The sequence below is a fragment of the Chelonia mydas genome, chromosome 11, assembly GCF_015237465.2.
Source record: "Chelonia mydas isolate rCheMyd1 chromosome 11, rCheMyd1.pri.v2, whole genome shotgun sequence".
NCBI lineage: Eukaryota > Metazoa > Chordata > Testudines > Cheloniidae > Chelonia > Chelonia mydas.
In genome coordinates this window covers 4,294,330-4,438,508 of record NC_051251.2, presented here as the reverse complement: position 1 = coordinate 4,438,508, position 144,179 = coordinate 4,294,330, and the positions used below count along the sequence as shown (strand labels likewise).

General features: G+C 46.3%; 1 protein-coding gene across 1 annotated transcript; it reads left to right on the top strand.

The window, feature by feature from the left end:
• Positions 1-38,857: 38,857 nt before the first annotated feature.
• Positions 38,858-138,171, top strand: IGFBP2 (insulin like growth factor binding protein 2). Its single transcript, XM_037912709.2, has 4 exons — positions 38,858-39,297; positions 121,115-121,338; positions 127,220-127,360; positions 135,201-138,171. Exons 2-4 carry the CDS (start codon positions 121,207-121,209, stop codon positions 135,366-135,368), a joined length of 441 nt encoding a protein of 146 aa, XP_037768637.1. The 5' UTR covers positions 38,858-39,297; positions 121,115-121,206; the 3' UTR covers positions 135,369-138,171.
• The last annotated feature ends 6,008 nt before the right edge of the window (positions 138,172-144,179 follow it).

Here is a 144,179-nt window from a genome sequence, read left to right as displayed (position 1 = left end):
CAGCGGGGCCATTGTTGGCAGTGCTGTGGTTGTCGGACACACACATTGGGGGCATGCAGGGCGAGTTCACATGCCTATGATTGTCTCCCTCTCTCTCTCACACACACACAGGGAGCATGCAGGGAGAGTTCACACACCTATGATTCTCTCTCTCTCTCTCTCTCTCTCTCTCTCTCTCTCACACACACACACTGGGGGCATGCAGGGGGAGTTCACGTACCTGTGATTGTTACACACACACAAGGGCATGCAGGGGGAGTTCACACGCCTATGATTGTCTCTCTCTCTCACACACACACGCACACACACACTGTGGGTGTGCAGGGGGAGTTTAGGTACCTGTGATTCTCTCTCTCTCTCTCTCTCTCTCTCTCTCTCTCTCTCTCACGCACACACACACACACAGAAGGGGTATGCAGGGGGAGTTCACGCATCTGTGTTTGTCTCTCACACACACACGCTGGGGGTGTACGAGGGGAGTTCACACACTGTGAGTGTCACACACACCTCCTGACATTGGTGGGGAGTTCAGAAATGAGAAGACAGACCAAAAACTCAATATAATTGTTTATAAAAAAAAAACCTCACAATTTTAGGGCCAATCTCATGATTTTGGGGATCTGGCTCTGGATTTTTGAAATGTTGGGGTTGGCAAAACTGAAGGTTCTAGCCAAACCCTCCAGCATGATAGAGGACAGACACAATGCTGAAGGGAGGTTGAGAGCTGAGAGAAGCTGATACGGACGAGGCCTTCGTTCTGCAGTGGGCTGAAAGTGGCTGATGTGGATCAGTGATAAACCAGAGCGTTTTGTATTGTTCTGACTTAGAACAAAGGTCCCCCAAATGTGGTTCATGGAGCACGGCTGGTCTGCAGAGATCTGGTTCCCCATTTGTTTCTAGTGAGGAACAGAAAAGAAATGAAGAGCAAAAATGAATATTGGCCAAAATTTTCAAAAACGGGTGTCTACATTCAGGCCCAGGCTGCACTTCAAATCCATACCCCCGAGCACCACAGCTATGCCGCCGTAACCCCCCGTATACACACAACTAGGTCAATGGAAGAATGCTTCTGTTGCCCTGGCTGTCGTCGCTCGAGGAGGAAGACCGCCTGCCGTGAGGGAACCTGCCTGCTGTTGCTACGGGCTGTTCTATAGTGCCGGTAGTGTAGACATGGCCTTCGGCTTCGAAGTGGTGTGGAGCCACTGAAAATAAGTGTCCTGGTGTTCCGAAATGCTGAGCACCCAACAGCTCCTGCTGCCGGAGGCCTCGATTCAGCACAGCACTTAAGCACATGCTTTAGTCCCATTGGTGTCAATGGGAATTAAGGGATGGATTTAAGCATGTGCTAAGTGTTTGTTGAAATGGGGCCAAAATGACAGCGTGGGGCTGGTCTATACTCAATCTTTCTACTGCTTTAATTATATCGGTGCCTAAACCCTCTCGTGTGGCGGTAGTAGTTACATCAGTATAAAGGTGCTTATGTTGATAGAAAGTATTTCCGAAAAGAGCCCTGCCAAACTTACCAAACTCTTGGCCAGTGTGATGAACAAAACCCTAACCCCAGTAAAGACGTCTAAGAATATGCAAATCCTCTGCCCTTTCCATTCCAACAACAGCAGTACATGTATCACAGGCATGTTCTGTGATCCCCCGTGGGAGAGTCCGTGAGACGCACAGTCATGAATGGGAGCGGAGATGCCCGTGAGACAGAACGGAGCCCCCCTGACTTAGCAGGGGACTCTCATGGTGTTCTAAACCATTTTTAGAGTCAGATATTTTTCTGACTGTTATTTCAAACCTCCAGAAGCTTCGCGCTGAAATCAGTTTGCTTGACGGATGACTTTTTCTCCTGCACAGTGCGTTGTCGTAGGGTTGTTCACGGGCCCTGGCTCTAGGCATTGGAATGTAATTGTAGGGTTGCGCCTGAGAACGGAGCCGCTGTTGCTGATTTCAGAAAAAAAATGCCCTGGAATATTTGTTCTTAGAAAAACAAAATCCGAAGGAACTTCGCAAACCCAAAGGTGAGAGAAATACGAACCCTTCCCAGCCCTGGGAAGGCTAAACTGATTTTTGTGCGTATGACACTGATAGCTCATCATGCCTGACTGGAAGCAGTATCTCACTCAGCAGGAAGACGGGCCTTGTAGTCAAGTTACTGGACTGGAGGTCTGGGTCCAGGCCCCACCTTCAGTACAGGTTCCCTGTTTGGCCTCGGTTAAGTGACATAGGGTCAGACTTTTCGAAAGAGCTTAGGGTTCATTTAAGCACCGAAATTGTCAAGAGTTCAGCCCCCAGCATCTCTCCCAGTGGAGCCCAATAGGAACTGCTGGTGCTGAATGCTTTTGAAAATAAGGCCATCTATTTAGGTGCCTACATGAAAGCTCTTGGGTTTTGGACTCTTTTGAAAATGTGGCCATTAGTTCCCCCTGTGGGCCTCAATTCTGTGTCTGTAAAAGGGGGATAACAGTTCTTCCTTTGTTCCACGCTTCACCTTGTCTATTTAGACTGCAAGCGGTTGGGGGTAGGGAGTGTATCGTCTGATGTATTTATATAACACCAAGCACAACGGGGCCCCAATCTGAGCTGGAGCCTGGGGTATCACTAAAATAATGACGACAATACAGCAGCATCTTATGTAATAAATTAAAGAGATGAGGTCCCGTTTAAAGATAGACATTTCAGCACAATCATTTCCTTACTGTGTTATACTAGTGTCAGTGAGATATTAGAACTAAAGCCAGTTTGTGACTGAATTTATTATTATTAATTCATTTCTACAATAGCACCTAGGAACTGCAGTACAGGATCCGGGCCCCATAGCATTAGGTGTTGTACAGACAAGTAAAAAATCAGACAGTCCCTGCAGAGCTCACACTCTGCATGTCTGCCTGGCTGCAACAGGTGGGTGAGACCCAGATGGTGCCGGGCTGTGCTGAGAGGAGGAAGTGCCAACAAAATGAACAGAGTTGAGCAGAAAAGGAGACGTCACCATTACTCACTGTTTGCCGGTGTGACTGGGAGCAGGATTAGGCCCTGCGTCTGTTGTTCTGACTTTAGGCAGAATAGTGTGTTGCACAGCTACTAGACTGATGCATAATGTAAAATTTCTACAAAAGTTAAGTAGGAAGGCAAACTAACAGGTATTTTTAAAGGTGAGCCACTCTGCGTGTTTAATATCACAATCCTCTGTGCTATCTATATTGAATTTGGCACGCCCAACAAAGCTGATAAAAAGTCATATAATAATTTCAGAATTTCTAATTATTAAGGGGTGACTGACCTGTATTGCTTGCTCTTAAGGCTGTTTAATATTCAGTATCAGAGAGTTAATCTCAACACACCCTAAAATGGACGTCTTTTAACAATGGCAAAGCTGAACATTAATTCAATATTTCCCCTGCATCCTTTGAAATGTAGAGCAATAGGATCTCTTGTCTTTACATCCACCCTGTACTTTTTCTTTCTTTTGAATGCCTCCGGAGTATTAATTGTCCATAGCCCTGTTTGCTTATGCTTTCTTCTTCGCTCAGGCTGGGCAATGACAATTAAAACTAGCCCGTTACACTTCAGTTTCTAGTGAGTTTCTCCACTAGCATGGCACTGCAAAGTTTGCACTGCAAAAGCTGCAGGAGAAGGGTTAAGTTCAAACAGAAGACTGTTGTCACAGAAAGAAACTAAAAAGAAAGCCCCTGAAAACATTGTATTAATAAAAAGTTTCATCGCCTCCTTTTAAATATTTTAACAAAACCTTCATTTGAGGCCTAAACCGATCTTGAAATAATAGAGTCTTGTTACTGTCATGGTCAAGTTTATTCCATTACTAGTTGCACTAAAGAGCCTGACCTTGTGGCATTTAAGGTTTTGAACTTGAACTTTGGAAGTGTAGAAGTAGGTTGACTGAACTGTTTCTGGTGCTTTTCCCAGCCCCGACCTCTCACTGATAATGGTGTTTTATGTTATATGTGGAGAAAGTAGAAGGACAAATGACACACACACACACACACACAAACACACTCACGCTGGGCCAGGTTCATTCCTGGCAGAACTCCACTGGTGTCCACCTTTTACCAATGGATACACTAAGGGTATGTCTGCATCACAGATGAAGATGTGATGGTCGTGCCGGTAGTCAAACCCATCCTCGCTGGCGCGGGTAACAATAGCCTGGGGCAGCTGGCCTGGGCTGAAGCCCGTGCTTCCATATATTCACTACTATTCTTACCCATGCTAGCTAGATTGATGATAGGATGGGCACGCCTCCCCATGCTGCAGTTAGACCTTCATGTGCAGTGGAACTGTGCCTACTGGCACAGAAAGGAGAAGTAGCATGCCCAGGGCCAGACAGAGAATCAGTGTCAGCATCAGGAATAGCATTCAAGAGTCCTGACTCCCAGTCCCTGGGGCTTTAACCCCTAGACCACGGTGCACAACACCCACTGCAAAAGGACAAAGCTATTCAGCAAAACTGTGGAATAAGGAGGAACTGCGTGTTGATATTAATCCAAAGACATATTAACAGGCACGCAAGTGCTGGGCTGAAATAGCTAAGGTATTAATTCAGCCAGGGACTGGTAATGAATAAAAGAAGTGCCCAGGTTTACCAAAGTGGTCCCAAAGGTCTCCTGTTCAGAACACTGTGATCCTTAAAGTAACCTGTAAAAAGGTAAACCACATGGTGATGGCTATAAGCCATTAGGAGCAAAGTCCAGGAGCCAATGTCTTCTGTTAGCTGTTTCTGATCTGTCAGCCAATGGTACCATATTTGGGAGTCCCATACCACTTAAAGAGCATATATACTACCTTATAATCATTGATACCCTATGGCTAGTATTGTAAAACTATTTAGAGACTAGGGTAGCATGCACGTGTACCAATGAGCGGAATGAGACTGTTCAAATGTGTCATAGGCCCTATACTGCTAGCAGCTAATAGAGATTCTCTTTTAGCTCAAGTGGCATTGGCCTATGCTGGTGGCTTAGGAAGTCCTGGAGTTCTTTCTACCAATCAATTGGTAGACTGTTGAAAGGAAGTGATGTCACATATACACTAGACACTACATAACACTACTGGAATTGTTTCCCTTACTTTCCTGGATGTTTACTTCTGAGCGATAGGATCCATCAACTCGTATCCCATAACGCATAAGGAGGGGCCGTACAGGTCAAACAAGTGTCACTGGCTGCTGGTGTCGGGGCCCCAGTAGTTCACATGTGAGCACAAGAGTGTAATTGCAGACTTGAAGAGGCTAAATCCCAAGTGTCATTCTTTTCTCAAGCCTTTCTGACACCTGTCAGAAATTACAAGTGCCGGGGAGGTTACACTTCCTTCCTTCCTTCCAGAGCTGTGGCTGAAAGGCAAAGCATTGTAGCAATAAATCATTAAGGGACGCGCATTGTTTGGGCCCACTAAAGAGCGTGGAGTTGCTGCATAAATGGAACTTGTGACCTTTGCTTTTTTTTTTTTTCCGCTTGTTTCTCTGTTTATTTGTTTCTTTGACACACAAAAGGGGAAGGGATGTGGGCGGAGGGCTGGGTGCCTAACCAATCTACATCACCAGCCACTGCTCCCGTCCATGCCTTGGTGCAGACTGGGACTCGGGGCAGAAAGGTGAGAGGGTCTCTGTCCTACAGGTTGAACTGCCCCGGAGTGATAATTAACAGGAGATGAAAGTGCCGAGCGTGTTTGCTTTATAGGAAATGTCGGAGAGTGACCAGGCTGCAGATAGAGGCCCTCGGTGCTGAGCCGAGTCGACTCTCTAAGAAAAGAAAGAACCACAAGGGAGTGGGATGGGGCCAGGGGTAGGTAAGAAAAAAAGCAATGGAGGCTGAAGACAGCTGACTGTGGGGAAAACCCCTAGTCTTCTCTGGGAGTGATCCTGATGGGCTGGGGGCCACTTCCTCACCAGACAACAGGGTGATGAATGCAATATAAATACCTACCCAGACAGATAACCCAGGTGAGAGGAAACTTCCTCTGCAGTCAAGGACAGGTTTCTCCGAAGCCTCAAACCAAAATCCCCTTTAATCCACTTCCTGCCCTCTTGGCAATTGCCTCTCCTTTTCCCGTGCTGCAGGGAGCAGGATGACCTCAGCTCAGGGAGCCTTAAGGTGCAGCCATAGTTCAACCTGGGGTGTGACTCCCAGCTCAAGGAGACCTACTCATGCTAGCTCTGATTTAGTTAGAGCGCTAAAAATCGAGTGGAGCTGTGGCAGGGCAAGCAGCAGGAGTGGCTGGCTGCTGCAAGCATGTATCCAGGATGGTCGGTGCATACACTGGGCAGCTAGCCTGCCCACCGCTCACACTGCCATGGCTAGGCTCTATTTTTAGCATGCTAGCTTGGTCAGAGCTGGTGTGGGTACATCTCCTCAAGCTGGGAATTGCACCCTCAGCTCCAAGTGTAGATGTATGCTTGGAGACCAGGGCTGTTCCATTCAGTTCCATTCCATGCTGCCCTATGTCCTTCCCCATCCCTTGTCAGAGATTTGTGGCAGTACGTCTGTGTGGGGGAGGGAGGAGGGAGAGGGGCCTTTCTACTCACCATGCTCCCAAAGGGAAAGAGGTTTATGCCCCTAAATGGATCTCAGGGCTGGTCTACACTACAAAATGAGATTGATCTAATGACATCGCTCAGGGCTGCGAAAAATGTAAGCTGACCTAAGCCCAGATGTAGGCGCTGCTAGGTTGATGGAAGAATTCTTCTGGCGACCAACCAATGTCTCTTGGAGAGGTGGATTTATTACAGCAGTGGAAGAACGCTGCATCTGACGGTGCTAAAGGAGTTAGAGGATGTGATTGCAGAGCCATTGGCCATTATCTTTGAAAACTCACGGCGATTGGGGGAGGTCCCGGATGACTGGAAAAAGGCTAATGTAGTGCCCATCTTTAAAAAAGGGAAGAAGGAGGATCCTGGAAACTACAGGCCAGTCAGCCTCACCTCAGTCCCTGGAAAAATCATGGAGCAGATCCTCAAGGAATCAATTCTGAAACACTTAGAGGAGAGGAAAGTGATCAGGAACAGTCAGCATGGATTCACCAAGGGCAAGTCATGCCTGACTAATCTAATTGCCTTCTATGATGAGATAACTGGCTCTGTGGATGAGGGGAAAGCAGTGGACGTGTTATTCCTTGACTTTAGCAAAGCTTTTGATATGGTCTCCCAGAGTATTCTTGCCAGCAAGTTAAAGAAGTATGGGCTGGATGAATGCACTATAAGGTGGATAGAAAGCTGGCTAGATTGTCGGGCTCAACGGATAGTGATCAATGGCTCCATGTCTAGTTGGCAGCTGGTATCAAGCGGAGTGCCCTAAGGGTCGGTCCTGGGGCTGGTTTTGTTCAATATCTTCACTAATGATCTGGAGGATGGTGTGGATTTCACCCTCAGCAAGTTTGCAGATGACACTAAACTGGGAGGAGAGGTAGATATGCTGGAGGGTAGGGATAGGATACAGAGGGACCTAGACAAATTAGAGGATTGGGCCAAAAGAAATCTGATGTGGTTCAACAAGGACAAGTGCAGAATCCTGCACTTAGGACAGAAGAATCCCATGCACCGCTACAGACTAGGGACCGAATGGCTAGGCAGCAGTTCTGCAGAAAAGGACCTAGGGGTTACAGTGGACGAGGAGCTGGATATGAGTCAACAGTGTGCTGTTGTTGCCAAGAAGGCCAATGGCATTTTGGGGTGTATAAGTAGGGGCATTGCCAGCAGATCGAGGGACGGGATCATTCCCCTCTATTCGACATTGGTGAGGCCTCATCTGGAGTACTGTGTCCAGTTTTGGGCCCCACACTACAAGAAGGATGTGAAAAAATTGGAAAGCGTCCAGCAGAGGGCAACAAAAATGATTAGGGGGCTGGACAACATGACTTACGAGGAGAGGCTGAGGGAACTGGGATTGTTTAGTCTGCGGAAGAGAAGAATGAGGGGGGATTTGATAGCTGCTTTCAACTACCTGGATGGATCTAGACTGTTCTCGGTGGTAGCAGATGACAGAACAAGGAGCAATGGTCTCAAGTTACAGTGGGGGAGGTTTAGGTTGGATATTAGGAGAGTGATGAAGCACTGGAATGCGTTACCTCGGGAGGTGGTAGAATCTCCTTCCTTAGAGGTTTTTAAGGTCAGGCTTGCCAAAGCCCTGGCTGGGATGATTTAGTTGGGGATTGGTCCTGCTTTGAGCAGGGGGTTGGACTAGATGACCTCCTGAGGTCCCTTCCAACCCTGATATTCTATGATTCTGTGATAACCTCTTCCATCGCGGTAGTAAGTGTCTACACTACAGCGCTGTAGCTGGGCCGCTGTGGCATTTCTAGGGTAGACAGACCCTCAGACTGAACTCCCAGGTGATATTGAATTCCATAAGCCCTTCCCTGTGCTCACAGGACGGGTTTGCAACTCTTGACTACAAGGGCAGATACCTCCATAGAGTGTTCCCCCCACCCCCTGCTCCTCAAATCAGTGGGAAACCCCGGGAGAGTCAGCTTGTGAGTCAGCTTCTCATTCTCCAAAGCCATTTCCAGGCCTAATTCTGCTCTCATTGAAGTCAATAGCAAAACTTCTATTGTGTTCAGTAAGGGCAGGACTGGAGTCCCTGGGTTTTGGATAAAGTTTGGAAATCATCTGAACTTTGGAGGTTGTAGCAGATAGGAAAATCCAAATGTTTTGAGGTTCACCCTTCCCTAATTAGAGGTATATAAAATCACTAGTGTTTAGGGAGACTTTGGGCAAGTGGATGACACCATCATCATAATTATTAATTTAAGTATTTGTTTCTGCTCGCACCCAGAATCTACCAGGCATTGTGGGAAACATAACAGAAGACACAGTCCCTATTCCAAACCAAGTCTGCTCTAAGTAAAATATTTATTTCCCAGCCGTTGTGCAGATGCCAAAGTATTTGTAGTTGAACTGGGCTGGCCCTAGTGCAGCATGATGATGGGGCTGATGGATGGGACGTTGTACTCATGAAAAGGACAACATGAAAGGAGGATTTAAAATAGTGGTTTATGTGTATTTATTTAATCAATGTATAAGGTGCCTTTTGCAAAGTATCTAAGCGCTGCTCAAACCACAGCACAAAATATTTTAAAAATCTGGCCAGAAAGCCAGCCAGCCCCAGGGCACACCCAGCCAGCCTCAACAAAATCTGGCACCAGGAGGAACCCATTTACCATCTGGCCAGCTACCCAGCACCAGAGGGATCATTCTGCACTGGCAAGCCAGCCCTGAGCAGAGGGATCCATTCCACACAGATACGATGGGATAGAAGGAAAGGGAGTAGCAGAGGCCAAAAACAGTGTGTGCGCAGTGTAGCCCATAACAAACCAGAGAGAATAAATGGACCCTACATGGTGCCCTAAAGACAGCTGAGGTTGGATTCTGACCCGCAGATTCTGTCCAGGTGGGAGTTCCACAAACATAGAACCTCCTCTGAGACAGTCAAGTCCTCTTCCTAATCTGATCCTGATTGCATCTGGAGACTCGGAGTTGCCTAGGCTGGCTGACTCTAATTGCTGGGATGACAAGTAGGGTAAGAGGTGATTGCTTAGGCCCTAAGGGCTCTAAGGGTTTTATGTGCTGGCACTAAGGTCTTAGAGTAACAGCCGTGTTAGTCTGTATTCGCAAAAAGAAAAGGAGGACTTGTGGCACCTTAGAGACTAACCAATTTATTTGAGCATAAGCTTTCGTGAGCTACAGCTCACTTGCATCCGATGAAGTGAGCTGTAGCTCACGAAAGCTTATGCTCAAATAAATTGGTTAGTCTCTAAGGTGCCACAAGTACTCCTTTTCTTTTCACTAAGGTCTTGAGTATCTTTTGCAGATTGGCAGCTGGTGCAGATCAGGTAGGGTGAATGTCACAGACCCCCATCACTCCTATTTGAAGGAGCAAGTTAGCAGCCGTTTTCTACAAACATTGCTGCCTCTGGACTAGTTTCAAGGGAAGCCCAATTAGGAATGCATTACCGTCATTTCACCTAGATGTGACAAGGTCACGGATGACTGTGTTGAGGTGCATGTCAGAGAGGATTTTCTGCCTCTCGTCGTAAGGTCAAAGTGAGTCTTGATTCTGGCCGTGTGTTGTTGACGGAGTGTTTCAGTTGGATATGAATAGTCTTCATATCCCATTCTAAACTGCTGTGAAGTGTTGCTCAGCGCTGTTAAACTGCTGCTGCATTCCACCCCAGAAGTGGCTGCATTTCAGTAGCAATAAAATGATTCTGGTATATGTAATCTGAGAAACGCTTTGGGCTCCTTTGGGATGAGAGGTGTGATAGAAATGTAAGAAGCCATTCATAATATAGAATAGTATACAACAGCAAGCTGAGGGAATAAACTTTTGAATGGCTGACTGTTTTTAGGCAGGCTTATGACGGAACCATTCTGTGCAGGGTTTAACTAACTCGAAGGGCAAGTAAACACCACAGAGTGAAAGTGCATGATCTCTATTATATACCTTCCTCAGCTTGCCAAAATTCCCACCTGGAACAAAGAGCCAAAAATGGGGACTCGAGAAAAAAGGCCATGCTGACAGCTTTAAACCTTGCAAGATTCATTTCCTTAGCATAGTCAGTTTCCTGATTCAGCATTTTTTCTGTAAATAATTACAATAATAAAAGTAAAAAAATACCAGGTCTGTGGAGGCAGAGATAAATCTGCTGTAAGCCAAAGGGCATCTCTTGGGAGAGGTGGAATAGTGTATCCATAACACATTGTTGCATTATTGCAGAAAAAATTACTCACCAAATACTTAGCTAAATATATTTAAAGGGATAATTTCAGCATAAAAATCACACTTTGACTTGAACAGTTTTTACAGACTGTTGTTACAAGTGGCACCTAAGATGGAGAAAAGGGAAAGAGATTAATATTTCTCTTTGTTTTCTCCAGTGTTTACTTTCTCCATTGGACAGCACTTTGTGCATAGTCAGTTTTATTGTTTCCCCCTGCATAGTCACTTTCCCCTCTTGTTTGTTTTTTTGCACAGCAACAGGGAGAGAGAAACATTTGAAAAAAAGGAAAATTTGGTTGTAAAACCACAACAATTGACAGCCACATATATGCACCAGTCCTGGAACAGAGGTGGTCACAAACATCATGTAGGGATCCCTTCTTTCAGGAATCACAGCCCAACATCAGTGCACAGGGAGCTACTCTGCCGCCAGAACTGATTCTAATCAGAGACCAAGACAGAGAGCAAATTCTCCTGCCACTCACACCACTCCCTTTGCTCCTGAACTTTGCATAGTAACACCACACAGCATGTCTTTCCAAGACTGAACATTTGCTTGCATGCTAAGAAAAAGAACTTGGAAGACTTTATGTAACAGCGCCACCTGGTGATGTGTCCCATAACCGTATGGCTTTTGTAAGTATGGCTTTGAAGTAAGGCTTTTAGCACAGTTCCACATGACACTCTCATAAGCAAAATAGGGAAATGTGGTCTAGATGAAATTACTATAAAATGGGGCAAAACTGGTTGCAAGACCTCAGTCAAAGAGTGATCAATTTTTCGCTGTCAAACTGGGAGGGCAAATCTAGTCGGGTCTGTCAGGGATCAGTCCTGGGTCCAGTACTATTCAATATTTTAATTAATGACTTGGATAATGGAGTGGAGAGTATGCTTATAAAATTTGTGGATGACACCAAGATGGAAAGGGCCGCAAACACTTTGGAGGACAGGATTAAAATTCAAAATGACCTTGGCAAATTAGAGAATTGGTCTGAAATCAGCAAGATAGAATTCAATAAAGACAAATGCAAAGTACTACACCGAGGAAGGAAAAATCAAATGCACAATTACAAAATGAGGAATAACTGTCTAGGTGGTAGTACTACTGAAATGGACCTAGGGGTTATAGTGGATCACAAACTGAATATGAGTCACCAATGTGGTGCAGTTGTGAAAAAGGCTAACGTCATTCTGGGGTGTATTAACAGGAGTGTCGTATGTAAGACATGGGAGGTAAATGTCCCATTCTACTTGGCACTGGTGAGGTCTTAGCTGGAGTATTGTGTCTAATTTTGGGTGCCACACTTTGGGAAAGATGTGGACAAATTGGAGAGTCCAGAGGATAGAAACAAAAATGAGAAAAGGTTTAGAAAACCTGACCTATGAGGAAAGGTTAAAAAATCTGGGCATGTTTCATCTTGAGAAAAGACTGAGGGGGACGTGATAACAGTCTTCAGATATGTGAAGGGCTGTTCTAAAGAGGACAGTGATCAATTGCTCTCCATGTCCACTGAAGATAGGATAAGAAGCAATGGGCTTAATCTGCAACAAGGGAGATTTAGGTTAGATATTAGGAAAAATTTCTAACTGTGAGAATAGTTAAGCACTGGGACAGGTTACGAAGGGAGGTTGTGGAATCCCTGTCACTAGAGATTTTTCAGAACAGGTTGTACACACACCTGTCAGGGATGGTCTAGGTTTACCTCGTCCTGCCTCAGCACAGGGGGCTGGTCGAGATGACCTCTCAAGGCCCTTCCCAGCCTGACATTTCTATGATTTTATGTTCTGTGCCCTAAAAGTGAGGGCATTTCCCCAAGAATGTAATAGTCTGCAGTCCCCAAAACGTGAGAGCATGTGCCCCATCCCCGCCAAGTAAAAATAGCTGCCAGGGGGCAATCCGGGATCAGCAGGGTGTAGGGAAGCCCTGACTAGGCTCCCTACACCAGCAACACGGAAGTGGGGTGATGTAGGAGTTGCTGCGCTGGCTCTGTGCCCCCCGGGAATCGTCCTACCCTGGGGTGATCTCCCGAGAGCTACAAGGACATTCCATTCGGAAGCCCCCAGGGGTGGAGCACAGAGAGAGCTGCCATGCCCCACCCCTGGATCCTGGCCAACGTTCATCCAGTTCTGTGAAGATGAAAGGCACTAGAGAAAGGTCACTTTTTGGTAATTTATGTAGCACCACAGATGTACGTGGCACGCTGCAGCTCGTCCGGTGATCGGAGAGACTCAAATGGAAGGTGCTAGAGCAGGAGAAAATAGCGAGCACTGTTAAGTATTGTTACCGTGAAATGTGGGTGAGCCCGTTTGGATACAGTAAGTCTCGACCCTGACTTTTGCCTGGAATTCAAACCACTTTTTTTTTTTTTTTTTGAGGTTTGAAAAAATTCCTCTGACTTATTTTAAAAAATATGGTTTTCATTTGCTGCCCTCTCCGACCAGGTCTAGCTGTGTTGGTAAGGGGTGTGATGGTGTGATCCCTGACCGACCGAGCTGGGCCAGCACACCTTCCTAGTGTAGGCACCCTCCTAACTGTGCTTTTGCCAGCATAGCGTATTTCACTTGGGAGGGGAGAGAGGGGGAGGAGGGGAGCTGGAATAAACTATGCTGGGAAAAGTGCAGTTCTGCCAGAATAAATTGCATCCAGACGAGCAGCATTTAGTTGGTATAGGATATGGGTAGAACCATACTGGCAAAGCACTCCTGGAGACGACACCACACTCTGTGTAACCCTCCCACAGCATCTGTGGCTCAGACACTAAAAGGGACACTTAGCACACACTGATCACACAGCTGCATCCCTCTGTGCTTCCTGGAAGTCCAGCAATGCAGAGCCAGATGTTTTGGAGACAACTTGGATACTTCTCCAAACCAGTGGAGAAGTGGAGGCTTCTCCAAACCAGCGCCCTGTAGCTTTTGAGCTCTCCCCACTGCTGGCTAGTCTGACTGTGTTAAACACATTTTCACATTTTTTGTTGCTCTTGCACGTCCTTGTGTGACTGTTGTTCTTGAGGGATCACAGGCTGGCTCCAGTCCCCCGCAGAGCATGCTGCTCCTTTCCGGGTGCTGCTGGTAATGGACATGCAAAATGGGTAACTGGCAACATGCCCCGGGAATAGTAAAGAATCTCTGTAATTGATGGCATGGGTGAAAGCACAAACAACCCGGTTCCAGTGCAAATTCCTCACTCTCTGCTGATTCGGAAGCTGAGAATATACACATTGTTCACTTCAGAGTGTGCCAGTGTGCACTTTTCCGTTGGAGTGTTCCTACTTCAAGATATTCTGACTAGTGACAAAAAGAAAAGGAGGACTTGTGGCACCTTAGAGACTAACAAATTTATTTGAGCATAAGTTTTCGTGAGCTACTACTCACTTATTGCTTATGCTCAAATAAATTGGTTAGTCTCTAAGGTGCCACAAGTACTCTTTTTCTTTTTGCGAATACAGACTAACACGGCTGCTACTCTGAAACCTGTCTAGTGACAGTAGGCCTGATCGCTCATTGACACCACAGTAATTCCATCAAAGTCCCATGGAAATGAGAATCAGAATCAGGTAAGATGTCATGGGGATGACTCAGGCCTCTGGAGAAAGGGAGCAAGAATGACATTTTTAGCTAAAATCTAAGAACCAGCACTTCCCCTGACCAACTGTTATCTCTAAGGTGACAGACCGAAGTTCAGTTCAGTTTCAGTGTGTGAAACAAGGTTGGTCCACCACTTTCCTTCACCCTGAGAACGTGCACCTTGGCACACTCACCTCGCGCTCACTTGCATTCCCAGCACTGAGCTGGGGATGCCAGTTTCATTCTTTAGGACCTGGGGCATGTTCAGTGTCTCCTGGGTAGAATCCCTAGGCCTTGTGCATACTAACCCTCTCACTGAAAAAATTCCCAACTCTGGCTAACACTGGTTCACATCCACCGGCATTAGCAGTGTTGGGAACACTAGTGTAGACCAGGCTCCTGTGGCCACCAGCTTATGTCACCATGTCGTGCAGACTGGCTCTGAGCAAGGATCGACGGTACAGTTGTTACATCCTGGGCAATCATCTGGGCTCTTCCGTATCCTTGAACTCCCACAGCCTTAAACTGTATTGCCTTGCTGCACAGGGCCTCTGGGTCTTCTGAACCCTTCAGGACCAACTCTGGCTTCTGGGATGGAAGGTTCCGTCTGCTGTCTTGCTCCCTCCTGCCCTCGGGCTAATGCCTGGATTTCTCTGCCTGTTCCGCAATTTTTGTAGGCTTGATGCAGCAGGTTTGCGTTATCTCTGGCGAGCCCGTGCTTCCAGCCAGGGTGACTCATAGGCATACCTTTGGGTTTCTTCATCACCTCTTCAGCCACGTGTACTTCCCACTCTACTCAGGGCGAATGCCATCATCTACCATAAGCTTTGGAATGATTTTGCTCCCCTCCCACTCCAGCGCGCTCCTAAGGTGGTGATGCCATCCATGCCAGACCAAGGATTTCTCATTGATTCTGAAGGCTGGATTGCACCACATGGAACCGTTCGATATGGGTGCGATGTGACCAGCCAGGATTCTAGCCTCCAGGATGCTTGAGCATTAGCTACCAACACATGAATGACATCCATTTTCTTTACTGGAAGCATCATGAGGACCTTAGAGACATGGGTTCATTTTCACGACACTCCTGCAAGGAAGCTGAGTGTTACAGATGGGGAAACTGAAGCTCACATGGAGGTTAGGTGACCTGCCAAGGCCATACTAGACCCCCATGAATAATTGAAGTACAGTCATTACAGATGCCCTACGATCCTCTGTCCTGAACCATTCGCCCACATGTCTAGAGCTGGGCCTGAGACTCTGCAGCGGAGCTGGATTCCGATCTCGGACTCCCCAAAGTTCACACTTGGGGTTTTGGTTTGGCTGGCACATTGCGGGGTAGGGAGGAGAGGAAGGAAAGTTACAGCGGATCCAGAGGATGCTGGGACGTCTCTGATTGCAGGCCCCAAGGAGACTGCAGGAAGATGGAGTCTAACTAATTGCTCTCTGCCTGGAATGTGCCTGCCTTGCAAGCAGACCTTTCCGGCTGCTTCTCAGCAGTATTGTTGTGGCTGTGAATAGCTCAGCCAGAGAAGCCAGTGTTTCCCTCGGGCCTTGATTTAAATCTAATGGGGCCCTTGTGCAGGCTGCCTCTATTATATGTACACAGAGACCCTTGTTATCTCCTATGCGGCTTCATGCTGGGAACGGTGACCTCCACCCTGGTCTGTCCGCTGAAATTAGGGGACACAGAAGCTATTTATTAGGGGACCTTTTGTCTTGTTGCAGGATTGAGTGGGGCAGGCTAACAAAGAGCCAAAGGTTTTGTTTTTGTTTTAGCAGGGGCAGGGATAGGAGGGGAAAGCCTCAAGAAGTCAGTTTCAATCCCAGCCCAAGTCCACGGGGACGCGCCTGGGATTCCAGAATGGCTCTAAGCTTCGTTTACCCAAGCGGAGGGTGTTCAGCAGAGCACAGCAAGAATTCTCCTCCGAGCGGAGGAGGAGAGGAAATGGGTGTTTTCACCCCATGAGACAGATCCTGGCAATCCTTGATCATTAGAGATCCCAGGAAGCTCACCATAGAATGATAAGGTTAGAAGGGGCCTCCGGGGTCGTCTCGTCTAACCCCCATCACCAGAGTTGAGGAGTTAACCCTGGCGTCCTGCCCACATTCCAGCGTATGGACCAGATCAAGCCCTACCACAGAAAATGCCAGTGAGGAAGGAGAACTCTGAGGCTCCCCTGTGCTGAGGCCCCTTGGTAGGAGGAGTATGGCGTGGGCTGTGGAGTTCAGACCGCTACACCGTTGCTCAACGCCCACAGGCTTCAGGGTTCCATGGGGCAGGAAACGGATGGTTCCTGGCTCCACTGTCTGTCCCCTCCCCTGTCTCTTTGGCAGAGCTGCCGCAGGTACCTCTGGGGTCAGAGAGCATCAGCAATCACACAACACGCAAGATATTGCACAACAGTGGGACAAGGGGAAATGTAGCCAAATACCCTGGGGCAAGCTCCTTCTCTTACAGAAAGTGCCCTGGGATCATTACCACGATGAAGAACAAATAGGACCTCACTTTTTATGGTTTTGCTGGGAAATTCTGCACATGATGAGCTGGGATATTCATACCAAACACTGGTTTCATGTCGGTTCTAGAAGCTTCACCAATGATAATTATTGGGTAAGGGGAAAACAATCCAGGAGAATTTACACATTGACGTTCGTTTTTGTAATCCTCTGATATAATTTTATGTACGGTAAGAGCTTTTTAATTCAATGTACGTTCCACATATGGGCAAATATTCCCCATTTCATCCGCACCCTTCGTTTAATTTTCTTTTTGTAATCCCCCTGCTCCCCAGTTATTAGTGCAAGCAGCTATAAGCAAAGTAGCGCTACCCTTTAAATGAGCATGTGGAAAGCAAGGCCCTCTGAAAATTTACCTTGAAATAGTGCTGTGCTCTTGCCATCCAGCAGAGGGCAAACAAGTTAGCTGACAAAGCCTCGGTCTGCTATCCAATTCCACACTATTAACGAAATGTACATAATATAGATTCACAGTTAGTTAGGCCATAAAAGGTCCCTGGAGAAACGCAGTCTGAGCCACTACATTTTACTAGACATCATCCTTTATCATGCCCATGATCGGCTTCCCAAACCGGGTCTCGAATCTCTGCTGTCGTGGTGCCCAACTGATCTTACTCAAACAGCGTTTAGCTTCTAGCTAGTCTAAATTTCTCCTTCCTCAGCTTGAAATCTACCACAGGTGGATACAAAAACTTTATTCTGTGGGAATGAGCTGGGTTTTTTTTTTAAGGGACACAGCTCTTTTTTCTAGCCCTGGTGGGTCATAAGATATTGGATCTTATAACCCTGGTCCTCTGGCAAAGATTCTACTTCCAAGGACATCTGCTGCTGTTTACACTGACATACACTGGTAGCAAATATGGTCGTGTTGAATTCAGCCCATGGTGTGCAAATAAACTTCAAAAATTGTAATTGCTGGTATTCAAAGCCACAGTGCACGTACACAGCCACGTTATCTTTTGTCCACTGAGGTTACTGATGACTGGCTGTAGGATATACAGTTTTTCTCACTGCAAACTCTCCTTCTTCTCCTGGCTGCTCCAGTCTCAGTAATGTACACTACACATCTGCATTTGACACCAGGAAATAAATCCCAGCGCAGGTGATATATTGTCTGTCTTACAGGCAGCACTTACACAAAACAGCTATTTTCATAACCAGGCAGCCTGAATTCATTGGATTTAAGCTGTGAATAAGGAAAAGGGGACTTTAACTAAAGCGAGAGCTCTTGTCTCATTTATGGTACAACATCTTTATTCTCTGAATGAAATCCTTGGGGTGTGTTATTGGCATTATGTGGTTCTACTCTCAGAAGTCATTATGCAAAAAATAACAGCTCCTTATTAGCCATTCTGCTCCCGGTGGGTGTTCAGAATCAGATCTTGCTCACTGTGAACTGCGATTTTCATAGCAGCCTAAGGAAATTAGGTGCCCAATTTCCACCAAATTTCAATAGTATTTAGGACCCTACATTCTTTAGACTCCTAAAAACCCCAGCCTTAGCGGCCAAGCTAAGTTTATACAGCTTTTTACTCCTGTTAGTCCTGCAGAAGAGGCAGCTTGATTTCATTCTCCCTTGCACCTCAAAAGAATTGTTTGCTAAGTTCTGCTAATTTATGCCTGTGCAAACATATAGAAAGCAATGGGTTTGCACAGGTGTCACCAAAGCCTGTAGAACCTTTCTTTGTGGTAGGGGAGGGTGAGAAAGAAAGAGACCAGATTGATTCAGAGTTTGCATGATGGGCTGTTAGAAAAAGCACATTTGATCTGGAATCACTGAGAGATCATAGGTTTCAGAGTAACAGCCGTGTTAGTCTGTATTCGCAAAAAGAAAAGGAGGACTTGTGGCACCTTAGAGACTAACCAATTTATTTGAGCATGAGCTTTCGTGAGCTACAGTGCAGGAAATGGCCCACCTTGATTATCATACACATTGTGAAGAGAGTGGTCACTTTGGATGGGCTATTACCAGCAGGAGAGTGAGTTTGTGTGTGGGGGAGCGGAGGGTGAGAAAACCTGGATTTGTGCTGGAAATGGCCCAACTCGATGATCACTTTAGATAAGCTATTACCAGCAGGAGAGTGAGGTGGGAGGAGGTATTGTTTCATGGTCTCTGTGTATATAATGTCTTCTGCAGTTTCCACAGTATGCATCCGATGAAGTGAGCTGTAGCTCACGAAAGCTCATGCTCAAATAAATTGGTTAGTCTCTAAGGTGCCACAAGTACTCCTTTTCTTTTTGAGAGATCATAGAACTGGAAGGGACCTAGAGAGGTCAGCTAGTCCAGTCCCCTGCACTCACGGCAGGAATAAGTATTACCTAGACCATCCCTGACAGGTGTTTGTCTAACCTGTTCTTAAAAATCCCCAATGATGGAGATTCCACCACCTCCCTAGGCAATTTATTCCAGGGCTTAACCACCATGACAGTTAGGAAATTTTTCCTAATGTCCAACCTAAACTGCCCTTGCTGCAATTTAAGCCCATTGCCTCTTGTCCTATCCTCAGAAGTTATCCTCAGAGAGATGATAAACAGGGAACCAACCCCACAGTTACAGTTTTACCGTCACTTTTCAGAGTGGCACTGCACTGCAAATCCATATGTAGTTCTTGAGCCCTGTTCTTGCTGTTTGCTGCTGGATTTCTAAGGTTTATTTTTGTCCTCAGAGTAACATGATAGAATTTGGCCTACTATAAACGTGGCTCAAAAGTCCCGGCCAAATTTCATTTGGGGTAATGCCATTTTACCTAACTACATTCCCACGGCTGTTTCAACTGGATACATTGTTTTTCTTCACTTTGTATCCTCAGCTATTATGTAGCACTTCTGTGCACTGTTAACCAGCAAGCCAGGTTCCAAAGCAAAAGTGGCTGCCTTTTAGTATGGACGTGATTCCTGTGTATAGTCTGTAAAGTCTCTAAAAATGTGAAATCACATCACCATTCCCAGTAGGACACTAGAACCTTAAATAAAATAGCAAAAGGGTTGCTAGACACTATATGTCCCATGGCACTTTGCTTGTGAAATATTTCATGCTCTGTTTATTACTTGTGTTATAGGGGTTATAGCCTCCATTGTACATTAACTTTGGATTATTTTATATAGATATAGATTGTTGAGACAGGAGTAGCTAGATAGCACTGTTGCGTGTGGTTATGCAGGTTCTTTTCCTTGGTGTGCAAACTGCACTGTTAGTTTTCTGATGCCTTTTGGGGGTGGGGTGGGGGAACTGTTGCCAACAGCAGCAGAGTTTGATCTCTGCCTTATTCTCTCTAACTAGAATCAGCTCTTGGTGCAGAGTCTGGAAACTGGGCATTGGGGTTTGTGCTGAGATTTCTGAAAGAGGGGTTTGCCTGCAAAAAGATTGGGGGCATACAATGCAAATATACATGTTACACCAAGAAAACACTCAAATTTCACATAACTTATCTCTCCTCCAATTGGAAGCAACCTTGTCACGCCCCCAAATCAGCTCAGCATTGGGGTGATAATATATAATAGTGAATGAGATCGTATGTATCATCTCCTGCCATGATAGGTAGTGTGCTTTAAAGCATATGATTAAATATCCTGTGTTGAGACCTTGTGGCTGTCTGGATAGTCACTGTTATAAGTACAGTGATTATAATACTCAGAAGAGAGAATTCAACTAGTGCAAGTAACAGAAATAAAAAAATAAAAGGAGAGTTTTCAACATTCACATTTGCATCTAAATATTTTTCTTATCAATACTGCTGATGAACAGAGGGGATTGTGCCCGGGTAGATAAAACCCTGTGCACTCTCCGATCCCTGGATATGAGAACTCCATCAAGAATCTGCACTCATTCCCGTGAGCTCAACCATTGGGGCAGGAATGGGGAGGAATGTGACTGGTGCTCATCTGAGTCCACAAAGGAGAGAAAACCAAGGGCCCAATTCTGGAGGGCACCTGTGACAGGGCGTCTGCCCCGCACTGGCCCTGATAGGGTTAAAACCCAGCCTGGAGGGCTGCAGGAAAACAGCCAATTAGGACAGTGGGTGCAGCCAATTAGGGCGGTGGCTGGACCAGCCAATCGGGGCCCAGCCTGCCCATATAAAAGGAAGCTGCAGGCTAGAACAAGGGAGTCTGCCCCAGGAAGGCTAAGGGAGGGGACTGGCTTCCTAGAGCCCTGCAGAACTAGCACTGTGAAGAGGGCTGCTAGGACTTGCAGGCCCAAGGCCCTGGGAAGAGTCAGGAGCTGAAGGTGCCAGGGCTGCAGGGAAGTGGCCCAGGGGAACTGAGACAGACTGGTGGAGAAAGAAAGGAAGGGCAGCGGGAAGCTGTTGTTTACAGGGTCCCTGGGCTGGGACCTAGAGTAGTGGGTGGGCCTGACCAGAGCTAATTCCCAAAACGGCCAGAAGGTGAGGGACCCCGGGACAGCACCTTCATCTCTCAGTGAAGGTAGCAGGACAGTAGGGCTCTCAGCCACCCATAGAAAGCACTCTGCATCTCACACACTCATGGAATCAGGCCCATCAAGAGTTACAGTCACTCTGGGATCTGGGAAAGAGGATTTGTGAAATTCAACTTTGGTTATGGGGGGTGGGGAAGGGACAGAATTGTTCTACAAGTTTCCTGTTTATGGAGTATTTCCTACTGTTACCTAACAGCTGGGAGACCCAAGGAGGCATGAGTTTTCTTTCTTGGGGATTTAATTTTGTTATAGTTGCACTATGTGAAGTAGTAACAATTATCTAAAAATTTATGCTGACTTTTTAAGAATTTGTACCCTGAGTTATAGATTAAATAATTAAAGAACTCAGGGGGTCAGGTTGTCCATTCCTTCTTCCCCTACCCTGCCCAATGCAAGACTGGTCCCTACATTTTTTCTAATGCTTTGTCCAGTCTTGTTTTACTTGTTCCAAGAGATGAGGCTTCTACCCCTGCCCCAGGGCTATTATTCCACAATCTCCTAGATCCCACCAGTTGGAAGCTTTTCTTGACATATATTCATCCTATAGTTTCCTTTTCTGAACTTCATCCCATTCCATTGAATCACACTCTGCTGGATTGCACAAACAATTCCATTCCCTATTGTGACTTTCTGCTCCTTTCAGACATGCAGTGACTTTTTAAACTTTTTAGGTGTTGCATTGTTACTCAAGGCAGTATCATAGCTTGAATTTCTATTGCCTAGGAAAGAGGGCAATCCTTATTGCCAAATTCTTATGCCTCTGACTGTAAATGCATTCATCCTGCTCACCCGATCCAGGACTCCCAGACACCAATGGGAAGCTAATGAGCATAAAAGTCAAGAGTGGCTTCAGTTTCCCAAATTTGTCAGATGGTGACCAAGTGATCTTGCCAGTTTCTTACTGTTATTGCACAGGGGAATTTGGGAGACTGCCTTACATGGAGCCAAGCACTGTAGTATCTAGACACCAAAACCTGTGAGTTTGTGAAGTCATGCACTTCCGCTTATGATAAAAGATAAACACCTAATCACGGTAGATGTCTTTTAGCAGTTTTTCCACATTAAAAAAAAATCCTCTAACCTTGTTGAAAGGTGCTGGATTGACTGGCCTGGAGCCTGAAGGCCTCTATATAGCTGCAGCCTGGGCAATGGCAGTGAAAACTCAGAGCGACCGGTCTCAAGGTGAGAGGATACTATTGTTCAGTCCCCATAGCCCATTTAGTCTTTTCAGTCTTTGACCTTTCTGCTTAGACTGTCAACAAAGGTCTAGATAGTACCCAAGGTAGCCCGGCTTTTGTGATCTGTTCAGCTGTCCACTAGGGACTGGACTGAGAACCTACCAACTCATTTCACATAGGCCGTTTGACAACCAGCAGATGATTTTGGTCTCTACTGATACACTGTGGATTGGAATCAGCAACTGAGATGGAAAAAGGTCTGCATCTCATTACCAATCCCTTTAGCTATCCAGTCCTTCAGCTGTCAGCTCACATATTTCAATTCAAGAATCACTTCAAGTAGAGATATTTTTTTTTAAGCAAGAATATCCTTGCAAAGACACTCTAGGACCTCGGACCAGAGCCAAGAGTTTTCCTTCCACTCCCTTGTACAACTCCTCTCAGTGCCCTCCTATTCCCTCCTTCAATCGAAAGACATCCGGGAGTCTCTGGAAGTCATTTACGCTCGCTTTGAGAAGCCTCCATGGGTAACGTATGCCACATGTTTATTTCCCTTATAAGCAACATCACTCTGCCTGAGTTTTTGGAACCCAGCTTGTTTGACCTCCCCCCTGCCCCCCAGTGCACTGTTTTGTTGAGACGTGTTCTTTACATTTCTGGCACCAATTAAGATATTTTTGGAAAGCTTTTAGAAATAGATGCTAGACTTTTGCTTCTAATAAGAGTTCAAATTCGCAACCATTGCTATTTACTGCACAACCTCCTGACTGACAGGGACCTCCAACCTCCCCTGGAAAGGCTCCATTGCTAAATAAGTGGCGGCTGGAGGCATCCAACCTCGAGGCCTGATTCTCCACTGCCTGGCACCCTGTGTAGATATTTACACCTGTGCAAAGTGGCTGAAAATTGCTGATATTCAGGCTTGGTTACATCTGACACCAACTTGGCCACATAAGGTACAAGATAGTTGGGAAATCAGGCCTCTTGTGTTCACTCATCCCAAGTGATACTTTCTTTTTACCCTGATAATAGCTAATTGATGCTAAAGAAATCTAAATAATGATCTATCCTGGACAACTCTGTTTGTTTTTTTTAACTACCGTACGAATCACCTAGACCAGTGGTTCTCAAACTAGGGCCGCCGCTTGTTCAGGGAAAGCCCCTGGCGGGCCGGGCCGGTTTGTTTACCTGCCGCATCCACAGGTTCGGCTGATCGCGGCTCCTACTGGCTGTGGTTCGCCGCTCTAGGCCAATGGGGGCTGCAGGAAGGGCGGCCAGCACATCCCTCTGCCCGCGCCACTTCCCACAGCCCCCATTGGCCTGCACCGGCAAACCGCGGCCAGTGGGAGTTGCGATGGGCCGAACCTGCGGACGCAACAGATAAACAAACCAGCCCAGCCTGCCAGGGGCTTTCCCTGAACAAGAGGTAGCCCTAGTTTGAGAACCACTGACCTAGACTACGTGTTGATGGGTGCCCTAAAAATACCAAACATAGGGTAAAAACAAGCAAATGTCCTACACAACAAACCAGCCTAGAATGGATCCCTCTTCCCAAGGGCAACAAAAATGATTAGGGGTCTGGAACACATGACTTATGAGGAGAGGCTGAGGGAACTGGGATTATTTAGTCTGCAGAAGAGAAGATTGAGGGGGGATTTGATAGCTACTTTCAACTACCTGAGAGGTGGTTCCAGAGAGGATGGTTCTAGACTATTCTCAGTGGTAGAAGAGGACAGGACAAGGAGTAATGGTCTCAAGTTGCAGTGGGGGAGGTTTAGGTTGGATATTAGGAAAAACTTTTTCACCAAGAGGGTGGTGAAACACTGGAATGTGTTACCTAGGGAGGTGGTAGAATCTCCTTCCTTAGAAGTTTTTAAGGTCAGGCTTGACAAAGCCCTGGCTGGGATGATTTAATTGGGGATTGGTCCTGCTTTGAGCAGGGGGTTGGACTAGATGACCTCCTGAGGTCCCTTCCAACCCTGATATTCTATGATTCTATGATTCCCCCTCAGAAATAAACTTTAGGTAGACTACGAACAGAGATATTTCTGCTGGGAAAACAGTTTAATGAAAAGCGACTCCATGGATCTTAGTGAAGAGAGATCTAGCTATGAAATGCTAGATTGGAGGCAATCGTGTATTTGTGCATGATTCACACAAAACTATCCAGCAGTGTTAAGGATTTCACTTTTATATAGCTTCCTTGCTGCACAGAGCTCTTTATGCAGAGAGCGAACCAAAACCCAAAGAGGAAAGGAAGGTTCTGTGAGAGAATTTAAACAAATGAAATGGCGAGAGAGAAAGAAAAGGAAAGAAAGTGACATAGACAGATAAGCAGGAAAAGTGAAAGTGACCTTTAAGCATTAAGAGCCAAGGACAGGGAATATAGAGAAGTCCAAGACTGAAAAAGCATATGACATTATTCTCCCAGACTAGACTATAATCTCATAGCATTTCTGTTGTAACTGCTGTAAGTTATTCCCTGTAGGCCAACGGTGCGGCTCGTCCAAGAAATTATTCGTTAACTGAAGCTTCACCTTGGAAGTTGGGCAGAAAATCAGTCACCTCAAACATCTCTGTAATAGCCTTCCTCAGGGGTCAGTTTTGGCTCCCCCTCTTGTTCAATTTGTACACATACTGGTACACATACACAGCATCCACATACTTCCTGAAACGGAGGCCGAGAAGTAGGTGTATGCGGATGACATCCATACTGCTGCTGGAAATGATCTCCATAGGACTGAAGGGAATCTCAGTCAAAGCATGGACATCTTAGCTATTTTCTTCCAGTAATGGAGACTAATTCTCAGTGAAACCAAGAGAGTGGCAACTCTTTCCCATCTAAACAATTGTCTTTCCAATTGCTCCATGTTGATTCACGTACCAGGCCGGTTACTGCCATTCCAACCAGTGGTCATGTATTTGGGAGTAAAACTTGGACTGTAGCCTGACATATTGGTCTCACATAGAACACCTGAAAATGAAGATCTCTTCCTGTACTTCCTGGATATGAAAACTATTGGGAACCTCATAGGTAGCAGAGCCTTGGTTCCTCGTACATCTGTATTGTCCCTGGTGTTTGCTCTAGTGGAATACTGCCTTGTGGTCTGAAGGCCACACTCAGCTTCTGAATTGCCACACTCAGCTTCTTACCAAAGAGCTAAATTTGGACACTTGTATTAGTGGCTGCTTGAATTATACACCAGCCCCCAGTCTGTATGCGCTAGTGCACAGAGCTCCACCAGACCTTTGATGAGATGCCATTACTGTGTCGTCTGCCTCGAGAGCTGTGACAGATGAAACCAACATATTACATCTCTGATTGACTGATGCCCCACTTTCAGACAGAAAACAACACATAGTGCCAACTCAAAGGTCTCCTTATATTCAGGGGAGGAATCCCCTTCTGCGGACTAGGGTCTGATACTAAGGCTGATCTCTCGATATGCCTTTGCTACAGCAGCTCACACACTCCTGGACAAGAGTGTTCCTGGCCCTTTACTATGCACAGATCATCAGCGCCATTAGAGAGCTGAAAACTATGTTCTTACAGAGTGGAAGTATTGGGGGGAAACAGTCTAACACGCTAAGTAAATTCAGGAGTCTTTCACTGCACCTGCCTCCTTGTCCACTTGATTGCAGATCCTAGACCAGGCTCAACAGAGTACTTGGTAGGTAGCCCAGAGGTGCCGCAACTGTGCATCGTCTTGGCCTGGTTCCTCTCCACAGTGACCGGGGGGCAGCGTTGCAGACAATAACTCATGTGCAGGGCCGGATTTCCAATTAGGCACATGCCTATGGGTGCTGACATTCTAGGGGAGCCTAAAAAGTGAAAAGTGTATTAAAGTTTAAAAAGTTAATACATACACCTCCTCTGCGGGTGAGCAGGCTTCTGGTGTGGGGTGGTGGCCAGCCAGCATGGGGCTGGAGCAGGGTGATCGTCCCTGTCAGCCCACCTGGGGGGCTGTGAGCCACAGCCAGGAAGGGCAGCAGCTGAAAGTACTGGGAGCGTCCCAGCCTCTTCCCAACCTTGGCCATGCCTCCACCCCATGCCGGGCAGGGAGAGGGAGGATTGTGGCCGGCTCTCCATTCACTTGCACCTGCACGGGTAGAGCCGGAGCGTGGCTGCTGAGCGCCGGGCTGCGGGAGGGACGGAAGACACCTGGGGACCGCTCGCACTGGGGAGAGGTACAGTCCCCTCCTTGCGCCACACCTGGGGCGGGTGGGCTGCACCCCAGTTTGGGCTGGGAGCACCACGCGTGGCGGAGGGTCTTGTGCCTTCCCAGGGAGGCTGTGTTTGTATTTCTTTTCATTTCATTTTTTACAGAAATCATGAAGGTCGGCTGTAGACGGGGGGCGGGGGGTGTGTGTGCTGAAGATGCTGCACCTAGAGGCGTGTAAGATGTAAATCCGGCCCTGCTCATGTGGCAGAGGAGTGCCCAACTCAGCATCTGGAGGGCAGTTAACAACGCCTTGATTTCCATCATACTGAAGCTACCCTCTTGTTATAGAACCTGGATATTTAGCTCTGATGTAAGCTCAGGAGGGAGTAGCCAGGTCCCAGTGCTCTGTTAGTATTGATTTCAAAATGTTATGGAAAGGAAAGGTGTATTTTCACTCAAGGAAATAAACGTATCCCCCCCTTTCCTCAAATTCATAGCAAGTGGCTTCTCTCTCCTCCCCCACAGCAACCACGGGAGGCGATGCACTTATCATGACGGTTCAATTGCAGCTTTATTTGAACCAGCCCCTTTGTGTCTTCATGGGGGGGCTCTGTAATTGGATTTCAAGCCCATTTCTTTCCTTTTGTGAGAAAGCCTGGTCTAGTCAACTGAGCATGAAACTGGGAGCCTCAAATCATCTCATCCCCGCTCTGGCACTGATACAGTTTGTGACCTTGAGCAAGTCACTTCCAAGTAAGTCAGGAGGCAGAGAGGAGGGCAGGGGTAGAAAGCTTCCCAAAAGCAATACGGTGCACAGATCCGAAAGAACATTAGTACTTCTTTCCGTGTCTCCAGGAATTCATATTTGAGAAGCTTTCCTTTGGCTTCTACACATCACTGTGTCCTGTGGAAGTGCCTGTCCCTCTTGTTATGTTGATGTCATTTGAGTGCAGCGTTAGTTATAAACCCCTTTTCTCTCATGATTATAGCCTGCAAAGCTTGCTTGCTTTCTTTCTTTCTTTCTTTCTTTCTTTCTTTCTTTCTTTCTTTCTTTCTTTCTTTCTTTCGACAGCCTTGGGGTCAGGAGGTACTGAGCACTGTGTAGGATTGGTCCCCAAGTAGATCCCATGACCTTTTTTCTTGTCACCTTTGTCCTTCCCATCCCTGCTACCCTTTGCATGTCATCCTTGATGTGCTTGTAAGCTCCATGTTGCCTGCAAAATATCTTGTGCGCCTAGAATATGGGGGTTTAGAAATAACCAATAATAAGAATTCCTCAAGTTCAGGAAAGAAAAGAGGAATAAATACATTTCCTTTCCTGCAGCAGTTCAGAGTCTTTTTTATTCATTTCGACCAGGAGAACCTCAGCGCTTGGCCTCCACTTTTTGTCTGCTAGTTCATTTTTCTTAATTCGTCATTGACAAACCACAGAGCCATAAAAGAATCAACTGACAATGTCTGTGGGAAAAACCGGCCTTGAAAAGGGTCCTAGAAATACTGTAGCATTCTCAAACAATTCCAGTGGCTAATGCCTCAGTGAGATGCAGTCTCAGTTATAAGTTTTCTTTCTAGGAACAAGCCTGCATCTGTTTGGCAATGCCATATTTTGTAGCGTAAAATAAACCCTTGAGAACAAACAGCCCAGCTTATACGGAGGGTAAACGCCTGGGAACAGAGCTCACTTGTTAATCCTAAAACTGTCAGCAAAGGCCCACTGGAGAAATTATAGCCAGGCACTGGCACTGATTCTGGTCTCTTGTCCCTCCACACTTCCCCCACCAAATCAGAACAGCTGTAAAATCTTCATTGTTCTTCTAGAGCCCAAGAGATTTAAAAAGAGGTCTCCTATTTTAACTTTGCCTGTCTGGATCAATGAACAGCAACATCAGCAGTACAAGAAACATCAGAATCTATTGTGTTTGCACCATTATTCTTTGGCTGGAGCCAATGAAAACAACATAAATAAAAGGAGGACAGTGGCCTGAGCACCTACTAAAAGAGGCATAGGAACAGGAAATTCTGGTTCTTTCCCACATCTGACCTGTGTACTGGTTTTGTCCCTTCAGTATCATTATGTTTAATATCATCCTGCAACACAGGCAGCTGTACCTACACTTTAGTTCCCCTTGCTCCTTCTAACAGATTTAAGAAGCACTCTGTGGAAAAATGATTTGTGCACTCTCTACCTAAACAATCGCTCGCCACAGGAATTTGTCACTGCCAGGGGTTATTAATGGCTTGCTCGTAAATACCCAGGGCAAAATGAACTGTTGCAAAAATTAAGCGTGTGTTGAAAAATTGGTTTTAAATTGTCCCCTGGGTTATGACCTTTTGCCCACCAAAAAATGCAGGATTTGTTCGCTGTATAATTAAGTTCAGGCCATCTCTTTTACAGACACACAGAGACAGATGCTATCTAGTTACAAGTTAAAGGGCCATACTGCCTCTAAAATACCTACCATATATCACAGCAGCATAACATCTGTAACTAAAGGGATACCACCTTTGAAAACGCTGAAGCCGCAAAATACAGCTTCATTAGACAAGTGAAAATATTTCATTTGACCCAAATGTCAGTAATTAGTGAAACCAACTGCAGTTCATAAAAAATATACAAAAAGACTCTTTCACCATTCCTGGGGAATGGTGTGTGGGCAGTTACATTTATTTGCTACATTTTCTATTGAACATCTGCTTAAATATGAACTTTAAATGGGGATTTTGAATAGGTTGCATCTGAATTTTCACCCCCCCTCTATGATTTATGAGAATCACGAGGCAAAAACTGTGATTTGGGGGGCAGTGGGGGTGTTGTTTTTGTTTTTTCTTCTTAAAGAGACATTCTTAAGTATCTTAGGCCCAGAATTCAGGTTTTGTAATTAAAATGGGTTTCTGTAAAATGAAACTTAATAGAAATATTATTTGTTTTTAATATCAGTGAAAACGTTATTGTTGGCTTGGATTTTAGGAGAACCCCAGCACTTTCTGCAAACCAGATGTTGCAGTGCAATGCTAGTGCAAGAGAACTAGAAAATGAAATTGATTCTCCAAGGTGAAACTGAACAGTCTGGATGCATTGTCCCTGTTGAGTGAAGTGGAAAAAGTAAATGAACTGCATAAATTTGGAAAAGCAAATTAGACCTTGAAACATCTTCCATTTTTAATTATCTGAGGTGTTATTAGTATCAAGGGAATTTGATTTATAGCACTATATAAATGCAACAAACACAGTTAAAATCACAGGAAGAATCATGAAAAACAAAAGTTAAGGTTTCAACAGGAATGCTCTCTTCGTCCCTCTGCACACTGCATGTGTTTTATGGAATATATCTAATGTCAGAGGCCCAGATCTTGCAGACATTGCCCATGAGTAGTCCTATGCCTAATGTTTTGCAGGTGGGTAAGCATTTGGAGGACCAGACTCATAAATAATAGAACACTGTATTAAGCAACCTATTTAATTTGAAAAAATAACAAATATTACATAAGTACAACACAGCTCCTTAATGTTGCTGTTGGAACTAAAATTTCATTTCCTGACTTTAATTTTAACCATATAACCTTAATATTGTATTAATGGGGGCCGGGGGGGGGGGATCGGGGGTATTCGTTTACATTTAATTTCTTAGTGTTGTATTAAATAAGGGGAAAAAATAAATTGCCTTTGCTTAAGAATGTTACTGTTTAAAAGGTCCCATGTAAACTATGATGTTTATACATCATTGAGTGAGCATAATGGGGATTTTTCTGCTGTTTTACGTTTTTATGGCAGAATCTTCAAAATGGAAAAATTGTCCCAGCGGAAGCCCTGGTCCCTGCTGAAAGTCTTTCTGCCTGAGCCTGTTCCAACCTGTCATGTGAATATTTGTGACTCACGAGTAACACTTGGTCAGACTGAAGAGCTGTTTGTAATTCACACAAATGTTCATGAACACTGTTTTTTTCAGCAGCAAATCAGTTTTTATGACTAAAGTCCTGGACAAAATGTCTGTTTGTCCTTCATATTTTAAACCAAGATGTACTGCTTTCTCTCTGTGCAACGTGGGAAGCAGTGCCTGCTTTGTTTGTTTGATCTGGGTTTTCAGACACCAGTGCAGACTGGCTGGATAAGGAAAGGCCTTAAAGTGGGACAGGGAATTAACACGGGGGCTCTTTCATGGGCACACTATACTTCCTTTCTGACAGTTGGAGCACTGAGATCTCATTGACAGGAGCTTTGTTTTGGTTGTCCATGGGGAGCACGAGCTAATTAAAGATCTTGATTTAAACCCACTGGGGAAGCACCAGGATCCTTAACTCAAAGGGGATAATGACACAGAGGTAGGGTTTGTCTTTTCCTCTGTTGTCAGAGAGACTCACTCTGCTTTCATTCACCTGTGACAGTACCATACATGAAGAAAAGCAGCAACAGCATCTGAATTTGCTAGAGCTGACTGAATTCCGTAGGAAGGGATCAGAGGTGCAAGTGAAACTGTAACTCATTGGTCAGGGTAGGTTGTGTGTCCTTCTCTGTGCCTAGGCCACAGAAGATGTGAGTGTTTAGCGTAAGACAAGGCTCTGTCGCTCAGGCTGCAGTGATTTATGCTTTCCGCTCCAGAGATCCCTGATTTAGATCTGGTCTACACGACAACATTAGGTCAACATAAGCCACCTTGCACCGACCTACTTGTGCGTGTATCTACGCTTAAATTTGTCTCCCACTTTGATGTAAGCACGCTGTTACTGTGATGCAGTAACATCACCTTCCTGAAGCACTGAGCCAGGGTTGATGTGCTGAGGTTGATGTAGCATGAGTAGAGATGCTGTGGTACTTACGTTAACCCTAACAGTTCTCCAGCAGCTGTCCCACAATGCCTGACCCTGACCACTTGGGTCACAACTGGGAACTCCACTGCCCAGAGGGCATGGAGGCTGGATGGTTCCCTACCCGTTTAAAGCCTTGTGAATTTTTGAAATGCCTTTTTCTGATTGCCCAGTTTGGCGAGCACACCTGGCAGTTCTCCATTGCTGTGTGCAACTGCCCAGCTGATGACGCCAACGACACATTTGAGATGTGTTCTGGCTTGGAACAGACAGAAGATATTGGATCTCCTGGGCCTGTGGGCGAATAGGTTATGGACATAGAAATGTGGATACCTCTGAGCATTTTGCACAGGAGATGCGGGAGAAGGTGTATGCCAGGGATTAGTAGCAGAGTTGCATGAAAGGGAAGGAACTGCGTCAGGCATATCAAAAGGCCAGGGATCTGAACAGTTAATCTGATGCTGAGCCGAAGACCTGCTGCTTTTACAAAGAGCTGCATGTCATACTTGGTGGAGACCCCACTTCCAGCCCATAGACTACCATGGATACCTCTGAGGAGCCTGAGTCACAGGCCCTGAATGTGAACAGTCAGGAGGAGGATGGTGGACATGCAATGGGGGGGTCCAGCTATGCTGCAAGCCAGGATCTCATTGAGACTCCAATGCAGTCCCGTCAGGCCCAGAATTCAAGTACGGATGAGCCTGATGTAGGGGAAGAAACCTCAGGTAAGTGTGTAATTGTATTTCCCATTACAGTAATATACTTATGGCACCCCCAACTTAACCAGACCCAGCTATCGACTTTTCATTAATTTACTTGTGCTAGAAGAGATAGCAGCACAATAAAGAGAAGTAGTGTTTCTATCTGCTTTTCATTCCTCTGTAAGTTGGGTGTGTGTGAGGGGGACGACGACCATGCAGAGCAGTTTGTTTATGTTCACAGAGATGTGCTTTGAATCCTCCTGAGATCTCAATGAAACTTTCATGGAGGTACTCTGCAGTCTTCTCCCAAAGGTTTCTAGGGATGGCAGCCTTATTTCTTCCTCTGTGGTAGGCCACTTTCCCATGCCAGTCAGCAATAACTTTGGCAGGTGCAGTACACAGGCTAGAAGCATATGGGCCTGGGTGGCTTCAGGACACCAGCAGCAATTGTGTTCTCTGTACCTTTCTTACCCTCAGGAGTGAGATATCAGCTAAAATCACCACCGCCTATGGAAAATGATGCCAGTATTCAGTCCCACTGCCCAATATTTATAGATTCATGCAACCAAGCAATTCTCTCCTTATTTTCCTCACCCCTGGTGGGGCTGTAAGTGGTACTGTGCACAAGCACCCCAAAGCAGAAGTGTCAATAAGCATGTCTTGTTTAAAACTTTAGGGGAGCAAGGGAAAGGAGTTCTGAATCTTAACTTTCGCTTTCTGTTGTGACTATACCAACAATGGTACTGCTGTGTGTTTTATCTGCAGCTGCTGCCATAGCAGCCTTGAGGGGTTCCTTGAATGCCTGAGCCAGGCAAGGAGGAGAAAGAAGAGAACACGTTCAATGAAATCCTGCATGCCAGTGAGCAGATATTATGCAGGACACACCATAGGGATGTTTCTTTCACAGAGATCCACTCCTGTGGGTAAACAACGTCAGTGTCCCTTCATTCTACCAAAAGCTCATTCAACTGTAATTCTGCCCCTGCTGAGCCAGTAGTTGAATCATTCCTTAGTGCTGTCTAGCTGGCCAGTGAATGGCTTCATGAGCCAAGGGAGAAAGGGGTAGGCTGGCTCCCCAAGGATTGTTCTTGGCATTTCAACATCACCAATGGTAATCCGCCAGTTGGGAAAGCGTAGCCTTTTATTTTATTTAAAGTGAATTTTGTAATGTGGTATTACACCACTGTGGGTTTGGCTCTGGTGGCTACAGTTTCAAGCTCAACAGAGTGAAAGTCACCTCTGCTACTTGCTTCAGGTTGCGAGTCCCTATGAACAAATAAAGACCAAGGATAGTGACTATACATACATTTCACAAGTACAAGGTCTAGTCTGTTTTACAAGTTTTATTAACGTTACAGTTAAGTTATGATTACCCAAGCATGTAGAAATTCTATAAAGACCTATGCACAAGTTACAAATATAGTTATACTCACATCCTTAATGATATGCTTGAGGTCTGATGACTGCCTTTCCAATTGATCATCAGTAGAGGGGTAGTTCCTGCTGGAGTTTCACATAGGGAGTTCAGTTTTCCCAGTCTGGGCACGCTCTTTTTAAAATGTGATTCTGACTACACCTCATTAGCATTTACCACATAATGCACCCTGCGGTTAGGGCCTGTATTAGAAAAATGTGACTACCACGTATCTTGTAAGCAAAAAATTACTCGTACTGTTAATTTTTCGCAATATCACCCATTGGCACATCTTTTCCTGTAATCTTGTGGCATTGGGTCATTCTTTGATCACTTATTTATGTCAAGCATTTCTTAAGCCTAAGGCCTAGTACGGCTCAGCCTGTAGGCCTTGCGTTTTAGCTCTCCTTACTTAGATATTAACCAATTTATTTGAGCATGAGCTTTCGTGAGCTACAGCTCACTTCATCGGATGCATCCGATGAAGTGAGCTGTAGCTCACGAAAGCTCATGCTCAAATAAATTGGTTAGTCTCTAAGGTGCCACAAGTCCTCCTTTTCTTTTTGCGAATACAGACTAACACGGCTGTTACTCTGAAACATTACTTAGATATGTAATACATAATTATCCCTACTTACTAGTGATGAACTTATATTTCTATCATTCTACGATTTAACTCTATTTAGCATACAATGGTTATATATGACTTAACATGTTTGTTAATGATAACATCACACAATAAATGAACAATAAACTAAAGTAACTGGCTACAAAATAAAGTCCCTCTTGTAGCTTTCTGAACAATCCTGTGTCTTAAAGATGTGAGCGTCACACACCTTCCCTGACCAGCCAACAATGATGAAGTGTCCTCAGTGATCCACCAGCTCTTCCATAGCCACAGAAAAGTAGCCCTTTTTGTTCTCTTGAGCGAGGTGGTGTGATGCCAAAATAGGGATGTGTGTGCCTTCTATTGCTCCACCGCAGTTCGGGAACCCCACTGCCGCAATCCATCCATTATGTCCTGCACATTGCAGAAAATCACAGTCCTGTGTAGCTGGAGACGATTAATGGCCCTGCACACTTGTATGACAGTGTCCCCCACAGTGGGTTTTCCCACTCCAAAATGATTTCCCACTGACCAGTAGCAGTGCGGTGTTGCAAGTCTCCCCAGTGTGTTGCAAGTTTCCCCAGCCTTCCACATCTGAAAGTTCTGTAGCCACTTCTCTTCATCCTAAACCTGCATTATGATGTAATCCCACCAATCAGTGCTTGTTTCTCAGGCCCAGAAGTGGCACTCCACCATCTGCAGCTGCTCCATGATTGCCACCAACAACCTGGAATTGGTTCTCGCTATGTCTCACAGCAATCTGTCCTTTTCCGCTGATTTGGTTCTTCATATGACTGCAAATACGGGACGATCGTGCTTGCAACGCTCATGACAATACTGCAGAGCTGTGCAGGCTCCATTCTTCTGTACGACATGGCAGACAGCAAGGAGAGCCATGTGGGTTTGTGGCATTTTAAAAAAAAGTTGTGAAAATTATGGGATATAGATAACATTATGGGATGGAGACCGTTGCACGCTGGCAAGTTGAACCCTTGCTCCCAGTCAACCCTACTCAACTCATTTCTGCCCTGCTATGCATTGTCAAAACTTCCCAAAAGACAGTGCACTGGACAGGTTGCACACTGCGATACCTACCATGGTGCACCGCACTGTGTATTGACACAAGTGCTCCCGGTGACTACGTGCAGTGCCGACGCAAGTATCCACATACATAAGTGATCTACTAATTGCGGTGACCTTACACTAATGGAACTTGCATCAACCAAAGTTTGTAGCGTAGTCATGGCCTTAGTCCCTGATATATTGCCAGGGTGGCATCCATCACACAGCCACTCAGGATATATCTATAAGGCAACTAGATGCCCGTGGCTGGCCTGTGCCAGCTGGAGTCCAAAGGTCCCAGAGCTCAGGCTCCAGCCCAAGCCTGGAAGTCTACACAGCCATGAAACAGCCCCACAGCCCGAGTCGGCTGGCATGGGCCCGGCGTGGGTTTTCTTTGGTGCATAGACCTTAAGGGTACATCCCTAACATAGGGTCCTGATCTTGTTTGAAGCCTCTAGGTAGCTACTGCCATAGAAATAGTAATAATGTAACTGCAGTTCTCACGCCTTCTCTCACTAACTTTTCTTTTATCTGGCTGAACTTACAATTGGCTCCCCTATTGCAGTGCATTGACTTTCCTTGGAGTAGAGAGAAGGATTGTCCAGGGGTTAGGGCACAAGCCTCGAACTTGGGAGAACAGAATTCTGCTCTGCCACAGATTCCCAACATGATCTCGGGGTGGAGGGATGGCTCAGTGGTTTGAGCATTGGCCTGCTAAACCCAGGGTTATGAGCTCAGTCCTTGAAGGGGCCATTATAGGGATCTGGGGCGAAAATTGGGGATTGGCCCTGCTTTGAGCAGGGGGTTGGACTAGATGACCTCCTGAGGTCCCTTCCATCCCTGATATTCTATGAAGTCAATTGGCTTTTGTGTGCCTCAGATCCCTGTATGTACTAATACTTCCCTTCCGCACCAGGGTGTTGTGAGGATAAATGCATCAAAGATTGTGAAACACTTTGAGATCTACTGATGAAAAGCACTATATAAGAAATAGGTATTATTCGATCTGCTGGTTTCTCATCAGGAGTAGGGACCAGGTCAACCTCCAAAGGTTCTGAGGTTTAGTTCCTTAAGCATCAATATCTGGATACCTCTATGAATTTCTGGAATCTGGGAAATATCACAAGGAGAGGGTTTTGGTCATGTGGTTTGGCACTTCCAGTTTCATCTGGATACAACTATGCCTTTCTGTTGCACCCTCCATCTGAGAATCATTAAGTGCATTACAAACACTTAGGGACCCATGCAAAGGAGAAAGTAGATATGCAAAATGTACCTCCCTGCATCAAGACTTGATGAACTGGAACATCTCTCCAGAAACTTATTTAAGACCAGTGATCTTTAACAGCAATGAATGCTTCTTATGGACTAGGGAGGAAGCACGGTTTTGTGGTTAAGCCAGAAACCTGGAAAGTAGAAGATCAGGTTTATATTCCTGGCTCTGCAAAAGACTTGGGATGTGCCCTTGAGGAAGTCACTTAACTTCTCAGTGCCTTTGTTTCCACCTCTATAAAATTAGGATAGCACTTCCCTACATCTCAGAGGTGGTGTGAGGCGCTGGGATAGATGGGGCTATTAAAATAATGGGTGTGGAAGTTCACCTTCCAGGGGTTTCTTCGGGAAACAGAGGGGTGCTGAGATTTCTCATGTATGTTTCAGCCTCAAACTGATTCTGCCTACTCCTTTGGTAGCCGCTTTCAGTCCTTCCGTGGCTGGGATCTAGACACCAAGTACCTGGTTTCTTTCAATCTGCCTGGCCCCGCTGTCAGTTTGCTTCTTCCACAGGGAGTACACAAGCTGGGCATATCTCAGCTGGCACGCAGAAGGGGCAGCCCTTGATCCCAATCTCATTCACCCTTCAAAACTCCAGTCGCTTGGCTGACATGGAAGCAAACACCAGCCAGATTCCTTGGCACAGGACCTGGAGCAGCCCCCTAACCTGGCACTGGGAATGGGGAGGGGCAGCCCCCCCGCCTGGAAGCCAGCACTGGGTGGCGGGGGTATCTCAGCCCTCCGGCACTGGGCGAGACCCGAGCCAAGCCCCTGGGACTTGCGGAGGCGGGGCCAGGAATGTAGGCCTGCCGCCCCCGCACTGGGTGAGGGGCAGCCCCCGGTCCCGATCCCCCCGCACTGGGCTGGAGGGGGCAGTCCCCGAGCTCGGCCCCCGCCTCCGGCACTGGACTGGAGGGGTATAGCCCCGATCCCGGCCCCCCCCCCGGCACTAGGCTGGAGGGGGGCAGCCCCCGAGCTCGGCCCCCGCCCCCGGCACTGGACTGGAGGGGGTATAGCCCCGATCCCGGCCCCCCCCCGGCACTAGGCTGGAGGGGGCAGCCCCCGAGCTCGGCCCCCGCCCCCCGGCACTGGACTGGAGGGGTATAGCCCCGATCCCGGCCCCCCCCCCCGGCACTGGGCTGGAGGGGGACAGCCCCCGAGCTCGGCCCCCGCCCCCCAGCACTGGGCTGGAGGGGGACAGCCCCCGAGCCCCCGCCCTCTCCCCGGCACTGGGCTGGAGGGGGCAGCCCCCGAGCTCGGCCCCCGCCCCCCGGCACCGGGCTGGAGGGGGCAGCCCCCGATTCCGGCCCCGCCCCCGGCACTGGGCTGGAGGGGGACAGCCCCCGAGCTCGGTCCCCGCCCCGGGACGGGGGCAGCCCCCGAGCCCCCCCCGGCACTGGGCTGGAGGTGGGCAGCCCCCGATCCCGCCCCCCCCGGCACTGGGCTGGAGAGGGGCAGCCCCCGATCCCGCCCCCCCCCCGGCACTGGACTGGAGATGGGTAGCCCCCGAGCCCGGCCCTCTCCCCGGCACTGGGCTGGAGGGGGACAGCCCCCGAGCTCGGCCCCCTCCCCCCGGCACTGGGCTGGAGGGGGACAGCCCCCGAGCTCGGCCCCCTCCCCAGCACTGGGCTGGAGGGGGGCAGCCCCTCGATCCCGCCCCCCCCCGGCATTGGGCTGGAGGGGGCAGCCCCCGATCCCGCCCCCCCGGCATTGGGCTGGAGGGGGCAGCCCCCGATCCCGCCCCCCCCCGGCACTGGGCTGGAGGGGGGCAGCCCCCGAGCTCGGCCCTCCCGGCACTGGGCTGGAGGGGAGCAGTCCCCGTTCCCGGCCCTCCCCCCCCGGCACTGGGCTGGAGGGGGGCAGCCCCCGATCCCGCCCCCCCGGCACTGGGCTGGAGGGGGGTAGCCCCCGAGCCCGGCCCTCTCCCCGGCACTGGGCTGGAGGGGGACAGCCCCGATCTCGCCCCCCCCCGGCATTGGGCGGAGGGGGGTAGCCCCCGAGCCCGGCCCTCTCCCTGGCACTGGGCTGGAGGGGACAGCCCCCGATCTCGCCCCCCCCCCGGCATTGGGCTGGAGGGGGACAGCCCCCGAGCTCGGCCCCCTCCCCCCGGCACTGGGCTGGAGGGGGACAGCCCCCGATCTCGCCCCCCCCCCCGGCATTGGGCTGGAGGGGGGCAGCCCCCGATCCCGCCCCCCCCCGGGATTGGGCTGGAGGGGGCAGCCCCCGAGCCCGGCCCTCCCCCGGCACTGGGCTGGAGGGGGGCAGCCCCCGATCCCGCCCCCCCCCGGCAGTGGGCTGGAGGGGGGCAGCCCGCTCCCCCGCGCGGGCCCGGCCGGGGCGGGGGCCGGGGTGGGCGGCGCGGGCGGCTCTAGGACCCGGCGGGGCTGCCGGCTCCCCGGGGGGCCGGGAGGAGGCTGCCACCTGCCCGCCCGCCCGCCCGCCCGCCGCCCCGCACTCCCGCGACGATGCTGCCGCGGGTCGGTCGCTGCCGCCCGGCTCCGGCCGCCTGGCTCCGGCTGCTGCTGCTGGCGGCGGCGCTGGCGCGGCCGGCGCTGCCCGAGGTGCTGTTCCGCTGCCCGCCCTGCTCCGCCGAGCGCCTGGCCGCCTGCGCGCCGGCCGCCGCCTGCCCGGAGCTGGTGCGGGAGCCCGGCTGCGGCTGCTGCCCGGTCTGCGCCCGCCTGGAGAGCCAGTCGTGCGGGGTGTACACGCCGCGCTGCGCCGCCGGGCTGCGCTGCTACCCGCACCCCGGCGCCGAGCTGCCGCTGCAGGCGCTGGTGCAGGGCCAGGGCACCTGCGCCCGGAGACGGGACGCCGCCGAGTACGGGGCCCAGCGCCGAGCCGGGCGCAGGTGAGCGGAGCCCGGGGGGGGCAGGTGAGGGTGGTGCGGGGAGCCCGGGGGGGGGCAGGTGAGGGGTGGTGCGGGGAGCCGGGGGGGCGGTGGTGCGGGGAGCCCGGGGGGGCAGGTGAGGGGTGGTGCGGGGAGCCGGGGGGGCGGTGGTGCGGGGAGCCCGGGGGGGCAGGTGAGGGGTGGTGCGGGGAGCCGGGGGGGGCGGTGGTGCGGGGAGCCCGGGGGGGGCAGGTGAGGGGTGGTGCGGGGAGCCGGGGGGGGCGGTGGTGCGGGAGTGGGGGAGCCGGGGGGGGCAGGTGAGGGGTGGTGCGGGGAGCCGGGGGGGGCGGTGGTGCGGGGAGCCGGGGGGGCAGGTGAGGGGTGGTGCGGGGAGCCGGGGGGGCGGTGGTGCGGGAGTGGGGGAGCCGGGGGGGGCAGGTGAGCGGAGCCGGGGGGGCGCGGTGGTGCGGGGAGTGGGACAGCCGGTGGGGGCGCACAGGTGAGGGGAGCCGGGGGGGGCGGGACAGCGGGGGGGGGCGCGCAGGTGAGGGGAGCCGGGGGGGGCGCAGGTGAGGTGAGTGGAACAGCGGGGGGTCGCGCAGGTGAGGGGAGCGGGGGGGCGCAGGTGAGGGGAGCAGGGGGGGCGGGACAGTGAGGAGGACCCCAGTGGGGGAGGGGAGACAGGCTGAAGGGGAACCTGGGGGTTGGGTGAGGAGAGCTGAGCTGGAGGGGGAAGGGGACCCCAGTGGGGTGAGGCTGTCCAGGTGAGGGGGAACTTGGGGGGTGAGTGAGGAAAGCTGGACTGTGGGCGAGCCAGGGATGCAAGTGAGAGGGACCCCAGTGGGGAGAAGGGAGCTGAGGCAGGGAGGCCCTGGGGGGGCAGGTGAGGGAGATCTCAGTGTGGTGAAGGGAGCTAGGCTGAGGGGGAGTCCAGGGGGGTGGCTCAGGGGAAGCCCGAGGGAGGGGTAGTGAGGGGAGCTGGGCTGATGGGGAGCCTGGGGAGTGGATGAGGGGAGCGGGGGGGCGCGACTGCTGAGGGGAGCAATGAAACAGCCCCAAGTTGGCTGGCATGGGCCAGTAGTGGGTTTTTCTTTGCTGTGTAGACATACCCTGAGGGTACATTGCTAACATAATGGCTGTGTCTACACTGCCGCCTTCAGCGCTAGAACTTTAGTCGTTCAAGGTTGTGAAAAAACACAACCTCCCAAGCGAAAAAAGCTTCAGTGCTGAGAAGCACCATTATAGACAGCGCTTTATCGCGGGGATAAAGCTACCACCCTTTGTTAGGAGTGGTTATTTTTTGTCACTGGGAGAGCTCTCCCCCGGCGATAAAGCGTGTCTACATTGCCCATGTCACAGTGCTGCCTGAGCTTGTTTGGAGCTTCTAGGTAGCATAAAGTGTGTAAAGATCTTTAGAAAGCCAGAACTCTTGAGAACACTGTTGATGTGAAATCTTGCTCAGCTTAAAGAAAACAAATGTCAATAGTCTGATTTTACACTCTCCAGAAAATTGTGGACACTTAGGTTTGTCATCTCGAGTTGACTTTCCAGTTTTTACTTGTGCTGTTAGAAGGGGGAGGGGGAGAGAAAAGCACAATAACTTCTGTACAAATTTAAGTGTAAGTAAGGGGTTTCCTTACTGAATGCTGTTTTCTTGCATTTGTGGGTTTCTCTCAGAACTTTTGTTACTTCAGTGGGGTTTTTTGTCTGGTCTTAAGTTTCATGTTTCCTTGCAGTGTGTGCAATTTTTTATACACACACACACACACACACACACACACAACAACAAATTTTAAAAACACTTTAGTGCTCTGTATGTGTTACTCTGTAATGCCCATAGGGATAAATAATGGCAAATGGAGCAGAATAAAGCATGCTGTTTTAATACTCAGAGCTGAGCATGTCTTTGCAAAAGGGGCTGGACATCCTCTTGCACCAAAGAGAGAAGGATTCAGTCATTTCGAGCTGCATAAGTTTTAACAGGTTGTTGCAACCATTGTGGGGGAGTTCCTAATAGCAGAAAAAACTGTCAGCTTCCCCTGATGTTCTTTTGTTGAAATTCATACTGTACCTTCTAGCTGCAACATGCACCCAAAATAAGGATGGAAGAGGTTTGTTTTTCCATTTCAAACAGTAACAGAGAACCATGAAATTCATTCTGCTCAGTTCTCAAGTTTGAGGAGCTGGGGAGAATCAAATTCTCTTTCAGCCGCTGATGTCAAATAGTTTGAAGCATGCTGTGCTGTGAGAGCAGTTTTCTCTTGCAAAAAGGCAGGTGCTGATCCTTCCTTTTTATGCATTTCAAGGAATTCACCCTGTCTTCACCCTTCCAGTTTGAACAGTCTCCTTTTGCTGGTTGGGGATTGGAATGTGAAACTCATATGTTGCTCTTTAAATTAGAGGGTTGGCAAGTTATTTTATATCTGATGAGAGGCAGGAAGGTTGCCCAAGTGAAACAAGGAATAAGACTCTGAAAATTCTCCTGCTGTGGGCTCCAGCATTGTTTAGTCTTCCACTTAGGTCTGCGATGCCAATCCAGAAATGGTTGTAGGCAGAAAGAAACATAAACCACCACACAGCTAGGAAACGTGCAGCACTGCTCGTTGCACAAGGGGTTTGGGGTAATTTGAAGCTGTTGGGAATGTCGGAAGAAAATAGCAGTCAGTGAAAATCTGTGTGAGAATTTATAGATGCACCCTTGGGGCCTGATGCCACAGGGTGCGGAGTGCTCTCAACTCCCACAGAAGCTGGAAGCTGAGATGCTCAGCCCCTCGCAGGATCTGGTCTGCAGCAATAGTTTTGATGCCATTGAAATTGTACTCTTTTTTTACAGTTTATTTTACATCATTTTATAGTAAATTTTACGCTCTGCCCACTGTAACTGTATAAGCTAGGGAACAAATTTGTTGCCATCTATCTAAAGTGCTTATATGGCTCCCACCGTATCTGAGGATCTCAGAATCTTTAACACATATATCCTTACAGCATCCTTGGGAGGTAGTTAAAATGCTGTTATCTCCATTTTACAGATGGGAAACCAAGGTACAGAGAGACTGAGTTGCCCAAAGTCACACAGGAAGCCTGTAGCAGAGCAGGGATTTGAACCTGGGTCTCCCAAATGCCAATATAGCTAGACCATTCTTATTCTCTGATCGCTGTTCTAAAGACCATATGAAATGATTTGGTGAGTTTCAGTCTATTTCTGAGAGGATGAGTGTCCAGATTGCTGTTTTTATTGAAATGTCTTTAGCCTTCCAGATCTTTCACAGTTTTCCAGAGGCTGTAGCAGCTAGTCTGATTCTTCTTATCATCTTCTTATCACGAAAGCTCATGCTCAAATAAACTGGTTAGTCTCTAAGGTGCCACAAGTACTCCTTTTCTTTTTACGAATACAGACTAACACGGCTGTTACTCTGAAACTTATCATCTTTACAATTCTCATTCTTCAGTACTAGTGCTTCAAGGTCCACAATTTTTTCCATTTCTTCTAGTTCTTTGTCTCGGAGTTTGACCTTTATCTCTTTCTTTTATCTTCCAGTGGTTATAAGTTTTGTCTTCTCTGTGCTGATCTTCAAACCAAATTTTCTGCTTTTCCAGTCTACCTGGTCAGTTGTTATCTGTAAATCTTCCTCGGTCAAAGCTGTGAGGTCAATATCATTTTGTGAATCTACAAACAAAAATCAGCATATAGGAGACGACTGCCATGCTGATAACCGTTGTATCAGTTGGAATGCGGAAGTATGAGGAAAGCAGATGAACGAAAGATTTTGACCGCAGAAATAAGCTGACTTGGGGCATACTGAGAGTTTCAAGACTGTAGGAAATAAAAATGAAGAGATAGGAAAACAGAGGAAGAAATAACACTGTTACAGGAGATTCAAGAAAGATGACTGCAGTGGTTTGGACATGTGCCAAGAATGGACCCAGAAAGGATACCATAGATGGCAATACATTCCCGTGTGCAAAGAACTAGAAATAGAGGAAGACTGAGAAATAGAGGAAGCTGTGAATCTGGCACCAGATAGAAAATGGTGGGAAGATTTAATTTGGCCCCATTGTCACTGTTGAGCTGATGGGTGAGAATCAAAGAGAGAGGAAAGAAGTGTTCAGATTACAAACACACGACTCCAGTCAAAATAATTGCCTTTCTCTTACACAGTTTTAGAGAGGCCAAGAACTGAATGGGCCATAGAGACTGTTCTTTTGCATTTTTACCCTTAGAGGTGATCACTCCAGGGCAGGGGTGAGGTTCACTGGTAGTGTTCACTGGTAGTGTAAGGGAAAGTTTGCTGTAACAATTCAGTGCATAGGAGTATGGGAATGAGAAATACTGGTTTTGCCATGTTGAATTTAAATTATTATTGGGACATCTAGGCAGTGTCTTCACTAGGACAAAAGGTGTGTTCCTAATCTGTGTTAGCTAATTTGAGGCAAAATCTTAGCTAGTTTGTAGTTTTCACATGTTAGCAGGTTGAAATAAAGACTGTGGGGAGACTAGACTTTAACTTGACCAGCTAACTTGTGTGAAAACTACGAATTGCTTTGTCTTCTTCACTAGGATTTGATCTTGAGTTAGCTGACCCAAATGGAGAGAACATCTTTTTTTCCTTACTGCAGATTAGGCTTTAGGGTTAAACCATGCTTCTAATTCTGAAAAGTGGCTTTAAAGATGGTACTCTGCATTGTAGGGTTCCTTGTTTGTGTCTCAATTATTCTAGCTCAAATTTAGCAAAAAGACTGTTTTTCTAACTGCCAGAGCAGCAGAATCAGCTTGGGATCATGGGATGTAAAAGTCAACCTTTGTTTTTTCTGGCTCATGTATCATCACTAGTAATCAGGGCCTTGTGTACTTTGCAATTCCAAGTCCGTAGAAACTGTCACAGAATTCACCCTTTGCCACTGACTTATGCTCCAGAATATCAGCTTTCATTTAAAAATAAGTTTCTAGGTCTTACGATTGCAAAGAAAACCTTCCAAACATTAACTAATCAGACAGCCTGAAACAATAGCTTGGAAAGGTGGAAACTGGCCCATTCACCTCAATAGGGTGTTAACTTTGAAAGCTAATAATACAAACATCAGCATCAGAATAGTTAACTTTTTCACTGTGGATCATTGTAACATCCAGCTATAGTGCTTATTTGACAAGCTCCAAATGCCTCACATCCTTGAGGGCCAAAGACCAAAAAGTAAAAAAATCTCCATCTTCCACCCAACAACTGCTAGAATACAGTTAAGCATTTTCAATCCAGATTTGTATCTCACATTGACAATTACAAATATAGAGGCAACATAAAATAAATTGAATGTACTATTAACTCGAAAAACACTGGGCAATGTAGTGAGGGTGTTTTTCATTTCCATCTTTGATCCAGTGAAGACCTCTGTGTTTTAATTTCTCTTAAGATGCTGCAAAATCTCCAGTCTTGTGCTGAAGTGCTACAGAACGCAGGGCTCTTGCCACAAAAGTTAGGTTACACTTTGTGTGGACCACACGTGAGTTTCCAGAAATTAAAATAACTTCAGATGGAATGTATTTAACAACTCTGTTGATGATGCACGAGCCAGAATAGAATACAGCTCATTCTCTCATCCTTGCTGTGTGGTGCTTCCAGAAGGTTGGTCATCTTCTTCGTATGGCTGATGTAGAGTAACTACTATAATTTTACATTCAGATGGTTAAGCCAGATAATTGTGTCAGGAGTACCGGAGTGTATCACTGTGATGTCTCCTTTGTATTCGTGAATCGGGCATTGAGCAGTTCCATGATCTGTTCAGGGTGACCGCAGTCACACACTGGAGAGTCTTTAATTTTCCATTTGTGCAGCAAGTATGCGCATCTGCTATGATTTGTGCAGATGCAGTTTAGGGTTGCCCAGGAGCTTTGCAGGAAATCAAAGCCAGGGGTCTACTGCATCAGGTCTTTCTCAAGGTGTGTATTTGTGACTTCTTGTGAACTCAGTTTCGCTTTCCAGGCTTCATCAGATGTGAAGTTGCATTGGCGAAGGTTAAATGCATGGGTCCAGAAAGGCTTACGTGACTTCAAGTGGTGGTGAGGGGCATTGTTAAGGTTCCGTTGGATGGGGAGATGTTCATTTTCCACGATCCCGAAGGGTTGAGGCATCACGGCGAGTGGATGGGGGAGCAATGTGCGACAGAAGCGGCAGCCAAGGTGTTGGTGTCGACTTGAGGGTTCTAGTGATTCACTGCATTGCAGTGTTCAGTTGGACATCAACAAGTTCTGGTCCATACGGGTGCACAGAACTTGGCTACGGAGTATATCAGGACCATCACTGTCCTTCCCAGTTTCTGGACCAGGTTGACCCCTGTTTTCATGTTGGCGGTTTCCTTCTTCAGATGGTCGTGGAAGGTTTAGTGTGCGATCCAGCTTCACTTGGAGCTAGTAGTGGGTTGGTTAATCTGTGTAAGCTTTTTTGGAGCAGGATGTGTCTGTACAGGACCTAGCACAATGGGACTCTAAACTGCCTGTGTTATTATAACAAATAATAAATAATTATGAAGCAGCTCATTGAATATAACATAGCAATTCCTATCTCCACACACTTTCTCCTCACTGAGGTGACAGTGGTGGTTTGTAGGAAGGGGTGAAGATTTTGAAGACTTCAGGACGCTTACTAAAGAAGTGTTTTATTTTTGTCCTGTCCGTTGGCAAATGTTCTGTTTCCTCCTTGTCCCAAGAGGCAATTGTTTCTTTTCCTCTTGGTTCCAATTTGTTGCTAACTAAAAGCGGTATTTGCTGAGGGAATAGTTAGAAGTTCTGGCTGAGAGAAACTTCATGTCATTTGTTTTATCCACATCCAGGAATTGAGCTCGGATAAACAATGAGAAGGGAGAACAGTGAAAAATGGAGCATAGGGGGTGTATTTATTTATGAAACTTTGCACTAGAGATTGTCAAATGATTAGCTGTGGTTTGTTTATCTGACTAGTTTAGCCATTGCATTTCCTCACAAGTTATTCGTGAACATAATGTGATTTTTACAAATATGTCTTTTTATTCTAATTGTTTACAGACTCTTTTGTACAAACATTTTAGCTGATAGAACTTCTTGTTTATGAATATTCAGAGTATTTGCTATTTGTGTCATATGCTAGCTCTTGTAAATCACGTGATATTTTTTCGGTTCTTGACTGGTTGATCTTAGCTTCATGAAGAGGAGGAAGGCCAAATAAACCATTGGCACTTTGATTCTTTCAGAGAAATTATGTTAACACATTAGGTAAAGAGAGAGAGAGACGCGCACAGATGGAAATAAAGTTTGAGGACATTGTAAAGCTTTTCTTTCGTACTAGAAAGAGCATTGGATCCAGTTATGTACCTAGATCCAAGATTTAAAACCACCTAGGTTTCTTTCTCTGACTGAGAAAGATATAAGCTATATCTATAGGCAGTTTAGCAGACTTTACATGTGTGTGTTTCTTGTCCTAGTTGCACAAAGTAATTGTGTGTGTGTGTGTGTGTGTGTGTGTGGGTAGAACTGTTTTCAAAGGTGTTTTCACACACATTCACCTGGCTTTTCCTTGGTTGCTGCTGTGTTACATGTCTCATGCACAACAGTATTTAATGCATCTGCCAAGAGTATGAATTGAATCCGTTGGTCTCTTTTATTACACATTATCACCAGCTGCTCACATCTGTTAATAGTTGTAGATGTGTGCTCAGGCTTGCAGTTGCCAGTTGAGGCTTTAAATATATTGCTTTTTCTTGTTGGGTTAGCTGTATTAATGGCAGGTCTCTGGCCCAGGTAGTTTGGGAAAGTGCTCTATTAATTGCCCCACTCCCAAACAATAACATTCTGTTTCATATGTCTGCCAAATGCACTTATTTGCTCTAGGACTCTCGCACCCCTCTCAAAATTCACAACAATCGTTTGTATCAGGAAAACGTAATAGTTCTTGTACGTGCATGGTCTATTGTGAAAAGAGTGAAATATCTGTCATAACTGGTGTGCAGAGGTTAGGGGACAAACCCCGCCCCTTGTTGTATTGATGATATTAAGCAGTGTCTCATAGTAATTGCCTGAACTGTTTGGTCAAAAGCAAGCATGATGAGTAAACAAGGCAGTTATAGCAAAACTAGAAGTAAAGTGAGGTCTGTGCTTTCAAAGATTAGTCCCTGAAAAGATACTAGGGGAAAACCCTAAGGTGGTCAATTCCAGGAAAGCGTCATCCTCACACTCTCTTGTTTGTGGTAGTGGCAGAGCACAGTGAACTGCTGCCCAGAAATACCAGTCTTATTTGCACAGGTTGATTGTGAAAAGCAGGAAGTCAGAGGCTAGGGGAGCCTTGTTTTGAGTATTTGTATATAGAAGATCTGGCAAATGTTCTTGTCCCAATACAGAAGGAGGCAGCAGAGTGTATCTGCAGCTGAGTCTGGAGGGGGTTAAACTGCTGGGAGAGAGAAAGATCATGTTGTTACTACCACAGGGCCAGTTACTCCTAACGACATGAGGGTCACCTGTAGAATGGCCCTGGGAATAAAAATTACGGCACTTGACCTGCTCCCCTTTCCCCATGTGGTGGGTGAGAGCTTTGGGAAGCAGATGGCTGCTGCCGCTCCATTGCGACAGGTTCCAAGCCATTCCTTTTCTCCCCCTCCCCCCCCCCGCCCCTTAAAAAGGCTGCCAGAACTTTGCCAAACAGTGCAGACTGTAATATGGCATGGCGTTGGGCAGTATGAGGGCATGCTTCGCAATGCCTATGGTGTATCTGTTGCTCTTATTTAAACACCCTTTAATTTGTCAATACATTTCTAGTTAAGTGTGCAGTCTCACTCGAGCCATGTACAGAGGTGCTATTCCCCGTCACCCACCCCGATCCAGGGAATGATCCTTCTTTGTACGCATCCCAGCTTCATGCTGACATATTTTTGCTGCCATATCACAATGCAAAATTATATCCAGTTTTAGGCCTGTCACCTTTACGCCACCTTCTTTGCCAGGCACTTTGGAACTGGGAAAGAAGCAAGTCAAATGACTACTCCTAAGGCTTGTACAGAGAGTCTCCATATTCAGTCACGTATGTTCTTGCCACATATGTATTGTGGCAATCTCCCTTGAAGGTGCTTTCTATGTGATTCTCCCGTTATTCATTGGCATGAGCAAAAGTGAGAGCTGTAACTTTTCCCCAGAATTTATCCTTTGACCTGATGGTAGGCTGGTTTTCACCACAGGGAGCTTTACAGTATGCATTAATGGCAATTTCTTCACTCCTCAGAGAATTGTGTAAATACAGTACCTCATTCTATGTGATTCACATAATACAGGCAGGTTTTTGGGACTGGGCTTGGAGGAGCAGGAGGATCTCTCCATTTGAAACTACAAAGGGGATTTGAGGGAGACAGTCTGGAGCTTCCTGAGCTGGAATTTGTCTAGGATGCCAAGGTTGATTTCTCATCTCTTAATGTCCCCAAACAATTTATATCTCCTGTAGGAATGGCATGTCTAGCAGCAAAATACCAACCCTACACTATCCCCAGCCCTGGGGCTACCACTTCAAGCATCTCATTAAGATTTTCCTTTGTAGGTTCCTGTCCAAGGAACTGGCCAAGCCTAACCTTGTTTAGCCTCAGAGCTCTCTTACAGTAACACGCCAAAGTGGAACGGCTGCTGTAAAATGATCTAATAAGGGTGAGGTGAAGGTTCCTTTTTAATGTTACTTAGAATTTTACACTCGCTGCTTCAGTTTGTGTGAAAATCCAGGAAAAATTGAAAATGACGATCTATTATTTTATTGTGTTTATTATTTGATCAAATCCAGAGGCTAGCAAATCCTTGTGTAGAGACCGGCAGAAAGCAAGGTCCTTCGTTTATGAGATTGCAATGGAAGTTTTCTATTTTAAAAAGAAAAGAGTTAGCAATCAAGGCACTTTCTTATGGAAAGAGATGGAATATTGGGCGAAATAACAATGATCCCAAATCACTTTTGCAAATGGTACAATAATGTTTCAGCATTTCAGCCATTATTCATAGCAAAGCTGCGTTGTAAAATTATGTATTTTACATAAATAAAATGGCTGGTAAAATTATGTATTTGCTGCCTAGTCTGTCTAGTCAAAGATTCTTGTGGCGTTAATTCTTTTTTGAGGAGCTCTTTCTTTGTATTTGATTACAGAACCAATAACTGGAGTGTGGTCAGTAGTGACGCTCTTTGTAGATTGTGCATGTGGGAATTGGGCTATGTTGAAATTAGTATTGTTTAGTCTTGCAGTTTTCTGTTCATACAACATCTCTGGAGGGATAGCAGAAATATAATGTTTTTCCTAGAAATTAATACTGTGTCCACATCATATTTGTGTTCAAAGACAATTTTTTGAGAATTTTATGTGAGATTTTGTAGCTTTTTCAGGTCATCCAGTAGATATGGCACATATAGTCCAGTTACATATTGTTGCAAATTTTTGGCCACCATGTTTGTCAATATGTTGCAGGTCTTGGCCACTCAGAAATTTCACAAGGGGACAGTACTCAGATCCTCCTGCTCCAAAGGCCTCTGCCACTTTAAATAAAGGAGAATCACCTTTAGCTACGAGAAGTATTGGATCTGTGATGCACAGTTGAGCAGTTCTGGTTCCATCCATTAGAGAACAGTGGTCTCACACAGACAGATTGAACCCTCTACACTCACAGCCCCTCTCCCAGACACACCAGTTCAGCGGTATATTTACATATTTCTAAACTCATCTTTGATTTAGGCAGCTGTAAAAAATGGCCATTATGAGCAGAATCACTGCAGTATTGGCAGTGTTGGATGCAACGTTTGACTTCATTCTGTTGGTAAGGAGTTAAACATGGTGCGGTTTGTGGGGAGATTGCATGCCAGACCCGTATATTTATAGTCATAGAGCCGAGAGAGAGAAAAATCTGCTAGGTCCAACCTAGTCCATCTCTCTGGGATCAGTCTGGGATGTCCCTCTACAGTATATTCTCAAGTGTTCTGTCCACTCTAGTTTTAATTGCCCTAATGATAAAGCACTTTTGCAACCAGTCCATCCTAATAGATTCCTCTCACCTCAGTGTTAGAGGAGTTTTCCTGATAACTATCCTACATTTTCCTTTTGCCATTTCATAGTAAGACAGGACGGGCACTTAAGTTCCCAAAGCAGTGACAATATGCTTGTCTCAACCTGGCCGGACAGTGCAATATGCAGTAGAGTGAGCTATCAAACTAATTTTTGTTATTTTCTGGGTTTCCTTCAGACCCTTATCAGAACTTAAAAGGTGATGCACACGCCTCTATTTCCTCTCTCCTCACCCGTTGCCTCTTCGTCTTCAATCTAGTGGCACTGCATCACAGCCACTTTGTCTGGAGGGGAGTCTCCAGAGCCTGTCATTGCTGCTCTGTGAAGTGTGATTATAACTCAGAATGTGATTCGAAAAATGGCATGGTGGGGCTCCATGTTTACTGGATCGATTTTTCTCTGTTTCTAAGTACAAATATTTCTTTTTTCTAATTGCCAGCCCTGCGTATTCCACCTAGGACATGAGTGTCAAGCTGGGGTTTTGCATTGTCACCAGTAATAAAAGATTCAAAAATTGGAACTTGGAGATTTCTGTTGTGTTTTCCAGAGTAGAATCCAGCTCCTTCATGCAGTGCTCTGATTACTCTTTAGGGGTAACAGAGTAAAGGTAGTAAAAAATTATTTTTGTCAGCAAAATCAGCAGATTTAACTCAAAAAGAAGAGGAGGACTTGTGGCACCTTAGAGACTAACCAATTTATTTGAGCATAAGCTTTCGTGAGCCACAGCTCACTTCATCGATGAAGTGCATCCGATGAAGTGAGCTGTAGCTCACGAAAGCTTATGCTCAAATAAGTTGGTTAGTCTCTAAGGTGCCACAAGTCCTCCTCTTCTTTTTGCGAATACAGACTAACACGGCTGCTGCTCTGAAACCAGATTTAACTCAGATTACACATAGGAAGAGTCTTACCGAGTAAGAAGATGCCATTCTGCATACTCGCTTACCTGACAATAACCACAGTTTAATTATCTGAAGGGATCTCTGCTGAGTAATGGGAGGCGCACTACCTTTCTCTCCTTCCTCCTCTGCCCCATTAGTGAAGTTACTCTGGATTTATGCTAGTATAACTGGGACCAGGATCGGGTTCACTGGGCCTGATTCTCCTCTCACTTACTGAGTCACGGACTGTAGTGGAGATGCTCCTGATTTGCATTCGTGTCAGTGAGGGGAGAATCAAGCCCACTGCCTCTAAATAGGATTCAGTTCCGTGTACCTGTTCCTTTAGAACACAGATGTAGGGCTAGATTGTGGTCTCAGTTATCCTGTTGAAACTCTGTAGAAGTCCTTGATTGTACCTTGTAATAGGAAAAAATTGCGGCCCAGTGTGCAGGGAATGCCCTATATCTTTTAAGACCTAAATGTAACTCCTGAGGCCAGTGGAGCTACTCTGGATTTACACTAGTGTAACAGACCAAAATTTGACCCTGTAGAGAGTTACTTCAGAGTCTCCCTCCTTTTGAATTGAATTGAAGGTGTCTTCTGAGTCGTACAGAGCGGAATGGCGGTTGTGTGTGAAGTGTGAGAGGCAATGCGTGCTAACTTAGGGAAAATGGAGACTGACAAATTTATCAGACGAATGTCAGTTCTCCCACACATCCGCTCCCCCATGGATGTGCCCACAGCTCAATCCTTTCAGTTAGCTTTCCGCTCTTCCTCTCCATCTGGTGCCTTTTACCTTAGACCTGGCACTGGACCATTTAAAAACAAACAAGTGAAAATTAAAAAGTATCTCCTAGTAACAAACAAGAAAAGTATGACAAGTATCAACTGCTTATACCGTGGCCTTTCCTTGCAAAATAGGATGAAGCAACAGCTGAGGTCCCTTCTTTTTGCTAGCTGCTCCTATTCCCTGTCAATTCTCTCCCAACTACTCCCTAGTGTATTTTTTCATTCTTTACTAACTTATCTGTCTAACTTAAATTAGAATTTCCTTGGAGAAGGGATAGTATGTTCTTTCTTCTCTGACCAGTGCCATGGACTTTGATGGGACGTGCGCGCACACACACACACACAGAGGAGTTGTCGGTCTCTCTGGAAACTGTTCGACTGCATGAATGGTCCCAGGCTTCCTCCAACCTAAATTTTAGCAGGTTAGGCACGTTCAGCCAAGGCAATGTTATACTTGTCTGAATATCCCTTCCCGCTTTTAATGAGATGTTCTGTGTCATCTCACTTGTAGGGAATAACCTGTCACCTAACTAGCCATTCATATGCCACTTTAGAGATGCTTTGTTTCTTTGGAGGTGCAATGAAAGCAGACAAGTGGAAATAAAAATAACAATACTGATATTGTACTGCAATGTACTGAATAATGTGAATTAATCACCATTGCCTTCTACTGGATGGAAACGGAACTACTTGTTTTTTTGTCATATGCCCTATACTGCTAATGGTGGTTCCTCTTTTGCTCAAGTGTTATAGACCTCTTGCTTTGTAGAAGAAGGATCTTACTTCTCTCCCTACTATCGCTGTTTTGTTCCAAGGGACGCGTAGTGACAACTATTGTTTCCTAGTTGGCTATGGTTTTGTTTCAGTATTTGCCCCGTAGATAGCATGTTCCATCTTCTAAGTGCCATATAAATGTTGCACAACTAACTAAATGGGGAGATGACTTCTCCCCACCTCGCTTTCTGGGATGGCATTAGTCCACCTTGTTGCCATAATGCTTTCATTGCAGTTTTAATTGGGTAGTTATTAATCCACCATTGTCCGAGATCACACATGCTGTGGGGCAAGGATGGAGTGGCAAATGATGCTTAAAACAATTGACTAGCATTGTAGTTAAATACTTTTATTGACCTGAATGAACAATGCATTGAGGTGTGTGGTTGTTTTTTAGGAATTTACAATAATACCTTTAATTCATTATACAGGGGCCTTCTCTGCAGCCTGTTGTCCTTAGAAAATCTAGCTAGATTCCTTTTGCAGCTGGTTGTGTTAAGAAATACAGTTATGTTTTCTTTGCGTTTATTTTTAGACTTCAAAATTGCAAGGGAAAGGAGGGTTACTTTGTTCAGTAGCCACTGTTACAGGTGTCCACGTGGCTATGTTGGTAGTACTCGCCTCTTTTGGGTCAAAAGGTCTTGGCTTCTAGTCCATACCAGGACAGGGTCATACCAGTGCTCACAGCGAAGGATGGAGGTAGATGCTGTAATGTTGGCTCTTTAGGCTAAACCATTAAACTAAAACGGTCCAAGTGGAAGTTAAAGTGCTGGTCATCTCAGAAAAGTGACCGTGTAAAATATTAGCGAGACAAGGTAAGTGAGGCAGTATCTTTTGCCTTCTGTTGGGGGGTGTGTGTGTGTGAGAGAGAGAGACACAAGATTTTGAGCTTACACAGAGCTCTTCTTTGGGTCCAATAAAAGATATTACCTCACCCACCTTGTCTCTCTAATATCCTGGGACCAACATGCTTACAAATACCCTGCATAGATCATGGGTAAAACATCACTTTCTTACTTAACAGACCTGCTGTCTGTGTGTATTCAGAGCCATTTTTGCTGATTTTAGTAACTAAAATAAAGCGTTTACAGCATTTTACTCCTTTAGCCCTGCAGAGTCTGCACAGCGAAGAGGGCGTAAGATGGATTTTATTCCTTCTGGTGCACTATCAAGAGAATCTGTCACATTCCAGTTCAAGGGCCAGTTGTCACACGTGTTCAGATATATTGGTGGCAAGGAATTGTACAGATGTTGTCATCATCACGATGTTCCCATTACGCCTGTGATGTTTAGGGCAGTGACGAAGCTCCTCCACTCCTGTCTGTTTCTGGCAAGTCTTTCAATGGTTCCCCAGCTGTGCCCCAGGTTTTCCAGCTCGGCTTCCACAGCAATTTGCCATGTTGTTTTCTGGTGGCCTCGTTTTTGCTTGCCTTCAGGTGTCCATTTTATTGCTACTCTGGTCATGGACTGAGTTTCCATCCGAAGGACATGGCCAATCCATCTCCCGGGTCTCCTGGCAATGATGGTGTCTCTGAGAGCATAAAGGGAAGACAATCCGATTGGACAGGCGTTAGGGAAGGCACAGTTTGGTCTGAAGAACCTTTAATGCCAGTGATGTTTTGTGAGAAAGAAAAAAATCTCTGCTTGGCTCTGGCTTAGTTGGTCGGACTAAGTCAGTGAAAAACATCTTTTTTCTTTTAACTGAGCACATTTAATCTGGAATCAATGAGAGAACCTGGATAAACATGGGGCTTCATGATGACATTTTCTAAAGAGTCATGATGGTGTCTCAGTGACACATTTGAAAACATGTAAGGCTTTGTTAATTGATGTTGAGCAAGTAATGGCACCTCTGATAGTCTGCAGGGTCACTGCACATACACTTTCTATTTGGAGCCTGTTCTTGCACCACTGAAATCCGTGGGAAACTTGCTATTGACCAGAGCCAGATTAATGATCAGTACTGGCAGTTTTTCATAGGTGATAAAGCTTTAGCTACTTTGATAGAATCATAGACTTTAAGGTCAGAAGGGACCATTATGATCGTCTAGTCTGACCTCCTGCACAACACAGGCCACAGAATCTCACCCACCCACCTCCTGTAACAAACCCCTAACCTATGTCTGAGCTACTGAAGTCCTCAAATCGAGCTTTAAAGACTTGGAGGTGCAGAGAATCCTCCAGCAAGTGACCCGTGCCCCATGCTGCAGAGGAAGGTGAAAAGCCGCCAGGGCCTCTGCCAGTCTGCCCTGGAGGAAAATTCCTTCCCGGCCTCAAATATGACGATCAGCTGAACCCTGAGCATGTGGGCAAGACTCACCAGCCAGACACCCGGGAAAAAATTCTCTGTAGTAACTCAGATCCCACCCCATCTAACATCCCATCACAGGCCATTGGGCATATCTACCACTAATAGTTGAAGATCAATTAATTGCCAGAATTAGGCTATTCCATCATATCATCCCTTCCATAAACTTATCAAGCTTAGTCTTGAAGCCAGATATGTCTTTTGCCCCCACTGCTTCCCTTGGAAGGCTATTCCACAACTTCACTCCTCTGATGGTTAGAAACCTTCATCTAATTTCAAGTCTAAACTTCCTGATGGCCAGTTTATATCCATTTGTTCTTGTGTCCACATTGGTACTGAGCTTAAATAATTCTTCTTCCTCTGTGGTATTTATCCCTCTGATATATGTATAGAGGGCAATCATATCTCCCCTCAGCCTTCTTTTGATTAGACTAAACAGGCCAAGCTTTTTGAGTGTCCTTTCATAAGACAGGTTTTTCCATTCCTCGGATCATCCTAGCAGCCCTTCTCTGTACCTGTTCCAATTTGAATTCATCCTTCTTAAACATGGGAGACCAGAACTGCACACAATATTCCAGATGCGGTCTCACCAGTGCCTTGTATAATGGTACTAACACTTCCTTATCTCTACTGGAAATACCTCACCTGATGCATCCCAAGACTGCATTAGCTTTTTTCACGGCGATATCACGTTGGCGGCTCATAGTTATCCTGTGATCAGCCAATACACCGAGGTCCTTCTCCTCCTCTGTTACTTCCAAGTGATGCATCCCCAGTTTATAACAAAAATTCTTGTTATTAATCCCTAAATGCATGACCTTGCACTTTTCACTATTAAATTTCATCCTATTACTATTACTCCAGTTTACAAGGTCATCCAGATCTTCCTGTATGATATCCCGGTCCTTCTCTGTATTGGCAATACCTCCCAGCTTCGTGTCATCTGCAGGCTTTATTAGCATATTCCCGCTTTTTGTGCCGAGGTCAGTAATAAAAAGATTAAATAAGATTGGTCCCAAAATCGATCCCCGAGGAACTCCACTAGTAACTTCTTTCCAGCCTGACAGTTCACCTTTCAGTATGACCCATTGTAGTCTTCCCTTTAACCAGTTCCTTATCCACCTTTCAGTTTTCATATTGATCCCCATCTTTTCCAATTTGGCTAATAATTCCCCATGTGGAACTGTATCAAATGCCTTACTGAAATTGAGGTAAATTAGATCCACTGCATTTCCTTTGTCTAAAAAATCTGTTACCTTCTCAAAGAAGGAGATCAGGTTGCTTTGATACGATCTACCTTTTGTAAAACCATGTTGTATTTTGTCCCAATTACCATTGACCTCGATGTCCTTAACTACTTTCTCCTTCACATTTTTTTCCAAGTCCTTGCATACTACAGATGTCAAACTAACAGGCCTGTAGTTACCCGGATCACTTTTTTCCCCTTTTTTAAAAATAGGAACTGTGTTAGCAATTCTCCAGTCATACAGTACAACCCCTGAGTTTACAGATTCATTAAAATTTTTTGCTAATGGTCTTGCAATTTCATGTGCCAGCTCCTTTCATATTCTTGGATGAAGATTATTTGGGCCCCCTGATTTAGTCTCATTAAGATGTTCAAGTTTGGTTTCTACCTCGGATGTGGTAATATCTACCTCCATATTTTCCTTCCCGTTTGTCGTCCTACCATTATCCCTAAGCTCCACATTAGCCTCATTAAAGATTGAGGCAAAGTATTTGTTTAGATATTGGGCCATGCCTAGATTATCCTTAACCTCCACTCCATCCTCAGTGTTTAGTGGTCCCACTTCTTCTTTCTTTGTTTTCTTATTTATATGGCTATAGAACCTTTTACTATTGGTTTTAATTCCCTTTGCAAGGTCCATCTCTACATGGCTTTTGGCCTTTCTCACTTTATCCCTACATGTTCTGACTTTAATAAGGTAGCTTTCCTTGCTAATCCCTCCCATCTTCTTATGAATTAAGAATTCTTATGAACTGCTTAATTTCTTTATGGTGAACATCCTTTCTGCTGCCCTAGTGCTGCCTGAAACATTGAACAAATTACACAGAAAAATCCAAACGATATTAAAAATACTGATTGGTATCTAAATTGTTTGTAAAAGGAAATCCAGGGCACACAGACACATTAAACCAGAAGCTTTCCCTACTACTATCCTTGGATGTTAGTCATGTTTTCAAATAAGACCTAAATCAAAAGTCCTGACCAGAAGTTGCTCTTAAAGATTCCATGGCATGTCCCACAGAGGTTTTAGATCTCAGTGACCTGCGCATATCCCAGGTCAAGCAATCCTGTCCTGCCTTCCTAAATTCCTCCTGCAGTTTCAGGTTGATATGTCATTCAGTTCCTTAGCTGTTGTGCAGTGTTGCTGTGTACTGTTAAAACATCTGCCACTTTCCAACCCAGAGATGGAGCATTTCAGTAACCCCTTGCCTATCTTCCAGGGTTGTTATGTGAGACTTCATCAACGTTTGTAAAGTACTTTGAAATCCTCAGAAGAAAGGCTAGTAAGTGCTTAATATATTAGTCTTAGTAAATTAAATGCAATAAAAACCGGAGCATGAGACTTTAGCCATTTGCAAAATCAGCAAAGAGATCCAGACTAACACGGCTACCCCTCTGATACTAGCCATTTGAAGTAATAGCATTAGATTGAATAGATAGCAATGGGCTACTGAAGCAATAATTTTGCTATTGTATTACATTGTAGGTCTGTGCACGTCTACCCTGTAAGCTGTTGCTCAGCATTATGAACAGATGCTGTTTGCATATTTAGTTGGATTAGATTTCAATCTCTTTTTAGAAATGGCAAAACTTTCTTTTACGTAGCGGAATTGTAGCCATGTCAGTCTCAGGGTATTCGAGAGACAAGATGGGTGAGGTAATATCCAGTAAAAGATATTCTCTCACCTGCCTTGTGTCTCTAACACTTTCTTCTGGAATTTGCATGATATTAAGGGGTATTATGCAAAATGCAGCTTGTTTGACCCATCCATTTAAGTGTTTGCTATGCTATTATTACTTCGGATACTTGTGTTTGGACAGGAGTTTTCTCCATTTGAGCGCAGCTTTCCTTTCTTCCTAATCCAGCAATGACGTTAAAACCCGTGTTTGTGATATGTCTGTCTGCTTTGCAAATGAAGGTGATGCACCAAGGTCAGTATTGTGGGCCTGCGTCAAGGAGGGGCGGAGCACTTGTAGCTCCTGTTGAATTTAATGAATGTGGTGTGTTCTCAGCCCCTTTCAGAACTATGTTCCAGGACCTCACTGTGAGATCTAGAAGGGAGACCAGCTGAGCTGAGGAAGGGGTGAAATGGAAATCTTCAATCATTAGCAAAATATGCCCCGAAAAATAATGAAAAATGAAAGTGAAATAATGGGTCTGTTCTAAGATGAATCCATTTGTAAATTTCTCCCAGAGTATGAAAGTCTCTCTTAGTCACTATTAGTTTGATTTCCTTCACCTTCCTCTGTTTTTGTCTGCTCTCTCTCTCTTCAGGATGTTTAGAAGAATATATCACTTGGCCTCAGCTTTATCATTCCAGGGAATCTCCTTGGAAATACTTTACAAGGACTTTAGAACAACAAAAGAGACTGCCGTCCAGAGAATATATCACTTTACGTGGAGCTCAGTGCATGCTGAGACAGGATTTAGGGAATTTAGCCCATGTTGTCTGAATGCCCATGCAGTGCAGATGTCATCAATAAAAGACATAATTATGTATCTCACTACTGGGTCTCGGGGCTTCAATTCAGGGAGATCCCACTAGCTGGAGACATAACACCAGACAGAAGACTGTTCCTATAAGATTTCCAGTCCAGTTTTCCTGACCGCAGGGTGAGCTCCCAAAAAGATTTGTGCGTAACCAAACCCCCTAATGCTTCTGAGGTGGCCCCATAGTAACTTAGTATACTAACTACCTTGACATTGGTCTCCTCTGGAAAGTCTGACCTTCTGAATGTGCAGCAGCCTAACTCTTTGTGTATGAGACCATCTCTGCTCTTTCACCCCCACAACATGTGACTTTGTTGTAAGACTCCCAAACAAAACTGTCTGCACCTGCGGTGCTCTCCTATCTTCCTGTTTGTGCTCTGGGAGCAGCAGGCGTGGCAAGAGAAGGGCAAATCTGATTAGCTGGGCTGTAACTGGAGGAAAATAGCACGAGTCCAGTCTGTTGTTCCCCTGTGTTATCAACTTGGATAGTTTTGAATTCTCAGCTCCAAGGTGTGTTTGTGTTTAACTAGGGAATTCTTTCCCGTGAAACTAGCCTTTTCTAGCAGAGTTGAAATGTTCCAGCTGACCTCAAAAACAGCTCAGCGTTAAAATGCGAGGGAGCTCCTATAAATGTTTAACCAAGACTGTATTTTTTATACCTTCACTTCTCTCTCTCTCTCTCTCTGTATAGAATATCAGCTGTGTGTAACCCTTTTGTATTTTAATTATACACCTTCCTTGCTTCCTCTCAGCAAAATTATCCTTGTGTAGGACTGATACCAAGCGAAGTGACCCCATTGTTCCTGTGGTAGTGTTTGTGACCTAGTGGTCCTTTCACTACTATCTAAACTATACCATAACAGGTGTGCAACACCAAACAGCTGGAATAAGCTATTGTAACTGTCTCGTTGAAATAGGCTCCTATTTTGAATTTAAAAACTCTTTAGATAAGGGATTCAGAGGTTGACCTCGTTTGGAACCGGAAGTACACAGTCAGGCAGCAGCAGAAACAAAAAAACAAAAAAACCCCCAAACAAACCCCAAAACAGTACAGTTCTGTGTTAAATGTAACCTAATAAAAAAAAGGGAAAGCAGTATTTTTCTTCTGTATAGTAAAGTTTCAAAGCTGTATTAAGTCAATGTTCAGTTGTAAACTTTTGAAAGACCAACCATAACGTTTTGTTGAGAGTTACAAACATTTCAGAGTTATGGACAATCTATTGCTGAGGTGTTTGTAACTCCGAGGTTCTACTGTATGTCCTGATCTAATGCACATTGAACTTACTGTATTATTTGCTGCTTTTTATATCCCTTTATCTCTGTCCTTTTACCCTTCACTTGGTTTTGTCTATATGGTGTTTTTCTTCTTTACAAGTTGGTATGTTCTTTCTTTCTTTCTTTCTTTCTTTCTTTCTTTCTTTCTTTCTTTCTTTCTTTCTTTCTTTCTTTCTTTCTTTCTTTCTTTCTTTCTTTCTTTCTCTCTCTCTCTCTATGCGGAATTACTTTGTATGTTTTCTGTAAATCTCTGACGTGCCTCACTCAGAGGGGACCTGCTCAACCTGTTGTTTTGCCTTCTGAGAAAGCAGGATTTCATGGCTACCCTGAGGGGGAAGGGTCAGGTTCAGTGTGCTCTGTGTGTGCACATTTGTTAATGGTGAAGGTGGCCTGCCTGTTCTCTCACCGGGATTCAGCATAAAGCAGCCCAGGTGAGGAATCCGTGGACATCCAGATCAGCCAGTATATACAAGTCAATAAGCTCTTTGATATTTAATGAAAATAATTCTGGCATACTTTGCCCTTTTTTGGTGACCTTTCATGAGGCCCCTTTGCTTTAATCATGCCACCCGTCCATTGACTTTAATGGAATTACAAAAGTGAGTACAGCGAGCAGCATTTGATTCTTGATTGTCTGACTATGCGGATTTAGGGCTTGATCCCACTCCCATAAAAAGCTCTGCCATTGACATGAGTGAAAGCAGGACTGGACCCTTGCACCTCTCTATGATGAGAAGAAACCTGCAGTATTTTTTTAAGTAAGGAGTCCTACCTTCCTTTCCCTGTGCTTTCAAAGTGGCTGTGCGTCCCAGGATAAGTCTTTGCACCAGATAATATGGGAGTCCTGTTTTTAATTACAATCTTAAAGGATATTTTCCATTTCTGATTCCTGTGCTCTGTGTAGTTTGCTCCTGTTACTGATCATAGGCCCGATGCTGCACACACTGAGTGTTGGCCCTCTGCACAGGGGGGTGAATTTCATTGCGCTGAATGGGAGCAGAAGCAGGCCCCTTGATAATTTTATTGTAGAAACTTAGCTGCTCTTTGTACAAGAGAAATGTCACCTCATTACCCTTATCACCAGACTCTGCACTTGTTTAAGTTGATCTCTTCTTGTTCTAAAATTTCAATGCGCCGTAGCTTCTAACTTTCCCTACTTCTTGTCTGCTTGAGGCGTGACCCTGCACACCAAGAAACTTGCACTCACTTGAAAAAGAATCAGAAGGATGGAGAGTATGGGTGTGGATAAGAGGAGTGTAGAACTCTTGTGTTGAGACCTTGGTTAAATGGCAGGTCTCCGTCTCTTTCCATCTAGTAAAACCAGTTCTAACTCCAGCTCCGCACATGTACTGGGAGATTTTCACATGGGGTGGTTATCATGCAAATGCGCACTTGTTTTTAAAGACGTGTCCAAAGTGTTTTAACTGTTCACAGCTTTTAGCGCTCACTTGAGAGCCTTTGAGGAGAACCGCTTTGCCTCACTACAGCTACATGTATCTTTTAGTGACGCTCAGCTCCCTTCCTTTATGAATGAGCAAGACAAAGAATTTCAGGCGGCTGCAGAGAGAGCAAATACAGTTGAGGCAGGAGATGCAAAATGTTATAGGCCACATGCATGTGCATGTTTCCAAACTTTGATGACAAAGTGGGGAAGAAGGAGACAGAACAGGTGTGGGGGCGTGTTTCTCCTAAAACCAGCTGATTTCCGGACACTTGCAGGGGGCGGGATTATTTGTGTGGAAGCTTGGTGCCTCTGTGTAGCTCACTGGGATGCCTGGCCCCCATGGTGGCATGGCTCCCTGCTGTCAAGTAGCTGTTTCTAGAACCTCCACTCAGACTGTGAGGGCAGAAGGTTTACAGACATGTAAGGAAGTTACTGGTGATCTGACCAACAGGAATCGAGTGGAGCGTGCGAAACCGAGCAGCGGCTCCATAGCCTCCAGCTGCTTCATAGTAGCCTCTCAGTTCCTCCCACATGGAGAGTCTTTGCTGGTGGGCAGAGGGGCTTTCCCCCTCCTGCTGTGGGTTTGTCCAGGCTTGCCACAGTTTGCTCCCCTCCAAATTTGGCAGTAGTACAGGGTGGTAGCCTTTGAGCCCATGTCTTAATTTATGGATATCAGAGACTACTAAGCAAAGCCCTGCCATATAATTTTGCACGAGTTTGTCTGAACTTTTTCCATGATTTAGATATGTAGGAGTTTGCACCCCTCAGAGATTGGGTTCAAACTCCCAAATTAATTCAGCACATTTAAGTTTCCCCCAGATTTCCATGCAGTCCACACAGAAGCATGAATTTGGTGGATTTGCATCAAAACCGCATGGATCAGTTCAAGTTCTGAAACTTCTCCATGAATCGTCTGTTTGTTCTGAAACCCAGCAGGTTTGATGGGTAACGAATTTTGAAGGAAAAGTTTCCAAAGCTGGGAAGTCAGCTGACTGCAAATGCACTTTGTATAGAGGGAAGAAGGAGAAGATGCTTTATCTTTAGGTTTGGAAGGATTAGATTTTTATTGCTGTATGTCGGTAAACGTCAATTTCAATATGCACACACCAACAGATGAAAAATATTTCCATGAATAATAAACAAAATTTACAGATGGGCAAAGTCAGAAAATGCTGCCCCCCCACCCCCCAGTTTCTTACAACTGAAAATGTAAATGGATAAAAATGAAAAAAATGCTTAAAACCCATAATTTCATGCAACAGTGACTATTTAAATCGATAAAAATCAAAACAATGTTTACAAATAAATTATACAGCTGAAATTATAAAAATCATATTCTGCCAAGACTGTTTCTTATACCTTCCTGTTAGTGTCTTTTCCTGCTACATTCTCCCCCATTTTCTATCTCCTCAGCATGTAAATTACAGTTGTTTTGCATCTCAAAGAATTCAAGTTGGTGAAATTAGGCTACTGTACTGCTCATGCTGGTTTTCTGACTTACCACTTATGCCACCACTGAGTTTGGCTCATACACTTCCACGGGGCTGGCACCCACTTACACTGGCTCAGGATTTGGCCCTTTGTGTTCAAGCTATTTGCAGTATCTTGTGAGTTTTTACTTCCTTGCTGTGAGTCTTTTTTGTTTCGCTAATGTGAGCCTTTTTCTGGTGGCGAGAGATTTAGGGTTGCGGGGGAGGTGAGAACACTCCTTGTGCTTAGAGAAAAATGATGAATGACTCTCTTGTGCTCTGAACAAAACCAGGATATAGTTTGCTGTTTCTCATCCCCCCCCCCTTTTTTTAAAGAGGCCTCCCCACCTCCATATAAGCACTGGCTCTGCAACATCTGGAGGGAAGTGAAAGGGCTTGTTCCCGAGAGAACCCTCACTTGCCACTTACACGGATCGTCTTTATTGAGGGCTATCAGGACTGCAAAGTTACCCCACCACCACCACCCTGAGGTGCTTTTCTGCCCCAGGAAATTGACCGGCTTAGCTATAGCAGAATAGACTATTCCACTCCATCTGTGGCGGATTAACTTCCTGGTGTAGACTCTCTATTCTGGATTTAAAGCCACCTTTATTCCAGAGTAATTATGCCAGTTTTGAAGTAAGAATAAGAGCATCCACGTGAGGAAATGGACAGGAATAGCTTCACACATGGATGCTCTTATTCCAGAATAATTACGTCAAAAGTGACCATTTTATCCAGAGTAATTATATCTTTAATAAGAGCATCCACACAGGGAGCTACACTGGCGGATTTCCTTGTGTAGACAAACCCTAACAGCAGTTTAATCAGTTCATAGATTCCAAGGCCAGAATGAACCATTGTGATCATGTACCTGATTTCTTGTATAACACAGGCCATAGGACTGCTCCAAAATATTTCCTAGAGCAAAACGTTTAGCGTAACGTCCAATTGTCAGTGATGGAGAATCCACCACAACCCTTGGTAAATTGTTTAAATGATTAATTACTGTCTGTTTAAAAATTTAGTCCTTGTTTCCAGTCTGAACTTGTCTAGCCATTGGATCGTGTTATACCTTTCACTGCTAGATTGAAGAGCCCATTTTGATTCGAGTAAGTGGCTCTGTGAGCGCTCCACTTCAGGTGCGCCTGTGCCTTTGAGCGGGAATTTTTGGTAGCCGTGCCCGTTCAGCCTGTGCAGGGGCTATGCGCGGTTGTGCCGGCAAACTTCCGTCATTTTTTTTTCTCAACCTCCTTGGGCCCAAGCTGGGGTCTGTTGTGTACCCGTTCTCTAACATTTAGCTCTTTCTCAGATAGTTAACTTATAGGTACTTACCTTATAGTGCTATAGTTGTTGGAACAGTTATTCCCTTTGTTTTTCATTTCTTTCTTAAAAAACCAAAACCTTTTTATTTGTAGAGAGATAGGGGTTAAAATTTCATTCTTTTGCTTGGGAATGCCGGGTTCCCTAGGATTCAAAAGGTGCCTCTCCTGTCATGAGACTGTTCTCATGTTGAAGACCTCACCTTTGGCGACTCAGTGCCTTTGGCGACTCAGTGGGTACATCTCTCCACACTTTAAAGGACTCGAGCCACACTGTGATTCCTAGGGATTTATGCTCGTGTAAATATGAGGAGATTTAGTAGGTTTCATACTGCACAAAGTGTATGCCCAGCCCCATATTTAGCATTTTGTAGACCCAAAACACCAAGATACTCAAACCTCCTCCCCCCCAAAAAAAAACAAAAACAGAAACTCCTTCAGCTATGTTTTCTCAGCCATTCGTGTCCTCCAAGTGAGTTTTGATAACTTGGTCAAGAGTCTCAACCATCCAACCAACAAGGTCTTACAGCTGCAACATCTTACCTCTCCCCCTCCTTTCTGCTGCTGCCTCTCCCGTTTTCAGGATGCATGAGAGCATATAACATTGGACAAAAGGGTTTTGGAAGCCATAACATCTGGTTATGCTATTCATTTCAAATCTAGCCCTCCTACCCATGCCCCCTCCCTGTTCCTCTTCAGGAACCCCTTTCTCAATCAATTGCTAGAGCAAGAGGGTGACCTCTTTTCCACATTTTAGCAGCAACAGAACCAGTTCCTGTGCAACAGAGGAGAAGGGGATTCTATTCAAAATACTTCCTGATTCCCAAAAAAGAGTGGAGGTGGAGACTTCAGGTCTCTCAACAAATATGTAAAGCAATAAAAATTCACGATGGTGACCCTTGCAGCAATAATTCCTTCATTCGAAGTAGGAGATTGGCTTGCGACTCTTGACCTACAAGAGGCGTATTTTCATGTCACTATTCGCTCTTCACACAAGAGGTTTCTTCATTTCCTGTTAAACAATGAGCACTACCAATACAAGATGCTCCCTTTTGGCCTATCTTTAGCACTGAGGGTATTTTCAAAGTCTCTGGCAGTAGTTTCCTCTCACCTGTGTTGTTTGTTTTCCTATAGCTAGACGATTGGTTGATCAGGGGCAGGAAGTGTGGACATCAGTAAAGATCACATGTTCCCTGCTTCGCAGCCAGGGCCATCAAATCAACCTCAGAAAGTTCATTTTGACTCCACTACAGCATCTAGATTTCATAGGAATTTTCCTGGATATAGTGACAGGCAGAGCATACCCACTGCTGAGCAGATTTCTCACACTACGGAATCTCTTCTCAAAAATTCAGTACAATCCTCAAGTCACAGTAAGAGACTGTCATCAACTGCTGCGACACATGTCCGCTTGTGTCTTTGTTGTGCAGCATGCCAGATTGTATCTCTGAGGTCTACAGAGATGACTTCGAACAGTTTACAAATCAAGCAAACCCAGTCTAGGCAGGTAACTGTCTGTTCACCAGTGGTTTCTACAATCACTCAACTGGTGGAAGGATCCAATCAAAACATGCACAGCTGTTCCATTCTTACAGATTCCCCCTACCATAGTGATAACATCAAATGCTTCACTTTTGGGTTGGGGGGGCACATCTGTGACCTCACAAGGTGCAGGAAAACAATCACTGCAAGAGTAGCTTCTCCACATCAATCTTTTGGCATTGTGAGCCATCAAAAATGCTTGCCTGCACTTCTTACTGCTACACAAATTGAAGTTCATTAAGATAATGAGACATACATACATATATTATATCAATCATCAGGGAGGCGCACATTCCCCATCTGTCTGTGCCTACGCGATAAAACTCTGAATTGGTGCATGGCCAATCACATAGTTATCTCAGCTTCTTACCTCCCAGGTATTCAGAACACCATGGTGGACGACCGCAGCAGATGTTTCTTTCTAAATTACGAATGGGAATTGAATTCCAGAGTCCTCTACAAGATATTCTTAGCCTGGGGGTGCCCAGTGGTTGATCTGTTTGCGACGACAGCCAACGCAAAATGCATCCGGTATTGCTCCAGCGGGGTGCTCGATTCCCAATCTATAGGAGATGCATTCCTCATCTCACGGATGAAAGGACTTCTCTATGTGTAGCCACTGAGACCATTACTGTTAAAGGCTCCAAAAAAGATATCCAGCCAGAGTCATACTGATTGCACTAATGTGGCCAAGACATATCTAGTGTCCCTATATGATCAGACTCACTCTTGCCCTTTGTGGAGGTTTCTGATTCATCCTCATCTACTGACCCAGGATGCTGGTCGAACACGTCACCCCAACCTGCAGATTCTGAGGCTCCAAGCCTGGTTCTTCGATGGCTCTCAAAAATAGAGAGATCCTGTTCGTCAGAGGTACAATGTGTTTTATTAAATAGTAGAAAAGAATCTATAAGAAATACCTCCAGAAATGGAAATGACATCTTTGGTGTAACAGTGGTCCGATTTTGCTGACTCGCTTCTTTTCCCAGGGTATTGGATTACCTATTGGAACTGAAAACATTGGGTCTTTCTATGAATTCCATTAGGATTCACTGAGCAGCAATAAGAAAAGGAGGACTTGTGGCACCTTAGAGACTAACAAATTTGTTAGTCTCTAAGGTGCCACAGGTCCTCCTTTTCTTTTTGCAGATACAGACGAAGACGGCTGCTACTCTGAAACCGAGCATCAATAGCAGCTTTTCACACACCCATAGGGGGCTTTTCACTCTTCGCTCACCCAAGTACAGTAAGATACTTCGGGAGGTTTATCAAATATCTTCCTACAAATCAAAGATCCTACTCTGAGCTGGGACTTGAACCTAGTACTTAATTGCCTTGTGAAACACCCTTTTGAGCCACTAGCTACATGTTTTTTATTAGATATATTATTGAAGGCAGTCTTCCTGGTAGCAATCACTTCTGCCTGAAGGGTGGGAGAATTGGGGGCCTTAATGGCAGACCTTCCCCCCCATTTACGGTATTCACCAGAGGGCAAGTGTCCCTATAGGCACATCCAAGATTTTTACTTAAGGTGTCCTCAGAATTTCATATTAATCAAACCATCCATCTCCCAGCTTTTTCCCCAAAACTGCATCGGACTACTCAAGAAGCCCTATTACATACCCTACATATCAGGAAGACATCATTCTACTTAAATAGGACCAAACCATGTAGAACATCTCCTAGGCTATGTGTATCCATTGCAGACAGAAACAAGGGTTCGGAAATCTCAAAACAGAGGTTCTCAAAATGGATCTCTGGTTGTGTTAAGATTTGTCATGAGAGAACTCACGTTCAGTCTCTTTTGAGAGTGATAACACATTTCACAAGAGCACTGTCTATGTCAATAGCCTTAGGATGTACCAGTTGCAGACATCTGTAGAGTGGCAACTTGCTTATCTGTTTATACTTTTTCTAAACATAATGCTTTGGTACCTACGGCAAGATCAGATGCTGCTGTAAGAAATGCAATTCTCTCCTCTCTGTTGGACTCTGCTCCAAACCTTCCATCTCCTTAATGGTGTTACTGATAAGGAGTCCCCTGAAGTAGAGCACCCTCATGGACACTGCTCAAAGAAGGAGAGGTTACTCACCTTGTTCAGTAACTGGAGTTCTTTAGATGTGTCCCCCTGTGGGTGCTCCCCTACCCGCTCCCCTTCTCCTCTGCTTCAGAATATCTCTTGTGGGTCTCTGTGGTGGAGAAGGACCTGAGGGTGGTTTGCCCACGCAGCCCCACATAGCCTCAGTGCAGGGCATAGGGACGCTGGGGTGTATGCATGGGACAAATGGGCACAACTGCCAAAATCTCTGATCAAAGGCACATGTGCATCTGATGTGGAACATCCACAGGGAGACACATCTCAACGAACTCCAGTTACTACACAAAGTGAGTAACCTCTCCCTATTAAACATTTGTTCCCCATGTAGGTGCTTACAGACTGTAATCAAGTCACCCTATAACCTTCTCTTTATTAAGCTAAATAGATTGAGTTCCTTGAGTCTATCACTATAAGGCAGGTTTTCCAATCCTTTAATCATTCTCGTGGCTTTTCTTTGAGCCCTCTCTAATTTTTCAACTTTCTTGTTGAATTGTGGACACCAGAACTGGACACAGGATTCCAGCAGCGGTCGCACCGGGGCCAGTTACAGAGGTGAAATAACCTCTCTGCTCCTACTCGAGATTCTTCCTGTTTAGCACAGAAGGAGTGTATTCGCCCTTTTGGCCCAGTGTAGCGCTGGCAACTCTCATTCAGCTGATTCGTCACCATGATCCCCAGATCTGTTTGAGTCACTTTTCCAGAATAGAGTCTCCCATCGAGTAAGTATGGCCTACATTCTTTGTTCCTAGATCATAGAATCATAGAATATCAGGGTTGGAAGCGACCTCAGGAGGTCATCTAGTCCAACCCCCTGCTCTAAGCAGGACCAGTCCCCAATTTTTGCCCCAGATCCGTAAATGGCCCCCTCAAGGATTGGACTCACAACCCTGGGTTTAGCAGGCCAATGCTCAAACCACTGAGCTATCCCTCCCCAGATGTATAACATTGACGTTTAGCTGTTTTAAAATGTATTTTGTTTTCTTGAGCCCATTTTATTTACCAAGTAATCCAGATTGCTGTATATCAGTGACCTGTCATCTTCATTATTTAACACTCCCACAATTTTTGTGTCATCTGCAAACTTTATCAGTGATGATTTTTGTTTTCTTCCAGGTCATTGATAAAAACGTTAAATAGTGAAGGGCCAACAACAGATCTGTGTGGGACCTCACTAGAAACACGCTTGCTCGATGATGAGACGTATGTGTTAGCCAGTTTTTAAACCATTTAATGTGTGCCATGTTAATTTTATATAGTTCTAGTTTTTTAATTAAAATGTCATGGGGTACCAAGTCAAACGCCTTAGAGAAGACTGTTATATCAACACTATTACCTTTATCAACCAAACTTGTAAAAAAGATCTATTTTCCATAAACTCAGGCTGATTGGCATTAATTATATTACCCCCCTTTATTTCTTTATTAATCAAGTCCTGTATCCGTTGATCTATTATCTTGCCCAGGGTCCTTGTTAGGCTGACAGGCCTTTAATTACCTGGGTCATAATGTGTACCCTTTTTAAATACTGGCACAACATTCGCTTTCTTTTAGTCTTCTGGAATTTCCTTAGTGTTCCAAGACTTACTCAAAATCAGCATTAACAGTCCAGCGAGTTTCTCCACCAGCTCTATTAAAACTTTTGGATGCAAGTTATCTGGACCTACTTGCCGATTTAAAAGTGTCTAACTTTGATAGCTGCTGTTTAGCATCCTCCTGAGATACCAGTGGAAGGAAAAGAGTGTTATCAGCATCATATGATGCTCCTTCCTTAGAAGTTTTTAAGGTCAGGCTTGACAAAGCTCTGGCTGGGATGATTTAGTTGGGGATTGGCCCTGCTTTGAGCAGGCGGTTGGACTAGATGACCTCCTGAGGTCCCTTCCAACCCTGATAGTCTGTGATTCTGTGATCAAATGATGAGACATAGAAATATTTATTGAACACTTCTGCTTTTTCTGTTTTCAGTAATAATTGTGTACCCTCAAAACATGTACATTAAAGCAATTGCACAATCTTACTGTAACTCTTGTCCTCTCTCTCCCCAGTGTTTGTTACCATCTCCCATCAAATCATGTCTCAATTTAGGTTGTAAACTCTCTGTGGCCAGGATGCTGACCGCATTTTGCTCTGTTATGCACGTGTATCTCCAGAGTAATTTTATTGGCTTTACACTGGCAAAATGGAGAGCAGAGTTTGGCCTTTGAGCTTTTGTCTGTAAAGTGCTATGCCTGTTTATGGCACCGTAGAGAGAATTTCTAATAGTAAAATTTCACGTTAGATAGGTATGGAGGACCCTTCCTTCCTTCCTTCCTTCCTTCCTTCCTAACATTCTTCTGGCAGTTTTAACTGGTTACAGTATTCTCCTTCACTTTCTTTCCTGTAATTTTGTGTAGTTTTACTGTATGTTACTTACCAGCTGTCACCTTCCAAACCAGAGGCATGTGAAATGATTCTTAGATCAGGGTTATAAAGGTCGTTGGGATCATTCAGTATGAAAGGCACCATTGAAATGTAAGTTCTTATTATTAGGAATAGTCCAGGCATTGTGTACTCTTTGGGGGAAGGAGTATAATAGGTGCCATTTTTATTATGTTCAGGGTTCATGCTTTTCATCAAGTCATAAAATTCTACTCACAGTCCCTAATGACCTGCTGGAATCTTGAATTTCCAGGGCTTTTGTTTGTTTTAACAAGCCCAGAGGGTTTTGTATGTGTATAAAAATATATTGTCATTCACCTATAAGGAGATGGGGAGAGAGAGTTTCCTTTTGTGAAAAAGGGATACAGTTTACATGGCTAACTCAGTCGTTTGCACTAACTACGCTTCTTAGCACCTTGTGAGGGATTGCTGAGTGAGATCTCATCTAATTAGGTGACTGTTATTTTTTCATCATGTAGCTCTGCTTTCAATATTTCCATGCAGACTTTCTCTAGAAGGCTTGTCGGGGTGTGTGTATTAATAGGTAGGGGAAGGAGGGCATATTGAGGGTAGGCAGCATCTGCCTAATTGCTGAAGAGTTACAGAACCTTTGCTATCTTGGGGAAAGATGGCAAACAGAATTATAGTAGATTGTTCCTCACCAAAGCAACATCTTTAGGCTTTTCTAACTGGTTAATGATGGGGGTCTTATAAAATCCTAGAAATTCAGACCTCTTGCCTGGTGTGTGTATTACACAAAAGCTCACTGGGTTCAAGGGCAATATCAGTATTGCCTTTGGGTTTATAACAGTTCCTGGGATTGTGCAGTATTTAGAGGAGGACGCGATTGCACAATCTCAAGTTATTTTGTCTTTAACCCAGAAGACAATGTTTTATTGCTATTTTTCTTGAACCTGGTCAATATTTATTCAGTTAGCTCTTTGGATTTTTCTCAGAGCTGGCTGTGCACTTGAAAAATATTGTGGGAAGCAAGGAAAACACGCACCGTCACCTCTCAGGGATTGTTCTCTGATTGTGGACTACTGACCTGTTGGGTCAGTTTGGGAGCAATCGTCTCAGTTGGTTTTGGTAAAGTAACAACTTTTGAGCCAATGATAATGGTTCAAACAGTCCAAAGAGTCTGTGGATGTGAGAGAAACCCAACCCCCATGTCTCTGAGGCCTGACCAGGCTAGCCATGTGTTAACTAGTTATAGGTAATGATTTGCATGTTGAATGACTGGTAACTATTTTTTCTTTTGTTTGTGCAAACTTGGGAAAGAGACATGAATACACGGGAGGGACAAATGACCCCTTCCTATACCAATGATGCCCATTGCAGTCTGGTGAAGGGTGAGAGGCCTCTTTAGGGAGGGCAGTGTTGTTTCATACCATATCCTCTCTTGGGTGTTATACTGGGGAAAGTAGTTCACTTTCCAAAGGGAAATCTGTGGCTGGCCACTGAGGGGGTGTGCTGAATTAGCAGCCATTGCTGCCCACAAATCAGACTTTAATGGGTGGGTGTGATGTTGCAGAATCCCAATACTTCTCCCCTAATTGACTTTTCTCTGTGGGAGACCTTATATCTTGATTCCTGCTGCCAAAAGCTAGCATAAACCGGGGTGATTTGAGCCCAATAGGCTTAATTTATAAAGTGGATTTCCTTAATCAGAAATCCAAGGATCATTGTCTGGTGAAAGTTTGTACAGTGAGAGGCGGATTAAGGTCTCCTGGGGCCCTGGGCCAGAGCAAGTGGGGGGCCTGGTGCCGGACCCAGGGCCCTGCCCCCATCCTACCCCTTTTGCCCATGGCCATGCCCACGACCCCACCCTGTTCCACCCCTTCCCCTGCGACCCCACTCCCGTTCCCCCGGTGGCCCCATTCAGCCTACAGCCCCACCCTGTTCTGCCCCTTCCCCCCACGGCCCTGCCCCTCGCTCAATCCTTTCGTCTTCTGCTGCTGCAACCCCGAGGCTGGAGAAGCTCTATGTACATGCCGACTGCAGTGGGGAGCAAGAGCTCTTCCAGCCCCGTGGCAGGGAGTGACAGCTCCTCCAGCCCTGGGGCCACGGTGAGGAAAGATTTTTCTGGGTGCCCCAAATTGGCTTGGGGCCCATGTGTTAATCCACCACTGTGTATAGTGCTATGCAAATGTAAAATGTGTATTAGGATAGTGATACAGAAATAGAAACATAAGCGCTCACCCTCCCTGGTGACAGTTTCTTACAGTAAATTTACTAATCCTTTTCAATTTCCATAGCAACAGATTGTTATGTATCTAGATATCCTGGAGTTTTATTAACTTGGCATTGATGACTTTTGTGAGTTAGTTTTGTTAATGGCCAAATTGCATAATGGTTAAGGCTATGAGAAAGTTGTGATTTTTTTTTTTTTGGTTGAAAAGTTGCAGCCACGGTTGGTTAAAATCGCAGCCACAGTTTGTGAAAGTTGAGGTTCAAGGCATGCAGCCTACCTTCCAAAGCAGGGCAGCAGTGCAGAAGGGATGCCATGTATCCTACTTGGCTCCTGAAGGCAAGCATGATGCAGGGGTGGCTTTGTGACCTGGCACATGGGTTGCAATGCCACTTAAATTTGTGGCAACTATGAAAGGTTGCGGTGGGTGTTAAAAGTTGTGGGTTTTGCAACAAAATTACAGCCCACAATTTTCTAACAGCCTTAATAACAATTAGGCCCTTTGCTTAGCTCCCTGAGAAGGGTAAAAGTAGCTGGGTAAGTTGATATGCTGTGAGGGGCCTGGGTGGCTCCAATAGTGGAAGACTGAATTCGTCCCAGGTTGTATAGTGATCAGATGTTACTACCTGCCTTGTCGTCTTGGGACTGCGAAATGAGCTGTTTTCTCCATTCCAGTTCCTTGCAGAAATGTGTCTGCATCTCTCACGCAAATCTACCATCACAGTTGCTCTCTTTGTAGACAGTCTCAGGAGGGCGGTGAAGGTCTAAATGAGCCATGGAGATAGAATTTCCCTGCAACCTCTATGTTGATCCCAGTGGATGCAGAGGGGCACTTCAGGGAACACTGTGAGACTTCAATGGTTTCATAGAGTTTAAGTCAGAAGGGACCATTAGATCATCTAGTCGAACCTCCTGTATATCATTGGCCATTAAGTTTCACTCAGTTACCCCTCTATTGAGCCTAAGGGAGCCTGAGAATATGTTAGGACATAAGCAATGCCATACTGAAACAGACCACGGTCAATTTTGCCTAGTATCCTGTCTCTGTGAGTGGCCTGTACCAGAGCTTCAAGGGGAGTGTACAGAACAGGACAATTATGGAGTGCTCCACCCCAGTCTTCCACTCCTGGCTTCTGGTAGTCAGAGGTTTAGGGTCACCCTGAGCAGGGAATTGCATCCCTGACTGTACTGGCTAATAGCTGTTGATGGGCCAGTTATACTTTTGGCCCTCTCAGCATCCCGTGGCTATGAATTCCACAGATTAGTTGTGTGAAAAAGTACTTCCTTTTCTTTATATTAAATCTGCTATCTATTGATTTCATAGGATGTCCTCTGGTTTTCGTATTGTGTGAAAGGGTAAATAACACTTCTGTATTCACTTTCTCCACACCAGTCATGATTTTATAGACCTCTATCATATCCCCCCTTCGTCGTCTCTTTTCTAAGCTGAATAGCCCTTCTCTTTATTCGTCCTTTATCTTTCCTGTGTGGAAGCCGTTCCATTTGCCCGTCTCCAGACTTTTTCCAGTTCCATGCCTTTGAGATGGAGTGACCAGAACTGGACACGGTATTCAAGGTGTGGACGCACAGTGGATTACATAATGGCATTATGATATTTTCTGTCTTATTTTCTCTCCTTTCCCTACTAGTTCCTAACATACTGCAAGGTTTCACCCCCTACTGCATTTGTTGTGTGGATAAATCGAGTACTTTGGTCCTTTAGTTCTCAGTAGGCGCTTTTCACCAGCGCATACAATATTTTCGCATTTCAGTCGTGCTTTTCACTTGATCTCAGAGCTAGTAATGGAGTCTACACCAGGACATGAGTAGGGGATCGAGCAGGACTGGTTGAGCTACATCCGGGACGAAACTCAGCTATTGTTAAGCAGCATGCAGCAGCTGAGAGAGCCCATCGCTCTGGCGCTCCATGTGTTAATTACAAACCATTACCAGTTTATTTTGTGTCGGGACTGGATCTCCAACAAAAGGTAAATGTTGCTGATCGCCTCATTTCCTTGGCTGCAGCGTTCCTTGGTACAGTGCGTGTGCAGCCACCGTCCAGGCTAATTTCAAGTGAAAAGTATCAAACTTCAGTGGCCAAGAAAAAAAACACGCTGACCTATTTCAGCCTCTTATTTATATTCAAGAAGTCTCTCTCTCTCTCTCTCTCTCTCTGTGTAAAAAGTTGTTGTTACTCTTAATTTTTGTAAGTTTGTTCTTCTATAGTTTAAATATTCTACAGTACAGTAAGTAGAAGGCTTGTATAACTATTTTACGTTACTCAGAATAAATCTAAGTGTTTTTTTTTTTTGGTTTTATTTTTTGGTGAAATATTTTTTCTCAGAAGCTCCTTTGCTATTAAAGTTGGCTTTGGGGTTATGCTCCCAAATCTCCTTGGATGCACCATGACAGAATTTTTACATATCCCTGTTTGTTTTTCATTCGTACATAGTTTAGCTTGATAACCAAAAGGCAAAAATGTCTAAAAAGTGTCACCACTAGCCTTGAGCCCTGTGCAGTACAAAAAGGTCTCGCATTGTATTATCACAGTGTGTGAGGTCATGCTGCATGGAGGACGCCATCTGGAAGAGAGCACCACCCCGTCCTCGCTGGCGTGACTTTGCACCCACCGTGCATGTGAGGTCGTGGGGGCAGGGCTCTCTTCAAAACGGCATCCCCTGTCTGATACTGGACAAGACACATCTGTTTTTGTCTCAGTACTGGACAGGGAAGAAACCTTAGAAAGAGAGGAGCGTCCAGCCTAAAGCCGGACAAATGGGCGGACTGCTGCCCGTCTTGTTCCCTCGTTGGTGCAGCTGCAGTAGCCACCAATGGCCGTTATCCTCCCTGTGCAGGGGAGGACAGCAGGGACTGTGCCAGAGGGGAGCCTAAGGCTGCACCCTTTGGGTACTGACCACGCTACTGGACAGAGCCCCCTTTTGACGCTGGCCCTTCAGCATGGCCTCAGGGCACAGAGCCCCATCCACTTCCCCTGCCAGACAGAGCCTGGCAGTGCTGAAAGGCTGGGTTCAAGAGGGGGCTGTGTCTAGCCGGGTACTCACAAGGTGCAGCCTTCCTCTTGCCTCCTCACCCAAGCCCTGTTTGCTTCCTCTGTGCAGTGGAGGAGCGAGACAGGCAGGGAGCTGGGTCCCAGCAGCTGAGGACCCCCTCCCCCCCCTCCTTGCAGCAGTGGAAGGCTTCCTCATCTACGACATGTACTGGGCACCCCATCCCTCTGCAGCCTCTGTGAGGACAGGGCATATCTGGTCCCCATGAGTGCAGGTAACCCCTTTCCCCATCCCCTGGCTCCCACGAATACAGGGCATCCTTCCCCCATCATTCTTAGAAAGAGAGGGGTGGTGTGTATGGGACTTGAATCTTCAAAGAGGGGCTCAGCAAAAAAAAGTCAATGATGCTCTGATTTAGGGAATGCATTTTACAATATAAACAGTAATATCATAAGCTACACATTAAACTACAGAGGCTTGGCAAATACTGCCTATGTGCAGTGCCGCTGAATTAATATTGTTATAACATTAAACCTTTGCATTTCCTGTTTGTTTTTAATGTTAAGTTATTGTAGAGGAGTTTTGTATTGAATTTTTTTTTAAGGAACTAAGAGAGCAATGGAGAAAAAGGAAAAAAAGTCTGGAGCGACTTGATTTATGGGAATTAAAAAGCCCTCTGACCTCCTTAGCCATGCCTGCCAGTTCATTGAACATACCAACATAGCGCTCACATGCGCACACACACAGTGCATCTATAGTAGGGCCATATCCAACTCCCAGTGAAGTTAATGAGAGTCTTTCCATTGTCTTCAGTAGGAGCTGGATTACACCCCAAGGATGAGGGAAATTTTCTACATACGTATGCTGGTATGCAATTTTCAAATGTATCCTGTCTGTATTCTTCTGTGGCCCGCAATACTGTGGTAACTGAGTGTCTCCTAAAAGTATAAAAAGGTGTGTCTGCAGTCAGTCAGTCAGGGCTGAGCTTTGTTTATGTACTATGGTTTTTAGTTTGTTTAGCTGGTTTTAAGTGTGGTGCAACTGTGGTCAGGCTCGGTCAGAGAAGTGGGTTTTGTGTTTGGCTCTGAAGACTGCTCTGTGCGTGCTCATCCTGTTCTCTTTGGGCAGCAAAGCTCCATATTGGCAGGCCAGCTTCCAAGACCGCTCCATCTCCTGCCCACTCTTGAGGCTGACCGTTCTGTTGTTCCACTAGAGCGTACCTGTTCTGGACGGTTGTCTTCAAGGACAAAGTATGACAGTCTAGTCTCTCTGATAACTAGGGCCAGTCCCATGAAGGGCCTTGAAGATGAGGACCGAAATCTTGAATTTGATCCGGTACTTGATGTGAAGATGGGGGGATGAAAGGCTCTTAGTGACCTGTGTTGCTGAGCAGATGGGGCTGCTGTGTTCTGAGCAATCTATAGCTCTTTCATAGTTGGTGGTTTTGTACCTTGTGCAGAGAATTGTGACAATCAAGCCTGAAGGTCCTGAAAATGTCAATTGCTATGGCTGAAGGTGGATCTGACAGATGATTTGTGGTACTCTTGACACCTATACACAAAAAAGGGCAATTTTCCTGGCTGCAGCAATTTGGGTTCCAGAAGCAGTGAGAAGTCCAGGGGACACTGAGGCTGCAGATTCTCCTGACGATTAGAGAGTAAAATCTCTTAGGGTAGGGCACTGATACAGAAGTGGCAAGTTCTTCTCCCCACCAGCAACACCTCTGTTCTTCATTCAGCTGCTGATCTCAGCCATGCCATTGGAGAGCTCAGAGATGGTGCTGTTTGTCTGCTGTGAAGGTGATACAGAGCTGCACATTCTCTGCATATAACATATAAAGTGAGTGGAATTTTTCAAATAGGAACAGTGGGCGAGATCGTTGTTCGGCTGCCCATATAGAGATTATTGGTACTCTGACACATTGAGGAGAGAGGTCAAATCCAACATGGTGCTGCAAAGCCAAGGAAAATGACCTTTCTAGTGACCTAGGCCACAAGCTTGAACTCCTTATATTGTAGATGTTAATTTCCTACCATTCAGAATCTCCAGTTATCAATGTTCATGTGTGTGTGCTGTTTTGTAACCTCCAGTAGTGCGCAGGTAAATCACCATTAGTTCTATGCACTCTGAAGCTGTAATTTCCAAACACGAGCGCTTAAATAACTTGTCTGATTTTCAAAGTCTCATTGACTTAAGTGGGAACTCTGGGTCCTTTACTCCTTTGAAAATTAAGTTGTGTGTGTGTGTGTGTGTGTGTGTTTAATATGGAGTACATACTTAATTTTAGACAATCACGTCCCAAAATTTTGGGATAACTTTTTGGTATTCTTGATTATGGGTCTTATTCAGAGGGTAGAGCCTTGAAGTTCAGAATGTGACTTAATGATTAGGGAGGCAGGATATTGAGAGTAGACAAAACCTTTACTGGATTTGCTCTCTCCTTTGTGTGTATTGGACTTTTCATGACTTTTGGAAGAGGTGAAGTGGTTCTATTACCTTGTGCCTCTGATCTGCCAGGCATAGGGGCTTTAGGAATCAATGGTGTGTGAGTTTCAGTTTCCAGCGGTGGGAGTTGGAGCTTCCGTACTGCCTGATACTGGATTTTGTGGAGTTCAGTGCCGTGTCTGTTCTTTCCCTGTGTCACCACTTTGGCGTTTGCATCAAGGCAGCAGGGTTTTGATTAAATTCCATTGCCACTTGGTTAGTGCCTACATAAAGCAGCTCCATAAGCTTCTATTAGATTCTGTGTTTCATATTTCATTTATTATAGAGAGTTGTAATTATTATTTCTTGTAATTACAAGTAAATGACACTGATGTTCAGAGAAATGAAGAAGATGCATCTCTAGCCACCGCATATCATCCTAAATAAGCACCGTAAATACTGCTCAAAATTTCCTCTGAAGGTTGTCTAATTTTCATTATATTTTAATGAATTGACTAGTATGTATGTCACTGCTCTCTATTGGACAGAATCAGAACTGCCTGTGTTTCATAGACCCTGTATGACTATCAACTGATGGAGACACATCCTATACTGCAAGACAAAACTGTGTTTCGTTTATATTAGGCATCACTATGTTTTAATAAGAGATTTCCATTGTTTAGATGAGGCATTTGATTCCACACATTGCATGCAGGGGGATAAACTGGAAACGGAATGCAAGGACTAATTGGGAATACAGTTGCCTAGTTGAGAAATGGCAGGCCATCGATATTTAATGTAACATTTACTACATTGGGTTCCAAAACACAGTAAGTCATGAGGAGGCAGGGCAAGTTACAGTAGGTCACAAGGCACGTGGCAACTGTTTTACTAGGGGAGAGTTTTATTTTAACCAATAATGAAACATTAATAAGGCTGGGATTTCGGCGAAAGACATGTATGATAATAGTTGTGTTTGCCACTTTGATATTTATCAGTTCAGTCTCCTTGGCCTTTTTTCCTCCCCCTCTCTGTTGGCCGGAGAGAACCCTCAAATGAATAGGTTTGTTTTGATTGCCTGTCTGATAGCTTAAAAGAAAATGTGGCCCCTTGTCCATGGGTCAGTGCTAGAATTCCAGGAAGAGTGACCTGTCTGTTAGGGAGCAGTGTACCAGAGAGTGCAGGGCGGGTGGCCGCTTTCATGAGGGTTTCTTTTTTAAAATTAACCTTTGTTTTCTGTCACGAAAGCTGTCCTGAGGCTTGACTTACTGAGGTAAACATGTCCAGACAATCAGAGTGCTGCTAAGCATGCGAACAGGGCAGATGGTTATACCTCTAATTAGTGTGTGTCTGTAATTTCCCCCCCTCTCTGCTGACAGACTGACAAGTCTTGAAAAGACTTGCAAGATGTGTTGTATGATTCATGGTGGCTGATCAGGTTCTCCGTGAAACCAGAGAGGAGAGGCATTTGGCTGGGATTTGGAGGCTGATGGTAGGGATTAGTCAGACATATTTAGGTCCTGATTCAGCAAAGCACTTAAGTCAGTGGGGTACTCGTATGCTTAACATTAAGCACTTGCTTAAGCTCTTTGCTTAATGGGGCAGGAGGGAGGGTAAAGGGAAGATGAGCCGTGCTTTTGTTATCATTTTACAGGGCCTTCTGGTGCAGCAGGAAACTGGTCATGTGCAAGCGGCTGGTTTTTTGGACTTTTCATAAGGAGGCTCCCAGATACCAAAGTGATGGGCAGAATATTGGCTCCTCACTCCTCTTTCCAGGCTCAGACCAGGCCACTAGGGATAGGAGGCTGCTGAAGAGATGTAGGCTGGCTCTGGGGTCAGCCACCCACCCCCGCACATGTGCCCCTGAATGTGCTGGTTTGGCTGGGAACACATGGAGATAGGTTACCGGTAGTGGACTCAGTCTGCACCTAAGCAGAAAATGCACAACAGCACCACCTGGGGTATAGTGCTGCACTATACAGGCAGGACCCCGAGCCAGCTTCAGCTGCGGCCCGCTGGGTTCACCCAGATCCTTCCCAGTGTAGGGGAGATTCCAGTGGCTCCAGAGAAAACAGGAAAAGAGGCCAGTCAGCTAATAGCTTTCTCTTGTCCCTCAGCCCAGCAGCCAGGCGTGATGAGCTGGAGGAGGGATGCTGGACCCTCTCCCAACTCAACTGTAGGCATCTGCCCCAGCTTCCAAACTAGCCAAGGTACCATCCTACCCTTCCAGATCTAGTCCAAGGAAGGGAAACTTTGGGGTGAGCAACCAAAAGTGAAAAGGGTGTTGGGGTTTGCTGAAGGAGAGGGGGCTGTATACATTACATAAATGTGGGGAGTAAGTGATGAAAGAGTGGAGCGGGGCATAGAGATGAAAATAGCAATCAGGGGGTTGTAGCATTGGTGGGCTTAAATTTTTGGGGTTGTGGCCAGAGAGGAGAGAGCGGAGGGACGAGAGAAGGAATTGTCCAGCTGGAATGGGATCAAGTGTTGACTTGGAACGGTTACTATGTCTGGGCATGGAGGTGGTTTGCATGAGGGCGTAAGATGTGACATAGAATTTTGGAAGTGCTGAAATGCTTCGTGGGGGGGAAGCGATGGACATCGTGTGTGGGGAGAACCGGGGCCATAAAGATACTTCTGAAGAGAATCTTTTTTTTTCCTTTGGCCCAAAACATTCTTCAGGGAGCGTTACCATGAGGTCTCCTACACAAAAGCTTTCACCATCTCATCGGCTAATGCCCCTGCAGTCCTCGTGCCCCCTTCTCCTTATGCTTACACGTTATTCAGTGAAGAACCCGTTCGGCCAACTGCTGAACACCCTCTGTTTTGTTTAAAAAAAAAAAAAAAAAAAGGAGTGAAGGAGGCACTCAGCACCTCATAGGATTAGGTCCTATTTAGTGGGCTGGTCAAATGGTATTGTCTGGATGAGTTTGACCCGTTAGTCTGCACTGCTGCTACACGACCATGTAAGCAGTGAGTGAGCGAGGTGTGCTGCATTAGCTTGGTGGCGATGGGAGACCCCAAGGCCAGAGTGCCCCATGTCTCGCTTGGCAGCTAAAGCTTTGTAGAAATATCTAGTGACCCACAGTTAAACATATCACCAGCAATTGCCTGGCCCTGGTGAGATACTTAGCATTGTCTTTCCTCTCACCTTCCCTGTCACTCCCACTGCTGAGGGTTTCTCCAGGACGCAGTTACCGACAGGATGCTACCTGCTCCACACGCTAGGGGCTGTCCCAGAACCATTCTCGTGGTTAGGGGGCTGGAGCACATGACTTATGAGGAGAGGCTGAGGGAACTGGGATTGTTTAGTCTGTGGGAGAGAAGAATGAGGGGGGGCTTTGATAGCTGCTTTCAGCTACCTGAAAGGGGGTTCCAAAGAGGATGGATCTAAACTGTTCTCAGTGATACCAGATGACAGAACAAGGAGTAATGGTCTCAAGTTGCAGCAGGGGAGGTTTAGGTTGGATATTAGGAAAAACTTGTTCACTAGGAGGGTGGTGAAGCACTGGAATGGGTTACCTAGGGAGGTGGTGGAATCTCCTTTCTTAGAGGTTTTTAAGGTCAGGCTTGATAAAGCCCTGGCTGGGATGATTTAGATGATGATGGTCCTGCTTTGAGCAGGGGGTTGGACTAGATGACCTCCTGAGGTCCCTTCCACCCTGATATTCTATGATTCACTTCCCTGACAGTTGTCTGCTTGGAAACTGTTGCACAACTCTGACTTCTTCCCTTCCCTTCCTCCCCGAGCCTACTTCTGCAACCCTCCCTTCCTAGGGGCTAGCCTTAGTCAAGTGGGCCAGCAGGAGCCCAGGATGTGCGTGAACTGGCTCTAGCTCCCAATAGAGTTTGTAGTCCTGAAGAGCCTTGGACGTCCTGGCTGGAAGGTGCTATATAAATATCTGGCCATTATTGCCTGGCAGCTCATTCTGTAAATGAAATGGTAGTGTAGCGTCTTCTAAATATTTATTTAATCCAGGTGCACTCAGCTAAATAGGTTTTAGTACAAGGCAGATGAGAGAAAAGGGAATTGGAGAGCCTTCTGGAGACGCAAACAGTCCCCTTTCTGACAAGCGCAGGTGCTTCCCCAAGATTTCACGAAAGGATATGAGCATGCTAACAAATGGTCTCAGTGGTCCCACCGATACTGGCTAACATTGGAAAGATTTTACAAATAATCCTAAAAGAATTGTTTCTGGGTATGTCACTGGTGAGCATAAATATATGCCTGTGAGTTGGGGGTCAACACGCATGGAAAAGTACAAATCGAGATGTTGCTGACCTGAAGTTGTGTTGAATTATTATTCATAGGGTCACAATATGGAAATGACACATACATCCCACTTACCCCACCAAATGCAGAGTTCTTTCCTAGATTTCTAGAGCTTATCATGTTTGCTTTTAAATGGCCTGAGACGGGGGAGAGCTTCCCACCCCTTCCTTCTGGAAACTATTCCACAGCCTGGGGCTTACTGTGGGGACTTCCTCCCCCTCCCCCTTTTTTTATTTTTGCTTTCAACTTACATTTCTCCATCTGTTTTTCCTGTTGTGAGATTATCCCACATTCTAATAAATCTAATTTAACTATCTGAAAGAAAATATTTGTAGTCAGATTTTCTCCCAGTGAATTTCTCATTTTTTTTTAATTGCAAAGGTGTAAAATTGACTCAAATAAAAGAAAATGGGCACCTCAGCCATTTATAATGAAGTCCCCCCTCTGCCCTATTGAAGACATCTTTGTCTCTACTGCCATGTGGTTGGCAGGGAAGAGCAGTGGGAGGCAAACAATGGAAACTCAGTTGCATCTTTAAGATTGCAACAGGCATATAAACAGTTTCTTTAAGAAAAAAATAATCTAGAAGCCCTTTTCCTAACTAGCACTGAGGAACTGCAGCAAACCTCAGCTATGTTGCAGGAATCCCTTTGGTTTGAAAAGAAGTATTCATGCAGTTATGCAATCCATGCTGAATTTTCAATTTGTCACAGGTTTCCCCCCCCCCCCTTTTGTTCACCAGCTTGACTAAGCTTCTAGTGAGTCACTTCATTGACTGACATGGTTTAGAAACAGTAATAATCTTAAGAGCCTTCTCCTGCAGCCCTTCCTAGGACTACTCATGTGAGTAATGGCTGCAATGCAGAAGCAGGCATGAAGTCTTTCAGAAAGTTAATGTTAGCCACACTAAGAGAGAGAAATCATTTTTCATGGTGAATTCTTTCCCTAAAGCAGGCGGTTGCCCAGTGTCTTGGCTTCTTTCTCTGGATCTGTGTGTGGAAGCCACTAGCATTTATAAAAAGAAAAGGAGTACTTGTGGCACCTTATAGACTAACAAATTTATCTGAGCATAAGCTTTCGTGAGCTACAGCTCACTTCATCGGATGCTGTAGCTCACGAAAGCTTATGCTCAAATAAATTTGTTAGTCTATAAGGTGCCACAAGTACTTCTTTTCTTTTTGCGAATACAGACTAACACGGCTGCTACTCTAAAACCTAGCATTTATAAGTGGGTCTTGCTCCCTTTGAGAAGAAAATGAGAACCATGCCGTTCTCTAGAACCAAAATCAATCATGTTCCAAGGCAAAAGGACATTAGATAAAGCTTAGGCGTCTTCCCTTCCCTTCCCTCCAGTAATAATGTTGGCTTTAACTGGCAATGCGCAGGTATTGTATTTAGAACTTCATACCAGGTGTGGAGTTGCTCCTTATTTACACCACTGTAAGTGAGGTCAGAATCAGGTCTACTGGTTGGAAGTCCTCTGTCTATCTAGGCAAAATGTTTTTAAAGCTTTGTTTACACTACGGAACTTACCCATTGCTGGCAATGGGTGTCAGCAGATGGTGCAGCTGAGTCAGTGCGGAAAATGGTTTAATTGCACGTTTGGACCAACTGGTTTTGGCATCATTCTGGAAACTCTTGTTGAACCTTAAAGACCACGTCTGTGCAAGGAATTTTTATCAAAAGTTTCCTCGGGGGCTAACACAATAGTTAGGAACCCTAGAGGGTTTCAGCATTGTTACCTAACACTATCGGGTGCTGAAAACCATGCTGGCACGTCAAATGTTGTCTACGCTAGGGTTCCTAACACTGTCTAGTGTTAGCACTGGAGAAAATTTAGGGATAAAATCCCGTACTGTAGGCAAGGCTAACCTGTTTCCAGCACTGTCCACTGTACATGTTGCTGACACCCTTTGCCAGCAACATGTATATTTCCTGCTGTAGGGAAGTCTCATGGCAGGCATCTGCCACATTAGGTTCCAATATCAAGCCATTTACATTAATTCGAGTCTGTCTATCTTGTGGCCTCCCTTCTCTGCTGGGCCCACAGAACAGTGGGCTCAGTATTTGGAAATGGAGGGCCTGGTTAGTTGGAGTGCTGACTTTTTTTCTTTTTCTTTTTAATTTCATTCAGCCTGTGTTGATCTGGGTTGGGAGTAGCATTTTCCTTGGCAGCTTTACTTTCTTTTTGATGTTAGAGGCTACCTACTGTCGAAAACCACAGATTCCTACCTAAGCTAAAGGATCTATATTAGCTGTGATCGGCATATGGCCTATGAAACACAGTTGAGCTGATTCTGCCCCACAGAAGGCAACGGTGATGCATGCACATAGGGTGACCAGATGTCTCGATTTTATAGGGACAGTCCCGATATGTGGGGTTTTTTTTATATGGGCTCCTATTACCCCCCACCCCCTGTCCCAATTTTTCACACTTGCTATCTGGTCACCCTACATGCACACGAGCTAATTCACTGCAGTATTAGACACATGTGGTATGTAGGCTGAAGACTGAACATTCATGAGATAATGTTTATTTGTCCACATGCTCTTATTCATTATAAACAATACAGTCAGTACATGGTGAAAATCTATGGAAGGCTTTGCAGCAGGAATGTGTTTTAAGGGGAGATTTGAATGCAGAGTCAGAGGTTAACTGAAGAATTATAAGTTGTTAAATACCAGTTGTCATTCACTAAAGTGTTAGTTAAAAACACCCCAAAAATGTTCAACAGAAAAAAATCCACTTGCCCATTCCTCAAAAAGAAAAGGAGTACTTGTGGCACCTTAGAGACTAACGAAAGCTTCTGCTCAAATAAATTGGTTAGTCTCTAAGGTGCCACAAGTACTCCTGTTCTTTTTGCGGATACAGACTAACACAGCTGCTACTCTGAAACTTGCCCATTCCTGTTTCCATGGTTCTCCTGCTTTGGTGATGCACAGAGGTTTTGTAACTTCAGGGTCTAATCACGTGCAAGCGTTCATTCCTCCTATTATAGTGCAATCAGGCTTTTGCAGCCAGGTGGAAAGAGCTGAATGTGAAATCATCTGCAAGGTGTGAAATCCAGCTCCGGTTTCATGTAATCTTGTGTAGCTTTCTGAATTAAAAAGAAAAATGCAACCTTTGCTGAGATCTCCTGGCCTGGGAAGCAGCAGGCCCCAAATCTGACATCCATCCCTCTACAAGATGTTTTGCTGCCCCTCTAAAATGAAGGTTGTAATAAGAGTTAAAATCCCAGCTGCTAGGCAGCAGGCTTGGGCTGTGTTTCAACCCTGCTCCCCTTCACAGGGGCTGTTGACGTGTCTATGCTTGTGTCTTTTGTGCTTTCCCTCCATCCTGACACAGTTCTTTTCTTTCTTTTTCTCTTTCTCTCTCTTTTTTTTTTTTTAAGGGTCAGGCTGGGGGCGTGACAAATTTTGGGCCCATCAGCCTTGACAGTGTCCTTTGGAAATTACCCTAGCAGTAGGAGAATGGAAAACTTGTTGGAGCATTTGAATTGCCAACTGGTTTGGTTGCCTCCTGGGTAAATGTGACAATGGCAAATATCGCGCTTTCCAGACAGGGCTTGACTGGAGACAGCAGTCCTTGCACAGGGAAACTATCCCCAGCATACGTAGTTTGCAAGGCAGCAAACGAATGTGTCAGTCAGTCTGTGGGGTCAGGCTGTATCTCCTTAGTGCTCCACTCACTCTGAATTAGATTTTACTTTTTTGTTTTGTTAATAAAATCACTTAAAGTTTATTCAAGCTTATTTCGCTTCACATCATCTCCTCCCTTTCTCCCCCGTCTGGATATGGATGGAGGTCTGGGAATGTGGAAACCCCCTTGATGGGACAGGGGGTTCTGAGAGCAGTGGTTGGTGGCACATGCATTGCCAAGGAGCTTGGAGCGGGCCAAGAGAGGCCAGGAGGATGTGTGGTGGAAGAGGGCTTCAATGGATGGTTCTGGTCTCAAGTGACTCTTTGGGGGAATTTGAGGGTTTTGGAGGCTGAACATGTTTCTTCTGGGGACGGAAAAGGCAACCCCCCCTTTTCCCCCGTTGCCCCCAGGGGAGAATGTAGATCTCAGTGGAATTTCTTACCCCCTTGTGTGGGGTTTTCCCATGCAGCGGATGATCTGGACCAATGCTATTTCCTTTCCCTGACGCAGCTTTAAGGGTATATACATGCACAGACAATGCCTCCTTGTTTCACAGGCAAAGGCAACAGCTGGGGGCAGGTGGCAGACAGGCCTCGGCTGTCGTTTTTGCATGACCTACCAGTCAGCTTTGATTCTAAACAGGCCTCTTTAGAATGCCCTAAACCTTCAGCTGCACATCTGCCTCTGCCCATTCACATCCTGAGTGAGCTCTCAGAGGCATTTATTTCCTTTGCTGCTCGAGGGCTTGACTCAGAATCACTGGGATGCTCTGGTGAGCACAGGCAAGCATGTTTGAGGTCTGTTTTGGGAATCCAGCTTCACCAAGCCCCCCCCCCCCACCTTTAAAATCACTTAATTTCACATTTAGATCCTTTACTATGTGCCTCTTTCTCCCCCATCCCTCCCCCTCATACGCTTCATTTCTCAAAATGCTCTTGGCAGCGTTGGCATGCAACTGAAGACAGAGTCCTTTACAAAAAGAACATTTTATTTTCCCACAGGGGCTTGTTCATTCCACTGCCAGCATCTTAGGCACTTGAGCTCTTCAGTGTTTCCTTCTCCTCTAAAACCTCTACAATGGCCACTAATCTCTGATGGCCTAGCGGTGCCATGAAAAAACAAACTTCTACCAAAATATAAGGAGGAAGCAAATGCACACGATAGAGGGGAAACAGAGATGTTTTTACGGTGGCAGTCAGTAACTGTTCGTATTTCAGGCGAAAACCGGAACTGGTGGTTAGCCATTTTTTTTCAAGATTGAAAGTACATTTCAGTATTCGCTGTATATCTATACAAAACACTCATTAGCTACTTAGGTACCACGCAGAGAAGCACAGTCCAAAACCCTGGATAGAGGGAACCAGACCCAATTATTCACATATATCAGTGAAGTGGACTGACTATACCACCTCCAAAGGCTCCACATTCTTCTGTAATTTAAAGGATGATTTTGAGGCTGTAAGATTACTCAGTTAAGTTACCCATTTTACAGGTGGGATGGGAAGCGCTATGCATTGTTGTTACAGCATTAGTAGGTATAAAGTAATGGCAGGCATGCATTGCCCCCAAACGTCAGTTAGCATGTTTGGTTTTAGCAGCATTTAGGAAGACACAGCAAATACTACTCCTTTGGCTTTCTCTAGCCCCTTGTAGCTGAGGACTTTAAAGCGCTTCATAAATAGTAATAGTTTCAGTCTCCCAGCCCCTCTATGAGACAGATTCCGTGGTGAGGAGTTCAGTGTAAATTCTTAGAGAGAGGTCTGTTGTAGACACTTATATGGCCCCCATTACAGTAGTATCTGAGTATTTACCCTCACTTTCCCTGTGAGGGAAGTCAGTGCTATTATCCCCTTTTTGTAGATGGGGAACTGGGACACAGAAACGCTAAGTGACTTGCCCAAGGTCAGGCAGGAAGTCTGTGGCAGAGCAGGGAACTGACCCATGGTCCAGGTTAGTGCCTTAACCGCTGGACGATCTTTTCTTTAGGTAGGTTGTATAATCCCCATTTTGCGGATAGAGAAAGTGGGGAAATGACTTGCTGAAGGGCACAGAGCAGATTGGTGGTAGAGACTGGAATAAGAACCCGTGTTGCTTGACTTCTGATTGGGTTACTTACCACAAGCCATCCCATGATAAGTTCCTGTGGAAAGGACGACAAGCAAAGCATTAAGATTACCCAGTAAATTGTCCTTCCGCTCCGTGGCCGGATCTTCATTGAAAAACAGTGAGAATTGACCACTCCTTTTATAAGAACCAGCCGATCAGCTGGATACTGGAGCTCCCTGAGCTGTCCAGCCTCTCTAGCCCACAGTTACATTTCCTGTGGCGTCAGTAGGATGTAAACTGCTCTACTGTCCCAGCATCACTGGGGGTATTTGTTAGTTTGAGTTTCTACATTAGGGTGAATTTGGGGGATGGCAAATTGGGGTAACTGACATAAGAATGAAAGAAACAGCTGTAAGTGACTCTCTCTCTCTCAGAAGAACATCAAGGCTGAAGCAGTGGGTTCTGTTCTTACGGCTGGCAGTGCACATGGAATAGGATTGCCACCTGCTACCTGTCTTCCTTTTACAGAATAGTCTGTGCTGAGAGGACTTCCCCGTGTCTTATAAATGTGTCTTCAGTTAGTTGGGGGTCAGCCTGTCGTCATGTTGCCATGGGCTTGTCCTGCCAAACAGACTGAGAGTAGCCTACCTAATGTCGGGGTCTCTCTGGCTGGTGACTTGTTGACTTTTCCCCTCTCAAGACCTGGATTCTATTAACTATGGATTTGTTGGTCTCTGTATGTGAGACTCCTGCAATATTACGCTGCATCTAGCCAGCGTGGTTGGTTCCTCATTCGCACGGGCAACACATTCACAGAAAGCTTTTGAAAAATATGACACTCATTTTGAAAATAAAATGACTGTTCTTTATGGAGGGGACAGGAAAGGTGCTTGTCCATCAGTTTCTTTATTGAGGAGTGGAGATGACCTGGTCTGATGTTCCTGCCATAGCCCACTTCTACAGGTGGCAGGATCTCAGACTGCATGGTCTGACTTAGTAGCACAGCTCCTAGAGTATAAGAATGGCCAGACTGGGTCAGACCAAAGGTCCGTCTCGCCCAGTGTTCTGTCTTCTGACTGTGGCCAATGCCAGGTGCCCCAGAGGGAATGAACAGAACAGGGAATCATCAAGTGATCCCTGTCACCCATTCCCAGCTTTTGGCAAACAGAGGCTAGGGACACCATCCCTGCCCATCCTGGCTAATAGCCATTGATGGACCTATCCTCTATGAACTTATCTAGTTCTTGTTTTAACCCTGTTATACTCCTGGCCTTCACAACATCCTCTGGCAAAGAGTTCCACAGGTTGACTCTGCGTTGTATGAAAAAATACTTCCTTTTGTTTGTTTTAAACCTGCCGGCTATTAATTTAATTTGGTGACCCCTAGCTCTTATGTTATGAGGAGTAAATAACACTTCCTTATTCACTTTCTCCACACCAGTCATGATTTTATAGATCTCAATCGTATCCCTCCTTAGTCGTCTCTTATTTGATTAATAAGATTGAAAAGTCCCAATCTTATTAATCTCTCCTATTATGGAGGCTGTTCCAACCCCGTAATCATTTTTGTTGCCTCTACCTTTTCCAGTTCCCGTATATTTTTTTTTTGAGATGGCGTGACCACATCTCCACTAAATATTCAAGATGTGGGCATGCCATGGATTTATATAGAGGCAATATGATATTTTCAGTTTTATTAGCTATCCTTTTCCTCATGATTTCCAACATTCTGTTAGTTTTGTTGACTGGTGCTGCACGTTGAGTGGATGTCTTCAGAGAACTATCCACAATGACTCCAAGATCTCTTTCTTGAGTCATATCAGCCAATGTAGACCCCATCACTTTATATGTATAGTTTGGATTATACATATAACATATAGTATGTTCTAGTCTAACTCCTACAATATACAGTTGTCCCTACTGAAGAATGTTTAAGGCCTGGGACTGGGAGGTCTGGTCTCCAGACCTGACTCTTCATCCGACTTCCCATGTAACCTTAGGCAAGTTGCTTCGTCTCTGAACCTTAGCTCCCCAGCTATGAAATGGGGATAATACTTCCCTATATTAGAGGGATATAGTGAGGTTTGCTTGGTTCATTATTAATTTTTCTAGAGTGGTCTTGAGAACCTGTTCTTTAAGGTACTATAGAAGAGATAAGTGTTGTGTTAGGAATGTGTACGTGATTATTTTATCTGACTTTTCTTTTACTGTATCCAGTGAAGGAGCTACGAATACTGGCCTCATAAAACTATCTGATGGTATTTGTTTTTTTAAAAGGCCTGGTATTGAATTTATATGTTTCGGTCTGCATTTTCAAATTAGGGCTTTTAATTCCCCCTCCCCCGCACCCCTCAGGGCCACTTTTCCTCTTTTGATAACCACTCTTTCTTGGGGTTTCTAGACCTTTATCAGGTGGTCTCCTTTCCATGCTATGCATACTTAAGTCTCCTTCTCTCCTCCATCCAGTCCTCCAGTCCCTTGATCTTTTTGAATAAAGTGCACCCCAAAGCTAGGGGCCGATGACTGATAAGGGATAGTGCAGCATCCATGTCATAATCCCATTTGTTCTTTCAAGTGGACATCCTGATTAGCAAATGAGTTTGTACTGGAGTTTATCTGGCACTGAAACAAAGAGAGGGTGGGATGACTAGTATAGGTACTGGAGAAGGAAGTGAGAAACTCCCTGAGCAGAAGTTAATTGTTGTCTGAACAAGTTGCTTTGCATCATCTTTGTCTAGTTTCATTTTGTGAGGTGGAACTGTGTTAACATCTACGTCTTTCAGATGTATGGATGGTGTTCTCTGCTAGCTCTCACAGGTAGAGATCACCTCTTTGTTCCATGTTAGTACAGCACCGATCACAAGGGGGCCCTGATCGTTGTCGGTAATACAAAGAGTAGTAAGTCGGGACGGGGCTCTCTGCGCTGTGCTGGAGGCGCTCCTTGTGTGTCTCTCGCCTAAGACAGGGACTATGCAAAGGCAGCATGCTTAAGGCCTGGCGGGTACGTGGGGAGTGCTTCATGTCACTTAATGGCATCCCTTCTGGCAGATTAAGGGGGGGCACTTCCTGGCTCCATAGGGATTCCTCTCTATCCATTTTTGGCGTGATGTGTCACCTTGAGGTTGTGGGGGAAGGCAGGACTGGTAAGAGAAGTGATGAAAAGGAGGAGGAACCTTGTGCCCAAAATGCGGGTTATGGTTGCTTCTAGCTCGAGGTGAAATAACACTAGATTTAACTGGTGGAGAGTGTCTGTCTGCAGTAGACAAGCATTGTCCTGGCTGAACCCATTAAGTGCAACTGGACTAGGAGCAACTCACCTAAATTTGAGATGCCCTTCAGCACATCTAATCTTCATGCTCTATGAGGAGGAACAGGGCTGCTCTCCACTGTGGCTACTTAGTGAAGGAATAACAAGATCTTATGAGACTGGTAACAACTGTCTGCCATCCTTACAGCTGTGTTGCTAACTCTGCTTTGTCTTTTATCTGTCTTTCAACCCTGTTGCAGTCAAGGCTGGTAATCTGGACATAAGGTGAGAGAATTCCACATTCATGAGCTCTGAATGAACACATGGAGCAACACACCAGATTGAGATCTGAGCTCACATGAAACAAGCTGCCAAGTCCCAAAATCACACTTTTCATTATGGAAGAACACTCTTGTGGCTAAAGCCCGGGAACAGGAGTAAGGAGCACTGGCTTCTAATCCCAGCTCTGCCACTAATTCCCTGTGTGACGCTGGGCAACTGAGTTCACCTTAATTAGCTTCGGTGTCTGCCTCAAGGGGTGTGTGGTATCTCTATGTTGACTGCAAAACACTTTGAGAACCTTGTTGGAAGATGATATAAGACATGAAAAATATTATTAATCCATTCAAGGAGGGTGTAGGGCTCTCTGTCTTGGGTGGTGCTAGAGGGCTACCCTGTGATACCACCAGTCACTGCAAATGCTTAACGAGACACCGCTAGGGAGGTTCAGAAGGAGGAGTTGAAGTTGTGACAGCTCAGCACTTTGAAAGTTTTGGCCTTTGGGCCTATACCTGCAAATTGCTATATCAGGTTGGATACCTAAAATTTGATATTTAAATCCATCCAACCTGAAGGCAGTGGGAGTTGGGCGTGTTCAACACCTCTGAAAATGAGGCCAGTTTTTTTCTTTGATTGTGTGCTCTTTGGGGCTGGGATCCTCTTCAAATATGTTTTCATAGCACCTAGTACAATGGGACCCCCGTACTGCTTGGGGCTTCTACAGCAAAGCTAAGTCATAACGGTAACACTTCTAGTTAGGTGCCCAAATATGGATATAGGTACCTATGTTGAGGCAGCAAAAGTTTAAAAATTAAAATTTTTGGTTCAAGTTCTCAGTTTCCTAAGAGTTATTTTTTCAGGGCCAAACCCCCGGTCTCTCTAGAGTCAGTAGCAAAACTCTCACTGAGTTAACTGGGTCCAAGATTTATCCTTCTGTGAATTAGCAACTCAATGCTCTGATCACTTTTTTTTTTTCCTTTTGGGTATTACAATTAGTGGGATGTTTGGTCACAAGCACCTTGTGTCATATTGATGCCTTTGACATGAAAAACCACAGTGTTAAAATGCAGATTGCTTGTGCTGAAATGTAGATTCTTGCCACTTAAAAAAAAATGACCCCCAACATTCTGTTGAATCTCCTGAGCCAGGGAGCTTTTGCCCCGCTTGTGTTCTGTAATTATGTGCCAGGTGCCGAACAAGCTGCAGAGATTAGCGACACTTAACAAAGTGATTAGGTCTGTAGGATATGTGGCTCAGGTTACTGCCTTGCACTGGCTGTATCTGTTGACTTTGCATTCTTCCAGTTATTGAAGGCTTATTGTCTTGAGTGAGGCAGGTGAGGTAATTGCCACAATGCCTTTCCTTTCTAATTTGCTTATCAGCTGCAGTCATGGAAAGATGGAGATAAGAAACCTGCTCTTTTTGTCCATCTGTAGATTTCTTTGTTTTGCTGTCTCAGGGGGAATGCTCTGACCAGTTACCCTTTAGGTTTTACTGCAGGGATAGCAGCATGCATCACTGAAGTAAAATGGTATCATCTGTATATCACCAAACGTGTGCTCAGTGCCTTAGGGGCAGATACAAAGACCAAGAGGACTTGATCCTATCTCTCTCTTTATATGGCCTCCATCACCATAGTAACCAACTGCCCTAAGTATTTATGGCTTTATTCTTACAATCACACTGTCAGGTAGGGAAATATTCTTATCCCTGTTTTATTTACAGATGGGGGACTGAGGCATGGAGAGATTAAATGATTGCCCAAGGACACACACGGAGTCTGGGGTAGAACTGGTATTTGAACCACCACCTCTCCTGAAGCCTTGTCCAGTGCCTCAGCTACGAGACTATTGTTATTCACCTTTGATCTCACTTATACTACTGTAAATCAGGAGTGATGTCCATGAAGTTAGACCAGTGTAAACCGGTTTAAGTAAGATCAACATCAGGTCCAGGGTCCCTGGTCTGAAGATGTTACACTCTGAAATAGACAAACTACCCCGGAAAGGGAGTGATAGTGTGGGATGAGGGGGAAAGGAAGCGACAAGAAGCAAAATATTTGAGCCATGACGTTTGGCACGTGGTCTTAATAGTTCCTTGAGGTAGGGAGATTGGTACAGGTCATTCTTCAGGATGCAAGGGTGCAACTTTCTCTTGGCGTAAGTCTTGCCCACAGCCAGCTATTCCACATTTTCCCATTTTTTGATTATTAGGCTTTAATTAAACTAAGAACTAAGGCATGTGTCTAACTTTAATTATGGGACTACAGTGAGACTGCTTAGATGTTTAAAGTTGGGCACATCCTTAAGTGTAGTGCTGAATCAGAGCCTTTTTCCATTACCCCCTTTTTGTCTGCCCCCCACAGTTGCTGGGGCTGATGGTCACTGATTCATTTCAGTTGCTTCATCTCTAGACCTTTCCTCTGGGTCAGTTCCTTTTTCAGTCTTGCCGTTAAAGCTTCCCTTTCCCTTCAGTCTTGCAGTGATTTCACTGTGCTTTATTTTGTGATGCTACTTGTGAAGGATATGTGTATTTCACAAAACATAATCAAATGTTTCTGGAGTACCTTCTGTAGAAGTAAATGGTGCTGCCAAGAGACGGAGAAACTCACTGACACCAGAAGATAATTGTTGTTTCATTATTTTTAAAATATCTTGTTGAAAATAGCTTTTGAATATGGTTTTCTGTCAGCACTGTGATTATAGACATCAGCTCTGTACTTCGTGCTGGGGAATCAGAAAACGAAATTGAGTCATCTAGTATCAGTGTCAAACAGGCTGTAATGCAGGAGAGTAATGAACAACACAAATGATGTTACCCATCAGTTATTAGCAACACAAATAAGAATTTTGTAAATACAAGATCTATTTTTTTAAAACTTGGCTGTGCCTCTTTAAGATATGTGTCTAACTTGTTGGTGAACCCAGTGTGGGCCCTGTAATTCTTACATCAGCTCGACTTTGCAAAAATAAATTTTGGCTCATAAGATTAAAGTCCAATGATTAATATTTGTCAATTAAATTAAAAAAAATGTGTTGTCAGTGTTTGGAGACTAGTTCGAAGTGCAGTCTTCACACTTAAGCTGAAGCAATGTTTATGTTTTGCAATAGGGTTACTGTACTGATTTAAAAAAGAAAATACAGTTGCAGAGATTTTCAAGTTTGCTGCCTATATTGTTAATCCTTTTTTATAGTTATAGAATCCCATTCAGCAATAGGATACTTCATTTCCCCCATTTCTGATTGTTTAAAAGGCCTTTTTATTGCAAGTATCAGAGGGGTAGCCATGTTAGTCTGGATCTGTAAAAGCAGCAAAGAGTCCTGAGGCATCTTATAGACTAACAGATGTATTGGAGCATAAGCTTTCCTGTGTGAATACCCACTTCAGATGCATCTGATGAAGTGGGTATTCACCCAGGAAAGCTTATGCACCAATACGTCTGTTAGTCTGTAAGGTGCCACAGGACTCTTCGCCGTTTTTATTGCAACAAATCAAAGAGTATGACATACCTTTTCCTAAAGCAATTTTAGATTTATTCTTGAGATTTGAGTACCCAGCTTTCAATGTTACACTGATTGAGCTTTTCAGGGTAATAAAAATTCCCTTAATTTTGTTGTTGTTGTTGTTGGAGCTAGAGTTTGCCCCAAAACAAAACCAAAGATTTGAACACTCCCATACTTCGGGGACATTTGAATTTGGAAATTTGAACTTTGTAGCCTTGAAGACTCTCTGGTGACAGGAGAACTAGTGAAATGGTGGCACCGCAAGAGCCAAGAGAGTGAAAGATTTGTTGTTGAACGAGGAAGGGTGTCTGTTTGTTTGTTTGTTCTCAATCCCTGTTAAATTTCAAAGACTAACGTTTTGGAGGAAGGAAGTAATTTATAGATTCAGCACCCCATCATTCAGCTGAGGTTTGGTAGCTATCCATATACGTCCTATGTCCTCCCAAGCACAAGCAAGCAAAGATTAGTGTTGACATTCTTGATATTTGTAATCTAATTTAATCTAAAACAAAACAGAACAAAGCAGAAAAAAAATCCACCTTTAATAGAAAAAAAAATCCTTTTCAGGCCTCCTTCATACATCACAAAGGTTCACTCCAATTTTTAAAAAATTCTTTGCAGGTGACTTTAAAGTGACTTGATTATTATGACTTGGTAAGTCAGTGGCAGAGCTGGGGTCAGAACTCAAGCATTGGTGGCTTCCACCCCCAAACGCAGTCTACAAGGGCACGTTGCCTTTGAGTTGAAGGAGTGAGGTGTGCTTCAAGTGCCACGTCTACACTACAAATTTATGTCGACCTAAGTTGTATTGCCATACAGCTGCTGCAGTTATTACATTGCTTGTGTGTGTGCATACTTGGCTTCGTGTGTCGGTGGTGCACGTCCTCACCAGGGGTGCTTGTATCGATGCAGTGTGCAGTGCACCCCAGATAGGTGTCCTGCAGTGAAACTCTCCACCGTCCAGCGAGGTGTATTTTGGGAAGTTTTTGCAATGCCTGATGGGGCTGAAATGAGTCACGCAGGGATGGCTGGGAGCATGGAGTTGAGTTCCCATAATACAGTGTTCTCCATCCTATAATTTCCTCTGCATCCCATAATTTTCATGCCTTCTTTTCAAAATCCCACAAACCCACACATCCCTCCTCGCTGTCTGCCATCTCTGACAGACGCGTGGACCCTGCACAGCTTTGCACTATTGTCACGAGCGTTGCAAGCCCAGGGCACATGATCCTGCAGGATTTGCAGAGCCGCAAGAGCAGCTGTAGGGAACATGACGATTCCTTGGAGGCTAGGTTGCTGTGGGACGTAGAAAGAAACAATTCAAGGTTGTTGGTGGCATTCGTGGAGCAGCTGGAGATGGAGAAGCACTAGTTCTGGGTCCGAGACACGAGCACTGACTACTGGGATCGCGTTGTCATGCAGGTTTGAGATGACGAGGCATGGTTGCAGAACTTTCGGATGCACGAGGCCACATTCCTGGATCTGTGCTGAACTCGCCCCAGCCCTCCAGCACCGGGACACCAAAATGAGAACTGCGCTGACAGCTGAGAAGCAAGTTGCGATTGCATTGTGGAAACCTACAAAGCCAGGTTGCTATTGGTCAGTCGGGAATCAATTTGGAATCGGGAAATCCACTGCGGGAGCCGTTGTCATACAAGTGTGCGGGGCCATTAATTGCCTCCTGCTATTCAGGACGGTGACTCTTGGCAATGTGGAGGACATAGTGGATGGTTTTGCATCAATAGTGTTCCTGAACTGCGGTGGGCCAATAGATTGCATGCATATTCCTATTTTGGCACCACACCAGCTTGCCAAGGAGTACATCAACAGAAAGGGCTACTTTTCTATGGCTATGCAAGCACTGGTGTATTGTTACCTGCACAAAATTCTCTGTTACTCACTCTAGGGGCACCCATCCTTACGCTGTTCCTAGGGCTCAGGCGTAACCTGACGCTCTGTGGGTTTGCAGGGTCTTTTACCAATGAAAGAGCCTTACCCAGTAATGCATCACACGCATCCGATGAAGTGGGTATTCACCCACGGAAGCTTATGCTCCAATACATCTGTTAGTTTATAAGGTGCCACTGGACTCTTTGCCGCTTTTACAGATCCGGACTAACACGGCTACCCTTCTGATACTTTACCCAGTAATGTCCTACTTAACCTCTCTTTACTACCAATCACCAAAACCAGACCATACACGCTACACATACAGTGCTCACCACGCCCAATAAGACGGATGAACTTTTCTTGATGGCCAGTCAGGATCAGATCCATCTGGGGGTCTCGTTTCTGCACGGTGTCATTGGCAGAGTGTTGAGGTCTGGCAGCTCTGCTCTTTGGCGCTCTGTCCTGGAGTTGGTTCCCAAAGAACTTTCTTTTGGACCCCAGTTTACACAGTGAAACTTGAGTCAACTATGGTTAGTTATACCTTAACCAATCATTCTACTAAAATTTTACTAACCAATCCCTAACATATTGTAACAAAATTCTCTAAGCGATCATACCCCACCACCTTAATTAATTTACACCTAGCAAAATTAATTATGTAACAGACAGAAACAATCAAAGAACCAGATAGATCACACAGACAAACAATAGGGAAGTGGGGACCATGCAGATAAAACAATAAAGAAATGAGGATTTTACAACCACAACTATTGATAAGTGATTTCTGGACAGACAGGATGCTATTGAACTAAGTTTTCTTTAACCATCTGAAGATCTGTTTCTTGATCTGGTGATAGTGGGTGCTATTAGGACAGGATCTTCTAACAGCCTGATAATAGTGTTTTAATGTAATTTAGATGGAATGTGAGGATGTGACTTCCTGCCTCTTAGCTAATGGCTGCTGCTCTCCTAACATGGCTGCAGACAAAGGCCTCAGACCTTACAATATGGCTACAAGAAGAGGCCTTATCCTTACAGTATCACTGGGGACGCTTTACTAACATCTATGTGGGCTGGTCAGAGAAGGTGCATAACGCACATATCCTTAAGAACACAGGAGTGTTTAGAAAGCTGCAAGCAGGGACTTCCTTTCCTGACCGGCAGATCACCACTGGGAATGTTGAAATGCCAACAGTGATCTTGGGTGAAGTAAGGGAACAGAACTTATGACGGGGAAAGAACAGTCATTTCCATTTCAGCTACACATCCACAAACCAGGGCTTTTATAGGTCAGTGTTTGTGAGGCTGTGACTGTCTTTCATGTCCCCTTTTTAAAGTGGAGTGGTAAGGGTAGTGCACTGACCCCGGATGCTGTGTGGAATGCTAAGGGAGGATATAGGGAGGTCCTGAGACTGAGTTCTCCGTGGGCTGCAGAGGGAGGTGAGCACAGGATTGTTGAACCTGCAGATCCACCACAGTTCTCAGCATCTTTTTTTCCCGGTCTGTGAAGCGTAAACATCTCCTGTTTCATCTCCCTCTCCTTTGCCTGTGCCTTTCTCCTCTCCACTCTGTCCTTCTCCAGGCTGTCTGCAAGGGTGATCCTCCAGGCCCTGTGCTTGTTCTCTGATGCAGCACTGGCTTGCAGGATCCGGAACATCATCCCAAGTTCTCGTCTTTCTCCTTCTTCTCTGGCTCGGGCGTTCTGTGGGTGTGGAGGGGGAGACTCTGAAGGCCACAACGGCAGCAGCTGCAGGTACAGCACACATTGCCAGTATATTCACCACAGAAACCAAAACTTTAAGATGCTGAACTTACTTTCCTTGCTCTCCAAAAGTTGTAAGCACGACGTTCTCACTCCTGTTTCAGATTGATTGAGCATGGTGCTAGTCGCAGCACCAGCTGTGGAGAGTATGGGCCTCGGGGGTGGGGGTAATGAGGAGGTCATAGCTCAGCTGCACGATTCTAGTTGTATAGGGCAATGGCACTGTTTCCATAGGCGATAGTGATTGTAGCAGATATCTCACTCCTGAGGGTAATAGAGGGAGAGAGAACACCGCTGCTGCTGGCGTCCTGATGCCACGCAGGCCCATGTGCTACTAGCCTGTCTACTGCAATGATGCCTGCTGAAATAATCGCTGAGTGGCATGGGAAAGTGGTCCTATCACGGTGGGAAAAATAAGGCAGCCCTCCTCAGAAACCTTTGACAGAGGATTGCAGACGCCTCCGTGAATGTTTCAAGGGAATCTCTACAGAGGATTCGCAGGACATCCTGGTGAACATAAACAAACTGCTCTGCATGGCCCCCGCTGTCTCACTCTAGAGGGGAATGAAAAGCAGACAGCAACTCTGCCTCTCTTGATGGTTCCACTACCTCTTAAAGCACAAGTAAAAATGAGTAAATCAAAACATGTAGCCTGCTACTTTGGGGGTTCCACCCCTGTAATTTCAAAGTAAACTGAATACTGACCAGAGATTCCTTCTCCTGCGTCAGGCTTGCCTGTGCTTGACTGGTGGGACTGACTGGACTGCCGAGGAGTCATTTCAGTAAGAATTAGGCTAATAGTAATAAGGCCACACTTCTTCTGCTATTGCTGTTTTCCATGTGCTCTGGCATCTTTCCTGTGCCCGCTGATTGTTCCAAGGCCCTACCGTATTTATGAAAGGTCTGGAAACAGAAGAATTCCTTGCCTTGAAAGAAAAGGGGTCCCGGCTTAAAGCCCAGAAATAGGGTTGCCGTAATTTTCAGAGGCCTGATGGAGACGTGTGTAAAACTCATTTCACCGTAATCCTGTAGTGCAGGTGCACACCACTCTTTAAACATTTGTTTCGGGTAATGCATATACTGATCAAGGGAAAGGCCTTTAAACGTGTTTGAACAGAGTACCAAGGTTTCACCTCTGGTATTCAGACCTCTACATGAACTGGCTCCAACCAGCTGCACATCCCAGCACTATGCTTTAGATCTACCTCTCTCTCTCTTTCTCCGGGGGTGGCCATACTGGGTCAGACCAATGGCCCATATAGCCCAGTATTCGGTCTTCTGACAGTAGCCAGTGCCAGGTTCCCCAGAGGGAATGAACAGAACAGGAAATCATCAAGTGATCCATCCCCCTGTTGTCCATTCCCTGCTTCTGGCGAACAGAGGCTAAAGACCTTTCAGAGCATGGTTCTACATCCCTGCCCATCTTGGCTAATAGCCATTGATGGACCTATCCTCCACGTGACACTATTGCACTGGTGATTCCCTTCTGTGCATTGGACTTCTCTCCAAGTCATTGCAGCACTTTCTTCTCTTTAATCTTTATTTTAAAACCTTGTCTTTCACCTATATTTGACACTAACATTATTGTCATGAATCAGATGTGTGTATGTGTCATCAGTGCCCTCTACTGGGTGGAATCACATCTGTTCAACTTTTTGTCACGGGCCCTATACTGCTCACAGGTAATGGAGATTCCCCATTCAAATATGTAAAAGGTTGTTATAAGCAGGAGGGAGAAAAACTGTTCTCCTTAACCTCTGAGGATAGGACAAGAAGCCATGGGCTTTAATTGCAGGAAGGGAGGTTTAGGTTGGACATTAGGAAAAACTTCCTAACTCTCAGGGTGGTTAAGCACTGGAATAAATTGCCTAGGGAGGTTGTAGAACCTCCATCATTGGAGATTTTCAAGAGCAGGTTAGACAAACACCTGTCAGGGATGGACTAGAAAATACTTAGTCCTGCCATGACTGCAGGGGACTGGACTAGACGGCCGCTCGAGGTCCCTTCCAGTCCTACAGTTCTCTGATTCTCAAGTTCTTGAGGCAGCAGGGTCTGGGTTCTGTCCCTGTGGCTGCAGTGGCAGTGTTGTGCACAGCCATGAAGTCCAATCATAGCTGTCTGTGGTTTAGTTACAATCTGATGTGGCTCTTCCTCTGCTGATGGCTTTGCGCAAACTGAAATATACGGGAACCATGTCACTCACCCCAGCCAATGTTTAAAGGCATACAGCACAGGGCATGACAGTTTAGTACAGGAAGGTAATAAGAGGCCTGCATCCAGGTGTGAAAGTAACTGAGGACAGTTACCTGGTACGGGGCCGGGGCGGCTCCGGCCCCCAGGAGGGGCAGGGTCTCAGGCGGAAGGGGCGGGGCTGGTTGGGGTCAGCATCCCCCAGCCAGCCCTTCCAGGGAGCCTGGCCTGCGCCGCCCTGGGCTCCCGTGTTGATTTAAAGGGCCCAGGGCTCCAGACGCTGCTGCTGTGGTAGCAGCAGCGGTGTCTGGAGCGCTGGGCCCTTTTAAATCACCGGCCCCGGGGCAGCTGCTCCCTTTGAAACCCCCCCCCCCCCCCCCCCCCCCGTCGGCTCAGGGCAGGGAGTTGGGGTGCAGGAGGGAGTGTGGGGTGTGGCAGGGGGTTGGGGTGAGGCGGGGGCTCAGGGCAGGGGGTTGAGGTTCAGGCAGGGGGCTCAGGGCAGAGAGTTGGGGTGCGGGGTGCAGAAGGGGTTCGGGTTCCGGCCCGGCACCGCTTACCTTGAGTGGCTCTGGGGTGGCAGGGGCACGCACCGGGGCCAGGGTAGGTTCCCTGCCGGCCCCGGCCCCGGCCCCGTGCCGCTCCGCTCCAGGAAGTGGCGGGCCTCACTTCCCTGCGGCCCCGGCGGGAGGGGGAGCAGAGAACTTGGTGAGCTGTTCTTGCTTGTGGGTACCTCCCCCGAAGCTCCCATTGGCGCGCTTCCCCGTTCCCGGCCGATGGGAGCTTCAGGGGAGGTAACCACAGGCAAGAACAGCTCACGGAGTTCTCTGCTCCCCCTTCCCCCGGGGCCACAGGGAAGCGGTGCCGGGCCCTCAGCACCATGGGGTTGGCAAATCCGCGGGCCGGATTCGGCCCGGGGCCGTAGTTTGCCCACCCCTGGCCTGGAGGTAGGCTGGGGACGCGGTGCGCTGCGGGGGGCGCAGGAAGCTTGGCGAGCCGCAGGGCCACATGTTTGAGACCCCTGCTGTAGTTATAGGGGTTGCTTGTCCACCACTGAAATAAACGGAGCACAGTAACACTGCATAACAGTTTAGAAGAGGAAGTGAAGGATCTTGAGTCCAGATGAGACTGCGTGGAGAATATCGGTATGTAGAATGTGATCACAGGAGTTCAAATTTGGCCACTTTTCAATGTGTCATTTAAATGTACCATTTACAGAATCTGAAAAACTTGTACTCTTTTGGAGTCCGGACGTCCACCCCAGTAATTTTGTTGTTGTTGTTGAGGATAGGAGTTGCTTTGGCTTTCCAGCTGCGTCTGAAGGGGAGCTGCTGTGCTGTTAAGTGCACATAACTCATCAGCCACCTGAGAGAAGATGCTTGACAGCAGGTGTAACAGATTGTCAAACCAAGCACCACAGCATGAAATTCAGTTGTAACACGGCACTGATAAAGCTGATGCCTTTTGAACATCTTGGTTTCCTGGCATAGGCTGTGGAGGGAGCTATCTGCTTCAGCTTCCTATTGGAAGAGTCAAAAGCCAGCAGCTTACAAGGCAGAATTCTCACATGTGCCAGTCTAGCAGGATTCCTTTGTGGCAGGCAGTGCGCCCTCATGGGGAATGACTTATCAGGCTCAAAAATGCACAGTCCAGAAAATGGCCATGCGGAAGATGGTGTCTGAGAAGTGCGACACCTTTCCCTGAGTGACTTTGGTCCCAAGTGTCGGGAATGGCTCTCAGTCTGCTGTGTCGGAGAAAGAACTGACCTACAGGTTACTGGCAGAGCCAGTGTTATAGATAGGGTCTTCACAGGTGCTACTGTTACCTGACAACCTTGCAGTTTGCTGGTGAAAGGGGTGAGGATGAGCACTGTCATTGGCAGAGCACCAGGTTTTGCAGCCTTTTGGGGCAGCAATACTGGTTTACCAGACTAGAGCCTCAGCTGTAACTTCCAGTCCCAGCTTCCTGCTATTTAGCTGTGAGCACTCTACCAGCAACGGGATTTGGGATGGTTGAAACCCCACTCCCACAATTGTGAGTGGCCCAAGCTCCATTGCAAGTTAGCACACCTGGAGTTGAACAGGAAGGGATGGTGGGCGCACACCAAAGCCCAGCAGACTGTTACTGTAGTGAGGGGGAACCTAGATGGATTGCACTAGTATTATCCATCCCCCAGTGATGGGGACCCACTGGTGTGGCTTGGGAATGGGAAGACAATACAGTTTCCAGCTATTGGCACTCTTCTCCACCCCAGACTCACCCCTTCTTTGCCTGTTTGTGATCTTTAATATGAAGGGCACAAGCAGTTTCAGGCTTAAGGCAGTTGTGAACCTCATGTAAAGGCTTCTTAGGGCTGGAAGTTGACAAACAGATTTGCTGTTAACCCTTTTTCCGGCCACTGCATGAAGAACCTTTGCACTTACTGGAAGGGATTTAAAACGCCCCATGCATCGGATGTAGACTTCCTGGGTTTTTGTTCTGACCACCTGGAAGGATGTGCCAGAGGAGTCTCTCAATGTAATTGTTTGTGAGCTGTAGCTGGCATTAGCACAGGACTAAGTGGGCTGATGGAGGGGAGTGTGGGGGCTGTGTTTTGCTTTTGCTTTTCCTGTTTGTTGTATCTTGGCAAACTTGAAGTTTCAGACGCTGCAGGGGCAGCGAGCTTTTTTTTTTTTCCTGGCGTTGGCTGAGATGGCTTTAGCCAACAACTCTGATTTTTTTCCCAGGGGGATGGAGGGAGAGTGGGAGGCGGGGGAGTTAGCGTGTTAATGCTCTGCAGATTCAGAGCACGCACTGCCAGAACACTTAGGATCGGCTTCAGAGACTAGATGGGAGGCTTTCTTAACGGCCGGCTCTGCTCACATGAGTGGCCTGTGGTGGGAGCTTTCATTCCTGGCTGGGGTGGGGCCCCTGTGGAAAAGGGAAAAAAAAAAAACAAAAACAAAAACCCCTGTTCAGGAGACGGAGGTAAAGCAGGAGTAAAACCAAGAGCTCAATTGAACCAGACATATCTGTTTTTAAAATACTAGCAGATGTGATGGCGGTGGCAGCAGGAGCCTTAATGAAGTAGAGTTTTATTAACTGAAGGTAATGGAGGCATGTGTATGTGCTTGGTAACGGGTTGGAGCACGGATTTATTTTAGGAACAATGAAATTTAATATAGCAGGTGCTTGTAGTTCATCTTTTCTTCCATTCTCTGGGACAGTGTTTGCCAACCTTTTCGGTGTGTGTATGGGGGGGTCACAGTGGAGCTGAAGATGTGCTGTGTTTCAGCCAATGTCGTCCATCTGTGGTCATTAAAGATCTCATGGTGGTGTTCAGAAGAATGAGGGGCATTAGTTACAATGCTCTAATCCAGTTCCAATTTGGCTACTTACAGTCTGACATCTTAAATTGCTCAGTTGGATTCTTCTTCCGTTCCTGTCCCAAACTATTGTACAGTGGTGTTACGTACAGTTAAATAACTGCCCTGTTTCACCCTAGAAATGGCTGCAGTTCAGTGGTAGGTGAAGTGGCCTGCTGTATATCTGTTGTAAAGAGTTTTGAGATGCTTCAGGCTGGAAGGTACAGTATAAATGTCATGTAAGATCACATGTGCACCTGTACACATTGCCAATCTGTTTATCTTCAGAATTTATAGACCTTTAAGGCCAGCTTTCTTTCCTCTTCTTTGTGGCAGCACATCATCACCTAACAATCAGTCTGCCACTGTGGGCATTGTACCTCATGGCCCTATCTTTCTTTAAATAACACCATAATCCTTCCATCTACAACTCTAGACCAATGGAGAATTGAGGGGACTCCAAGGGTAGGTCTACACTGCAAATGAAGGTGTGATTGTAGCACAGGTAGCCATACCCCCTGCTTGCTTTAATCTCACAATGTAAACATGGTGGCATGGGCTTTGGCATGGGCTGGCAACCCAAGGACATGCCATCCAGGAGATGTCTATACTGCAAGTAAAGATATGACTGTAGCAAGGGCAGGCATACCCATGTGAGCTTCACTCTATCATGGGTCACAGTAGCAGTATAGGCTTGGGGGCATGGGCTAGCAACCCGAGCACATGCCCAGATTCCCTGAAAGGTTTGTACTCTGATTGCTAGCCTGTCATGACACCACATCTACACTGCAGGTCTTGTTACCCATGCTAGCCCCATGAGAGAGAGCATGGGTAGGCATACCCATGCTACAATCACACCTTTCACCTGAAGTGTAGACGTACTGGCTGTGTCATAATGCAAAGGAAAAGCTGGTTCTCTGAGTATGTGTGCTTACCAGGTATGTAAAGAAAGGGTGTGTCAGTTGGGAAACCTGGATGCCTGTGAAGTAGCTGCTGGTGTAGGATTTGTATATGGCTGAGTGTTAGACGTGATAATAGCTGTAATGTGAATGCTGCTCACCTCAGGGGATTAAGTTGGAGCAGTGGTCCCCAACTTCTTTCTTCTGGAGCCTTCTCTTATGGTGGATTGGCAGATAGACCATGCACATCACGGCTCCATCTTTTTTTGCTATCCATTTTCTCTGTCTCTTTTTCTGCCTCTGTTTTTGGTCTCCCACTTTCCCCCTCATCTTTCCTTTTCCTTTCTGTTTCCTCCCTTCCTCACCTTTCTGGTTTTGTGGTTCTCCCTGCCTGCTCCCCACTCAGCAGGAGGATACATGCTACTTAATGTGGAGCCATGGGTGACTCCATGGGTGACCCAAAAAGCAGGAAAATTGGAAACAGTCTAACAAAGACATAGTGAAATCCAGCCTGTTTCTGTACAAATGCAAGAGACAAGTAAAAACACTGTATGAAACTGTAGCTGCACGTTGTCCTGAAGTCTTACTTGCACTGCTACCTGTTTGAGAGGAAGTTTCCCCCCGTAGAGGGTGAATGACATTGACAATTTCAGGCTGCAGGACAGGTAGGATTTCGGAACTCCAGGACTGCAGCATGAAAGAAGCAACATGAAAGTTAATGTCTCAGAGAGAAGGCTCTCATGAAGGATATTAGCCACGATGGTCAGGAATGCAACATCGTGCTCTGGGTGTCACTAAACCTCCAACTGCCAGAAGCTGGGACTGGATGACGGGATGGATCACTCAGAATTGCCCTGTTTTGTTCATTCCCTCTGAAGCATCGGGCACTGGCCGCTGTCAGAGACAGGATGCTGAACTAGATGGGCCATTGATCTGACCCAGTATGGCTGTTCTTAAGGCTTTGAGGTGAATAACTTCTTCTGCCTGGTCAGTCTTTTCTCTCTAGCTGATATTTAGTGAGTGCTTCCTCCTCTTAAATTACTTACGCTTTGAACTGCTTGAGTGGGGATAAAGTAATCCTCAGGTTTTAGCCAGATTGTCTGATAATATCTTCATTTATAGAGCACCTTTCATCTCAAGGGACTCCAAAGAATTTTGCAGTCTTAGGCCTTGTCTGTAGGAGAGAATTGCACTAGTTTAACTTAAATAATTTTTAAACTGGTTAAAATTAGTGCAAACCGCATGTGGACATACTTATGTCAGTTTAAGTGTGGTTTATTTTAGTTCAGCTTAAACCAATTCCTAACTGACTTAAGAAAATTGAAATAAATCTGGTTGTAACTGAAATAAGAGTCTTCACACAGGGGTCTGCATTGGTTTAATGAAACCAGTTGTAAATCAGCCCTTTAGTTAAACTAGTGAAACTCTGATGTAGACAAGCCCTTATACTCTGGGATAAATCTGGAAACCCTTACTTGGGCAAACTTCCTGTTGATTTCAGTGGCAGGTTAGCCTGAATAAGGACCTTGGGCATCAGCCAGAACAGCCACCTCTAGGGTTGCACATGGCCATTGTTTAACAGCACTAGTTGGAGAAGTGAAGAAGAATGTCTCTAGCCATTTGAAACTGTCGGGGGATGTAGGTAGGTGGAATGAAGTGCCAAAAGTCAAATAAAAAGGTTGATTACCTCCTTTCAGTAGTCAGTAGTGCTGATAATAGAGATGTAAATTAAGTTGTCAACTCATTTTATTTAAACACTTGTGGCATGGCTGAGGGGGAAGTGTGTTTCTGGGGAGAAAGCAGATAAGAGATTAGTTTGAGGTCTGGTGCTCAGCCTGAGTCAAAGGATATTTTAGTTTCCGAGCTAATCCAGCCCTATAAATCACACTAATGGTCGTTGAAATTGGGGTCTGGAGTTGTTCCTGAGGAGAAGGTAGAAAGGAATTATAATAATGTTGCATTTTTAAAAGGCAGACTATGAGGAAATGCACAATGAGATTTGGGTGGGGACGGGGGGGAAAAAACGTGGATTAAACCACTGTCTGGAAAGGTTTCAGAGTAGCAGCCGTGTTAGTCTGTATTTGCAAAAAGAAAAGGAGGACTTGTGGCACCTTAGAAACTAACAAATTTATCTGAGCATAAGCTTTCGTGAGCTACAGCTCACTTCATCGGAAAGCTTATGCTCAAATAAATTTGTTAGTCTGTCTGGAAAGTTGACTGTGGAAAAGTGAGATGTTATTTTAAGACTAATAATACCAATGGCTGAAGTCCATTCCATTTGCATGCAATAATCATAACAACAATAGAAGCCAATATGGCTGAAAAGGGAAAATGGAGCAATCTGAAAGATGGATGATTAGACAGCTCTAAAATGCAGGGTGAGGTGTTGCTCTGACTTTTTTTTAAAAAAAACTTTACTCATAGTATTTTCCTCCTATTTTTCAATCTTCATGGTTCTTTGCAGATCTTTGAGTGGAAGGTCAGACCTTTGGCAGGGCTACACAGCATCCTTTTCCAAATGCGTGCAAAAATATTCTGTCATAGATTCTGAGGGTCAAATTCTGTCCTTAGGCACCTGCGTGCAGCAGCCCTTGACTTCAGTCGGAGTTTGCTTATGTGTCTCAGGGCAGAATCCAGCCTCTACAAGTTAGAGATGGAGAAGACCTATTTGGTCAGCTACCCCATCCCCAATGAATCAGTGCAGGATTGATTAATAGACTCATGGCCTTTAAGGCCAGAAGGGACCATTAGACCACCTAATCTGACCTTCTGCATAACACAGGCCAGAGAATTTCACCCAGCTACCCCTGCAGTAAGCCCAATGACTGGGTGTGACTAAAGCATCTCTTCCAGAAGGCATCCAGGCTTGATTTGAAGATATCAAGAGATGGAGAGTCCACCACTTCCCTTTGTAGCTTGTTCCAATGGTTCACCACCCTCACTGTTAAATATTTGTGCCTTCTTTCTCATTTAAATGTGTCTGGCTTTAGCTTCCAGCCATAGGTTTTTGTTTTGACCTTTTCTGCTACATTAAAAAGCCCTTTAGCACCCGGTATTTTCTCCCCATAAAGGTACTGACACACACAATCAAGTCACTTCTTAGTCTTTTTGATAAGCTAAACAGATTGAGCTCTTTAAGTCTCTCCCTGCAAGGCATTTTCTCCAGCCTTCAAATCATTTTTTGCCTCTTCTCTGCACCCTCTTCTGGTTTTCAACATCCTTTTAAAAATGTGGACACCAGAACTGGAGGCAGTATTCCAGAATCAGTCTCAACAATGCACAACTCCCCTGTGTATACATCCAAGGATCGCATTGGCCATTTTTGCCACAACATCACATTGCGACTTGCTTGTCCACTATGACACCTAGATCCTTTTCAGAGTCACTCCTTTCCAGGGTATGGTCCCCCGTTCTGTAGGTATGGCTTCCATTCTTTGTTCATTAATGTATGACCTTGCCTTCTGTTTGAATGGGCCTAACTTACCAAGTGACTGGTGATGGAGTATCATCGCATTCTCATAGTGAAGTCTGTTAGACTCTAGAGTAGTCTCTCCACAGAAGACTTTTCTAATATACAGCCTATATGGGCTGTCTGACTTTGCAGGGGTTACAATATGGATTTCACATATGAGCTTGCAGATTCCTAGTCTTGAGGTGATACTGGAAAACTGCACAAGTTTAAGAGTAAGGCAGAGAAAGTGATTCACCTGTCAAAGCATGAGAAAACATGTAACTCCTGTTTACAGGAATTAGGGGTTATCTGTATGAGACTCTGATTCAGCAAGGCAGTTCACATGAGTAATCTCATTACCTTCAGTTGGATTACTCATGTGCATAAATACTTTGCTGAATTGGGCCCTTAATCCCTAGAAAGTTCACAAGGGAGAAGGAAAAATCAAGCCCCCTATTATGCAACTCTTCCCTTTGCACAAGGGAGCCTTCACCGGGGCCTTTCAAATCAGAGCTCTTCCTGTTATTAAGAAATACCTAAATTGTGTCTGAGCTGTCTGCTCTTCATAAAGGTCTGGCTGCAAACAGCTTCAGACTCCACATAGAATCATAGAAATGTAGGGCTGGAAGGGACCTTCAGAGGTCATCAAGTCCATCCTCTGCACTGAGATAGGACCAAGTAAACCTAGACCATCCCAGACAGGTGTTTGTCCAACCTGTTCTTAAAGGCCTCCAACGATGGGGATTCCACAACCTCCTTTTTAAGCCTATTCCAGAATTTACTACCCTTATAGTGAGAGAGTTTTTCCTAATATCTAACCTAAATCTCCCTTGCTACAGATTAAGCCCATTACTTCTTGTCCTACCTTCAGTGGACATGGAGAAAAATTAATCACTGTTTTCTTTATAACAGCCCTTTGCATGTTTGAAGACTGTTATGAGGTCTCCCCTCAGTCTTCTCCCAAGACTAAACATTCCCAGCTTTTTAACCTTTCCTCACAGCCCAGGTTTTCTAAATCTTCTGTCATTTTTGTTGCTCTCCTCTGAACTCTGTCCAATTTATCCACATCTTTCCTAAGTGTGGTGCCCAGTGCCAAGTAGAGTGGGACAATTACCTCCCATGTCTTACATACGACACTCCTTGTAACGGGGTCAGCACCCACCTCTCGTGAGCGCCCCCTTTTCTCTGGCCGATAGTGCCTGCAAACACCGTTCTTTCTCGTGGGGGAAGGAGGCACCCACCTTTCGTGGATGGTCCCCTCTGTCAGTTAGGTGTGAGCCTGCTTTTCTTTTTTGGCCTTACATCAGGGTGGCACCTACCTCTCGCAAGCACCCTTCCCAGCCGCTGGTTCTCTCCGCTGGTCTTCGGCAGCTCAGCCCTCCAACTGAGCCCCACACGCTGTCCCCCCCTTCTGGGGTATACAGGCCAGATTCTTTCTCGGCCCTGGGTATAGGGCTGTAGCTCTAAGGCGTCTTCCCCGAAGCACTGCCTTCTTCAACCACCCAGCCGGGGCCCATCTCGGTACCCTCCGCGAGTGTCCTTTTCAGCAGCCCTCCCTGGGCTCAGCAGGGCCTATCTCAGTACCCTCGCCTGGTCTGGACAGGTCCTGGGCTCAGTCCCTTGGGCTCAGCCTGCCCGCACTGACCTTTTCATGGTCCTGCTGTTACTCTATCCAGCCACCCGGCACTTGGTCTCGGGCAGCCTTCCCTGGTCTCAGTTCTGCCTGGTGAGCTCTCTGCAGTGAGCTGCCCGTGGCCTGCTGTTCGTCTAGCCAGCCGGCCCCCAGTCCTCCCTTGTCATGCTCCACATAGCAACTGACCTCTCTGCTCTGCTGCTTGTCTTATATATAGGGTTCTTCTGGCCCCGGATTGGCCGCCCCTCTGCAGCCACTCTAGACTGGAGGACTTCTCTCTGCTCTCTTCTGGGGTAGGGTGATGCAGGGCCACGAGGCCTCCCACAGGGGGCCTCTGGACCTAGTCCACCCTGCCACACTCCTATTAATACATCCAGAATGATATTAGCATTTTTCGCAACTGCATCATATTGTTGACTCGTATTCAATTTATGATCTACTGTGAGCCCCAGCTGCTTTTCGGCAGTACTACCACCTACACGGTTATTCCCCGTTTTCTAGTGGTGCATTTGATTTTTCATTCCTAAGAGAAGTACTCTGCACTTGTCTTTATTGAATTTCTTCTTGTTGATTTCAGACCAGTTCTCCAATTTTCCAAGGTCATTTTGAATTCTAATCCTGGCCTCCAAAGTGCCTACAACCCCTCCCAGCTTGGTGTCATCTACAGATTTTATCAGCGCACATTGTCCAGGTTATTAATGAAAATACTGAATAATACCAGACCCAGGCCTGACTCCTGCAGAGCTCTACTAGATCTGCCCTCCCAGTATGACCGTGAACTATTGATCACTCTTTGAGTGAGGTCTTTCAACGAGTTGCGCACCCACCTTGTAGTAAATTTCACCTAGACCACACTTTCCTAGTTTGCTTATGAGAATGTCACGTGGGACTATGTCAACAGCTTTATTAACATCAAGATGGATCACATCTACTGCTTCTCCCCGTCCCCTAGGCCAGTAACCCTGTCACAAAGGATTTGTTCTTGACAAATCCAAGCTGGCTATTCCTTATATTCCTGTTGTCCTCTAGGTGCTTACAAATTGTTTAATCATTTGTTCCAGTATCTTTCCAGATATCAGAGTTAAGCTGATTGGTCTATAATTTCCCTGGTCCTCTTTGTTTCCCTTTTTAAAGACAGGTACTATGTTTGCCATTCTTGTCCTCTGGGACCTCACCTGTCCTCCATGAGTTCTCAAAGATAACTGCTAATGGTTCCAATATTGCTTCAGATAGTTCCTTAAGTATCCTATGATGAATTTCATCAGGCCCTGCCAACTTGAATGCATCTAACTTATCTAAATATTCTTTAATCTATTCTTTCCCTATTTCCCTATATTAATTGTGTTGAGCATCTGGGTCCCATTAACTTTTTGAATGAACACTGAAGCAAAATAGGCAGAAAACACCTCAGTCCTCTTGATGTCATCAGTTATTCGCTCCTGCTAAGTAGGAGCCCTCTACTTTCCTTCATCTTTCTCTTGCTCCTAATATATTTAAAGAACCTCTTCTTATTGCTTTTTGTGCCTTAGCCTTTCTGATTTTGTCCCTTACGTGCCTGTGCTGTTGTTTCGTACTCCTCTTTAGTAATTTATCTGAGTTTTCCCTTTTTGTATGATTCCTTTTTGATTTTCAGGTCATTAAAAATGCAGCCATGTTGGCCTTTTACTATTCTTCCAGTCTTTCCTTCGCTTCAGAATAGTTTGTAGTTGTGTCTTTAATTTTGTCTCCTTGAGAAACTGTGAGCTGTTCTTAACTACTTTATCCAGGGGTTCTCAAACTGGGCGTCAGGACCCCTCAGGGGGTCGTGAGCTTATTACATGGGGGGTCGTGAGCTGTCAGCCTCCTCCCCAATCTCACTTTGCCTCCAGCATTTATAATGGTGTCAAATATGTTAAAAAATGTTTTTCATTTATAAAGGTGGTCACACTCAGAGGCTTGCTATGTGAAAGGGGTCACCAGTACAAAAGTTTGAGAACCCCTGACTTTATCCATTAGATTTTCTTCCCATGGGACCTTACTTACCATTTCTCTGAGTTTATTAAAGTCTGCTTTCTTGAGATGCATTGTCCTTATTCTGCTGCTCTCCTTCCTTCGCTTGGAATCATGAAAACGGTCACTTCATGATCCCTTTCACCCAAATTGCCTTCCACTTTCAGATACACATTGGTCAGAATCAAGTCTAAAATGGCTATCCCCCTGATTACTTCCTCCACTTTCTGAAACAAAAAGTTATTTTAAATTTGGGGTCAAGGGTCAAATGGGGAAGTTGCAGTCCAGTTATATTAAGCTGGGCTGTGGCAACAGTCTTAAAAGTAATTAGTTTCTTTTGGTCTGGGGAGATTGCAGCTTCTTTAAGGCTTTTCAGAACAGTGTCAAGAAAGCGCACGATATGCTTCAACACTGAGGTAGAAATCTTTTATGGTGTCACGGCCAGGGAGCACAGCGGGGATTTAGGCCCAATTCAGCAAAGCATTTAAGCACATGCTTAAGTGCTTTGCTGAACTGGAGCCTTTGAGAGTTCACAGCATCAGGACTTGGCTTTTCGGTCGCCCTTCACATCTTCAGAGCACTCCTCGCAGTGTACTGTAAGAGAGGGAAGTGGCACTCAACTCATTTTACATTTTGGGAAACTAGGGCAGAGTAGCTTGCCCGCAGCCCCATGCAATGTGGCAGAGCTAGGAATGAAACCTGGGAGTTGCTGCTTCTCAGCTGTGAGCTCAGTGCACTAGATCGTGCAGCCTTTACCAGGGATTTAGATTTGCAGTCAAAGGTTCACTTGAGGGTTAAGATCTTACCTCTGCAGTTATGTGCTACGGTGGAAATTCAGCAGACGGGTTAGAAGAGAAGGGACAATGAAGAAGAAAAAGAGCAACTACAGTGGTAATTTTTTTTAAATGAGGGGATGTGAGAATAATTTGCTGGATGCTCCAGGGATTTGAATGGGGTCCTTACTTTGTCGTTCTCTGTCCAGGGGTAATGTTGTGGATAATGAGGTACTGCAAGCAGGATTGTCAGGTTTGCAGTTGGATATAAAAGGGTTAGATCAGAAGTTCCCAAATGGTGGTCTGTGGACCACTGTTGGTCCATGGAGAGCTGGATGGTCACATGATACTGGCTCACCTTCCATATGTCCACCTGTAAATCCTATTAAAAGGAAGCGAACGATACTTAAATCCTTCCCTAATGTTGTTTTTCCATTTAAGCAATTGTTGTAGTTGCCATAGGGATACTACGTGCCCATGAATGGGAGAAGTGTCCACAAGACAATTTCTGAATTACTTTGGGTTAAACGGCTCAAATAGCAATCGAGGCAACACACGCTAAGTTGCCAGTTTTGTTTTCTTTGCTTCACTGAAGGTGCATATTGGGATGATCAAGCAACTGTTCTTTCAGATCCATTTCCTGGCTGGTATGATGTTGCACCTTTCATCTTAACGATTAATCTAGACCTGGATCTAGAATATGCGATGTAGTCCATGCGCAGAGCCTCTTCAGATTCATAAGGTGGCATCGGTTGTGCATCGTCACACATTGGTTCCTTCTTTGGTATGGGGAGAGCACATATCTGATCCCGAAAAAGAGATCCAATCACTGGAAAGGGAAGATGAGGGCCTGGGATGACCTCCCCTCTCCATCGTCTTTGCTCCAGAAGCTCATTATTTTACATTGAACTGCTAGCACCCACACCGCCGTTGCTGAACAGTGATTGTCAAGTCCGTGAGCTTTGAAGGATTTTAAATTGTTTCCTGTGGATTGCTACAGCCAAAGGAGAGCACTGGGCACCCTTTGGATCACCTCCGTGCCAGCAGCCCGGGACAAGAAGAGGAACTTGCTAAGCAACAACCAGCCAGAACATACCGTTCTCCTGCTTAATCATTTACTCCCTGCTTGCATAGATAGGCTGAAAAGAGCGGACAGTAGAAATTGTGTTTTTTTTTATGCAGTGCCTTTCAGCCAGAAGGATCTCAAAGCACTTACAAATTATGGGTTGTTCACCAGTTCTCACACGGGCAGCTTTTAAACACCTTTTGACTTAAATGGGAGTTTTATGGATGCCAAGACTGCAACATCAGGCTGTGTGAGTGAGTGTGCACGTGTAATGAATGATTGTTCAATGGGTTCTATCAACTAAATCACACAAGGACTCTGCAATCCTAGAGAACATTATGGAACCTGCCCCAAGGAGCTCACAAACTAAACTAGACAAACAGTACAGTTCAGATACATCAATGGTGGATTAAAACCCTTCTCTGAAATCAGTGCAGGTTATGTATAATAGGGTTCCTTCTGTGGATCATCATGGGACAAGTGTGCTTTTAAGGAGCAATGTGAATGAAGAGGGAATGGCTGTGTGGGGCACAAGAAAGGGGAGGGCATTCCAGGGAGTGCATGGAAGACTTGAATGGGAGAAGGATACAAGAGGGACATTTCAGAGTCCAGCTTGGGGGAACAGGTGGAAGTGAGAGCTGAGCTGTGGAGGGCAGTCAGAGCACTGCCCAACCTTGATGGTCAGAATGAGGATCTTTAGTTTGATGGGGAGGACAAGAGGAGTCAAAGAGGGGAGTAACATTGTCTGGGTGGTGGGCAAGGAAGACAGATTTACCAGCTGCATTTTGTATAGGCCACACAGGAGGAGGGTGCAGTGGTCAAGGCCAGAGTTTGTCAAGGTATGGGTCAGGGGTTTTGCAATGGAAACAGAGAGGAGATGGTGGATTGTAGAGGAAAATGTGACAGTGTCTGGTAAGAGCCAGAATGTGGAAGCAGAGGAGTAGGGATACTTGAATCTGGAGCCTGCATGGTAGGGAAGATAGTGGGAAGGGAGGAAACAGAAAACTCATTTTTTGCCATATTAAATTTGAGAGGGCAGCAAGACATCCAGGGGAGATGATGGAGACTGGACAGAGGAGGTCCAAGATAGATAACATAATGAGGGGCACTAGATTTGAGTTAGTGGCAGAAAAATGGTAGCCAAAACCACAGGAGTTTGAGGCTGATCCAAAAGAGAATATAAAGGGAAAAGGGGAGGCTCGGAGAATGGAGTCCTGAGGGATCTAGCTGGACCATTTTTGATAGGAGCCCAAGGAGACTCTGAGGCAGCAGTCTGACAGGTACGTGGAGAATCAAGAGAGGACAGAACTGTCGAAGCCAAGACAGGAGATTGCATGGAAAAGGAGGTGGTGACTATGTGAAAATCAGCACCCAGCAGAGGATGCGAGATGAAATTACAGCAGTAGCCTCAGGTGGCACATGGCACCATCACACAGCAACACTGCATGATACTTTAGGACAGGAAGGGAGAATACTGTATCCAGTTAAAACTGCCAAGAAATTTTAGGTAGGGAAAATAAAATTGAACACACTGGAATGTGTCCAAGGCACTGGGGTTAATTAACTATCTGAGAGTTAACCAACCCTTTCTGAGCCACTAACTCACAGTGTGACAGTAGGAGAACCCAGTAGAGTTCCTAGCGCCTCACTCACCCTAGCTGGAGAAACTGAACAAGAGGAGGAGCCCCAGTGGAAAAGTTTGAGTGGCTAATCAATAAAAACATGTAGAGAGAGGGGCAAGTCTCTCTCCTTTTGCATTTCCAGAATCTGGCCCCAAGGGAAGGGGGCCTTATCACATTTCCTGCAGCAAATGAGAGACCGTGGTCTAGGTGACACCAGTTCTTCCCTGCTAGGAAGCCTCTGGGCTGCTTTCTGAATGAACAGAACTAAAAAGGCAAAGGCGACACTTCCATTGACTTCAGTGGGCATTGGAGTTCACCCAGATCCTCTCTCTCTCCTCTTCCAATTCTCTCCTTTCCTCACAACTCCCCCCAACTTCCCCTCGCTCTCACAGCCACCCCATTCACCTTGCCCTCCTCCTTGCTGGTTCTGTTCTCACTACGGCCTTTCCCACCATCCACGTCAATCCCCCCGTGTTTCTTTGGAGTGAGTAGTTGTGGGGTGATAGTAAATGCTGAGCTGTAACCCGTTCAGGGAGATATAACAAATCCTGCTTGCTTCTGCAGCTGAACTGTAAGAAAGTGCTTCCACAGAAGACCAGGTGGCATATAAAAGGTGACATGCATCAACCCAAAGCCCTGTGTTTGTGAGCAATGTCAGTGAGCAAACAAGCCGGGGATTTTGTGTGGGTGTGTGTGTGTGGGTGGAGAGATCACATGGGAACTTTTGTTCTTTGAAGCGCCTGTTTCAAGGAAATCGGAACACTGATATGACTGCTGCTGCCAACCTCTTTCTCGGCTATCTGAATTCCACGTGAACAAAATTTTTCTCTGGAGCCACTGCACAGGAACCTTTGCCCAAGTTGCTCCTGAAAACGCTAAGATGACTTCAGAAGAGTCACAGGGGACAGCTGGACGGGTGGGTGTGATGTTTATGTGCTCCCTCCCCACCCTTTTCCGTGTAATCTTTCTGCAGCCATCCCTATGGCTTTCATTCAAAAACAGTGTCAAAAAGACAGCTTTGCTTTAATGAATACTGGCTTTTTTGGTGTTTTGCTCCAACTTGATTTCATATTTATAACGACACTCTTGTGTCTTTGTGGGTGGAGTGTGGTCTAGTGATTAGAGCAGGGAATGAGGATTCAGGACTCCTGGGTTCTCTTCCTCTGTCACTGATTTGCTGTTTGTCTTGGGGCAATACGCTTAACCGCTCTGTGCCTTAGTTTACTGATGTACAACATGGGGACAATACCTCTCTCTCAGGGGTGTTGTGAGGCCTAGTTAATTAATTGTAAAATGTTTTGATGTCCTCAGATGAAATTTGCTGTAGCAAGCAGAGTGCCATTATTCAAGAGAGAAAATAATGTGTACTTTTGGGCCTCTAAGGCCCTGATCCTCCAGTGAGTTCACTGTAAGCGGCTCCCTGTGCAAGTGCAGAACTCCACTGAAGTTAAAGGGTCTCTGGGTGAGTGCTGGGGTCCATGTGAGTGGAGTTCATTGCAGGACTGGGGCCTACATCAGCACTTAGGCATTCTGTAAACATGTGAGATAGACAAGTCGTTGAATTTGTCACAGTGCATGTGAGCTGTTGCTAAAGAAAAACAAATAGACACAGAATGGTGCTCAAAGGAAGGACAGGAACACATTGCATGCTGCCCATGCAGCTCGTGGTTCAGGTTGGAGCTGTTGCCCTAAAGGAATGCTATTGGGAGAAGTCCAACCTGCAATTCAGATGTGTTCGGGAGCTGATACAATTCATCCTCGTTGTCATAATAACGGTTTTTGTTATAGTGAGACTGATTCTGAGGGCCTCAATGTGATATAGGTGTTCTACCTGAGCCCCCTAGAGAGCACGAATTGGCCTCCCAAAGACAGAAGCAATGGAAATTGGTGCCCGCTTTTGGAAGTTTTGGTCAGACTGTGCAATGCATTACAGACATTAGCTGATGTACTTTTTAAATGGGCTTTAATTGCAGCCAAATCTTAACCTTAACCTTATTGAAGCTAATGGGAATTTTCTATAGAGAAAGTTGTGAGAACTCATTTTCTTGGCGCGCCCGGAGGTATTCCATGGACTCCCCATCAATGCATATTAGGTAGCACTTCTGCTATCTGCTTTGACTTCTACCACAAGTGACCCCGCCCTGTGTGAAACACTCTACCTTTTGGTCCAAAAGAGAACAGGAGATGTTTTCCACATGCCATATGAAAAATGAAGAACTATAAAACATAATAGTTTTGAATCTTAGCACTGCTTTTTTAGTAGATATATTTAGTGTGCATTGAAATTGGTTGGCAGAAGGGTATATGACAAATGGATTAGAGATGTATCACAAAGGCAAACCAGTGCTTGCCCCACCCAATACCTCAGGGTCAATGGGTGCCATACTTGGTTCTGGATAGATTCATAGTGGTTTTCAAAAGGAATCGCTTCTCTCAGGCAACATTAAAAAAACATTTGGCTGTAAAAAGTCACTATTTAGCTCAGTCTTCTGTGTGCTCTTCCAGCCTTGAGTCCTTTTTCTCTCTTAGCTTTTGCTGCTGCATACTGATTCCTGCACTAGGGATGCCTGCTTTCTCTTTGAAATGGATTCTGTCAAATGTAATCCTCATCCAGGCCAGTCTGCCCCACGCACATACACACACACAGCTTGAACACATTACAAGTATTAAAGGACTCGCATTGCTTTCCAAGCATGGGCCGTCTTCTCTGCTTCCTCATTTAGCTCTTATTTCTTCGCTCATTGTAGAGCGGAAGTCCTTGTAGCTGATTTTAACGCAGCGCAGCAGCTGGAAACAAGGAAAGTCAGTTCGATATGTCCAGCCAGCTCTTCGGAGGCCACCAGCAAATACTCCATGGATCACTGGGGTCTACCAAATATAGTTTTAGAACCACTGATCTAGGGAATGGAAGAAAACAGGCTGGCCACTTTGTCACCTCCCCTATTGAGGAACAACCTATGCAAAGAAATATGTCACACATGATGCTCTGAAAGAATCAAGATCTGAACTTTGATGATGGTGATCCTTCCTCCCCCCCTATTACCCAGCTGCAGGTCCCCACCTCATAAGAGCTTTATTCTAACGTCTGTCAGCTGCATTGTCATGCCACAGCCCACTTACAAGACTTTGACAAGAAGAACTGGAACTGGACATGGAGCCGTACAGAGTCTGCAGCCCTGCCCTAAGAAAAATTGCTACAGCTTGCACGTAGCCCTTGCAATCAGCCCCAGGTAGGGCATGTTTTAGGAGGCCAGTCCAAAGGTGATGAAAGCAAGGATCACCATGGACAGATCTGCGTCAGAAAGGAAGGGATGCAGTCTCTACCAGCTGGAGATTTCTGGCTCCTGCTGCAGTTTAACTCTTATGATCACATTGTTTCCAAAACCATTCTCTCCCATCTCCAGCGTCTGTGCTCACATCCAATGTTTTCTTTGGTTTTATATTTGTTAGCTTTGGGGGGAAAATGGTATGAAAATATCAGAAGCAGATTTTGTGAATGAACTAGCTGACAAGATGTTTACCATCTGGCCTTGTTTTACTAGAACAATGCTTACTTGGGCAAATTTATATATATATATATTTCAGTGAGAAGCAGGAAGCAACAGGAGTTGATCAGGAAAGGACTGGCTGGCCCTGCAGATTTACTTGCTTTCCATTAGCTCGTACTCATGGGTTTTTTCTGAACGAAGCCGTGGAGAAGCTTGAGTGAAATAGCACCATTTCATTTTCTCTGTTGGTCGTAAATCCTGACCTTATTGGCAGGCACACCACTCATTCTCAATTGTAATTTACCAGCATCTAGAGTTGAGTATGTCTAGGAAATGGGTAAAACTTGGTCGTGTTTTTGAGTTCTGCTTTATAACACTAAAAGGCTAAAATCCTCAAATGACTTTCAGAAAGCTGGGGCTTGGCACAATATTTGTTTTTTAATTCTATTCATTTTAAAGGCAATTTAATTTGCCATCGTCCCCCCACACCATCATCTGTTTCTAATTAAATTGGAGACTGTGATATGTAAACAATTAAGATTCTTATTGGAAAGTAATCCTTGCCCAGCTCCTAAGATGACATGGAGAGCCTTAAGTATTTTCTCTCTGTGTCTTGAGAGCACACTTATGTCCTGACGTAACATCATGTTGTAGAAATATGTAAATGTTTTACAAGCTTAGTCTCCTAGGAAGCAGGACAGAACCATAAAATTAGGACTGTTTTGTGAACTGTGGTATGGCCCATGCATCTATATTCCATGACACACAGTTCTAACGTTACTTCACTTTGTGTCCATTGCTGACATCCAAAGTGCTGGATTGCTTAAAGTGAAATTACATCAAACTGTAAACACGAATCCCAGATTATTTCAGATTTAGTTACTGGTATTCGTTGACATGTTGTAGGTTTTAAAGGCTGGAGTCCTACATTTGGTTCTTTACATGTTGAAAGATACTGTACGCATGTCTCTTTTGAGAGATGAATAAGGCCTAGCTTTTGTCACAGTGGTAGCTAATATGAGCTCCAGGCTCCTAAAGAATGGAGAAAAATCTACCAAATATTAGACTGTTGTAATGACTGGTTCATGTGTGTGCATTCCAGTACTGTCAACTGAACTGCTCCTCTGTGTCTCCTCGGCACTGTACTGCCAACAGCTAGTGAAGGTTCTCTTTTAGAAGTGAGAGTTGTCAGGGCTTGTGCTTTTGAAGCAAGCTGGAGAACCCATTGCTACCGCATAATGCCTGTGGTTTGCAGCAGAGTGACAACCATGACCTAGGTGGCAATAGATTGATCGCAATGTTACACATTCTGTTGTAGGAGAAACAAAAGGTGTGCAGAGTTTTGGAGTAAGCCCAACTGTAACCTTGAGTTTTCCTGTTGCTTGAGTCTGATGATGCTAAATTATATTTTAGGTCTTGAAGCTGAAAACAGTGGCATGTTTAGCCCAGAGCACCTGCACTTGTGCTGGAGTCGAGAGAAGTAGCCAAATGTAGCATATTTGGTTGAAGTTGGACCTGTCAAGAAGTATCATTGAAATGGCAGGTTCTACCAAAAAATTATGGCAATAATAAAACAGTGCCGGCTGTTTCAGAGAACAGTCTTGAATGTTTACTTTAACACATATGGAGTAAGTATTCCTGTAGATACACTGGGTGATGATAGATAGAACCAAAGTATCGTTACTAATCGCTTCAGTTTTAAACTTTGAAGCTAAAATGTAATTGGCACCCTAAACCCAACTGGACTTCTGATGGGAAAAGTACATGCCTAAGTAAGTAATTTAGAAGGGCAAATAAAACCAGAAAGAATATCTCAAAAATGATTTCCCCCTCTGCTCTAAACTATCTTTTAGAGAGGTAATTACACGCTAATGAAAGGAGCCATCCTTACTTTCCAGATTAAAGGGCTAATGTGATTTTAAATTTTGCATTAAACATTTGTGGTTTGGTAATGTGCCAGCCTTGAAACAATCAAGGAAGGAATTGTGTGAATGATTGGAATTTTTCTTTTCCTTCCTTCTGTCTTACGCAGACAATGGTGATGATGAGCCTGAAGAAGTCCTTACGGGGAATTATGTGGATGGCACCCCCGGGGTGGTGAGTGGAGGTGGCGGGAGAAAGCCCATGAAGCCTGGCATGAAGGAGCTTGCTGTTATGCGAGAGAAAGTGAATGAACAGCAGAGACAGATGGGCAAAGTCGTCAAGCACCACCACAACCATGAAGAGTTGAAGAAATTACGGCCATCGTCCATGAGGGTCAGTTGGCAAAACCTGTGTGTTTATGCGGGGGGGCTGGGAGAGAATCATCATTATCCTAGTTCCAGCTGCAGACTCCCAGGGGAAAATGTCAGTCGTATTTGCAACAAGCATTTTTTAAAAAGGGCAAACAAATGAAGCAAACATTTGTTTTGGCCTGAAACTGGGCTCAAACACACAAATGATGAACTTTGTGTGCTAGTGAGAAGGCCTTGCTTTCCTTGTACCTACAGGGTTATGCAGCAAAGTACTAAAAGAGACGCAGAGCATCCACCTTTGTAGGAACAGGACCTGTTCCTACTAAACAGCAGTAGGTGACAGTGGTGTCTCCACACCCTTTTCTCTAGACGACTCCAGCGAACATCCCTGTGGGAATTTTTGATTAATCCTTGTACAGTACAGGTTCACTTCAGTTCACTGAAGACCACTGTAGCCCACCACATGGTTGTCTGCCCTCGCAGCACCCAATGTGAATACGTTTACTGGGTGAGGGATTTATGGTAGAGGACACGTGGCGAGCTTCATGGTCTGCAGAGAAAGTGACAACTAATTATCTTGTCTCGGACCCCACTTAACGTCAATCCGGGTTTGATTGACCACAAAGGCAATGGAGCCTTCTGAACCGGTTTCGTACAGGGCATGGAATTTGTGCTGCAGCAGAATTTCACTGGTGTGTTAGAGACAGTCCACTATGTCAGTGTGGGCAGCCATAAATCGTGACGCATACTGTTGAGGACAGCAAAATGACTCAACTTCCTGGAGGCCTTCGTGCTTTGAACGTGGTGGATAAGAGTGCTGTAGCTTGGCTTGACCAGATTGCATATGCAAAATAATAAATAAATACTACAGCACTGATGGCAGTCTATGAAGTGGGCAGTGGGCGGTCATCTTCCCTGCAGAGGCATGCCCCACGGAGACCACAGATCCCAACAGGCCACGGTCCTCCTTATGTCTGCAGACGGCAATTTCTAAATGATGGAGGAAGAGCACTGTAACCTGCTACATTTGGTAAAAGTCCTGTCCCCAGTGTCCATGGCCTTAGAAGAGCCAGTACAATGATTCTGTGCAAGGCACTGGATCTGGGCTCAGGGAAGTCCTGTAGGGAGTGTATACCTGCACTGGCATAGAAGGCAGATAGGAGTGGGCCAGGGGAGGGAGGATGAGCCTATGAATCTGCAGCTGTATGGATTCATCAGTCCTCCATCCCACATTTTGCTGGCTTGAATGGAATGTATAGGGTTGGCTGAAGTAGCCTCTGATAAACAGCTCTGCCTATCTTCTGCAGCCTGGCAGGAGAGGATTCCTCCCTAGTCCCTTTTCCCATGTGTGGGGATGTGTCCCTAAGGATCTCGATAAGTGGCCACTTCATCCCTCTAGTGGACAATTTAGGCATAGCTTCTGTACAGTATTGTCATGAAAATCTTTTCTAATCCACCATGCACCTTGTTGGCTGGCTATGTAAATTGTGGGGCGCTTGAGGGAGCATAGAGCAAGCTTACCATTGGGCGAGTTGTCATCTTCTCAAAAGGAAATCAACGCAAAACAGGAGAAGCAGGGCAAAGGGATTCGGTCTGTCACCTGTCACTCGTGGTTTATCAGCCCAACAGGCTTTGTTGCCAGAGACCCTGATTCACACTACACTACCACTTCTGTCTGTAAAACGTACGTCACTCAGGGCCGTGGAAAAAATCCCAGAAGCGCCAGTGTGGACAGTGCTATGTCGCCGGGAGACGCTGTCCTGCCGCTCATTGGGGTTGATATAATTATGCTAGTGGGAGCGCTCTCTCCTGTCAGCATAGAGCGGCTACACGGGACACCTTACAGTGGTGCAGCCGCATTGGTACAGCTGTGTCGCTGTAAGGTGTCTAGTCTAGACATAGCTTTCGACTTGTGTATGGCAGAAAACCCTGCTGCAATGTGCATGGCTTTGTTACTTGTCAGTGGTGCTTAGACACTACAGTGGTGGGTGTGGCATAAACACACCGAGAGAAGGGGTTTAAAATCCCTGCCAAGCAGGGGCTTAAACGGCTGATTCCTGCAGAATTGAAGATTTTATTAAAAATATTCAACTGCCAGGGTCAATCTAACAGCTGCAGTGCGGAGACTTGACTGGCCCCCCCAGTAGTAGACTAAGGGCATTGGGTTTGGGCATCTAGCACTACAGGAGAATGTTTGTTTAAATCCAGACCCGGGTGAGGTTGAGGGGTGCAGCACAGAATGCACAACTCCTGGAGGGGGGCAAAGGTGACTTACTGCTGCCTTTCCGTCTCGGTGTCTGGGCGCCAGCATGGCCTAGAGTGTAAACTAGAACAGTTCCAACCGCAAAGCACCATCCAGTCCCCCTCACCTGGCCTAGGAGACTCCTTCAGCGCACCTCTCTACAGGGCTTTATTTGTTTTATTTATTTATTTTTTTACACCCTTTCCCTGCCCTGGTGCTGGCGATATTAGCCAGTTATGCCAGTTTTGTGTCCTCTTTATGGTGGCTCAGAGGCCGCAAAGGGACTGCAGTAGAGCCTGGAATCGGGCCCTTTGTTTGGGGTGCAGGGGGAAGGATGATGAAAACATCCCTACTCCTTGTAAGGTCCGTGAATGCTCCCTCTCTTACTACTCAAACCCTGACTTGCGCTGCCTACACTGTGCGAGCGACACACATTCTTTGTGGGGGGTAAATCCTGCTCACCACAGGGGCGTTGGAGAGGCTCTGAGCCTGGTGGAACGGGGGCAGTTTTTTATACACCCCCTGTGCACTGGGAAGCGCAGATCCCCTGGGACTCTTTCCACTGCCCTGCAGGGAGCTTGAGGAATAGATGGTCTTAAGGAGGAGGGAAGACAAAGCCAGCAGATTGACTAATATGCAGATTCTTTATTAATCTCCCACCCCCATGGCAGGGTTTGTCCCTGTGTATGTGTGTGTGTACCATAGCCCTGAGGCTGGAGAGTGCAGAATCTTTCAACCCCCTGATCCTCAGCAAGTTCCCCTGCCCCAAACTGGGTATGCTGGCTGGGCACAGGAAAGAGGATTGGCCCCTTAATGATCCTGGATATCAGTCAACTCACTTACTGGTTTAGTTCACCCAGCAGAAGTGAGAATCCCAGGCAGTCTCTGGTCCCTCCTGCGCTGACTTTTCTAATTCAGGTTTTGATCTTCTCCGGTTTGCTGAGTTGAGGCAACACAGGCCACTCCTGTGCTCACATCTTTTGGATCACCCTGGAGCAGCCATGTTACAAGGGGCTTTCCTTCTACTCTGTCTGTTTATAATTGCTAGAAACACTGATCTAATTGGCTTCTGCCTGCTCTGCCTGGCCTTGTGCCAAGCAAAGTTTGAGTCCCTGAAAGTTTTTGACACAGACTGGCAAAGTAGAGTATTAAAATGATTTTAAGACTCGCTCCAAAGCGTTTGTGCTCTGGGAGTGTGTGAGGGGCCTGGGGAGCTCGCTCCTCACAGGTGGCCTTGCATTTTCCAAATCGAAGGGGAGGTAAAAAAGGGAAAGGGTGGCAGCAAGTTGTAGGCTGTGCCAAGTAATGGGAAAAGGTAGCTGATTAGTAGGGGCTGTGGGAAATTGTGCAGTCAGACATTCCTTGTATAATGGGCCTTGGAACTACCCAAAACCCAAAGAGGGAGGAGGCCATAGGGAAGAATCACTGGAGCATCTTAAAAGAAATACAGTCGGATGTGATTCTCCTCCAGTGCCATGTAACCTACATAGATGGGAGGTAAATCGAGTTACTTACCCTTCTGTGCTACAGAACTCCTCTGGCTGACTTAAGGTGTCTGCACAGACCATGAATTCATATCCCTGTAAGACACAACAGCTGGACTTTCTATAGGAACACTCTCAATATGAAAAAATAGGGTTCACTTTCTTCGCTCCTCTTAGGAATCAAGTTTGAATCTTTCCCATAAGACAGCTCTACACACACAGAACTAGCAGTTACAGGTTTCTTTTTACTGAGTAACATTCCAAAGATGAAACAACAAGGAGTCCCGGTGGCACCTTAGAGACTAACCAGTTTATTTGGGCATAAGCTTTTGTGGGCTAAAACCCACTTCATCAGATGCATGGCGTGAAAAATAGAGCAAACAGTATATATATTACAGCACAGGAAAATATGGGAGTTGCCTTACCAAGTGGGGGGTCCCTAGCGAGGCCAATTCAGTGAAGGTGGAAGTGGCCTATTCTCAGCCGTCGACAAGAAGGGGTGAATATCAGAGGGAAAATTACCCAAAGATAAACGATTACAGCACAGCTAGCTAAACTAACATCACTAACTAGAGGTTTGTTATTTTCCTTGAAAATGAACAATATAACACAGGGCCTAAATCCTAAAATATATATATTTAAATAAAATAAGTACAGGGATTGGGACTTTTGACTATCAAAAATCTTCTTGAAAAAATCAGGCTTGACAAAGCCCTGGCTGGGATGATTTAATTGGGGATTGGTCCTGCTTTGAGCAGGGGGTTGGACTAGATGACCTCCTGAGGTCCCTTCCAACCCTGATATTCTATGATTCTATGATTCTGCTTTCACATAGGCTCACCTGGATATTATATTGACAACAAGATAAAAAATTTAGTTGTACCATATAACCACTTACTTCAGCAGCCGCAATATTGAGTGTATACACAACTTCCAAAAAAAAAAAGTCAATTTCTGTAGCTGTTAGGTGCACATAGTGTTTTTATTTCTATGCTGTGATGCAACTCACAGACATTTTGTTCATAGAATCATAGAATCTCAGGGTTGGAAGGGACCTCAGGAGGTCATCTAGTCCAACCCCCTGCTCAAAGCAGGACCAATCCCCAATTTTTGCCCCAGATCCCTAAATGGCCCCCTCAAGGATTGAACTCGCAACCCTGGGTTTAGCAGGCCGATGCTCAAACTGCTGTTTTTTTGTAGCATGGGAAATATTCCCGCCTATGCCAGTGGAACGTTTTTGGCCCGTCCTCGTTCCATCCGGCTCCCTGGACATCCCAGAATATATTGCTGGTGCTCTTTTTGAACATTTGGCCTCCAGTCTACGATTTCTCTGTTACGGTGTTTTCCCAGATTTTATCCCACTGAGTTCCATAAAATTGCAGGAGACTGCATTGAGATCCACCCCATAGATTCAGTCTGGATTACCTTGGGCAGCGCAATCTTTTTAATTCTACCTAATAGAGGCCTAAGGCTGGAATTGTTAAAGGTGTCCAAGAGTGTTAGGCCCCTAAATCCTATTGAAATTTAATAGGAGTTAGGCATTTAACTTCCTTAAATTCCACTGAAAATCCCAGCCTGCTGCAGTAGTGTTCGTAAAGAGCTGTGCCTTCTGTCAATGTGAAGCCCTCCCCCCCAAACCTCCCCCCAGTAAAATTGGCTTAAAGACAGAGCTGTTGCTGTGGGTATTTTATTGCTAGTGAATTCAACTCACAGGCAGTTTCTGTTAATCTATCAGGGGAAATACAAGTAAAGCTGATGTTAAAATGATTGTGTATGAAGGCTTGATTGCTGTATGTTAGTACATATGCTAATATAGTGCCAGGGTCTCTGGGCAACTTGCCAATGTGTCATAATGTTTGAGGGACCCTCTTCGAAGGTCGAACAACCTTGACAGAGGGCCCCTTATAGGAAAAATTAGCTGTGCTGGTAAATGCTCCAAGTGCTTCTGAAGGGATTTTTTTTTTTCTCTTTGCTTGTTGAGAGCAACCTGAAGGCTGTGCTGAGTGAGAATAGTGAAACAATACCTCTTCCTGCTAGGTGGCTGTCAGGGGCCTTGACCTTCCCCTGCATACGTCAGAGAAAGGGGAAAGGATTTGTCCTCTCTTTTGTTTTGGCTGAAACCTGCTGTTTCCCTGATTTTAATTTTTTTTTTCCTCGCTTTCTTGGCCTTTTTTCAGACCCCCTGCCAGCAGGAATTGGATCAGGTCTTGGAACGTATCTCCACCATGCGTCTGCCAGATGAGCGTGGCCCGTTGGAGCACCTCTACTCCTTGCACATCCCCAACTGTGACAAGCGAGGCTTTTACAATCTCAAACAGGCAAGTGCGGAGAGCGGCTGGGCTACCCTGTGCGCATGTCTCCGCAAGCGTGCGCCTTCGCTTGGGGTTTGACCGTTCGGTGTTGCTTTGAGGTCATTGTTCAGCCATTCCTCCATTGGAGGATGTGGGCGAACAAAATGGCAGCTCACACCAGCCCTCAACTTGTGTACGTAGGTGCTGCCCTCGGAGAACGTGGGTCCTAGCATGCAATGCTTCATCATAACCCCAGAAGCCAGGCCACAGGTCTAGACAGGAGCTAGGGACATTAACTGTCATTTTACTTGGCATTTATATGAGCCAGAAGAGCCCTAGCTGGTCACAGGTAATCTTTCCCCAGGGGCCAGTGCGGGATTATTCCCTAGTGCTCTGTGCAGGCTACTCTAAGGGCTTCCACCCCTTCCTTTAGGAGATTATCCCACAGCCTTCTAGCTCTCGCTGCTTGAAAGTTTCTCCGGATATTGAGCCTTAACTTTCTCTTTCTTCTCATCCCAGACCCTTTGGTTTATAACTTTGGGTGTCCAATCATTACTCTCTCTTACAAGCCCTTCCCACACTTGTGTAAAGGTTGTCAGACACCACGCATTAACTCCTTTTGCTCTCCCCCATAAATCAATTCCTCTAGCTCCTTAATCATAGCAGGATTGTTTGATAATTACTTAAACATGTGTTTGTGCGGCTCTTTCACTGCAGAGTTCCACACTTACATACTTGTGACTTGGCACAGGAAAGAGGAAGGGTTTTAGTCTCCCATTCTCCCCAAAATGGGAGAAAAATGAAACGTTCAGCCCTTCGCTCTGATTGGGTCCCACTAAACTGTGGGGGGGGGGGGGGGGCAGCTCTGTGGTGTGTTGTACAACCCTACAGATGCCCTAGCCTGTGGAAACCCTGAAAGAATGACAGGAAGTTTGGGGTATAAGGATTTATGCCAAAGTTCAGTAGTTTTCTACTACAAGAGTGATGCCGATTCCAAGTTACCAGGATTCTGTGAAGGATGTTGAATTGGAGTCCTGGGGTACATCCTTCCAAGAAGATCATGGCTGAGATCTGTCACCCTTCTGAAGACATCTACTGGGCCCAGAGTCCGCTAAGTCAGTAGATGGGTTTGACCCCTTGGCTAGTGAGTTGTAGTAAGAAAGGTGGGTGGGCCACACAGGAAAAGGATGACTTTGGCCTGATAGGCCCTCTGCTTTTAGCATTTATACAGCAGCTTTCATCCCAAAGCCCTTCATAACCTACATACATACAGCACCTTTGATGGGGAGCCCAGCACCCAGTGTTCTCGCACTGCTGCACAGGGAAAGAAAACATTGGCCAAGGACACCAGGAAAAACCTCAACTTTTACCAGAAGTGTTCTGGGATCTTTAATGTGCAGGCAGAACAGACAGACAGCCCTTTCCTGCACACAGCACCAGACTCCGTGAATAAGCCTCAGAAAGAGGGAGGACTGAGCTGGCCCTTCCATGTCTTGAACCTGTGGCTTTATGGTGTCTGGGTGTTTTAGATACAGTGCTTTAACCACAAACGCAGCCTCTTTGGCAATAATAAAATTGAAGGCTGCATTACAAGACTTCCAGGCATGGTGGTGTGCAGCAGTCAGCAAAGGTAGCGGCAGACACTGTGCCGTGCTTTTCAACACCTGACGGGGAGTAGGACTTCTGACAAAATGGGTATCGGTTCCCTTTGGCTTTGCGACTGAAGAGCTAGACCTGAGTCCAGCTGTGCCATGCAGCGGGGTTATGAATCACTCTGCATGCCCTCCCTCTGTAGGGGAGCTGTGGCAACTCTGAGGCCCATTATCTTTTTGCTCCTGGGTACATGTACTGCATTGTGAATAAACACGCATTGGGGTCCCAGCTGAAGAGGTGGGGCCTAAACATGCATTGTAATTCCATCAGTGCCAGTGCAGTGGGATACATAGAATCATTGCGCGTGTTTTGCAGCACAGTCTGCTCGGTGGTGCTTAAAAACAAAAGGTTAAGAAATGATTATGCTACCTGAGATATGACTGTTTCTGAATTGCTTATGAATCTTGACTTCTGCCATCATTACGCGGTTAATAGATAATTAGTATAGCAGGGGATTTTAAAATTTCTGCTAGTGCAAAAATGGAAGTTTATACACTTTAAAAAAAACAACAATGTGGAATTGAATGTTAATAACTATCAAAACTGATAAAAATGCACATTTTTCCCCTCCCCACCCTGAATACTGTACTGGATCCATAGTCACTTAGGAGTATCGTGACTGTTACTGTGCAGTACACCATGGCCATGTGGAGCTTCACAAAAGCAGCAGGGGATAGAACTTGCATCTACCATGCTCCAGAAGGATGAGTCCCTAGCATATGAGTTCCATTAGATTTTATCAGTATAGGGCTTCTGACACACAGCTGAGCAGTTCTGAGTCCATTCAATAGAGGGCAGTGCATGTTAGCCTCAGCAATGTTTAGTCTCTGGTTCCACAGAGAGCTGATTGGGATGGGAATGTGTCGTCTTCTGTATTTGGAAAACACATGCTACCATTTGGGTGCTACTGCAAAAGGAATATTAAAAAAATAATTTTCTAACTGCCTCTTTCTCTGCGAACCCCTGGCATGCATAGCTGTCAAAGTGAATGCAATTGACCATCGATCAGTGCAGTCCTTTAGAAGGTAAATCAATCTGGGTATGGGAAACTGTTATAAAGGCCAGTTCTCCATGCAGCCAAATTCTTACTACAGGCTTCAGAGAAGCATTTATCAACAGGGATCAAGAACAGGCTCTCTCCACCAACATTGGGTGCTCTTGAGAGGGGGCATTCGGTGCAGTGGAGTAATCCATGTTAAATGCCCACATCTCCTCCTTTAATCTAAATTTACCTTGTCTCACTAATATCCTGGGACCAAAACAGCTACAACATCACTGCATGCGTGTGTCTCCCTGTCCTTTGTAACACGAATGGAGTGGCCTGAACCCTCACTGCTACTTCACACCCCCCAGGCCATCAGATCCCCAATGGCTAGCTTTATTCTGCCTTGTTAGTCACCTGCTAGTGCCCACTTAAAGCATTTCACGGGGTTGTCCCAAGGAGACATGACGTAATAGCAAATAAAGGGATAATGAACAAAGAGGAGATAGATAGCAGGAGGACAAGGGTTAGGACAGGAAGAGATTTAGAGATGTTTTATTACATAAGCATTTGATCAAGTGCTGGGATATTGCAATGTATTTATTTTGTGGGGCTGAGCAAAGAGAGCGGAATCTGTATATATGCTAATAATTATAATATGAAGGAAGAACCAGGGAACAGGTCAGGCAGGAGTGCGGACGACTAGTAGTCAAGCACCATCCACTAGACAAAATAGCTGCATCTGTTGTGTGGTGTAACCCAGACCGTTTCATTTGAATGTTGTCCTAGGATAAAAGTCTGCTACTTTGAAAACCAACCTCTTGACTTTGGGCCTGCCATTCATCTGTCAGCAGGAGACCAGTGTGAACTTCGTGCCACCAGCCTGCCCCAACCCCTCCCCCCTAACGGGATTTCCGTGATCTTGTAAGCTAGCCATAAGCTAGCGGGCTCAGGTGAAAGGTCTCCACAGGAAGGAACAGGTGTTGCCTCCCAGCACAGTGTTGGGGGATTATGGGCTATGGTGATAGGTGGCAGTAGACAACCCGAAGATAGGGAAAAGCAGTGTTGTTGACTTGGTAGTTGGGGAGTGTAACCAGCACGCAGTCTAGTTTTAAAATTCCCAGAGAGGTTTCCATTTCTTTCCTTAGACCTCATTGATAAGAAGCATATCCTGTCATTCAGTTTATATTTTCCTTTCGTTATTTTGTTCCATTACCCATGTGTATCACCCCAAATAATTCCTCTTCCTCAGTGTCTCACTAGCTGGGCAGATAAGATTCTCTTAATCTCTCTGTAATACCGAGATCTTTTATAACACTTTTTATCAGCAGATCTCAAAGCACTTTACAAAGGAGGTCAATATCATTATCCCCATTTTACAGGTGGGGAAACTGAGGCACAGAGCAGTAAAGTGAGTTGTCTGAGGTCACTCAGCAGGCCAGTGGCATAGCTAGGATTAGAACCCTAGTCTCTTAAATCCCAGTCCACTCTTCTAGCTACTAGGCCACACTGCCACTCATCAATCTATCCTTCCACCTCCTCATCATATCTGTTGTTTTTCTCTCTACTCCTTCCTATCCATGCAATATCTTCTTTGTAACTAGAATAACAGAACAATCTTCCCTCCAATCCCTGCCAAAAACTGAAGTGAACAAGTGAGCTTTACACCCTAGCCTGTAGGTCAATAAACTGTCAGCACTGTCATACCAACAGGCAAAGCAAATTCCATAGCCAGACACCCTCTGTAGAGAATGCCTTGTCCCCAGAAGGTCAAATCTAGCCACTGTTCGGGAGAGCGTCCAGACATGGCAAACCCATGAAAAAAATGGTGAAATTGGGCTTGTTTTTGGCTTAATAGGCTTGTGAGTTGCTTGTTGGCTTGTTTTTGGCTTGTAGCTTGTTGCTTCTTTCTTTTTTTTTGGATTGGCTCCCGGCAAGCAGGGGCAATGTGGGGAGAGAGAGAGTCAGGGGTGCCCAGCGGGCCCACCACAGTCCCAGACTGCATGCCGGGGGGATCTAGTCACATAGAGCGTTGGAGATTGGCTTGTTTTGGCCTTGTTTTGAAATAGGATTAACTTGATTTTCGGCTTATTCTGAAAGTCGGGAGGCTTATTTACTGCGGGAAAGTTGGCAACTGAGAGAGCATCCCATCTAATCTCAACTGCCATGATGGCGCATTGGGAAGAGCGGTGTCTCTCATGCAGTCAGGATCCAGATCATATAGGACTTTGGACTGCACCTGGATGTGCATGCCATTCCCTCAGTGGCCCCTGTATTATCAGTACCTAGGAGATGCCTTAAGGAGACATGTCCCAGTGCTTGATCATTCACTTTCCCTTAGGCACTCCCTTGCTGAGCTGGGGTCTGGACTGACCACTGTGGATATGAGCATGACAGAAGGGTGTGGTGGCTCTGAGGTAATCTCAACTCCTTGCCCTTGGGGCTATGAAGCGGCACATGGCCCAGCTGGATTTCCAGGGCTGTAATTATCTTGGAATGACCACACCCCATCGACCTGGCTAATTCCCCTGAAACGGATTATCTGTCTGAAGGAATCTAGCCTGGAATAAGCCCTATGCAGTACAGGTTTCACTTGCATTGGGAAGAAAAAGCCTCTCTAAAGTGGATTTCTGAGAGGAGACCATGCCTGAGAAATGGCGGGGGGTCTTTGCACTAAAGGACAAACAGCTAGATACTGGAAATAGCAGTGAATCCTTCCCCAGAACTCCCTAGTGAAGAGAGAACTGTGAGACAGGCCAGCTGCTGCATTCTGGCCTCCCCTGTGCTGGGAGCTGCCAGGGGACCAGCCCGCTGGGGAAGGTTTCGCTTCTGGTCCAATCTGGGCTGATCCTGCTGTCATTGATTTTTAATGGGAGTTGAGAGCACTCAGCCCTGGTTGGAGACTCTCCGCTCCTTGCAGGACGGAGCCCTAATTAGGTCTGATCCTACCTCAGTAAAGTCAATGGGGGCTTTGCTCTTGGTGTCAGTGGGTGCCGGAGCAACCTGTAGAAAGGTCCTCAGCTGAGCTGTGGGCCTCTGAGCCTGCTCTCGGAGGCAAAAGGGTGATGATACCCCAGGCTCATGGCCCCCGGCCCTGCTTGGAACTTTCCCATCATCTGAACAAAGGACTGGCCCAAGTAACCTATTCTTCCTATTTCCTGACTGAATGCATCTCCCACTGACACACCTGGGGACTGGCTGGAGATGGGAAGGGTGGGGGCAGTGTGAGCGCTGTACCTTCCGAAAAGGGAGGGCACAATATAGAAAGGGGAGGATAATTAACGAAGCTTCTGCATGTGCTGTCTATCACCATGGGCATTTTAACAAGGCCTAAGGGTGCGATTTTTCATCTGCACTCAGCATTGGCCTAACATAGCTCCTAGTGCAGTTCCATCGACTTCAGTGAAAGCAGAGATTGGTTGGAGTGCAGTTTTCAATCGCACTCCATGTTATCCTAACACCTACCTGGGCAGCCCTTCCTCATCTGAACATTGCAGCCCCGTGGACTCCAGGAAGGGTCCTATCATGAGAGTAAGGGCTGCTGGATTGGGCCCTGAGTCCCTGCAGGATGTTCACTGTAAATGCCCATAAGCCCTCTTGCTGCTGTGTGGTGAGGAGGGCATGCGCAATACCACCCAAAGAGTAGGCACAAAACCCCAGCCCGTGCCCTTTCAATGGCGAAGGGTTAGTCTTGTGATTAGGCCTGGTCTGAGGACACTTAAGTTCCAATCCTGGATCTGCCACAGATGAGCTATGTGGCCCTGGGTAAGTCCCTACCTCTCTCTGGGCCTCAGTTTCCCCATCAGTACAGTAGACCTAACTCCCGGGGACAACAAAAGGCTCTCTTAATTCTTGTTTGTTAAGTGCTTTGAGATCTTTGGTGGGGAAGGACAGCATGTTGTTGTTACTGCTATTGCAGAGCTTGTCTGGGAGACTTTAGCTCTCGCTGGGAGCTTTTCATCCCCGAGCCTGCAGCACTGCTCATGGCTGTCCTTGGGTTCCATCTGGCCCAGCAGTCCAAGGTCACCTTGCACTTTCCTTCCATCTGTGTTTCCAGAGCCAAGTGCCCTGGGGTCGGCTCCTTTTTGTTTGCTGCCCTGAGTCTGGAAACCTAATTGCCAACAAAAGCAGTTCCAGTCCCTCCTGTGTCCCAGCACTCAGGACCGGGGTGCCTGGAAGGGGCCTCGCATGAGGGACTCCCTTTGTTTTCCTGAATGGCTCGTGTTTTGTCCCTCAGTCCAGCTGCAGAAAGTGGCTCCGGTTCAACTTTAAAGTGTACACAGGCTCCAAGTCTTTCAGACTGAACCTCTGCCGTATGTATTGACCGCGCCGGTCACCATAGGCGCCTGGTGCTGCAGGGGTGCTGCCATGCAGGGCAGGGCCTGGGCCTGGGCCTGCTGCCCAGGGCCCTCTCCAGGCAGGGGCAGGGAGCCAGAGAGTTGCAGGAGCAGAGAAATATTCCCTCTTCTGCACTAAGACGCTGGGGCGATAAGCTCCCCATGAGGCCTAGTGCAGCTGCTAAGGGCATCGGGCCCCACAGGGTGCTACTCACTGCTGCAGGAGAATTGGCACTAAGCTGTTGCAGCCAGGAGAGGGAGTGTTCCTTTGCAGGGTGTCACCCTACTGCTTGGCCCTCCAGAAGTCTCAGGGGGATGTGGGTGGCAGTGGCTCACACTGAGAAAGGATCCAGACAGGGATGTTTTGCCCTGTCTGCCCTGTGTAGACGCTAAAGATCTCACGCTCCTTTTAGTAAGAGCAGGGTTTGCTTGGTGCCCTTGGCCAGTGCTTATTCACCAGTGTGCAGTGTGCTGGCTGCCGTTCTCCATCCCCGAGGTGGTTGCGTTGCAGTATGTGTGTGTGTGTTCAGGCCCAAAGCATCTTGGGCTCTTTCAGAAGGAAAGATATTATAGTAAAGACAGAGATGGGCCTGAACAAAACACTCCCATCTCCAAGCATGCCCCTGGCCTGTAGCAGCTCTGTCATGGGTCAATGTGTCAGATTGGTTCCAAGCTTCTCCTCACTGGGAGGAGTCGGGATCCAGGCTGCAAACCTCAGTGTTAATTAGTATTAGTGTAAGAAGCGAAGGAGTCTGTATCCGTTTCTTACCAGGCTTCTGATTTCATTCTTCAGCTGGAGGCCAGTTCTCCGACATGTGGGCTCTGAAGCTATTTGCTGTTCAGTGTCTTTTCCACCCAGTAACCATGTCCATCTCTCCCTCTCCCCCCACCCCAGTGCAAGATGTCTGTGAATGGTCAGCGAGGAGAGTGCTGGTGTGTGAACCCCATCACTGGGAAAGTGATCCAGGGAGCGCCTACCATCCGCGGAGACCCTGAGTGCCACCTCTTCTACACGGCCCATGAACAGGAGGAGCAGGGAGCATATGCCCTGCGCACGCAGTAGATGGATGCGTTCCTGCTCACTGGAGACAGCTCAGCCTGGCCCCGGTGCTGGATTTTACATGGGTTTCAGCAAGTCTATTTATGTCCTGGAAAAGACTGGCTTTGTGCATTGCCTGTGGCCCTCTTCTCTTGCCTTCAGCCTGCTGGGGAAGGACCGGGGTGCAGGGTGGGTTGCAAGGGGGGAAGGAGCAGAAATTGCTTTTCTTTGGTCTTTCGTGTAAAGTCAATGAGAGACAAAGCTTTGTCTTCTGTCAGCTCTGCCCTATGGCAGTGTACTAGGCATCCACGTGCTTCCAGAGTCCCCCGCGGCCCACTTAGCCCCGCCACTGCAAAGCGATAGCGTAGTGCAAGGGAAACACGGCTTACGCGGGAGGCCCAGGTGAAAACCAAGCAGCCGTGTTGAATGTAGAGTCCTGAGCTCCCCGGGTGTCTCCAAAGAGCCTAAGTGATAATGCTCAAAACAACATGAATGAAAATCTTTGCCCCCCCAAGACCAAAGAATGTAAATAATACGCATCACCTCCTGCTCGAGTCCTGTCAACCTGTCCCTATTGCCAAGCTGCTCTTTCGGTTTGTCATGAAGCGGGTTGTGGTGGTGGGGTAGGAAAGGAGGGGAATTCCCAGCTGGATCACGCCAGTGTGCAGCTCCCATCACCCTCCTCCAGGGAGGCAATGGAGAGAGAAAGGAATTGAGACTACAGCCAGCCCCATGCATTGCACTTGAGGCAACCTCCCCAGAGATGCTGAGCACTTTCAGTTCTCATAGACTTCCCTGAGAGTGGATAGTTCTCAGTATCTCTTGGGACCAGGCCCTGAATTATAACCTAAATCTTAACGATCCAGTCCTGCAATCTCCTGGGCAATCTCACTTCTTGTGGATAGGAGCCTTACTGGTAAGGTGGTAATTAAGGGCGTGATCCTGAGAGACGCTGACCACCTGCAATTTAATTTAATTGCAGGTGCTCAGTATTTCACAGGATCGGGCCCTACGTTTTTTCAATTGAAGGAGCAAGAATTAAATTGCAGAGAGAGGAGGGCTTTTGCAGATTTAGGGTAACAATCCAGGGAGTGTCTGTCTCTCTCTCTCTCTCTCTCTCCCTCTTTTTCTAAATAGCAAAAACCCATCTAAAACCCACACTTCCAAGTGGCTGCCAACGTCCCTCATATGTTGCCGGGAGCATCAGCCATTCAGCACACACCTTTTGTAAGTAAAGTGCAGTATATATAGAGTGCTTTGGAAAGCCCCTCCACACTCCCTTCCCTGCGTGCGCACGCACGCGCGCACACACACGCTCACACTCTGTCTGTCTCTCTCTCTGTCTCTCTCATAGATTTAATAAACACAATTCCAGGAACTGTTGGTGATGTTGCACTGGAAGATCAGTTCCCAGGAACAGATGATGTCTCTCTACCGTTACTTTACACATTGATTTGTTTCTGTATGAAACACACACAAGCTGAGAATAAGCCATGAGCTTTTCTTTTCATACCTGTGACATTTGCAGGACAATTACTAGGTCTTACACTTAGAGTAATCGTTGGATTTTAAAAAATATATATTCAAAGAGGAAGATCAGACATCTCCACCGCTTCCTTGTGTCGAACTCCTCTGAGTAACTTGTACAGCAGCTCGCATGTGGAAGTTGGTTCATTTCTAAGGTGGTGATTAGTTGAAAGGAAAGGAATGGGATTTAAAAGATAGGGCAAAGCACGTGGACTGTCCAGGGGGAGTTTGGAGCCAACAATGGCTCTGCCGGACAGGCATGTTGAAGATGGACAAGTGCTTTGGAAGAGCCTTCAGGTGGCAGGATGTCTGCTCATGGGGAAACGTGCAGCAGCTCAGTGGGGAAGCAGCCTAAGGTGTAAAAGAGCCACCATCCACTGATGCATCTGAGTCATTTTGAGGAGCTGCTGCGTTATCTTGTGTGCATCATGTGCTGCCATAGAACTGGGAGAGGGGTTAAAGCTGCACAAAATTGTGACCAGCTGAAATGAAAGGAGGGCGTGTGACCTGACCTTCACTGTGCCGAACCATGTAACACACCTCTGGGCTTAGGCTTTCTGTCCACTTCCTTGCTGTATAGTAGTTGAACTGAAACCGTACTTGGTAAATCCAAGAACACCATCCTGGGGTAGGACGTGAGACCAGGCTTAACATTTGTTCTCTTGCTCTGTGAATATTTGCTGCTCCATTTAATGTACTTTCTTGTGATCTAGTTTGTAGTTAGTTACCGGTGCCTTCAGTTGGTAAATATCACCTACACTTGAACACACACACACAAAGATGATCTTAGTTACCAATAACAACTGCAGACTCTTCTTAAATGCAGATGCTGAGCTGTAATGGACAAAAGAAGCATCAAGGGGGGGGCGAAATCACACCAAGGTTTAGCGTTGTTAATATGAATAGAAAATAAATTCTGGAAGGGATCAAAATTTCACATGGAAACAGCATGGGCGCTGCTCTCTGAAATTAAACCCCCAGCTCACCCATCTGTGAGATGAAGTATGAAGGAGATTAAAAAGGGTGGGGCAGGAGTCATCTCTTGTGTATGTTGTGTGTGTGTGTGTGCGTGCGCGCACATGCGCACTCGTGCAAAACCTAGTCATTGTAAAAATCGGTGCTACCTGATTTCTGTTAACATCAAAGGGGGGGTGGTTCTGCTTTTCACATAAACCTCGGGAGCATCTGATCTCGTCTGCAGTTTGTACCTTTTGGTTTGTTTAGAAATCATGATGCTTTTTTCTTTCTCTTTTGGAAAAGCTGAACTGCGTAAAGTTGGAATAAATTAAATGGGATGCCAGAAAAGTGTCATCTTTTTTTCCCCATCCGTTCATAGAACACGTGTGTGTGCCTGGTGCATCACACACAAATACTGGCCCGTAAACATGACGCAACGGGCAGCAAGGAGACAGTGGCCATTTATTATTATTATTGGTCCCATTTGTATAGGGTGAGAACAGAGCGATACGTTAGCCAGCCTGCCCACTGCATTTATTCAGTGCTCATGGCTTATACCAGTTATGCTCTCATTTTGAATAAAGATAAGTCTTTGGCCCGCCTAGTTGCAAAGAAGATCTTCCATGTATGAGCCACGTGTAACCCAAAGCAGGGAGGCTGTTGAGGGCCTGAAACGATAGCTCTGAGCAGAGTGAGTCCTCCTGCCACCCCAGCTTTCACTGAGAGGTTAACTCCAAAGTGGGCGGGTGGAATTTTAAATGGCAGCATTTGTTCAGTGATCATTGTAGCAGACAGACTGGGGAGGAAAGGAGGTGTGAAGGCTAGGAGGGATGGGAGTTCCAGGGAAGGAAATACAGACCCAAAGGAAGGAAGAAAGAAATACAGGAAAAATAGAGGAGGCTGGGGAAGGAAGAGAACAGGGCAGAAGCTGAGATTGTCTTGGTCACAGCTAAGGACAACCACCTGTATTTCCCCTCAGTGGCCCAGCACGAACACCCGTTCATGCTTCCAGCACCCCAGCACTGCCTGTCTGCACAGTTCCCTGCCTTCGTTGTGTTATTCCTAGCAAAGCCCAAATGCCCAAGGACACCTGTTTGCTTTCTCTTCAGAGCTGGTTAACAAGTGTGATTGCTATGGTTATTGGTTCCCACACAGCACTTCCTATGCAAGCCTACTTTATTCTTATGGGAAAAGCATTAGACAGGAAACATCTTAAAACAATAAAAGAACTTACACACATGCTAATGAGCTAACCAGAGTTAACCCCAACCCTGGCATGGATTCTGGCAGGAGCAGTCCTTCAGACCCCTACCCCGGGGGGGATTCCTTGTGGTTATATGTTCAGCAGGGGACTGGACTAGAAGACTTCTCGAGGTCCCTTCCAGTCCTGCACTTCTCTGATTCTATCACAGCTTCAGCTCAGAGCAAGCCCCAGTCTTATGGGGGGCTCAGTAGGTCCAGTCTTTCCAACCCTACGCTAATAGTTGGAGGAGCGCTCCATGGATCATGGTTCTTGTCCAATTGTTGGATCGGGAAGAAGACCCTGAGCTAGTTTAAAACCAGGCTATTTGTCCAAAAGCCCTTTCCTTGTCTATTGGTCCCTGGTGAATCCAGTTTGAACTAGCGTGAGCACCTCCCCCGGGGGTTGGGTTCAAAGGGTTGGTAATGGAAGAACTACATCAGCATTCTCCCTCCCTACTAGAGGAAGTACATACATGACCCCGATAACACACATCCAATTGCATTTTTAATGCAAAAAAACCCCAAAGGTATTAACCCTAATTCAGTAAGGTTTAGCTTAATTCAGTAAAGTTGATCTTAATTCCCCAAGGATATTACAGGCCTGAAGAAGAGCTCTGTGTGAGCTCAAAAGCTTGTCTCTCTTACCAGCAAAAGTTGGTCCAATAAAGGATATTACCTCACCCACCTTGTCTCTCCAATATCCAGGATAAATCGGCTACAATGCCGCTGCGTATTACAGGATATTGGCTGTCCGTCACAGGGCTGGCCAGGGGCACGTTTTCTAATGAACGATGCGGAATGTGACAACCAGATGCTGAACAAATAATAGTGATGCCAGCCTGAAGTTCGTTTGCTCCGTGAAGGCCCCGTGCTCCCAGGGGTTGCTATGTGCCAGCCTTCTGTTGAACATCAGAGGGCTATCCGCTGCCATTCGTGGAGGCCTAAGCGTCTCCCGTATCATTAGAAATGGAAGCTGCCCTGTCCTCTGCTGCTTTCAAGGAGCGATCCCGCTTAAAAGAGAGACTTTTTTGCCCCTGAAACCATCTCTTTGGTTATTAATTGTCTTTGATGTCCAAGGGAGTTTTGGGTGTTCAGCACCTCAGGATCAGGGCCACTACATATTATTTGCCGAGCACCCCAGTTCTGCTTACATAAGACACCATGACTATCCAGGCCCACACCAGAGCCATCAGCGGGGATCAAACTTTGGCCCTTTAGAACAAGCCTCTAACGAGCACAGTAGCTCCGGCACGGCTAAGTAAGGAGCAGGTTGGTAGCCTCATTGTGGCTGGCCAATGGCAGGGTCTGTGATGCAGACCCTAAACCAGTGGTTCTCAACCTACTTACCATTGTGGGCCACACGGGCAGCCCACAATGTGTTATGTGGGCCGCATCCAATATTACATGCATGGCCCTGAGGATGTCACATGGGTCGCAGCTGCGTGCTGATTGGGCTGCAAGAGGCCCACGGGCCGCAGGTTGAGAACAAACTGCCCTGAACCAATGCATTGTACTGGAGAGTTTATAGAACAAAGCAGACACTGACAATCTGAAATAACAAATAGTCCCGGTTTAACAGGGATTTTGCCAGATGGTACCATGCCATGTCAGGAACCAACTAGTTATTACACTACTTAGTCCCGCCTTGCGTGCAGGGGACGGGACTAGATGACCTAGTGAGATCCCTTCCAGCCCTATGATTCTGTGTGCTGACTGAGATTTCACAGTGTGTTCCAGGCGAGGCTGGGATATGCGCTAGAAGAGGGTCAGAGACAGTTTATCCCCACTCCCAAATCTACGGTGGTTGGCAAAGCAGGTGAGTGTAGGTGACCCACTCGTTTCCAGCTCAGGCAACGTCTGACAATGTGGGGAAGGTGGGATTTGGTCAATAATATGTGACTCTTAAAGACTGATTCTGGGAGCTGTCCCACTGACTTCAGAGGGAGCGGGAGCAGACTCATATAAAGGGCGTTGCAACAGGACTCTGCCTTAATTCTTGTGTCAGAGCTACTCTCTGAACCCTGATGGAGTGAGGCCACATCCAGTGGGTGGCGTACACTCACCAGAGATATTGTTACTTATTCAGTGATGCCCGAGTACAGATTTTTGCAAATCAACCCCAGACCGGCCAGTATATGGCTGGTGCCTTCGCAGGGCTGTCAGCCACTGGTAATTTATCATTCCGTTGGGTGGGATCACCCACGACATAGACGGGGCTTAACCTATCGTTTTGTTCCTCATTGTCCTCTGGACTTCAGCAGAGAGGGTCAATGGTTAGGGCGCCAGGCTTGGGTTCAATCCCTGCTCTGTCGCACACATCCTGGCAAGTCATTGTCTCTCTGTGCCTCAGTGTGCCATCTGTAAAATGGGGCTACGAGCCAGCCCGTCGCTCACCGGGGTGGTGGGAAGCTAAATGCATAAAGGTGGTGCGTGCTCAGCTACTTCAGTAATGGGTCCCATATATTTGCAAGTGCCAGCCAGCCTGCCTTGAGCAAAGAAGGCCACTGCCTCCCCTTGTTTTCCAGGGGGCTGAAGCTGGCCTGCCCTGAAGGAAAATAATAGTGGCTCCCTGTGAGGGGCAGGCAGAGGCCAGGGGAATGTAAAGAGGCCGGGAATGAGCCTGTGGGCCAGCAGGTTCGGGGGTGGGAGGTTGGGAGCAGGACAGGGAAGGTGTCAGGGAACGTGGGGGGCAGGAGGCAGGCCGACTGAGGGGGTGCAGGGGACGGTGGGGGGGGGCAGAGATGGAGCCAGTGGCACCAATTAGTGGGGTGGGGCGGATGAATGCCCCTTGTGCAAAGGTCCCTGACCACTTTTAAGCAGGGGTCCCGCACTAAATCCGTATAGCGGCTACCGGCGTGGGCCCGAGCATCGCTCCGGCTGGTGGGTCCCAACGCCTCTGAAATGTGTGGCCAGGCCAAACCATGCTGGGCCCTGGCACCCGGGGGGGGCCTGTTCCTGTACAGCGAAGAGCCAGGGAGTCCAGCCAGAATTCGACTCCTGGCACCGAACCGAGGAGGGGCAATGAGCAGGGACCAGAAGAGGGTCCCTGCCATGATGGGGGTAGGAACTGGAAACCCTCTTCCTCCCCACTAAATATCTTGAAATGGTGCCATTGAGGGAGACTGTGATGGGTAGAAGGCTGGAAAGGAAAAGGGAGGGTTAGTTGTTGGGGGGGGGGGGGGATGTAGGGGGCAGGAGACTGTGGGAAACATGGAGAGAGAAGGCCAGTGGGGCAGTTGCTAGGCATGGGTATAGCAATGGCTGGCAGGGCAGCCACCCCTCAGCCCCACCACAGGGATGGGGGCAGTGGCTTCCCCACAAGCTGAAGGAATGAGGAATTGTCAAAGAGTAGTGAGAGTGAAAAAAATCTCATGATTTGGGGGAGTCCTGACGCATGAGTTTTGACTGCTCAGGACGGGTGACACTGCACACACAAACGTATGCACACACACACAGGTGCATGTACACACTCCCCCCCCCCCCCCATGCACACAGCTCTCTACAGTGCATTTACAAATGGAAATAGAGCCTGGCCCAATAACCAGGGGAGGGGAGGAAGGGAGGAGGGCATGGAAAACACGAGCCCTCCCAGACCTGAGGAAAAAGGAACGAAGCTCGCTCTGAGCATCAGCCCCAGCCTTTCTTTCACCTCTGTGGCTGCATCAGTCCCTAATGTGCTAAAAGCCCAGCTGGCTCTGGTTGCCCAGGGCCGTGGTGGGGCGCTGTGGGGCACAGCCGCCCCTGCTCCCTGTCTGGGACATTGGCTCCACTCTGGCTGCCTGTGTTATGGAGGCCCCTCAACAAAGGAGAGGTGTGTGTGGCTGGGGGTCATCAGGCAGGCAGGCAGCTGGGGGGGATGGGCTGGCGACATCTGCAGGGTCAGTGGTGGGACGAGACCTGGGTGGGTCCCTGATGGCTTTAAGGACCCAAAAAACCAGAGCCGGCTAGTCAGGTCTGTATGGAGAGTGGCCGTACGGGTCATTGTCACCCTTCAGCACCTGCAAACCTTACCGGCCCGCCTTTGCTTCGTGCAGGTGGGTTCAGCACCCCTCTGCCCAGGTGTGGTGGACGGGGAAGGGAGGAGAGGGGCTGGAAATTGGGTTGTCACACGACTTCTTTTAAGGAGAAAACCAATACTGGAGAAAGGAGCCGGGCTCAGCGAGTCTGGTGAGCCACAGACCAGGGCCAGCGCCACGCGTGAGTGAGCGAGTCCGCCCTGTGCTGGAGGGCTGATGAGGAGCAAACCAACTGCCAAGGGGCATGCGCTTGACGGGTCAACCCCGAGAGCTGGCCTCATCCCTGAAGCCCAAGGGAGAGGGAGAGACAAAGCCAGCTGCCGGCTGCACCCTGCTGCCCTCCATCCTGCTGCACCAAGGGGGCACCACCCTGCCCCGGGGGGGCATACATCCTGCTGGGGGGGGAGGGGGGGGGCGGGCGCTGCGTGGGCCTGCTCTCTGCTGAGCAATGCCACCTTGGGACTAGTGTCCATGGGCCTTGGGACTAGTGTCCATGGGCCTGGGCGTGTGGCCGAGTTACAGCGCCACACCACCACCCCCCGGTGGCAGAGATTCAGTACTGCAGCCTCCCATTCCCATGGCGGAGGGGAAACGAACAACTCGGGCTGCTGTTTGTTCTTTGTGTCTGGCCATGTCTTGTTCTTGTCTGGCCACGCGTGGCTGCTGGAAGGGCTGCATTCTGTGGCCGTCGCGGCGACGCCCTTACAGCGAGCACGCAGCACGAACAGGTGGTGCGGTTTGACCCCCCCACGGGCGATCCAGCCGGCGGGCCATAAATATGGTTTGCAGCCCACACCACCCCCAAAAGCTGTGTGAAGATCAGACCGTCACAGCAACCGTGTCCTTGGAAAGGCGCGATTATTCCCTGGATGTGCACAGTGTGACGTAGTCTGTTTTAAATGGCACTTTCAGTAAGGACTCACCCTTTTGGACCTAGAATATGCTCTTGCTTGGGCGTCCTCCCTGAGCTGGGCTGCAGCTGCAAACCATGGGAGGAGGGGCTGTTCCTTTAGCCTGCACATATAGTCAGGGCATCGGGCTGGGGCTGCAGGGTGTGTGTGGGACCTCACAAAACTCTGCCTAACGCCGTGAG

Excerpts from the sequence above, each read along its gene's own strand:
- IGFBP2 (XM_037912709.2), top strand. The coding sequence starts at position 121,207 with ATGAAGCCTGGCATGAAGGAGCTTGCTGTTATGCGAGAGAAAGTGAAT. Across the intron at positions 121,339-127,219 it reads TACGGCCATCGTCCATGAGG|ACCCCCTGCCAGCAGGAATT; the intron begins GTCAGTTGGCAA and ends GCCTTTTTTCAG. Across the intron at positions 127,361-135,200 it reads GCTTTTACAATCTCAAACAG|TGCAAGATGTCTGTGAATGG; the intron begins GCAAGTGCGGAG and ends CCCCCACCCCAG.